This window comes from Manis pentadactyla, chromosome 4 (genome assembly GCF_030020395.1).
Source record: "Manis pentadactyla isolate mManPen7 chromosome 4, mManPen7.hap1, whole genome shotgun sequence".
NCBI lineage: Eukaryota > Metazoa > Chordata > Mammalia > Pholidota > Manidae > Manis > Manis pentadactyla.
Genome location: NC_080022.1, coordinates 79787302 through 79909197, shown reverse-complemented (window position 1 = coordinate 79909197; position 121896 = coordinate 79787302). Strand labels below are relative to the sequence as shown.

General features: G+C 36.3%; 1 protein-coding gene, 1 long non-coding RNA gene and 2 other non-coding genes across 6 annotated transcripts; 1 reads left to right on the top strand and 3 right to left on the bottom strand.

Moving 5' to 3' along the window:
• Positions 1-1137: 1137 nt before the first annotated feature.
• MTF2 (metal response element binding transcription factor 2) lies at positions 1138-92083 on the bottom strand. 3 transcript variants are annotated; one of them, XM_036906537.2, is made up of 15 exons: positions 91817-92083; positions 35110-35308; positions 34916-34997; positions 30787-30882; positions 30455-30555; positions 29928-30076; positions 26853-26948; positions 25910-25978; positions 24898-25021; positions 18792-18859; positions 17072-17242; positions 6810-6915; positions 6636-6688; positions 6428-6532; positions 1138-3984 (listed from the first exon to the last, which is right to left on the bottom strand). In XM_036906537.2, exons 1-15 carry the CDS (start codon positions 91819-91821, stop codon positions 3627-3629), a joined length of 1782 nt encoding a protein of 593 aa, XP_036762432.1. In that variant the 5' UTR covers positions 91822-92083; the 3' UTR covers positions 1138-3626. The 3 variants fall into 3 exon arrangements, with proteins under 3 accessions (XP_036762432.1, XP_057356415.1, XP_036762434.1); XM_057500432.1 differs by lacking the exons at positions 35110-35308; positions 91817-92083 and adding an exon at positions 34232-34273 and having other exon boundaries at positions 34912-34970; XM_036906539.2 differs by lacking the exons at positions 35110-35308; positions 91817-92083 and having other exon boundaries at positions 34912-34988.
• Positions 92084-92242: 159 nt separating this feature from the next.
• LOC118923073 (uncharacterized) lies at positions 92243-99480 on the top strand. The gene is made up of 3 exons (XR_005029044.2): positions 92243-92454; positions 96541-96589; positions 98497-99480. It is a non-coding gene; the product is annotated as an uncharacterized LOC118923073 (long non-coding RNA).
• Positions 99481-113191: 13711 nt separating this feature from the next.
• Positions 113192-113319, bottom strand: LOC118923122 (small nucleolar RNA SNORA25). Its single transcript, XR_005029066.1, has one exon. It is a non-coding gene; the product is annotated as a small nucleolar RNA SNORA25 (small nucleolar RNA).
• A 406-nt stretch (positions 113320-113725) lies between these two features.
• LOC118923123 (small nucleolar RNA SNORA32) lies at positions 113726-113849 on the bottom strand. Its single transcript, XR_005029067.2, has one exon. It is a non-coding gene; the product is annotated as a small nucleolar RNA SNORA32 (small nucleolar RNA).
• Positions 113850-121896: the final 8047 nt, after the last annotated feature.

The window sequence follows — 121896 nt, the reverse complement described above, 5'->3', positions numbered from 1 at the left end:
ATACCTTTTGGTAAATACAAGGAAGAGAAATTAGACTGATTTTGAACAGGATATATTTTTGTTTTATCCAACAAGTATATTTTACCATCTATGAAGGTTTTATTCATTTGTTTGTTTGTTAAATCCAATGGGAAATTTTTTTGAGTGATACATCAATTCCCTGAAGGTGTGGCAAAACAGAGGAGTTACTATACTAAGCATCCAGTTTCAACACTCGTCATCTCCCAACAAAGACAAAAGGCAAGGGGAGCAAGCAAAGAGGGAGTCTCTTGGGTACAAGTTAGGAGTAGGGAGAAAAAAGTGAACTGGTTAATTTATAGTCTTATTGAAATTTTAAATATAGAGACAGTGTAACAGTTTGACCTAGCATTTCTGTATTGCAACTTAAAAGTTACAAATATTGTACTTGTTCCCATCTACTTGCTATTCACAGAGTCAGTTTGCTTTCACAGCTTCCCCCATTTCCAAATTTGTATCAGTCAGTTATCTGGTTTCTTAACTGCTACTAATTTAAAAAGAATCATGATCAGATAAAATTCTCACTTAACATTTAACTGTCAGGTTTTTTATTCCTGATGAAAGAACATGTCAGATCAACTGCCACAGAACAAACGAAAGGAGGCTTACAGGAATATGTAGTCACAGAGGTACTCAAATATAACTAAAGGGTAAAACTTCCCCAGACAAGGGCATTTTTTACTATTTCCCAAAGTTGCACGGACATCTTCCTTTGCCATCACATTCTCATTGAACACCTCTAGAACCACATTATACAATAGTCTGCGATAACCATTCAAGTCAAATCATGTTCCAACCAAAACTCAACAGTACCTAGTAGAAACTCAATCAAGTAGCCCAAAGCACTGAGTTAGTTCTACCCCCAGCACTGATGATGGAAATCTTCAGAATATATATATATATATATATATATATATATATATATATATATATATATATATATATATATTCACTTCTGTTAAACATTTAGTAACAAAATATACCTAGCAAAGTCTGACTTAAAGAAAAACTCTAAAAGCTCATATTCTGATCTAGTTTGATTGCCGAAGGGCCTAAGAATCCATATTTATCATTTATTATCAGGTATTTATAAACATTTTTTTATTTTGAATAAAAATGGAATTAAAATGAGTAAGGTATATTATCTACACATCTTTCCTCTCTATAGCCTACAGTAAAGCTTTTCAGTGAAAAAAAAGATCATTTTATGTGAACCCTGACACCTTCTATATAGGTACGAAGAAGAGAAAACAGTTGAAAAGTCTGAATATTTTAGAAGTTTGGGGACAGGGTAAATAGAGATATACTATCTTTCAAGTATAAAGTGTACAAGCTAGCTAAACATAGTTTATTTTTTTTAAAGGATCATGTAAGAGGAACATGCAATAATTATATTTGGGAGACAAGAGAAAAATGAAAGCCAAGTTTTATAAAAATTCAAGTGAACATATTTACAATGGAATTGGAAAATCCTTAGCTCCCTGTCTAAATAAAAGCAGTCATCTACTGCACCAGTGTGTATTTTCAAGCAAATACAGAAGCAAAACCCATTAGCTCTTTAAAAAATACACACATTTAATGTTGGTCTGTTTTAATTCTAAGTAAAGCAATTCCAAAAATACAAACTGAACATCAGAGCCATGTGAACCACCATGATAAAATAAAACAGACATTCACAATAATTACGTCTAAAAGACACTTCAGCTTAATAAATCATCTTCCAAGTATACTAAAGAAAGAGATACTAAAAATACTGCTGGTGTTCAGTTAGAATTAAAGGACTTTGGGGAAAATGAAATAATATGATACAAGTGGAGTGAATAAGGTTACACGGGATTTACAATTTCCATTACCCCTAGACATAAACAAACATTCAAAATCAACACAAACTCTGTGTGTTATTCAAAATATTGCAGCTGCAGAAAAGGCAACTTTAAATTAATAGCTAGGGGAAAATCAAGTTTTGGTGGAGGTAAACAGAAGTGACAGTTTTTAATTTGCACTTTTGTAAAGCTCATTTATACCTGGCCAACCCAGGAACCAAACGCAGGACTACAAAGTTCTCTGCTTCTTTTGGCTATAATGTGACAAGAAAAGGTCATCTTTTGAAGATGTTTAAAGAAATAAAGCAACTTTCTTTATAAACAGTCAAATAATCAATCAATGGAATAAATAAGTACTAACCCACATTTTTACGGCTCTGCAATCACTACACTTTACATATTTTTCATTTTGGTGGCAAATTCCCCAATTTTTAGGCTAAAATCCACCAATCACTTTTAAGAGTTAAATGAACAGCCACCAAAATAAGAATATTCTTCTGTTTACTCTTTGGCTAAAAAAGAAAACAAACAAAACAAAACAAAAAGAAACAGAAGACAACTCTAATACTGGTGATAAAAGAAAGTCTTTTTTTTACATGTAAAATAAAGTTATCAATTTAAATCTTGGTACATTTTATAAAAACAAGAGGTAATGTTGTAATAAAACAGCAGTAGCCTTGGCAGGCAATATACTGTTTGTTAACCCTGTGCAATAAAATACTTTGTTCATACTACACTTATTCAACATGACTAACAGTTACTACAGACATTTCAGGAGTCTTCATTGGACTCCTACAGACTTACTGTTAAAATTAAGAGACATTTACAATCATAATGTGCCATGAAAACTTGAAAACGTTACTTCTAGTAGGAGATAATGTTTCTATTACTTGAATTTGTTTTAGGTACTGAACAGCTGAGTTACAAGGACTGAAAGTGAAAAGCATTCTAAAAGCCCATGAACACTGTTGTTCACACCCTTCTTCAGAACACGCTAAACTTGTTTGACACATTTCTCTTCATACATAGCAAGCAACAGCACCCAATAAAAGCCTGAGAAGAAATGCTGCTGTGTAAATACTGCAACTATTCCTGAAAAATAATTATGGGATATATACTCCAAAGCTGCCCATTCCCATAATCTGTATTGCATAGGTCACATAATCACACACATATATATACACTCATGTGTATATATATGTACATGCAAAGAATATATTAAGACGACAATGAAGTCTAGTCACAGAGCAATTTACAGGCTCAATATATTTTTTACACTTTGCTTGAAAGAAAATTTCAATATTTTACAGTCTTTTAGTAGGCATTATATACACTGCACTTTATGAAATCTGAAAGGTATTGAAATAAATTTTTCCAACATTTGGTAACAAAACAGACAGTGTTTTCCAAATACTTGTGCTATCTATCTACATAATTTGTTTGCTCTGATAACCACTAATCACAAAAACTGACTCAATCGAGTAATTAGAAAAAGTATCTAACACCATGCATGGGTTTGAATCATTTTTAATATCCTATCCTAGAAACATTCTACAAATCTTAAGATTTAAAAAATTAAGTCTCTGTTCTGATTTTTAAAAGATATCTTTTTATGACAATATCCATAACATTGACAGGTACATGTTAAGGCTAGAATCATCTCCTTTTGTGAATTTTTTTGACTTTTTTTTTTTAAGAAAGATAGTAAAAGCCAGACTCCTTTACATTTCTTTGAACTGTACCTACAGGAAATGAGTGCAGTGAACATAATGTTCAGTCCTACAGTCAGGATGCAGTTGCTCCTTCCCATTCCACAAGGTACTGCACCTTTCCATCAAGTGTCACCCGACGAGCCAAAACTCGGTATTTTTCACCACATGCTATTCTACCTGCAGCACCAAAATAACTGGTAATGGAGTTTTTTAGATGATTGAGTTGTAACTCCTGATCTGCTAAGTTATTCAAAATCTCTGTGTTGAGTTCATCAAACTGGTAATCTTCTTTGCCTTCATCATCTTTTACAATTTCTGAGTTCTGAGCCTGGAGTGCTCTTCTTGGAAGACGACCCCTTCTCCTCCGTAAATGTGGTATTGCAGCAGGCCAAGATCTTCCCGTACGAGTTCTTTTTCTGGAGTCAGATAATCTATGGAACAAAAAAGGCCACAATTGTCTCCTGAACTTATAAAAGCATCCTTCACTCTGCTCACATACTATGTTCTCGTATTTTTTCTGTCACTGTACTTTAAGTACATATACCCTTGCTGACATAAAAAAATCAGCCAAACCAAAATAATAAATGCTGTATAAAGAATTATCACTCATCTTTCTAGACTCCAACACCTTCTTGGGACTCACTTTTGAAGAGCTTTTCTTCCTTACTATGTACTATTAAACTTAAAAGAATCAGAGGAAAATTTTCAATTATAAGGTGACCAAGCAAATTCTTACCAAGAAGCCCTATTATAAGTCAGGTTTTGTCAATAGTCTTTTTATTTAAAAGACAGTTCAATCATTCACTCATTTAATGCAGCAAATATTTAATGAGTACCTACTACATATTAAGACCCTGTTCCATAAGCTTAAACAGATGGCAGTACTAGAATAAACTTTCTCTTAGTTTCTTTTATTACCAGTTCTAGGCCTACTGAAGTAATGCAATGAACTGGAATAAGCATAAACTAGAAGTCAGGGAGTCGTAAGTATAGCTATAAGTGATATTGGCCAAATTCAAATCTCTTATCCTCTGTGTTCTCTTAAATTAACAGATTAAGTCCATCTCAGCTTAGAAGTTCAATGATACTACAATCTTATAAGGGGAGAATACAGGTAACAGCTAAATTGAAAGACTTTATAATCATACTGCCCAAGTTAACATCACAGCTCTGTCATACTTGTAAAACATGCTATCTTGAGCTTGTTATTTAAAACAACCTAAGTTTCAGCTTCCTTATCTACAAAATGGGAATAAAAGGACCTACAACTCAAAAGTTGGTTTTAAGAAATAAATATGACAATGTATGTAAAAAGCTTAGCAAAATGCCTGGGAAAAGGCAAAAAAAAGTAGCTCACATTGTTACTATCCATTATTCATTAAAAAATTAATTACTAAAAATTAACTTTAGCCTTTAAACAGTTAAAATATTATGATTTACAAGAACAGTGTTTGAATTATGAAATCTAACAAAAGGAAGCATAAAACCTGTAAGCTCAAAGCTATGATCCCAAGTAAACTAAACTTTTTATACCTGAGATATCTTAGGAAAAGTCCTTCTGAAGAGTTAGATTAAACAAAATACTAGAAGGGAAGTATGCTATTGATAAATCCTGAGTTCAAGATCCTTTTAATAACAAAGGGAGATTAGTGCTTGATTTGGAATTTTAAAAAAGCAAACAAACAAAAAACCAAGTCTTCCTAAACCAAGGAACACTTTTATATTAGAAGCATGAAAAGATCTCTCAGAAAAAAGCATGGCCTATGAACACAAGTACCTCTTTTCAGTGCACATAGCAAATTTCCTAACAAATACGTTTTAATGTTTGTGCTCTGAAAAGCAAAAATATTCACATGAATTTGAATAATCTAAGGAATCTACATATGAGTTGCTTTTTAAAAGCTGAAAGACATTAGCTCAACCAGTGTGGAAAGCAATAGGAGGTTCCTCAAGAAACTAAAAATAGAAACACCATTTAACCCAGGAATTCCACTCCTAGGAATTTACCCAAAGAAAACAAGATCCCTGACTCAAAAAGACATATGCACCCCTATATATACTGTAGCACTATTTATAACAGCCAACATATGGAAGCAACCTAAGTGTCCATCAGCAGATGAATGGATAAACAAGAGGTGGTACATATACACAATGGAATATCATTCAGCCATAAGAAAAAAACAAATCCTACCATTTGCAACAACATGGATGAAGCTAGAGGGTATTATGCTCAGTGAAATAAGCCAGGCAGAAAAAACAAGTACCAAATTATTTCCCTCATTTGTGGAGTATAACAACAAAGTAAATCTGAAGGAACAAAACAGCAGCAGACTCACAGACTCCAAGAAGGGACTAGTGGTTACCAAAGGGAAGGGGTTGGGGAGGGTGGGTGAAGGGGATTAAGGGGCACTATAATTAGCAATCACAATAAAAGTAGGTCATGGGGAAGGCAGTACAGCACCCAGAGCACAAGTAAAAAAGACTCTATAGCACCTTACTTCGCTGATAGACAATGAGTGCCAACTGCGGGGAGGGTGGTGTGGACTTGATAATAAGGGTGAATGTTGAAACCACAAGGTTGATCATGTGAAACCTTCATAAGATTATTTATCAATGATTCCTTAATTTAAAAAGGGGATAGTAATTGCACTAGAGGGCGGTGACGATTTGATAATGTTGGTAACTGTTGAACCGCTGTGTTGTATATTTGAAACCAACATAAGATTGTGTATCAATGATACCTTAATATAAATAAATAAAGCTGAAAGACATACGTGTGCCACTTTCAGTTGTTAAAATTTATTTAATCATCACTTTACAAAGAAAAAGAATCTATAGCAAAATTAGTAAAGAATAAGAACATGAAATATCTACCCATAATGCCTGGGAATGGTAGACGAGGTAGTTTCTTTTGCACTGGAAGCACCCGTGAAATCCACATCTGAGGTATTAGATGAATGTGCAGTTCCCTCAGTTCTCCTGAGACAAAAGAATTTAAATGGTATAACGACTACATTACATAACAATAGAAATACTAATTTGCCCCCAAAAGAAAATTCCTAGGATAGGAGAAAACATTTACCCTATAGAACAAGGTAAATCCAAGGTAGTATTCTCTGAAATTGATTCTTTATCCTGGGGAAAGAAGAAAAAAACAAACTTACAGCATGGTTCTAAAGTAAGCTGAAAAGACAAAGTTTCTCAGTGATTTCAACCAACCTTCCTCCTGAAAACATATATCAACATATCCTCTTACCAAAGGTGGCTCAGCAGTTTTCTGAATCATTTTTCTTGTATATGGGCCTGGTGGACGACCTACAGATTTTTTTTTTCCTTTTTTTTCTATGCCATTGCTTACTTCCCTGAAACATAAAAACATTATGTATTTAACTTTAGTATAAAGAAAACAAAGAGACAATGTACAATATATACTGTCATAGCACTGCTTATGTAATAATTAGGTCATACTTATATGTTTTATTACTGGTAACATAAAAATGAATTTGAATATAAGTTAAATCTATAAGTTTAGTCAAGTGCATAATGATACATTTTAATTTAAATAACTATTTCTTGACTTAAGACATGTTTACATTAGAAATGTTTAAGAAAAAAAAGTTCTCTTACAATTTTGAAAAATATATATTACCTAAAAATTAAAACAAACAAATGCAGACCACTATACTGGATGGAAGATTTCAAACTCATAGAAGTTCTATTATTTAGTTTACATTGTTACTACATGGATACTTGAGATATAGCTCAAGAATTTACTACTTAAAGTTATTATGAATTTAGTTTATTTACCTCATGGAGCCAGGAAGTATCATTGTTAAAATACACTAGCTGCAGAGGTTGCTTTTTACACAAATACACACACACACACAATCTTGAATGATGCTAATCATAAAGAGAATGAAGTCCAGGGTGACAGAGCATAGAGAAGAAAGGAATCCTTCCTAGTGGGCAGTGAGTCACTCAAAGGGCAAAATTAGAAATCTAGAAAACCATTCAAAGACATAAAGGCAAATATTATGTAATAGGAAGGAAAAAAAAAACAATGGTCAAGGACATTTCTAATTAATACAGGGAAAGAAGAAAAGAAAAAATATCAATATGCAGAACATTTATTTCATTTACTCAACAAACATTACCATATAAAGGGCCTATTAGATAACAGGAATACAAAGATGTTCCCTGTGCTAAGGGTTTCACAAGATAGATAGAATATGACAAATGTGTACACAAGCAGGCTAATAAAATTAAGTGCTATAAGAAAGTCACCCTGGGAAATTCAATTTAAAAACAAGGAAAAGGAACTATACTCTGTAATAGGCTGAGAGTGAATGCAGACAACTAGGAAAGACTACCCCTCCAGACACAAAACTAAAGGATTGGGGAAAAAATGTAGAAGTACAAGGAAGGAGAAAGTTAGAGAGCTAGAGCTAGAGGAATAAAGCATAACTAGAACCAAAATCCAACATCTCAAGAATAAGACAGATGGACAGGGAATACTATTATTTTTTTTAAGATGATCAATGTAACATTTATAAAGGACTCCTGGACTACAGAAACTACTCTCAGATTAATAGGCTCAATTAATAAATAGGGCCCAAAAGGAACTGAGAATGGCTTTGCAGAGGTTGAACCATTACATAATGTCATCAAATGAAAACCTTGACAGCTACCACATATGGACTGTGCTATCAAAATCCTAATAGGAATAAGAAAGTTTGTGAAACTTTTTTTTTATAATTTGTAATATGGGCAATTGCTAACAAAGGATTATAGATAAATCTGAAAGTGATACAAATAAGTATTCTTGGATTAAAGATGGCAGCATAAAAGGTGTGACAAAGAACTCCTCCCAAAACCACATATAAAACAAAAATATAGTTAATACCACAAATCCTAAGAGAGCAATAGGAAAGAAGACTGTGCCAGACTGCATACACCTGAAGAACAGAGCAGACCTCACGAAACAGGATAACATGCCAAACAAAGCTTTGATTCGGTGGGACCCAAGCCCTTCCCCCACCCCAGCTCACAAGCAGGAGGAAGAGAAACAGAGCGCAGAGGGGGTAGAAGCCTAGGACTGCTGAACACCCAGTCCTGGAGAACTGCTTTGGGAGCACAAACCCATATCATATTGCATGGTGCTCTGGATATTAGTGGGGTCAAAAAGCTAAGACAGGTGAAGACTTGGACAGACTGAGATTCCAGCCATTTGTGGAGGACATGGATCCACATCCAGCTGCTCTGGGACAAAGGAAAGGTAGGAGGTCTGAGTGTCTTCGCAGCAGTGAGAGGGCTGCTGAAGGGGCAGGGATTGCACAGAATTTGATGCTCAGGAGAAGGAATAGGTGGACAAGGTTGTCTGGGCGAGCTCAGCCCAGCAGGTTGGGAACTTTCAGGAGCTTCAGGTACTCCATACACCTGGCTGGGTACTCAGCTTCAAGCGCCCCCACTGTGATACCCGGTCTGCTACGTCTTCCTACTGGCCTGCTGGCACCAGTTTGCAAACCAGCAGTACCTGCCCTGGCATCAGGATAGCCACAGGGAGACCTCGCCTAAGGTAGCTGCAAACACAAAGCACAGAGGCTTACAACTGTGTAATCGGCCACTGGTTCTGAGAGTGGAGAAAGGCACTGCAGCCAGCAAAAAGGCAACAGCTCCCTCCTCACCAGAGGAACTGGCGCCGCTCCCCTGCACCCCCAAAAACCAACCAGGGACTGAGCAGCTCCAAAGAATAGAGCTTCTGGGCACTAGAGGGCACCAAGTGCAACTGTGAAACATCAACTGAACCTGGTTCAAACCAAATCTCACAAATGGACCAAGTGAAACTGAACTCACCGACTTACCAAAAAGAGAGTTCAAATCAAAAATCATAAACATGCTCATGGAGGTACAAAAAAACTATTGAAGGACTCAGGGACAAATTTAGAATGGAGACTCAACCATTAAGACATTCTATATGTGAAATGAAACATACAATGGAGGAATTTAAAAGAAGATTAGACGTAGTAGAAGAGACAGTAAATGGAATAGAAATTAGAGAAGAGGAAGACAAAGAAGCTGAGGGACAGACAGAAAAAAGGATCTCAAGGAATGAAAGAATATTGAGAAAATGCTATGACCAATCAAAACGGAACAATATTTGCATTATAGGGGTACCAGAAGAAGAAGAGAGAGAAAAATGGATAGAAAGTGTCTTTGAAGAGGTAATTGCTGAGAACTTCCCTAATGTGGGGACGGAGATAGACTCTCAGGCCATCGAGGTGCACAGACCTCCCAACACAATGGACCAAAGGAAGACAATACCAAGACATATAATAATTAAAATAGCAAAGATCAAGGAAAAGGACAGTGTTTTAAAAGCAGTCAGAGAGAGAAAAAAGATCACATACAAAGAAAAGCCCATCAGGCTATCATCAGACTTCTCAGCAGAAACCTTACAGGCAAGAAGGAAGTGGCATGATATATTTAATACAATGAAGCAGAAAGGACTCGAACCAAGAATACCTTATCCAGCAAAATTGTCATCTAAATTTGAAGGAGGGATTAAACAATTTTCAGATGAACAAAACCTGAGAGAATTTACCTCCCACAAACCACCTCTACAGTGTATTTTAGAGGGACTGCTATGGATGGAAGTGTTCCTAAGGCTAAATAGCTGTCACTAGAGGAAATAAAACCACAGTAAACAAAGTAGAACAATTAATAACTAAGCAGATGCAAAATTAAATCAACTATCCCCAAAGTCAATCAAGGAACAGACAAAGAGAACAGAATGTGATACCTAATATGTAAAAAATAGAGGAGGAAGAAAACGGAGAAGAAAAAAAAGAACCTTTAGACTGTGTTTGCAATAGCATACAAAGTGAGTTAAGTCAGACTCTTAGATAGTAAGGAAGTTAACCTTGAACCTTTGGCAACCACAAATCTAAAGTCGAAAATGGCAATAAGTACATACCTATTGATAATCACCCTAAATGTAAATGGTCTCAATGCACCAATTAAAAGACACAGAGTTACTGAATGAATTAAAAAACAAGACCCATCTATATGCTGCCTATAAGAGACTCACTTCAAACCCAAAGACATACACAGACTAAAACTAAAGGGATAGAAAAAGATATTTCATGCAACTAATAAGGAGAAAAAAGCAAGAGTTGCAGTACTTGTTTCAGACAAAATAGACTTCAAAACAAAGAAAGTCACAAGAGACAAAGACATTCGATAATGATCAAGGGGTCTATCCAACAAGAAGACATAACCATTATAAATATCTATGCACTCAACACATGATCACTTACATATGTGAAACAAATATTAACAGAATTAAAAGGTGAAATACAATGCAATGCATTCATTGTAGGAGACATCAACACTCCACTCAATCCAAAGGACAGATCAACCAAATAAAAAATAGGTAAGGAGACAGACGCACTGAACAGCACATTAGAACAGATGGACTGAAGAGACATCTGAAGAACTCTACATCCAAAAGCAGCAGAATACACATTCTTCTCAAGTGCACATGGAACATATTCAAGAATAGATCATATACAAGGCCACAAAAAGAGCCTTGGTAAATTCAAAAAGACTGAAATTGTACCAACCAGTTTCTCAGACCACAAAGGTATGAAACTAGAAATAAATTACTCAAAGAAAATGAAAAAATGCCACAAACACATGGAGGCTTCACAACATGCTCCTAAATAACCAATGGATCAATGACCAAATAAAAACAGAGATCAAGCAATATATGGAGACAAATGACAACAATAATTCAACACCACAAAATCTGTGGGACGCAGCGAAGGCCGTGTTAAGATGGAAGTGTATTGCAATACAGGCATACCTTAGGAAAAAAGAACAATCCCAAATGAACAGTATAAACTCACAATTAATGAAACTAGAAAAAGAAGAAGAAATGAGGCCCAAAGTCAGTAGAAGGAGGGAAATAATAAAGATTAGAGCACAAATAAATAAAATCGAGAAGAATAAAACAATAGAAAGAATCAATGAAAGCAAGAGCTGGTTCTTTGAGAAAATAAACAAAATTATAGATAAACCTCTAGCAAGACATACGAAGAAAAAAAAGAGTCTACACAAATAAACAGAATCAGAAATAAGAAAGGAAAAATTACTATGGACACCAAGAAATACAAAGAATTATGAGAGAATACTATGAAAAATTATAGTTAACAAACTGGATAAGCTAGAAGAAATGGACAACTTTCTAGAAAAATAAAACCTTCCAAGGCTGTCCCAGAAAGAAACAGAAAATCTGAACAGAACAATTACCAGCAATGAAATTGAACTGATATCAAAAAACTACATAAGAACAAAACTCCTACACCAGATGGCTTCACTGCTGCATTTTATGAAACATTTAGTGAGGCCCTAATACCCATCCTCCTTAAAGTTTTCCTAAAAGTACAAGAAGAGGGAATGTTTCCAAACTCATCCGACGAGGCCAGCATCACTCTAATGCTAAAACCAGGCAAAGATGCTACAAAAAAAGAAAATTACAGACCAATACCCCTGATGAACATACGTTTGAAAATACACAAAAAAGTATTTGCAAACCAAATTCAAAAACACATCAAAAAGATCATCCATCATGATCAAGTCAGATTTATTCCAGGGATGCAAGGATGGTACATTTGAAAATCCATCAAAATCATCCTCATCAACAAAAAGAAGGACAAAAACCACATGATCATTTCGATATAGAAAAAGTATTTGACAAAATTCAGCATCTATTCATGATAAAAACTCTCAACAAAATGGGTATAGAGGGCAAGAACCACAACATAATAAAGGCCATATATGACAAACCCACAGCCAACATCATACTTAAAAGCGAGAAGCTGAAAGCTTTTCCTTTAAGATTGGGAACAAGACAAGGACATCCACTCTCCCCACTTTAATTCAACATACTACTGGAGGTCCTAGCCACAGCAATCAGACAACACAAAGAAATAAAAAGCATCCACATTGGCAAGGAAGAAGTTAAACTGTCCCTGTTTGCAGATGACATGATATTGTACATAAAAACCCAAAAGAATCCACTACAAAAATTACTAGATCTAATATCTGTATTCAGCAAAGTTGCAGCATATAAAATCAATACACAGAAATATGTTGCGTTCCTATACACTAACGATGAACTAGCAGAAAGAGGAATCAAAACAATTCCATTCACAGTTGCACCAAAAAGAATAAAATACCTAGGAATAAACCTAACCAAGGAAGTGAAAGACCTATACCCTGAAAACTACAAGACACTCATGAGAGAAATTAAAGAAGATACTAATAAATGGAAACATATTCCGTGCTCATGGATAGGAAGAATTAATATTGTCAAAATGGCCATCCTCCTTAAGAAATCTACAGATTCAATGCAACCCCTATCAAAATACCAACAGCATTCTTCAACAAACTAGAGCAAATAATTCTAAAATTCATATGGAACCACAAAAGATCCCGAATAGCCAAAGCAATCCTGAGAAGGAAGAATAATGCAGGGGGGATTACACTCTCTGACTTCAAGCTCTACTACAAAGCAACAGTAATCAAGACAATTTGGTACTGGCACAAGAACAGATCCACAGACCAATGGAACAGACCAGAGAGCCCAGATACAAACCCAACCATATATGGTCAATTAAGACACAATTAAGCCGCCATGGATATACAATAGGGAAATGACAGCCTCTTCCACAACTTGTGTTGGCAAAACTGGACAGTTACACACCAGAAAATGAAACTGGACTGTTTTCTAACCCCATACACAAAAGTAAACTCAAAATGGATCAAAGACCTGAATGTAAGTCATGAAACCATTAAACCCTTAGAAGAAAGCATAGGCAAAAATATCTTGAATATAAACATGAGCAACTTTTTCCTGAACACATCTCCTCTGGCAAGGAAAACAAAATAAAAAATGAACAGAAAATGGGACTACATCAAGCTAAAAAGCTTCTGTATGGCAAAAGGACACCATCAGCAGAACAGAAAAGGCATCCTACAGTATGGGAGAATATATTTGTAAATGGCATATCTGAAAAGGGGTTAACATCCAAAATATATAAAGAACTCACACTCCTCAAAAAGCAAATATCTGTATTAAAAAATGGGCGTATATGAACAGACACTTCTCCAAAGAAGTAATTCAGATGGCCAACAGACACATGAAAAGATGCTCCACATCGCTAATCGTTAGGGAATTGCAAATTAAAACCACAATGAGCTAGGTTCATAGGATAGCCAACATAAAAAGACTAGGAACAACAAATGCTGGTGAGGATGCAGAGAAAGAGGAAACCTCCTACACCACTGGTGGGAATGTAAGCTAGTTCAAGCATTGTGGGAAGCAATTTGGAGGTTCCTCAAAAAATGAAAAATCAAAATATCATTTGACCCAGTAATTCCACTCCTTGGAATGTATCCAAAGAAAACAACTTCTCAGATTCAAAAAGACATATGCACCCCTATGTTTATCGAGCAGTATTTACAATTGCCAAGATATGGAAGCAACTTAAGTGTCCATCAGGAGATGAATGGATAAAGATGTGGTGCATATACACAATGGAATACTATTCAGCCATAAGAAAGAAACAAACCCTTCCATTTGCAACAACATGGATGGAGCTAAGAGGGTATAATGCTCAGTGAAATAAGTCAGGCAGAGAAAGACAAATACCAAATGATTTCTCTCATTTGTGGAGTATAACAAGGAAGCAAAACAGAAGGAACAAAATGGCAGCAGACTCACAGATTCCAAGAAGAGTCCAGTGGTTACCAAAGGGGAGGGGTGTGGGAGGGCAGGTGGGGATGGAGGGAGAAGGGGATTGTGGGGTATCATGATTGGTGCACATGGTGTGTGTGGCGTCACGACGAGGACAGTGCAGCTCAGAGAAGACAAAGAGGGATTCTGTCGCATCTTACTACAGTGATGGTCAGTGACTGCAATGGGGTATGGGTGGGGACTTGATAATATGGTGAATGTTGTAATCACGACGTTGCTCATGTGAAACCTTCATAATGTATATCAATGATACATTAATTTAAAAAAAGAATAATTATTCTTCCCTTCAAGAAAAATAACCTTGAAGTTTTATCTGTTTTATTTACAAATACCAATGAGTATGATGAAGCACTGTCAATCCTTACATTTTCTTACTCTCCAGGATGACTATCGCACACCTTTCATTTGCTTAAATTTCCCTCTCTGCACTACCCTCTTCAGCTCTCTTCGAGTAATTTCACTGAGAAGCTACTAGGCAAAACTTTAGTCATTCTCCAAATACCAAATCTACAAGAGAACCAGAATCTGTATCCATCTTCTCCATTTTTACCCCATTTCAACAGAAGGATATAAGTCCTTCTATCAAAGGCTACTCCACATTTAGACTCTAAATTCCTTCCCTTTTCATGTTTCAAAGACTTTACACTATCTTCCATTACAAAGTCTTCCATTCCTAAAGACTTTACATTATCTTCATTTACAATTTCTTCTTCTTCACTGGATCAATCTTACCAGCACACAAAAACAGATTCCAATTACCTTCCATCATTTAAAAAAATCATCACTTGATTACTCCTTTCTTCTCTTCAGTTTCCATTTGTCTACTTCCCTTCACAGCAGAACTACTTTTAAGAGTTGATGACACACACCCGTTTCCATTTTCTTCCTTGTCATTCAGAATTCTTTAAAAAGAGTATTTCCTTTTTTTCCCCTTTTCATTTATGATTATCATCATTATTACTCTGAACCTGCCTATGTCCCTTATTTGCAGAAATAGCCGATTTTGACATGGAAATTGGACAGTGCTGGCTTCAATTACACTTTGACCCACTCCAATGTAACTTCTATTTTACCTCTCCAAAAAAGTGTTTTGGTCAAGGTCACTAGTAAAAGAATGTTACCTTATTAAAACACACACACAGACACACACACATTTTTCTCTTTTATCTAATCTCCTCTTAGCAGCATTACATACTGTCTAATACACCCATCCTTCTTGGAACTTTCCCCTTCTCTTGGTTTTCATGATGCCAAACTTTACTGGTTTCTTCCTATTTCACTTTACCATCCTTTTCTTAGTCTCCTTTATTTCACCTCTTCTAAGTCTCTACATGGTATCAGGGCATTATTCTAGGCCACATTCTCTTCTCTCACCACCACATGCCCCTTGTAGCTCCCTCAGATAATTTCATTCATTCTCATGGCTTTATAAATCAGCTTCCAATTTATATCATGTGTCCTGACGTCTCCTGAGCTCCTGACTTATAAACCCAATTGCCTGTATCTAACGTCCTCATCACTTAGAAATCCCTCATAAGAATCTCAAACTGAGTGAGTATGGAAAAGAATACTGCATTCACTTTGCCAAAATCTGATTTTCTAGGTAATAGATACCACCACCACCCATCAGGTACTCAAGCCAAAAATCTGAACACTGTTTAACTTCATTCTTCCCTTTCTTTCATAAATGTAATTCATTAGCCAAGCCAATAAGTTCTACTTCCAACAGAGATCTTGAATCTATTTTCTCTCCCTTTGGCTGCTACCACCTACACCTTCACAAGCAATCATCACCTCTCTCTCTCACATAGAGAACTGCAAGTCTTCATTTTCTCCTGCTTCTAATCTCACCTCTGTACCTATCAATTCTCCATAGAGCATCCAAAAATTATCTTTAAAGGATAATTCAGTCTCTTACACCTTTAAATAGTTCCCCATTACTCCCCAAACTCTTTATGAGAGCTACAAGACTCTAAATGATCAAGCCCCATCCAACCTTTCCAACACCTGATGCTAATCTGTAACCCTCATTCATACTTCACCAGCCTTCTATGAGTTCCTCAAACATGCCTCGCAGCCTTCATTCACAGTTGTTATTTCTGCTATCTGGAGTATTTACTTTTCCCTTTATTCTTCACACTGTTAGGTCATTCTCATCTTCAAGTCTCAGCTTAAATATCATCTTAAATAGGCCTTCCTTCAGCCTCTTTCTTAAAGTAGACCCCTTCATCTCTATCCATCCCAGTACAGTCTAAATCCATATGCTATTTCCTAAACACTACTAGCATGATCTATAATTATTTTACGTATTTATCACCTTTCTTCCAGACCAAAATGTAAAACCTGATCAGGGAAGAAAGTCTGTCTTGTCTGTTACTGTACTCCCAAGCACTTAAATAATAAGATACTTGACAAACACAATGAAGGAATGAATGAATGAGAAATGAACAGACAAATAAAAAGGCTAGCAATTAAGCTGTTTGCTAAAAAATTCAATTCGGCTTATTCCTGGAAAGCCTAAGATCCAAAAGAAATACATCTGGCATTAGCTCTGTGTATCAGATTTAAGCAAGAAATTATAAACAGGAAAACAAATCAGAATAACTGCCACTTGGTACTTTCAAATATACAACTAAAAAGCACACATTTTAGTCACAAATAAGCTAAAGAGAAAAACTAAGCCACAGATCAACTTTTACCTTGAATCAGATATAGGTTTGGATGCCTTTCTGCCTTTAATTTTAAATTCATGGGATGTTCCTTCCGGTTCTTTCTCTGCTTTGAAAGCCACATTTGGTGGCACAGGAGGAACACGAATTCGCAACCCAAACAAATGCTTCTTCTTCTTTATTTCTTTCCCAGACATAAACCTAAATTTTTAAAAAAATTGACTAAAATTTTAAAAACTGAACACATATGCATGGCAGACCCTAACTCATAACTTTTGGATATAAAGCCTTTATAACATGAAAGTCCACCCAATAACATAAAAATCAACTCTCTCTCCCCTTGCTTTCCTTGATTGTTATTTGCCCCAGAGCCAATCCATAATAAGATACGATAGGGGAACTGGGAGGGAAGGACAGAACCAGAAAGGAGAGAGCACACATCTACTTTTCTCCTTAAAATATGGCATCTAACTTTTTAAAAGAAGGAAGAAGACTATGGAGTGCATCTTTTTAGTCCCACTGTGTTTTCCATATTTTCGTGTCATCTGTTGAAAATATCTCAAACAAGATTTAGGAAAAGAATAATTCTATTTAAGCGTGGATCTGTTAGAAGAAAAACTCTGGTCTGACAGTATTAAGTGAGAGCATTGGAAAAGAAAGTAGGAGATCAATCTCAGAGGTTCAGAAAATAAAAGGAGTGTCTAGTGTATCAGATCTGGAATTGGAAATAACCCAGAACAAAGAAGTGTAATTTCAGCGGGATTGGATCTCTGAAAAATATATTCCTTATTCCTTTCCCCAAGTCCTTAGGGTCCTTATTCCAAAACATCCCCATCTATCTTTACTCTACTAGAGAGTGCCTAGCTAGCCTCAAGAATCACTACGAAATGCTTGGATTGTTATTTCACTTTAATGCAGGTTTGAGAAAGGGGACACCTCACTTCTACTATAACAGAAAAAGATGTATTTCTAAATACTCTAAGATGGATTACAGAATTGACTGTCCCATAAAGTACTTTGACAGCACAGTAACTGCTCAGATACTTTATGGCTTTTGAGCTGTCTTAAAGATCTGGCCATTAGGAATTTTAACATTTTAGTGAGGAAAAATGTCAAGTTCAATATAAAGTACTTGTTACTAACAGAAATTTTATAATATAATTCAATAGTTGGGTTAGAGACAGCATATGCTTTTAAAAATTATTTCTGTTGTACTTTTAAGAAATGAAGATAATCTCATTTTTAAAAAGGAGGGGAAAATGTATACAAGAATATATCAAATAGTATGACTTAATTACCAAAAACTTAGACCATTAATACTACTTTTCTGTAACTGATGGCAATAATTGATCTTAAAACCACAGAAGATCTCAATCATTTTAAAAGTCATATTCTCTATAACACATTCCTCTATCTCTTGCATATTCCCACCAGCTAATGAGATTTTACTTTCAGTAGATTTCATAATAAAAACAAGTCATTACTGAGTATGCTTTTTCAACTGAACAGGCCAAATTCCTCTGAGACACTGATATGCCTCCCATTCACCATTCCCAGAGGATTGCTCTTCCCTTCTCCAACCTGTGAGAACCACTGCTTTACTCTGACTGAAAGAGAATAGGACATTAAAAAGTTTAAAAAGGTATATACTAGTTCTAGACACCAAACTCACAATTTTTAAACAATGCCATTATTCCTTATACTTACTAAATGTCTCCCTCATAGGGATACATAAAATAAATCAACTTACATGGTCTTGTAATCATTTAATGCCTCCAGAACATGCTCATATCTTTCAGATTTTGGTGTGTCTGCCAGCTGTGAAGTATCAAGAAACAATTTAACGCACTATAACTTCATCAATTAGTAATATACAGGTGCTAGATAGAGGAAATGTGATCAGAAGAAAAGTGTATTAACTGGTAGTCGGAAGATCTAAGTTCTAATTCCCAGTCCTCAGTGACTAGTTTTATGATCTAAGGCCATTTAACCCTCAAGGCTTGTTTCCTCACCTATAAAAAAGGGAGTCTAAATCCTATACTAATTACACTACTAATAATTGTATGGACCAAATGGTGTGTCTAAAAGAACTATAAACTGTAAAACACTACAAAAATAGGGTTTTATTAGTTATCATTAAATTTATTTTGGTTCTATAACCTGGGGAAGTAATATATTAGAATTACTTTAATATCAACCATAAGAGCTTCTAATAGGTATTAATAGGGAAGAGTATAAAATTTAACGAAAAACATACAATTTTATTTCCCAATACTTCTTATATTAGCACAAACTAATTATAATTTTTTAAAATGCTGCAAACTTTGGGGATTTTATTTTCATAAATATAGACCTTAGCAAGCCTTAAAACCCAAAATGATACAGTAATTTTTTATCATCACCGACAATTTTAAAATCTAAATACTCAATTCTAGAAAATATTCCATTTTGTTCCAAAAGGGTTTCCTTTGTGACACTTCTGCCTCTTCAAAGTTTAAAGATTGGGGTTCAATAGCAAAATATTCTAAATTATACAAAGCCCATCCTTAATTAAAGCCACTGAAAAAAAAACCAATTCCAAAATATCACAACTGACTTTCAAAATTACCACAGGTATGTCCTTTAACAGTTCAAACCCCAAAACTTAAAATGGCTTGTAGTAAAAAAAAGCAAACAAATCTGCCAAATGAAGTAAGTTATCTACTCCAAACCCTCTTTATTTTATAGCCAAGTGCCAGTAATTCCACTCATTTAACATTCACTGAGAGCTTATTCTGTACCAATGTGTTGTGTTACTTAAAAAAAAAAAAAAAAGAAAAGAAAAATAAATAGGATAGTTTGGTGCTTATTTCCCTATACCATACCACCTCCTCCTATTGTAATTTCTGAAATATCCAGTGACAGAGCATTTCTATTAAAGGAAAAATAACAGAGTCAGACATTACAGTTTGAAATAGACCCTAGCTGTCCACCTAATTCAAGCTTCTGTCAATATTGCCATCTCTTTTACAATACTGTTAAGTCACTCAACTTTGGCTTAAACATTATCACTTATGAAAGCTGATGAGGTATCTCTTGAGGGAGCCCATCCCATAGGCAGAAAAAAACCTTTCTTCCTGGAACTCTTCTGTTCCTCTTTTATAAGACAGTTTTTCCAGTATTTGACAGTAGCTATCATGTCTAAGTATAAGATTAGGTTAAAGTTCTTAGCAGCCACATCACATGATTATTTCATATTAAGCTTTGGCTAACTAATTCCACCCTTTTCTTCTCCCTCCATTTCCCCACCCCAACTCTAAGATCCTGTCAGATGAATTCCTATCAAGTACCCCCTCTCTCATATGCTGCTGCTTCTGTACTGTTGTGTATTTAAGTCTAAAAGCAAAACTTTATGACTGTTTTTAATTTGATTTTGTTTTCAGCTCAGTGTTCATGATGGTCTTTCCCTAAATTCTGCTATCCCTTCTTGAATTGAAGGTAGAGACAAAGATAGAACCTGTGGCTCTCCATTAGAATCTCCTTCAAGAATATTTCCAATTCACTGACTGCTTTTGTCACTATTATTAAATTAATCACAAATCCATTTAATTTTAACTTAAACAGTTCATATTTTAATATCTTATCTGAAACTGAGTTATACTGTGTCTACATAATGCCCACAGCATTTGACATACTACTGTTGCAAACCATATCAAAAGAGAAACCAAGTTATTTAACATGATTTATTCTAATAAACTGTATTTTCTTATTGCTTTTTCTATCTTCACAAATCATGTATTTGAAAAATCTCTAAAATTTTTATGACAATCAACAAAACTGAGTTTTTAATTTCTCAAATCCACTCCTCTTATATTTTTTGAAAATCACAATGAACTGTCTTCTCTTGATACTTAACATCCATGGTTTCTCAGAAATTTTATCTGTAATTTCCTTCAGTACTCCAGAACTATTTTACATAAGACTGTATATTTCAAATCCCATAATGGGGTCAACAAATCCCTTTCTATATTTTGAAAACTGAGTGTGCAAATATAGGGTAAATCAAATAATCTGTATTAGAAGAGCACCATATGCTAGGTCTTCCATGTAGCCTTGAGTCTATAATATGTATCTTCAACAGAATAATTTTGGTCCTCCCTCTACAGACAATAATCTCACACTATGCTTTTACTTTAAGGGTTGTATTTTTCTGTACAGACATAAATGCTATTATGTATAGTTCTAACTCTGGCCTTCAATAAAATACACATTCAGCTCCAATACTGAATTCCATGCCACTTAGGCTTAGGTATGCCAGACAACTTAAGTTATTTGTTTGCCTACCTATACAATGTATGCTAACATATAATATTCAAAGCCCCCAGTACTGCTGTTAACCAGATTTCTTATAATTTTCACATAAAAAAGTATAATACCACTTTTTCCTCTAGCCAAAACATCATTTCTGTCATAGTATTTCATTTGAGTTTTATCTGTGCTTTTCTCCTCACATCCCTCAAAACCAAGGTAGCACTCAATACATTGTTCTGCAGTTTTTAAAATTTAAGACCACAGTTAACAGAAAAGTAGGCTATCCTTACAGAACTAAGATTTCAAATCACATTAGGGCATCAAAGACAAATGAAAATAGGCAGATTCCAGAAAGTATTAATACCTCATTTTAATTCCCCAAAACAATCTGGTACAACAGTGATACCTCATTTTAAATAAAAACCTTAAGCAATCTTTATTTGGGGTCTCAAATGTTATACACCTTTACTATCTAAAAGAAAATATTCCAAAACATAGTAGACTCTCAAATAGCTAAGTGCTTGGTCTATATATCATTAAGACACCAAGACTCAAAGATGTTTTAGAAAAATCACACAAGAAAACATGATGTAAGATTATCATTATGTTCTAGGATGTTATAAGTTTCAACTTCTCTTCACTGGAATCTATAAAATAACATTTGAAAAAAACCCTATGATACATAAATGTTAAATTTGCCTTTCAGTATGAAAGGATATACTCTCCACAAGAAATACAATATTTTTGAAATTTTTTTGTTATTAAAAGAGGTCACAGTATTTCCTTTATAAAAATTTTTTTAAAAAGCATAATAGACTAAACAGGTACCATTAAATAAGATTGCTTCAAGTTACTGGAAATCTAAGTAAGTATTTATTAGGCATGCAAAACAATATAAGATACCATTAAATTGTAGCCAGTGCCATCATATGTAAAATTAAGTTACAACTCTTCTCAGAAATGGTAAATATACATGCCTCCCTGTGACTAGGTATCCATGATATATTCCTAAACAAAATGCCATGAAAATCTTGACTTCTCAAATCACAAGATTTTTTTGACTTTACCTAGCTAGACAGGGTAAGAGAGGAAGATCTACCTTTAAGAGAGTATAATCACAACTATTTTTCTGTTTTGTTTCATTTTTGAGGATAAACTTCTAGAGCAAGTGTTCTGTGTCATACAATCAATCTATAATATGTACAGTAAGAATTAATGTTCAAAATGATTCAAGTACTCTGATACTCAATTAACCAATAATATACTTAGCATACAGTATTTTCCATGTTTTGTAAGTTATTAATACTGTTGTATAGATTTTTAAACGTGGATATAAAAAGAAATTTTTGTTAAACTAAATTTAGACTAGTGAAAAAATTCAATTTGCAATTCAACTTGTTAATCAAAAATTTACTATTTTAAAAATGTGGAATAATCCATTATTGTATTATCTTGGTTTCTATTTAAAGGTAAACTAAATGAAAATCACTAAATAAACATTACAGACTAGCATAAATTTTATGGTGTCTTTATTATTAATATCTCACTATAAAGGTCAATTATAATTACAGTATAAAGATGTAAAAGAGTAATACAGAGAATTAAAACCTGAACTTCCATCTGTAAATAAGTGGTTTGAGGATGGGATGACTAAGAAGTCTGAATATTTTTTTTTTTAGTGCAAAGATCAATAAAAAATGATTAGGAAGTCACTTGTTCTGACAAGAAATTTGGTGGTTCAAAATAATGAAAACACTTCAGAAAAGTAAAAGTTTTCTGTTGTAAAGTTTTATTAGATTGTAATTATGTTTTTCTTAATTTTTAAGTTATAGAGAGAAACATTTTTACATACTGGCAAAGAATAATAAATTGATATTTTTTATTTCTAAAACATTATTTCCTAAGCTAAGAAAATGAAAACATGTATCTATTACTGAAATAAATTTTTTCTGATACATATCAGAAGTTCAGCTGGAACTGAGATACCTAAAATTCATAAACTGAACTTAATTCTTTAAAAAGGATTGATTTTTCTTTTCTATTTCCAGCCTTTCAAATAAAATTTAAATAATACACTTTTTTACTAAAATATGATAGCATTTTAAATAAATACAACTTGAGTTTTTATACATATGCCCACTGTCTACATGAAGTAACTACTGCAGAATTTAATCATGTGAAACATAAAATGTATTAATAGGAATATAGATATCTGAATATGAACTGCTGAAACATGGTTACAAAGAAAACATTTTAAATGAATGTATTACAGCACTAAATATTAAGTTGACTATAACAAACACTATAGTTATTAGTGCTTTACACTTACTTCTTACTTTTATTACTAACCAGTTATTTAAAATTTATCAAATTCACAAGTTACTCATTTTCTCTCAAACTTCATCCATAAAAAGAGCATTTAACAAAGTGCCAGTGTTGTATTCCAATTTCTAACACTCAAAACATCTTAACTCATTTTAATAATATCCTTGATTCTAAAATCTAACTATTCTGAAAGTGTTTTTTTTTATTTTATACAACTGATCTACCTCGAGCTTTTATGTAAATGTGCATTATGCTCTCCTTGAGGCCCAATAAAACTCCAAAAAGTCCCTTGATATCCTATTTGATATGAACATTAAAAAATTGTGTGTCTAAAAGCTATGAATGCGGAAATTCTTCCTAAATTTCAAATCAGTTTAAACAATGTTTACCTCAAAAAGTAATATGGCTAAAACTCACACATCTAAATCCACATATTATAAAACAAAACATTTAGTTAACCAAAGAGTAGTTCATATCTATACTTTAATAATCCTAAATAAATGCTAAAAATAAGGTAACAAAGTTATTCTACTTACTTTCTTCTTTGTGCTATTCTATAATTTCAAATTTTTCTCAAGGAACATGCAGTAACTTTTACACTTTTTAAGACTCTTTGTATGCCAGCACAAATAGCTGGACTTTGCAAATGAAAAGCAAAATGAGATGTTAGAATGAGGGGGATAATTTCCACCCAGGTAGTTTCACTCATTAACTCAATATTCTAACACGATTACTGAGTCCCACTGTTCCTGGAAGTCAAAAACATGTAAAAGAATATACCAGTAAGAGAGGAGAGAAGAGTGTTTTTTGTTTACAGAAACACATTCTATGTTTACAGAAGAGTGTTCTATGTTTACAGAAACACATTCTATGTTTACAGAAAAGTTAGAAGAAAAGGAGGAAGAACCATAGTAAGATACCCAATAATGAGGATTTAAATAAGGATTTCTCCTTCCCTTCTATCTTTAACTATAATAATTCTCACTTCAGAAAACAGAAGAATCAAGTAGTTTACTTCTTCCTCCTACATTTTTATTGGAGTCAACAGGTCACAAACATGAGGATGAAGGCTGGTCTCAATATTCTTACCAAAGTTATTTTTCGCTAAACTAAAAATTAAATTCTACTTTAGATGTGTAGCTTATACATGTGTCTTAGTTGCTTTTTAACAACAACAACAATGAAAAAAAAAAAAAAGGACATCAAGTAGCCAATAAAATTAGACATCTTAGACCACTTACCTCTCCAGGATGCAATCTATCCCAGTTTTCATTAATGTATGTCATAAGTTCAAGTTCAGAATCAAAGTATTTCTTTTTGTGAATAACACTTAGGTTGTAAAGGCATAGGTGTGCTATATCTACCCTAGAATCCAAAAATAATCAAAATACACAAAAATAATGTTTTGAGTTATTGTTAGAAAAATCATGCAATTTTTTTTATAAAAGCAGAAATTAAAAAACTCAAAGCATTCAGGGGAACAGAAGGCCAATATTATAAGTCATATTTACAATACAATAAATCATTACATATGAAAATAACTGGAAAATATTTAAATATAAAAATAACTGGAAAACATTTAAATAAACATTTACTTATCCTGAATAGTAACTAAAAACTAAAGGATATTTGAGTAACTTAAAATAGATTCAAAGAGGATCTGACTTCAAGAAAAAATAACGTTTCACTTATATATAAGCCACAGAACAGATCATACTTCAACAGACTTCATCTGTTACAAGAGTTAATTCTTATCATTTCCTAAAATATGTAAAACACTTAACAAAAATTTCTAAGTACTTACTATAAGCATTGTATCAGTAAATCTCCAAAAATTCATCACATTTCCCATGCCCGAGAATTAATACACTGAAGCAAAAACTGGCATTTTGTTTTAAGACCTTTCTCTCTTCTACTGTCTGCTATTCTGACGGCTCAAAAGAATTAGAAACATGAATAAGAACCCAAAAGAATTAGAAACATGAATAAGAATTTTGAAGATCTAAAAGATATTTGAAAGCTGTATTTTATGCCATTAGAAAATGAATGGCCTTATTACTTTAGCAATAAAACTAGATAATATTTGGTGAAGATGACATCAGGTTTGAGGATAACGAAAGGAAAAAAAAAAAAAAAAGGCATAAAGAACAACAGATTTTTATTTAAGCCAAATAAATGTATATAGAAAGTTTCACCCTGTAGGTTTAAGACTATGACTCTTTTTTGTTCTTTAATAGAAATGTCCATACTTACCACTGTAATGGTAGACGTTTGAGGTATTCTGGTCCAGAACTGCAGACAGAGCAAATAAATGTATAAAACCTAAGGAAAAAGAGAAGTTGTATATTGAGTAATCAAGGATATACATAATCACTTAACAACTGAAGTTAATACCCAGCAAGTGCATATCCTATCATGGATGTAAGGACTGGTACACAAAGAAAAACATAATTTGAATAATGATATATGATAGTGATTTAAAGAATTTTTTTCTGGTAACAAATAATGAAGTAGTTCATACTGGGGAGAAAGGACATTTTTTTTTTAAACCATTAGAGACCTTCAGAGTTCATGCACAGATTCATATACAGGCATTGTTTACTAATGGCTTATGTGTACCAGGAACTGTGATGGCGGCCCCCTTACACATTGTTACATTTAATGCTCAGAACAATGGTAAAATAAGAGGATATAAGTTGACTCTTCTAAAGTCAGAAAGATAGTAATTTAAACCAGATGTTTTTATACCAAGTTTAGTGCTCTATCTTAATTTTCTTCCTAGAGTTCTCTTTGCTACTGTACATCCTCCTAGTCCAGAAAGCACATTAGATCCACTTTCAGAAATTCTTTAGATGTAAATTGGATATATCAAGGTTCTGTGGACTTTTCTGTCTTAGGAACTCTTTGGGTTTTTTAAAGGAAGGTACCAAAAAGAATTGTTTAGAGCACTGTGGGGGTACAGGAGCAAATATAATCACTGATCAAATACTTAACAGCTTTCTGGAATGATATCCAAATGCAGTTTTTCATTATTTTTAAGTTATGTATAATTTAAGTATATTATTTAATTTTTTCCCTCTAAGGTGATCCCTTTACAAATCACTATTAGAACTACTTTTAGAAACTGAAATTACAAACATAGCCACAATAAAAAAGCTAAAAAAACAAATCAGTGAAGTTCAAATGTTCTCCTCACCTGTCTCCAAATAGCATTGGCTTTTGAAGGCATTGCACACAAGCCTCATGAAACCACTGCTTACATTTGCAGCATTGTAGCATCTTTAAATACCAGCTATAAGAAAAAAGTTAATTTAAAATTATTACCTTTTGACAAGGTAAAAGTTTTTAAAAAGTGGCATTATGCAGAATACAGTTCTGATTACAGTATCACATCTCTGCTATACTCTTTAACATTTTCTCTTTCCAAAAAAGGTTATTAATATTGACCGTTTCATCCCTCCTCTGTTACTCATGAGAATTTATAAGCTGTTGAAAGATACACCTACTATTTTCTAGTCAGCAAGGACCTGGTCCCTACTTCCTACGCTAAGTTAAAAATCTCTGTCAAAGCACAAATAAGCCTGGGATTTTTTTTCAAATCAACTCTCTACATGCTAGAAGAGATCATTTTCAGAGGTCACTGATATATACAGTTGTTTGCCCCACCTGCCAAACAGCCATAGGCAGCTTGGTATCTTCATTGTGTTTGTTATTCTTGGCCATTATAGTTGAAAAGGAAAACAGTACAGCAATTTAGTAAATTTGGTTAACATAATTATAATCCAAGAATCTACCAGGTGTAATAACTTTGTGATAGGTCTTATTCAAATAGCTGAAGATGCTAAAACTGAATCTTCAACTAAGGATATCCTCTCTTTTCAGTTAGTACATGATTCTGATATATTGATATCCTTACTTGCTACCCAAACAATGTCTTGTCTTCTAATAAATCTTTTGCTCAACAAGTGAGCCCCACATTAATTTTAAGCTATATGGATAAAGGCAAGAAAACAGCTATTAAGTAAGCTCATTAATTCATCTAAAGACTATAATAAATACTAAATATGTTCCAGGTACTCTGCTAGGTGCTTTAGTTAGTGGGGGTTAGCAATATCAAACACAGTTCATGTAGTCATGGTATTTAGAGATAAGGAATGATCTACCTCATAAAATAATGTCTATAATCGTTTCTACCTATTTTGAATAATGCTTTAAACTAAATGCTACGTATAAGTGAGTAAGGGAGAAAGATCAATCTCTAGGCCTTTTCAAACCAAAATTTCGTATCTCTAAGCAATTTTGTATTTTTTAAGTAATTTTAAGAAACTAGACAGAATGCTTCTTAAATCTGCAGATGACCAAAAACTGGGAAATATTATCAAAATGCTAAATCACAAGAATTCCATAAAACTGGAAATGAGGTAGAACAAAGAACTCAAAGTTCCTCTATTTACATATATCCATTTATTCATCATTCAACACTTCACATGTCCCAGGATTCTCCTTGACAGCACCCTTATCTTAAAAGAAGCAGAGGAAGAAAGATACAAAGAACAAGTAATTATTTTAAATAGAGCTAAATGTAAAGCTACTTACTAATTTTTAAATGGAGTGCAAATACATGATGCACAACCTTGACTTAATATGTTTTATTAAAAAAAAGAACTACAGGTATTAGTTGACCACCTGCCAACCAAAACTGAGTCAAAAGATTATGATGGGACAACCAAAGAGAGGTAATACAATCTCTCTTTGCAACACCAGAAGCATCATGTCAAGAACTCTGACTAGTCCAATTATATTCTTTCAGACTATTACTGGAAACACTGCATTTTCTAATCATGACACCGGATTTCAAGAGTAACTTTCAAGAACTGGAGAACAACTGAGAGAGTTTGTAAATCATGTCATAAAGAATGTTTGACAGCAATGGAGATTTTAGCCTGGAAAAGAGAACACTATTAGAATGTGAGTCATGAGAGTGGGAAATGAAATATGATTGCTGGATTGAAATATTTTAAGAGTTACCTTCTACGCGAGGTAAGATGTATTTGTTTAGTTCTAAAGAGCAGAACTAAGACCAATGATCAGAAGGTAAAGGTAAATTTCTAAACATTCTTAGAATTCTGATTGATTCACTGAGAAACTATTTTTTTAAAGATTTTAAACAGCTCTATTGCATTATTATTTACATTATATTACAGTATTTCAAGTGTACAATATGATGTTTTAACATATGTATACATCTGTGAAACCATCACTGTAGTCAAAACAATGGACATACTCATCATCCCCAAAACTTTTCTCCTGCCCCTTGGTAATCCCTCTCTTAACTTCAGGCAGCCATTAATCTACTTTCTGTCACTATAGATAAGTTTACATTTTCTAGAATTTTGTATAAATGTTATCATAAACCATGTACCTTTTGTCTTAGATAGTTTCATCCAGCATAATTATTTTGATTTATCCATGTTGTTGTGTGTATTATTAGGAAAACATTTTTAATTACAGACATTCCAGGTAATTAGACTGCTGTTATTAACAAGCATGCTGAAATCTCAAGTCACTTGATGTGTCCTTTGTTTTAGGTCGTAACTGTCCAAGGTATGATAATCACATGAGAGCACTCAGTTTTGCAGATGTCATCTGACTCATCAGAAAAAATCTGCTTACAGGAAAATATCCTTATGACCATATCCATTTCTTTATTGAATCGCTTGACGGATTTCCTTTACTCTGATTCATACCAAAGCCATCCTTGTCAACCAAACCAAGAAAGGATCCTGCATGAGTCAACTCCAGAATGCCACTTTTGTATTGCCAGCAGGGAAGAAAACCTCATGAATATCAATCACAGAGACTCAGACAGCATCACTGGTGAGTCCAGTTTAATAAATATTGAAGTTTTATTGCCTGTTCAGTGAGGTCTGCTCTTTTCTCCAGGTGTATGCAGTCTGGCACAGCCTTCTTTCCTGTTGCTCTTTTACGATTAGTTGTATTAACTATATTTTCATATTATATGTGGTTTTGGGAAGAGGTCTCTGTCTCACCTCTCTCACTGCCATCTTTAATCCTCTTTGTCTTATTTAGCAAATATTTAATGGTAAAGATGAATACAACAATACTCTCTAATTTTCTCCCCTAATTTTCTTTGTTGACATTTTCATGCGTTGACAATTCACTATCACTACCATATCACAATCAATAACAAAAATGGACAATATAAACAAATAGAAATTACTTAAAGGGCATTAAATTACTATTTACGTACTCTCCAGGGCCTCCACAGTAGCAGTAACATTGCTGGACATTGGTTTTATGACCTGCATCCCATTCAAGGTCTGCGACGCTATAGGGTAACGTCTGCTTCATGACTTGCAATGCTTTGGCATTTGGTCCTTTCTTAAGCGCACCACCCCTCTATGTTAGAGAAAAAAAGTTATTTTAAACAAGTGAAGGACAGAATTTTAAATACAATTCTGCAACTTAAAAATGCTTCTGGAAGTTCTGAAGAAATTTCCACTTTAAATTTCTTACCATATCACAAACCATTTGACTAATAATAATCTTTATTTATTTTGTTGTCTTTTCTTTCCAACTATTGCCCCAATTCCAAGACCACTATCAGAAAATGAATGCAAGAATGGTTGTGCTTCACTTAAGCATCATGGCCAAGCTGCAAGCAGCACCTCACACCCAGCACTGACTGCTCATCTCTCCAATGAGCCTGGGAGCGTGGTCACCATGGCAACATGCCTCACCACCTCCACAGGGCTTCACCCTGATGCTGAAAGGTACCTTGGTTGTCGTTGCAAAAACACACTGCCGACAGAGCCATTTCTCGTCTGAGTCAATCACACTGGAATCAATATGAGGTGTGTGACACAACTGGTGATAACCTTAATATCAAAAAAAGCATAAAGCAAATTCTATTTTAGTAACAAATATTGCAAAACAATTTCAGGAAGACATTTTTAGTATTCTCTTTTCCTATGTTAATATATTTACAACTGATGAATAAATTTATGGCAACAGCTTCAAATTACCAATGTAAAGTATTTTTAATCATTAATCTTCAACAGGGAGATTAAATATGTAACAAAGCTTTTCCATAAGAAATCAGTGTTTACCTTGGCCACACTTATCACATATAACCATTTCATTGGGAGCTTCTGAATACTCTTCTTGACATATTGTACAGACCATTTCCCCACTTCCGGAGGCTCCTGAAATATTTAAAGTATACATCAAAATGACAATCATAATCAAGAAGTGTTTCATTTCATGTAACAAAACTACTTTTTTGACTCGGTGAGTAGCCCATATTGGCAGTTTGTTCACTAGATCATAGATTTCTTCAAGGCAAAGTACTATGCACAAATGCTAACTCTCTGCTTCGTTTCTATGTTCTTTCCACCTCTAACAAGACACCTGACTGCTTACATGCATAATTTAACTTGCTTTTTTGGCAGAAGGCATATTTAAACTGCTCTCAGACAGGATCTTTATCGTTCATTTCTCACAATCCCACTCTCCTGCAGGGGAAGGGGAAGAGATGTTTTGTGAACACTAGAACTACTCTTGGACACGTATCTACCCATGTACACGTATTTACACACCCTACACTGCCCAACACCATGAAACAAAAGAAAAACGGCAAGGAAGGTATGTCCATGACCCCTTCCCCTCTGTATTCAGAACAATTCTTTTTATTTACTAACTTATGAAAGAAGCTGTACACCAATTTCTAGCTTCTGAAATCTGGAAATACGGTGTCCAATAATGTGCCTTAACAAAACTATATTATGACATACTAACATAATAACAGAAGTTGGGAGTTCCACAGTTATTATATTTTTTACCTGAATAGGTCAATTATTTCTTCCTTAAAAATTTTTACTCTAAAAACAATTTTATTCTACAGAATTGAGAATACTATTTTATCACTCCAACACATTTCCAGTATTCTCAACTTCAAATGACATAGTTATGCCTATATACATAGTTCATTCACATACCAACAACAAAAATTTACAATTTTGTGCTGCAGGTCACACATTTAGGCTCTTTACACATATTATTTTGTTTATTTCTTAATAGAATTACAACTTATTAGATAAATATCTTATTTATAAAGAAGAATTAAGGCTCAAGAAAACATAACTAACCCAAGGACTCTCAAGCAGAAAGTATCAGGGCTAGGATTCAAACCTAAATAGGCCAATGTCCATATTCTCTCCACTATTAGACGCTTCCTTTTATCAATACTATGCAATATTTCCTCTATCAAAAGCATTTTTCACACTGCAGTTTTCAAAATTATAACTTCTAATAGCTAGATAATATTCCATCCAGTGGAAAGAACGAAATTTACTCTATTATACCTCTAATCTTAAACATAAAGGTAATCAATTTTTTGTTTGTTCCATGGATTTTTCCTTCTTTGTTTTGGTCTCTGGTTCTCTCTCCTCTCTTCTCAGGCTTTGTTATTTCCTTTAATACTTGGCTAGACATACGTCCCACAGTTTCTGCATTTATGGCTTCAGTTAGGATAGCAACCAAACTGAGCCTCGACCCCTCCAGTGCAAATTTTCAATTCCCTGGAAAAGGACAGACAGCCCCAGATTGGGGTAGGTATCTCATCGGACATCCACTATATATAATGAAGTAGGCAGTTCCTCAGAAAATGGAGTACTAACTCAACAATGTATGTTCACCTAAGGAAACAATCCTGAGAAAGCAGGGAACTGTCTTTGCTTATGAAAATCCAAGCACATCTTTTTTACCAACAAGTTTACAAGAACTTTCTGTGTAACTCAGTGACCTTCTATGGTCTCCTCTACTCTAAATCCAATTGACTGTATAAAGCTCTAACCATTTCATCTTAGATATACCAATTTTTTTGTTATTATTAAAATAAAGCTACAAGAAATATTTTTAATCTAGCTTTTTATTTTTGAATTCTTTTGAATAAATTGCTGGAAGTTTATTATACTTTATAAAGAGTACATAAAGCATTTTTATGCATTAATGCAACTGTTAGGGTAATATCCAAAATAGATTTATACTACTACAATGTACCATTTTCACAGAAACCATAATAGTATTAAATGTTAAAATTAGAAATTTTTAAAATGTATTTAATGGTTATTAACATGGTATCTGCCTGTTGTAATGCACGTTTCTTTGACTACTAACATATTTTCCTTACTTAAATAAACTTTTTAAAAGAAACTTACTAGACAGGTGAAATCCTTCTAATTTATTATGTTATTTTGCTACATATATTATTACTGGCAGGTTTCTTATGTGAAGAAAACAACTAAAGCTACTCTCCACACTAAAATCTGCTATAATGCGGTTTCCAGTTGTACTTGCTGGTTCTATGGCAACTCCAAGTTATTAAATTAATTTACTAATTAAATAAAATGCGCATTATTTTCTGGGTGTTACAAAGGATTAAATGGCCAAGGAGCAATCCTTTGTAATTCTAAGGATAGTAAAAGGAGCCAGTGAGGAAAGAACCACCACAGACCACTAAACTGGATAGTAGGGCTGCACAACCTTTTCCAGGGAATTCAAAATTTGCACCAGAGTGGTCAAGGCTCAGTTCGGTTGCTATCCTAACTGAAAGGCACATGACAGGACCCCTCACTTCCACAACTTTCTATCCCTCTGTACAACTGGTTTTCTTCTTCTCTTCTGGAAGGAAGAGAAGGAAGAGAGGGAAGGAAGGAAGGAGAGAAGAAGGAAGGAGAAAGAAAGAAACAGATCTATATTTAACCTGCATGAACTCTGAAAAGGTATAAGAGTTGGAAGTAACACATAGCTAATAGAAAGGGAAGAGCAGTACATGTTTCCATCCCACCATGGAGACCCACATTACAAACCAAGAAAGGATAATTCTTTATGTAGGATAATAAGATCTGTTCAATATCAACTGTTCAATTGTTGGAGATCTCTTAGCCCTTTTCTCCTTGACCCCCAAATGCAGATTCAAAACATAATTTTAGTCCTTTAAATTGATCAGCCCCAAGAATTGTAAAAAGATTCTCTACAAAAACATTTTTATATATTAACAGCTAATGAATTCTCCTCCTAAGCCCTGAATACCAACTAGACAGATGTTAGACCATACCAAATCTTTTACCAAAACTCTTTTGTTCTTTAACAAAAATTAAGAGTGAAATGAAGAAATAGAACACTGCAGTAACCTACCGTAAAGTTGCACTTGGGATTCAAAGCCAAATTCCAATCACTAAATATTTTAAAAAGGTATCCACTCTTTAGGGAAAGATAATTAACATCTCCTTTCTATAAAAGGAGATATGAAACATAGGTCTTAGTTCAGGCGTGTTAACCCCAGTACAAGGAAAACCAGAAGTGGGGTACTAATGTAAGCTAAAATACTCAGATTTTTAAATATTCATACTTTTTATAAATAAATCACTTCCCATGAAAGAGATACCTGGAAAAACCCCTTTATGTAGCAGATTCAAAGGGGATACAACAATTATGGCTTGTAAAAGTGGAAAGCACTACAAGAAATATACCTATAACCAAACCAAGGCATACCTGTATTCATTTTCACTTGTCCCCAAATATAGCCTCATTTTCCTATCTAAACATAAAAAACCATAATTAAACAGTAATTTCAAGCCATTTTTATTAATGAATATTTCTAGTACTCTAAACCTGTTTAATATGTCCTAATTCCCCAAAACATCCAGCAAACAATATGTTCTCAAAAAATATTAGCTCCCTATATTACTTGGTACCAATATAAGGAAGTAACAGTAAAGTTGAAGCCCAAAATTTTACTCATATTAGTGGCTAAAAATTTTTCCTCAACGTTCTTAGGAGGATCCTAACAATAGCTTACAGGTGTGCATGAGTGACACATCTGTCCTCTAGTCTACCTCTACCCTTATACGTCGCAATTCTTGTACTATGCTCTATAATACAGGTTATACTACTATTAACAATATACTGACTGTTTCTTTAGGTTTTCCTCGATAGTGATTCTGAGTCATCTTAATACACTGTATACTCTTGTATACTTGTATACTTGTACTATGCTCTATAATACAGGTTATACTACTATTAACAATATACTGACTGTTTCTTTAGGTTTTCCTCAATAGTGATTCTCAGTCATCTTAATACACTGTATACTCAACTGACAAAACTAGAAAATAATAACCTGAAGAAAATCAAATTTTAGTATAAATCATGTTCAAGAGAAATAGTAGCACCTGCCTGTTTGAATGTCCTTCCAGAGAACCCAGGATTTAGAACTGTCTTCAAATATGATGAAGCAGCTCTGTTTCAGTATGTTTATCTGAAATACAGAGGAATACTTGTGGTGATTCCTTTTTAAATTAAAAACATGAAGTTAAATTCAATTACAAGTTTACTGCTAAAACAGCAAAAGATAGATTAATGAGACTTGCCTTTTTGATAGTTCCAAGATAAAACAAGCCATCTGACCATCTAGCTAAGACATCCTGACCCTCTTCAAATTTACATGCTGGCTTTTTGACTTTATGTCCATCCTGTAAAGACAGTTTGGTCAAGGATGTTGGGGTCTTTTGGTTTCGACGTAAAGGAGACCGCTTGTGGACCAGTGAATTTCCTGCTCCTGTGGAGTCTCTGTTTAGGAAATAAAAGACCATCATAAGATAAACTTACTTGTAGAGCTTATTTTATACCCATGATGTATTTCATATATTAATCAAACATTCTGATTAAATATATTAAATTAAGGGAAAATTTACCAAGACCTCAAATCACAAATACTCTCCAGAAACACAGAAGTTTAAAACAAAATGATAGCAGTTCTCAATATTCATTCAGCGCCTACCCTAAGTAAGGCCAGGATTCAACAATCAATCTAAAATAACATATGCAAGGTGGCTATCATCCAAATAATGGTTCTAAGTTGAAGTGGGCAAGCCATGGTCATGAACAAAGGACGCTTTGAATCTCATGCCTGGGTTTAGACAAACTAAAAGAAGTTAGAATGGCACAATTTCATAAGCACTTGATGAAGAATAAAAATGGTTATGTCATGTGTAGTTAAAACATATTAACCAATGGCTTTGGGATAGTTGGGTCTATTCAACTCATTGGAAGGATAGTCATGACCCCCCTAGAGGGAATCACAACTGAATTAAGCCTTGCTTACTGATGGGAATGTGTAACAGTCCCTCAATTATTCAGACTGGAGTTAAAAAAAAATTGAGAACCAAATCATACTCAAATGATAAGTTATTATCTATAAGATTATTTACCTTATTTTAAGAAAAGATCCCAAAATTACATGCTCCAAAATTACCTAACTTATGTATCAGGTATTCCATAAACAGCATAACATACCACCATCATCTTTCTTAAAGGTACCAAAGCAGTATTTCATTTCACTTTGCATATCAATATAGGTATTTTTCACTAAACATACAATAATATGCAAAACTAGATAGACAATACAGATATACCTTGTTTTATTGTTCTTCACTTTTTATTGTACTTCATAGATGTTGTTTTTCACAAATTGAAGATTTGGTAACCCTGTACTGAGCAAGTCTATCAGCACCATTTTTCCAACAGCATTTGCTCACTCTGTGTCTCTCTGTCACATTTTGGTAATTCTCACAGTATTTCAAACCTTTTTGTTATTATTATATTTGTTATGGTGATCTGTGATCAGTGATCAGTGATGTTACTATTTTAATTGTGTGGGGCACCAACGACTGTGCCCAAATGAGACAGCAAAGTTAACTGATAAATGTGTGTGTTCTGATTGCTCCATTGCTCTGATTGCTGCTGTTTGCCCATCTCTCTCCCTCTCCTTGGGCCTCCCTATTCCAAGACATAACAATATTGAAATTAGGCCAATCAGTAACCCTACAATGACCTCTAAGAGTTCAAGTGAAAGGAGGGGTCGTACATCTCTCACTTTAAATAAAAAGCTAGGAATGATTAAGTTTAGTGAGAAAGGCATGTTGAAAAATGAGGTAGGCTCAAAGCTAGGCCTCTTGTGCCAAACAGTTAGCCAAGTTGTGAATGGAAAGGCAAAGTTCCTGAAGGAAATTAAAAGTGCCAGTCCAGTGAACACACGAATGATGAGAAGGTAAAACACACTTATTGCTGATATACAGAAAGGTTTAGTGGTCTGGATAGAAGATCAAACCAGCCACAACATTCCCTTAAGCCAAAGCCTAGTCCACAGCAAGGCCCTAACTCGATCTTCAAGTCTATAAAGGCTGAGAGAGGTGAGGAAGCTGCGAAAGAAAAGTTAGAAACTATCAGAGATTGGTTCATGAAGTCTAAGGAAAAAAGCCATCTCCATACAATAAATTGCAAGGTGAAGCAGCAAGTGCTGATATGGAAGCTGCAGCAAGTTATCCAGAAGATCTAGCTACAATCCTTAATGAAGATGACTATACTAAACAACAGAGTTTCAATGTAGACAAAACAGCCTTCTGTTGGAAGAAGATGCTATCTAGGACATTCATAGCTGGAGAGAAGTAAATTCTTGCCTTCAAAGCTTCAAAGGACAGTCTATCTTCTCAGAGGCTAATGCAAATGGTGCCTAAGTTGAAGCTAGGGCTCATTTACCATTCTGAATATCCTAGGGCCCTTAAGAATTATGCTAAATCTACTCTGCCTGTGCCCTGTAAATGGAACTTGACAAAGCCTGGATGACAGTTTATCTGTTTACAACATGATTTACTGAATATTTTAAGCTCACTGTGCAGACCTGCTCAGAAAATGATACCCTTCCAAATATTACAGCTCATTAACAATGCATGTGGCCACCCAAAGGCTCTGATGGAGATGTGCAGTGAGATTATAATGCTGTTTTCACACCTGCTAATACACCATTGCATTCTGCAGCCCATGGATCAAGGAGTAATTTAGACTTTCAAGTCTTACTGTATTTTGTACATATATAGATGCCATAGATAATGATCCCTCTAAAGGATCTGGGCAAAGCAAACTGAAAACCTTCTGGAAAGGACTCACCATTCTAGATGCCATTGAGAACACTCATGATTCATGGAAGAGGTCAAAATAGCAACATTAACCTAAATCCTTTCAAATAAGGAATTTGAAAGTTGATTCCAACTCTCATTATTGAGACTTCAATGGAGGGAGTAATTGCAGATGTGGTGGAAATAGCAAGAGAACTAAAATTACAAGTGGAGCCTGAAGATCTGACTGAATTACTGCAATATCATGATAAAGTCTGAATTGATAACGAGTTGTTTCTTACAGATGAGCAAATAACATTTCTTGTCATGAAATCTACTCCTGGTGAAGATCCTATGAAGATGCAAAAAGAACAACAAAGCATTTGGAATATTACATAAACTTAGATGATAAAGCAGCCAGCAGGGTTTGAGATTGACTCCAATTTTGAAAGAAGTTCTAATGTGGGGTAAAATGCTATCAAACAGCAAGGCATGCTACAAAGAAATTGTTCATGAAAGGAAGAGTCCATCAGTACAGCAAACTTCATTGCTGTCTTATTGTAAAAAATTGCTATAGCACCCCAACCTTCAGCAACCACCACCTTGATCTGTCAGCAGCCATCGACAATCAAGGCAAGACCTGCCACCAGCAAAAAGATTAAAAATTGCTGAAAGCTTAGATGATGGTTAGCACTCTTTAGCAACAAAATATTTTTTATTAAGCTATGTACATTATTTTCTAGACATAATGCTATTGCACACTTAATAGACAAAGTATAGTCTAAGCATAACTATTATATTCACTGGGAAAGCAAAAAATTCATTTGACTTATTTTATTGCAATATTTGCTTTATTCCAATAGTATGGAACCAAACCCACAATATCTCGAAGTATGCCTATAATTCAGAGATAGACAACATAAAGTTAAGTAAAAATAAAACAAATGGGGAAGAAAAAGAATGTTTCAATGCCCAGGAACTGGCAATACCTAATCTCAATAGCTTAAGAATACACAATTCTGGGAAGTTCTGTCATAAGCAACAATATGGATGAAATTTAAAGACACTATGCCAAGCAAATAAGCCAGAGAGAAAGGACAAATATTATGTAACTCCACTTTTATGTATATAACTATGGTAGTCAAATTCATAGGGACAGAGAGTAGAATGCTGGTTGCCAGGGGTTGGGAAGGAGGCATAGGGAGTAAATATTTAAAATGTATAGTTTCATCTTAAAAGATACACATTTTAAAAATATCCAAAGGTATAATGACTGATAGCTTCATGAAACTGCTGAAAAAACAATCTATGCATTCATGAAGCTGAACAAGTCAAAGCAATCTATGCATTCATGAAGCTGAACAAGTCAAAGAAGGACAAATACAGAGAAATGTACACCCAGATATACCAGAGTAAAAAAGCTAAAGTCAAAGAGAAAATCTTGAAAGCAGAGAGAAAAATAATTCATCATGTGCAAGGAAACCCCAGTTAAGATTAACTTCTTATCAGACACAATGAAGGTCAGAAGGCAGTGAGATGACATATTCAAGGTGCTGAAAGAAAACTGTAAACCAAGAATCTGATATTCAGCAAAAACCTGTCTTAAAAAATGAGGTGAAATAAACACTCTCTCAGACAAAGACTGAGAGACTTGTTGCTATCAGAGCCATTTCATAAGAAATACTAAAAGGAATTTATGGAAAAAGTAATAAAGTATAATGACAGTATAAATGCCTATTTCCTCTAAAGTAAATCTATGAAATGACAGAATTGTATTGTTTCATCTATGATATATGAGAATGTAATATATTTGACAATAATAGCACAAAGAAGGTGGAAGGAAAAGAACTGTATTAAAGTAAATAACACCAGATGGTAATTCCAATCAAAGGGAACAAATGAAGAAAAACAGAAGTGTTAAATAAGAGTAAATATAATAAGAGTAAATATAAGTAGAGTGAGTATATCACTTCAGGGAAGTATCTGCCATATACCCAAGTTAGTCATCATTTCAAGTAAAGATGATGTTCCATGAAAAAGCTGCTAGTTCAGCTGGCAATTCAATGGCATAAAAAATACCTCCTATTCCATTATACATGGTAATAAAATCCTAAACTCAAGGTTAAGATTTAGTGAAAATAATTTTTATTATTTCACCAAGAATGTTCATAAGTGAAATAGGTTTTCTGTGCATGTTTTGTTTCACTGTGAGTGCTCAACAATGAAGAATACTAGCACATTTTGATGCCACTGCCTTGCTTCATGCTAAGACACAGTTTGACCAGACATTGTTTTTACACCATCTGTACAAACGTCAACAAGTGTGAAAGGCAAATAACATCGTGGTATTATTGTGAAAAGAGTTTTGACCCTGCAGATGCTCTGAAAGGATCCAAGGATACACACTGAGAACCATGCTCCAAATAAAGAAATACATATTGCCATATATTATTGCAGTAGTTACCTGTGTGAAAAGGCACTTTAGAATGATAATTACAGGTCTTAAAAGGTTTAAAAGTCTGGCAAGATGAATGTTAGAGGGAAGTAAAAATTGAGGATCAATCACTGCAATGAACTTTCTGAGCAGGAAAGCCTAATGCCAGACTAAAAAACATCTTTCTCCAGACACTGAAACAATTTAATGCCTTCAAATCACAATATGAAAATAACTCTATCAAGTAAGCAACTTTATAAAAAGCTGTAAGTCCAGTGGTCACCAGGGCATTTTGTTTCCTTTAAAGAAACTACCTAAAGCCTGAGCAACTTAATTAATTATGGGTGACAAATAACCTCAACTGAATGCCAGGGTGACTACTAGGACTTCAAATCTTCTAATTCTGAAGTGACAGATGTACAAATAACAAAACTGCAAACATTCCCAGATATTTTCATATGTTCTGCTATTGCTTCAACAAACTCTCTCCCTTTTTCATGATTGGAAGGTACATCTTCATCTTACTCTCCTCTGTATTACTCTCCTAGCATGTCCTTAGATAATAAGATACAATATTTTTTAATTTTTCCATCTCCTAGTGTTTCTGCCAGCTTCTCCTAATACTGCTTGCATATTGTGTTTCAGTGATACCTAGTCAAGTAAGAGTAACCCTTGATTCTTTATGCCCCCTCCCACCACCAATTCCATATTTTTTTTCCTTGCATTTGAAACCAAATATCTGGGAAAAGTTACTGAGTTTTTGTGGGCTTGACCCTATATTGAGCATTCTGTGTACTTATTCATTCATGAATCATTTTTTGAGCTCCTATTATGAATCATTTACTGTACCAGGAGAACAAAGATAATTTAATAATCAGAACAAAGCTACAGGGACATTTTTACAGATGACAATTTCACAGATCTCTTTTTGCGTATGAAGAAACTACAACTATGAGAAGACAGATGAAATAACTTGACAAAGGTTACAGAATTGTACACCAGAGTCAGCTTTTAATAATTCTTTCTACTGGCACCTTTCAATCAGCATTTCACTTATACTTAAAAACTTGCATGGATCTTGGAGGGAAAAGAAGAGAAGTAAAATTCCCTTGATTCCTTGTACCCGCTTCCACCACTTCCCTCCTACTTCTTTCCTCCCACTCACAGCCAAACCTCTGAGGGAAAGTTACACACACCTAAGTGTTCCCATTACTAGTCTTCAGCCGAATGCAAAACAAACACACCATGACTCTACCACTCAAAGACACCACCAAAAAACGTGGAATGTCTGTCTTTCTTTTACTCACAGCTGTACCCACAATGCTATGCATAGGTCATGGCACATAAAAGGCAGAAAGGTTGTGTGCAATTCATAAAGTTAAATTCAACTTAAAAAATAAATCCGTATTTAAAAGTTAAATTTTTCTCAAAAAGATCATATAATAATAACATAAATACAATGTTTTGTTCTGAATAAACAAGAAACTCTAATTCACATTCTAAGGCAAACACACAATAATCTTACCCACATAATCATGAGGAACATAAACCATGTATTAATGAACAGATATTTGTAAAAAGTATTATATCCTCTTTTAAAATTTCTGCACCCAAAGAAATTTTACAAAAAAACAAAAAGAGAAAAAGGGTAAATGACCCAAAAAACCATGACTCAGACATAACTAAGATAAACATTATACATTTTCCCCCATTAATGTCACCAATTACTTCCCTCCTCTCTAGAATGTGACCTTTATTAGAAGCCAAATTTTTTTTATTTTAGAATTTCCTTTCAGATTACTATGGTAAACAAGAAGATGGTTAAAACAAATAATTTACGAATACACAGTTAAGATGGTAACAACTTACTCTGTTCATTATTCTGTAACATAACTGTCTAAACACTGTGTAGTACACCTGAAACCTCTAACATGTAATATATACATGTCTCATAAAAAGTGAAAGTCCCTCTACTACCTACTCCAACAAAAACTGTTAATCTACTGATTTTGCTTATGTATAAACTACAGATATAAATGTTTTGACAGAAGGCATATTATGTACTCTCTTCGACGACTTTTCTCACATAACAATGTATTCTGTTTAATGTACTATCCATCTGTAAGTATAAAACAGAAATATATAAGATAATATTTTTGTCAACAGCCAACCTAATTTCCAACTACTACTCAACTGAATAACACAGGATGTTTACAATGTTTTATCATAAGCAATAATATAAAATTCATCTACTTACATTCTTTTTTAAGTGTTAGTACTACAATGCATGGTAAACCATAAAGAAACATTACTGCATGGAAGAATGTATTTTTCCTTGGTATTGTAGAAAATCACAAACATAATCAAAGGTAAACAAAACAAATATAACATGTAATATGAAAATATAGCAAATATATCTAATCCTGAAAGAGCAACAGGAAAGAAGGTTGCACCAGACTCCATACACCTGGAGAAAAGAACAGACCTCACAGAACAGGATAACATACCAAAGCCATGATCCAGCAGGACCCGACCCTTCCCCCACCCCAACTCACTGGAGGAAGAGAAACGGAGCGGGGAGGGGGTGCAGGCCAAGGGCTGCTGAACACCCAGCCCTGGAGATCTGCTCTGGGAGCACAAACCTACATTGCATGGTGCTCTGGAGATTAGTGTGGTTGGAAATGAGATTGCAGCCACTTGTGGAAAACAGGGATCCACATCCAGCGGCTCTGGGAAAAAAGAAAGGTGGGCAGTCTGTCAGACTTCCTAACAGTGAGAGGGGCTAAAGGGGCAAAGATTGCACAGAGCTTACTGCGCAGGAGAAAGGACAGGTAGACAAAATTGTCCAGGTGCACTGTGCCCAGCAGGTTGAGAACTTCCACAATCTTCAGGCGCTCCAGTCCCCTGGCTGGCTACGCAGTTCCAAGGCCCCCCTCCATGATTCACAGCCTGCTGTGCCTTCCTCCCGGCCAGCCCACACCTGGCTTGCAAACCGGAAAACCCTACCCTGGCATTAGGCCACCCAGAGGGAAGCCCCGCCTACAGCAGCTACAAACGCAAAGCATACAGGCTTACACTTGTGTGCTCGGCCCACTGGTTCTGTCAGTGGAGACAGGCACAGCAGTTGGGAAGCAGGAAAGAGCTCTTTTTTCCCCCACAGGCACCAGCGCCACTTGCCTGGAACCTCAGCCATTGCTCCAGTGGCTGAGCAGCTACAGAGATTACAACTTCTGGGCACTAGAGGGCGCCACCCACAAATATGAAACATCAAAGGAACCTGGTTCAAATCAGTATCCCACAAACACCAGAAAGAGGGTCAAGTGAAACTGAACTCATCAATCTTCTTGAAAGAGATTTCAAAATAAAGATCATACACATGCTGACGGAGCTACAGGAAAACATTCAAAAACTCAGGGAGGAGTTGAAGAATGAGGTAAAAACGTTGAAGAATACAGTATCTGAAATGAAACATGTAATGGAAGGATTTAAAAGCAGGTTAGATGAAGTAGAGGAGACAGTAAATGAAACAGAAATTAAAGAACATGACTACAAAGAAGCTGAGGCAGAGAAAAAAGGATCTCTAGGAATGAACAACTATTGAGAGAACTGTGTGACCAATCCAAACTGAACAATATTTGCACTACACGGGTACCAGAAGAAGAAAAAGACAGAAAAAGGGTTAGAAAGTGTCTTTGAGGAGGTAACTGCTGAGAACTTCCTCAATCTGGGGAAGGAGATAGTCTCTCAGGCCATGAAGGTGCAGAGATCTCCCAACACAAGGGACCCAAGGAAGACAAGACCAAGACATATAATAATTAAAATGGCACAGATCAAGGATAGGGCCAGAGCATAAAAAGGAGCCAGGGAGAGAAAGAACATCACATACAAAGGAAAACCCACGAAGCAATACTTAGATATGATAATATCTGGAAAGATTATCTTTTAAATTTGAAGGAGGGATTAAACAATTTCCAGATAAAAGCTGAGAGAATTTACCTCCCACAAACCATCTCTACAGTGTATAGATGGAAGTGTTCCTAACGCTAAATAGCTGTCACAAGAGAAAATAAAATCACAGTTTAAAAAAGTAGAACAATTAATTACTAAGCAGATGCAAAATCAAATCAGCAACCCTGACGTCAGTCAAGAGATAGAGAGTACAGAATATGATAGATACCTAATATATAAGGAATGGAGGCAGACAGAGAAGAAGAAAAAAGAACCTTCAGCTTGTGTAGGTAATAACATACTAAGTGAGTTAAGTTACACTGTAAGATGGTAAGGAAGTTAACCTTGAACCTTTGGTAACCATGACTCTAAAGCCTGCAATGGCAATAAGTACATACCTATCAATAAGCACCCTAAATGTAAATGGTCAGAATGTACCTATCAAAAGACAGTTACTGATAGGAAAACAAAAATAAGACCCATGTAAATGCTGCCTACAAGAGACTCACTTCAACCCAAAGACATACACAGACTAAAAGTGAAGGGATGGAGGGATGGATTCAAGATGGCAGCATGAGAGATGAGACGTAGAATTCCTCCCAAAACCACAGATAGTATGAAAATATAGTAAATTGATACAACTAACCCTAAAACAACAAGAAAGAAGGCTGCATACAGACCTCATGAACAGAGCAGACTTCACAAAACAGGGTGATGTATGAAAGCCTTAATCCAGTGGGACCTAAGCCCTTCCCCCAACCAACCAGAAGAGAAGTAGAGCGGGGGAGGGGGTGGAAACCTAGAAGTGCTGAACACCCAGCCCTGGAGGTCTGTTTTGGGACTGTGTGGTGCTCTGGATACTGGGGAGCTCAGAAAGGCGGAGTGCTTGAGAGACAGATTCTAGCCATTTGTGGATGAGGGGATCCACACCCGGTGGCTCTGGAATAAGGGAAAGGCAGGCAGTCTGAGAGGCTTCCTAGCAGTGAGAGGGCTGCTGAAGGAGTGGGATTTGCACAGAGCTTGCTGCGCGGGGTAGGGAAGAGCTGGACAAGGTTGTCTGGGCGCACTCTGCCCAGCAGGTTGGGAACTTTGAGGAGCTTCAGGTGCCCCATCCAGCGGGCTGCCTACTCAGCTCCGAGGCCCCCCACTGTGACACACAGCCTGCTGCACCTTCCTCCTAGCCTGCCAACACCAGTTCAAAAACCTAAAGTCATAGTGCTGGCATCAGGCCAGCCAGAGGGAGGCCCCGCTACAACAGCTAGAGATGCAAAGCACAGAGGCTTACACCTGTGTGCTTCACCCACTGGCTCTGACACGGTAGACAAGCACCACAGACAGGAATCAGGAAATACATCTTTCCTCACCCCAGGCATCAGCTCCACTCCCCTATGACCCCCAACCTCACTCTAGGGGCTGAACAGCTCCAGAGACTGGAGCTTCTGGGCACTAGTGGGCACCACACAGAAATATGAAATGTCAAAAGAACATGGTTCAGACCAAAATCTCACAAACTCCAGAAAAAGGGTCAAATGAAACTGAACTCACCAATCTGCCTGAAAGAGAGTTCAAAATAAAAATCATAAACATGCTTATGGAGGTACAGAAAAATATTCAAGAATTCAGAAATGAATTTAACTCAGAGATCCAATCATTAAGAAGTTCCATATCTGAAATGAAACATACAATGGAGGGATTAAAAAGCATTTTAGATGTAGCAGAAGAGACGGTAAATGAAACAGAAATCAGAGAAGAGGAATACAAAGAAGCTGAGGCACAAAGAGAAAAAAAGAAACTCTAAGAATGAAAGAATATGGAGAGAACTGTGTGATGAATCCAAACGGAACAATACTCATATTATAGGGGTGCCAGAAGAAGAAGAGAGAGAAAAAGGGATAGAAAGTGTCATTGAGGAGGTAACTGCTGAAAACTTACACAATCTGGGGAAGGAGATAGTCTCTCAAGCCATGGAGGTGCACAGATCTCCCAACACAAGGGACCCAAGTAAGACAACATCGAGACACATAATAATTAAAATGGCAAAGATCAAGGATAAAATCAGACTTTTCAAAGCAGCAAGAAAGAGAAAAAAGATCACATACAAAGGAAAACCCATAAGGCTATCTATTATCAGACTTAATAGAAACCCTACAGACCAGAAGGGAGTGGCAAGATATATTTAATGCAATGAAGTAGAAGGGTCTTGAACCAAGAATACTACAACAGGTAAGGTTATCATTTAAATTTGAAGGGAGGATTAAACAATTTTCAAACAAGAAAAAGGTTAGAGAATTTAAATCCCACAAACCACCTTTACAGTGCATTCTGGAGGGACTCCTATAGATGGAAGTATTCCTAAGGCTAAATAGAGGTCACGCAAGAGATAGACAAAGTACAGAATATGATTCATACCATACAAAGAATGGACGAGGAAGCGAGGGAAAAAAAAGAGACCCCTTAGGCTGCGTTTGTAGTAGTACGTAAAGTGGGTTAAATTAGACTGTTAGATAGTAAGAGAATTATCCTTTAACCTTTAATAACTCCGAATCCAAAGCCTACAGTGGCAATAAGTACATACCTATCGATAATCACCCTAAATGTAAATTGTCTGAATGCACCAATCAAAAGACATACAGTCACTGAATCAATTAAAAAACAAGATCCTTCTATATGCTGCCTACAAGAGACTCACTTCAAACCCAAATACATACACAGACTGAAAGTAAAGGGATGGAAAAATAATATTTCATGCAACTAACGGAGAAAACGCAGGAGTTGCAGTAATTGGATCAGACAAAATAGACTTCAAAACAAAGAAAGTTACGAGACAAAGAAGGACATTATATAATGACAAAGGGGTCAGTCGAACAAGAGGATATAACTGTTATAAATATCTATGCACCCAACACAGGATCACCTACATAAGTGAAAAAACTACTAACAGAATTAAAGGTGGAAACAATGCAAAAGATTCATTTTAGGAGACTTCAACAAACCACTCAATGCCAAGGACAGATCAACCAGAGAGAAAATAAGAAAAACAGACAGAGGCACTGAACAGATGGACCTAACAGACATCTACAGAACACTTCATCCAAAAGCAACAGGATACACATTCTTCTCAAGTGCACATGGAACATTTTCAAAAATAGATCATATACTAGGCCACAAAAAGAACCTCAGTAAATTCAAAAAGACTGAAATTCTACCAACCACCTTCTCAGATCACAAAGGTATGAAACTAGAAATAAATAACACAAAGAAAATGAAAAAGCCCACAAACACATGGAGGCTTAATAACATGTTCCTAAAAAAACCAATGAATCAATGACCAAATAAAAACAGAGATCAAGCAATATATGGAGACAAATGACAACAATGATTCAACACCACAAAATCTGTGGGACGCAGTGAAAAACATGCTAAGAGGGGAAAATATTGCAATACAGGCCTACCTTAGAAAAGAAGAACAATCCCAAGTGAACAGTCTAAACTCACAATTAATGAAACCAGAAAAGGAAGAACAAATGAGGCCCAAAGTCAGAAGGAGGGACATAATAAAGATTAAAGCAGGAATGAATAAAATTGAGAATAAAACAATAGAAAGAATTAATGAAAGCAGGAGCTGGTTCTCTGAGAAAATAACAGAATAGATATAAAACCCTAGTGAAACTTATCAAGAAAAAAAGAAAAAAAAGAGAGTCTACATGCATCAACAGAATCAGAAATGACAAAGGAAAAAGCACTATGGACAACACAGAAATACAAAGAATTATGAGAGAATACTATGAAAAATTATATGGTAACAAACTGGATAACCAAGAAGAAATGGACAACTTTCTGGAAAAAAACAACCTGTGAAGACTGACCCAGAAAGAAACAGAAAATCTGAATTGACCAATTATCAACAAAGCAACTGAACTGGTAATCAAAAAACTACCTAAGAACAAAACTCCTGAAACAGATGGTTTCACTGCTGAATTTTACCAACATTTGGTGAAGACCTAATAACCATCCTCCTTAAAGTTTTCAAAAAAGTAGAAGAGGAGAGAATAGTCCCAAACTCATTCTACAAGGAAAACATCACTCTAATACCAAAACCAGGCAAGACACCACAAAAAAAGAAAATTATAGACCAATATCCCTGATGAACATAGATACAAAAATACTCAACAAAATATTAGCAAACCCAATTCAAAAATGCACCAAAAAGATCATCCATCATGTTGAAGTGGTTTCATCCGAGGGATGCAAGGATGGTACAACATTCAAAAATCCATCAGCATCATCCAGCACATCAACAAAAAGGACAAAAACCACATGATCATCTCCACAGATGCTGAAAAAGCACTCGACAAAATTCAACATCCATTCATGATAAAAACTCTCAACAAAATGGGCATAGAGGGCAAGTACCCCAACATAATAAAGGCAATATATGACAAACCCATAGTCAACATTATATTTAACAGCATGAAGCTGAAAGCTTTTACTTTAAAATTGGGAACAAGACAAGGATGCCCACTCTCCACACTTTTATTCAACATAGTTCTGGAGGTCCTAGCCATGGCAATCAGACAACACAAAGACATAAAGGCCACCCAGACTGGCAAGGAAGAAGTCAAACTGTCCATGTTTGCAGATGATATGTTATTGTACATAAAAAAAACCCTAAGGAATCCACACCAAAACTACTAGATCTAATATCTGAATTCAGCAAAGTTACGGGATACAAAATTAATACACAGAAATCTGTTGCATTGCTATACACTAACGATGAACTACCAGAAAGAGAAATCAGGAAAACAATTCCATTCACAATTGCATCAGTTAGGAATAAACCTACCCAAGGAAGTGAAAGACATTTACCCTGATAACTACGGGACTCTCCTAAGAGAAATTAAAGAGGTCACCAACAAGTAGAAATTCATCCCATGCTCTTAGCTAGGAAGAATTCATATTGTCAAAATGGCCATCCTGCCTAAAGCAATCTACAGATTCAATGCAATCCCTACCAAAATACCTATAGCATTCTTCAATGAACTAGAACAAATAGATCTAAAATTCAAATGGAACTACAAAAGTTGGAAGAATAAAGCAGGGGGAATTACGCTTCCTGACTTCAAGCTCTACTACAAAGCCACAGTAATCAAGACAATTTGGTACTGGCACAAGAACAGACCCGTACCCCAGTGGAACAGAATAGAGAGCCCAGATATAAACCCACGTATACACGGTCAATTACTATACGATAAAGGAGCCATGGATATATATAACGGGGAAATGACAGCCTCTTCAACAGCTGGTGTTAGCAAAACTGGACCGCTACATGTAAGAGAATGAAACTGGATTATTGTCTAACCCCATACAAAAAGGAAACTCAAAATGGATCAAAGACCTGAATGTACATCATGAAACCATAAAACTCTTAGAAAAAAAAATAGGCAAAAATCTACTGGATATACAGATCAGCAACTACTTCATAAACATGTCTCCCCGGGCAAGGGAAACAAAAGGAAAAATGAACAAGTGGGACTATATCAAATTAAAAAGTTTCTGTACAGCAAAGTATAACATGAGTAGAAAAAAAAGACACCCAACAGTATGGGAGAAGATACTCATAAATGACATATCTGATAAGGGGTTGACATCCAAATTATATAAAGAGTTCATGCACCTCAACAAACAAAAAGCAAATAATCCAGTCAAAAAATGGGCAGAGGAGATGAACAGATAGTTCTCCAAAGAAGAAATTCAGAGGGCCAACAGGCACATGAAACGATGCTCCACATCCCTAATCATCAGAGTAATGCAAATTAAAGCCACAATGAGATATCACCTCATACCATCCAAGAGACAAACAACAAACATTGGTGAGGATGTGGAGAAAGGGGAACCCTCCTACACTGCTGGTGGGAATATAAACTAGTTCAACCATTGTGGAAAACAGTATGGGGATCACAGGAATATGGCGGCTTGAGTAGTTCAGAGGAAATCTCCTCCCCAAAACATATATATTTATGAAAATACAATAAATACAACTATTCCTAAAAGAGACACCAGTGGATGCAGTACAACGGCCAGGATACATCCACATCTGTGAGAACACAACATCACACGAAGGGGTTAAGATACAAGCCGCAGCCAGATGGGACCCAAACGCTCTCCCACCCCAGAACCCGGCGGGAAGAAAGGAGTCAGAACGGGGAGGGAGTGAAAGCCCAGGACTGCTGAACAACCAGCTCTAGAAATCCGCACCCGGAGCGCAGACACAAGGTGCACGGGGTGCTGGATATTAGAGAAACGGAAAAGCAAAACCTGTGGGCAGGTCCCCGCAACCGGCACCCCTGAGACAAAATAAAAGCAAGTGCTTTCTGCAAGTTTTAAAGAGACAGGGACCCCATGGCTGGACAAAGTCATCCCAGCACACTTAGCCAACAGCTGGGAATCCCAGGGACCCTTAGGCACCCTAAACCCCAGGGAGGCTGTGCAGCTGTGAAGCCCCTGACGGCACTAAGCAGCCTGCCAGTCATTCCTCCAACTAGTGCGGAACCCGACACACCAGCCCAGTAGCGGGTGAGTGGCAGCGCGGGCCAGGGGCTGCGGCACCGGAAGGGACCGGGAGGAGATCGCGTGTGCCAACGGTGCCACAGGAGACCGGGACAGGCTTGTGTGAGCCCGCAGCGGCAGCAACCAAACAACCCGGGTGCGGCTCGCGCACACTGGCGGCAGTTGAGCCAGAGGAGCCCGGTAGAGGCCCGTATGGGAGAGCCCCGCACGCACCTGCAGCGGAGCCAGATGGAGCAGGCGCGCTCCCAGCAGCCAACCGGAATCCCAGCCCAACACACAGCCACCCACGGCAGACCCAAAGGCCGCTGATGGCACACAGCTGCTCAGTAGGGGCACCGCTATCAAGATGGAGTGCACCTAGCGTGCCTGCCAGTCCCCGCAGGGCTCTGCGCTGCTCTGACGGAGACCCCCCCGCCCACAGCAGCGTAGGGGACTAACCCAGTGGCTGCTCCAGGAGTGCAGGTAACCAACACAGGCAGCGGAGAAGGGCAAGTAATCCAGCAAGCAGGAAAGGACTTTCTTCTCCCAGCTGACACACCCGAACTTGCCTACAGCCACCGCTATCACCATAAACAGGCAAAAAAATTTAGTCCAGTCCAAGATAGTTCAGACAACACCTGTGAGACAGACCTAACCAGTCTCCCTGAAAAAGAGTTCAAACTAAAAATCATAAACATGCTGACAGAGTTGCAGAGAAATATGGAAAAGCTAAGGGATGAAGTCCGGAGGGACATTACAGACGTCCAGAGGGATATTACAGAAGTGAAACAAACTCTGGAAGGATTTATAAGCAGAATGGCTGAGATGCAAGAGACCATTGATGGAATAGAAACCGGAGAACAGGAACGCATAGAAGCTGACGCAAAGAGAGATAAAAGGATATTCAGGAATGAAACAACATTAAGAGAACTGTGTGACCAATACAAAAGGTACAATATCCGCATTATAGGGGTACCAGAAGAAGAAGAGAGAGAAAAAGGGATAGAAAGTGTCTTTGAAGAAATAATTGCTGAGAACTTCCCCAAACTGGGGGAGGAAATAGTTGCTCAGACTACGGATGCACACAGAAGTCCCAAGAGATGGGACCCAAAGATGACAACACCAAGACACATAATAATTAAAATGGCAAAGATCAAGGAAGAGGACAGAGTATTAAAGGCAGCCAGAGATAGAAAAAAGGTCACCTACAAAGGAAAACCCATCAGGCTATCATCAGACTTCTCAACAGAAACCTTACAGGCCAGAAGAGAATGGCATGATATATTTAATGCAATGAAACAGAAGGGTCTTGAACCAAGGATACTGTATCCAGCACGATTATCATTTAAATATGAAGGAGGGATTAAACAATTCCCAGACAAGCAAAAGTTGAGGGAATTTGCCTTCCACAAACCACCTCTACAGGGTATCTTAAGAGGGACTTAATCATCATAAGGGACTTAAAGAGGGACTTAAGAGAAATAATCATCAGACTGTGTTTATAATAGCTCAATAAGGGAGATAAGTTAGACAGTAAGGTAGTAAACAAGCTAACCTTGAACCTTTGGTAAACACGAATCTAAAGCCTGCAATGGCAATAAGTACATATCTTTCAATAATCACCCTAAATGTAAATGGACTGAATGCACCAATCAAAAGACACAGAGTAATAGAATAGATAAAAAAGCAAGACCTCTCTATATGTTCCTTACAAGAGACTCACCTCAAACCCAAAGACATGCACAGATTAAAAGTCAAGGGACGGAAAAAGATATTTCATGCAAACAACAGAGAGGAAAAAGCAGGTGTTGCAATAAATATTTAGTTATCAGACAAAACAGACTTCAAATAAAGAAAGTAACAAGAGATAAAGGACATTACATAATGATAAAGGGGTCAGTCCAACAAGAGGATATAACCATTATAAACATATATGCACCCAAAGAGGAGCACCAATATATGTGAAACAAATACTAACAGAATTAAAGGAGGAAACAGAATGCAGTGCATTCATTTTGGGAGATGCAAAAATACTCAACAAAATATTAGCAAACTGAATTCAAAAATACATCAAAAGGATCATACACCATGACCAAGTGGGATTCATCCCAGGGATAAAGGGATAGGACAATATTCGAAAATTCATCAACATCATCCACCACATCAACAAAAATAAGGACAAAAACCACATGATCATCTCCACAGATGCTAAAAAAGCATTCGACAAAATTCAACATCCATTCATGATAAAAACTCTCAACAAAATGGGCATAGAGGGCAAGTACCCCAACATAATAAAGGCCATATATGACAAACCCACAGCTAACATCCTACTGAACAGCGAGAGGCTGAAAGCTTTTCCTCTGAGATAGGAAACAAGACAGGGATGCCCACTCACCCCACTGTTATTCAACACAGTACTGGAGGTCATAGCCACGGCAATCAGACAAAACAAAGAAATACAAGGAATCCAGATTGGTAAAGAAGTCAAACTGTCACTATTTGCAGATGACATGATATTGTACATAAAAAACCCTAAAGACTCCACTGCAAAACTACTAGAACTAATATCAGAATTCAGCAAAGTTGTAGGATACAAAATTAACACACAGAAATCTGTAGCTTTCCTATACACCAACAACGAACTAATAGAAAGAGAAATCAGGAAAACAATTCCATTCACAATAGCATCAAAAAGAATAAAATACCTAGGAATAAACCTAACCAAGGAAGTGAATGACCTATATCCTGAAAACTATAAGACACTCTAAAGAGAAATTAAAAAGGTCACTAATAAATGGAAACTCATCCCACGCTCCTGGCTAGGAAGAATTAATATTGTCAAAATGGCCATCCTGCCGAAAGCAATATACAGATTTGATGCAATCCCTATCAAATTACCAACAGCATTCTTCAATGAACTGGAACAAATAGTTCAAAAATTCATATGGAACTGCCAAAGACCCCAAATAGCCAAAGCAATCCTGAGAAGAATAAAGTGGGGGGATCTCGCCCCCCAACTTCAAGCTCTACTACAAAGCCACAGTAATCAAGACAATTAGGTACTGGCACAAGAACAGAGCCACAGACCAGTGGAACAGAATAGAGACTCCAGACAATAACCTAACATATATGGCCAATTAATATATGATAAAGGAGCCATGGACATACAATGGGGAAATGACAGTCTCTTCAACAGATGCTACTGGCAAAACTGGACAGCTACCGGTAAGAGAATGAAACTGGATCACTGTCTAACCCCATACACAAAAGTAAATTCGAAATGGATCAAAGACCTGAATGTAAGTCATGAAACCATAAAACTCTTAGAAAAAAACATAGGCAAAAATCTCATGGACATAAACGTGAGTGACTTCTTCATGAACATATCTCCCCGGGCAAGGGAAACAAAGGCAAAAATGAACAAGTAGAACTATATCAAGCTAAAAAGCTTCTGTACAGCAAAGGACACCATCAATAGAACATAAAGATATCCTACAGTATGGGAGAATATATTCAGAAATGACAGATCCAATAAAGGATTGACATCCAAAATATATAAAGAGCTCACACACCTCAACAAACAAAAAGCAAATAATCCAATTAAAAAATGGGCAGAGGAGCTGAATAGACAGTTCTCTAAAGAAGAAATCCAGATGGCCAACAGGCACATGATCATCGCTAATCATCAGAGGAATGCAAATTAAAACCACAATGAGATATCACCTCACACCAGTAAGGATCGCCATCATCGAAAAGACAAACAACAACAAATGTTGGCGAGGCCGTGGAGAAAGGGGAACCCTCCTACAATGCTGGTGGGAATGTAAATAGTTCAACCATTGTGGAAAGCAGTATGGAGGTTCCTCAGAATGCTCAAAATAGAAATACCATTTGACCCAGGAATTCCACTTCTAGGAATTTACCTTAAGAATGCAGCACTTCAGTTTGAAAAAGACAGATGCACCCCTATGTTTATCGCTGCACTATTTACAATAGCCAAGATATGGAAGCAACCTGAGTTTCCATGAGTAGATGAATGGATAAAGAAGATGGGGTACATATACACAATGGAATATTACCCAGCCATAAAAAAAAAAAACAGATCCTACCATTCCCAACAACATGGATGGAGCTAGAGGGTATTATGCTCCGTGAAATAAGCCAGGCAGAAAAAGACAAGTATCAAATGATTTCACTCATATGTGGCGTATAAGAAAAAAGGAAAACTGAAGGAACAAAACAGCAGCAGTATCACAGAACCCATGAATGGACTAGCAGTTACCAAAGGGAAAAGGACTGGGGAGGATGGGTGGGAAGGGAGGGATATGGGCAGGGAAAAAGAAAGAGGGCATTACAATTAGCATGTATAGTGCGTGGGGGGCATGGGGAGGGCTGTGCAACACAGCCTTACTACGCAGATGGACAGTGACTGTGAAGGGGTTTGTGGGGGGGACTTGGTGAAGGAGGGAGCCTAGTAAACAAAATGTTCTTCATGTAATTGTAGATTAATGATACCAAAAGAAAAAAGAAGAAAAAAAGAAAACAGTATGGAGGTTCCTCACAAAACTAAAAATAGAAATACCATTTGACCCAGGAATTCCTCTTCTACGAATTTACCCTAAGAATGCAGCAGCCCAGTTTGAAAAAGACATATGCACCCGTATATTTATCGTAGCACTATTTACAATAGCCAAGAAATGGAAGCAACGTGAGTTTCCATGAGTAGATGAATGGACAAAGAAGATGGGGTACATATACACAATGGAATATTATTCAGCCATAAGAAGAAAATAAATCCTACCATTTGCAACAATATGGATGGAGCTAGAGGGTATTATGATCAGTGAAATAAGCCATGCAGAGGAAAACAGGTATCAAATAATTTCGCTTATCTGTGGATAATAACAACAAAGCAAAAAGTGCAAGAACAAAACAGTAGCAGACTCACAGAACCCAAGAATGGACTAACAGTTACCAAAGGGAAAGGGACTGGGGAGGGTGGGTTGGAGGGGATAGATAAGGGGGAAAATGGGGCATTACTATTAGCACACATAATGTAGGGGTGGGGGGGACAGGGGAAAGGCAGTATATACAGAGAAAACAAGTAGTGATTCTATTGCATCTTACTAGGCTGATGGACAGTGACTGTAATGGGATACGTGGGGGGGCACTTGATAATGGGGGAGTCTAGCAACCATAATGTTGTTCAAGTAATTGTACATTAATGATATCCAAATAAAAAAAATTTTTTTAAAGTAAAGCGATGGAAAAAGATATTTCATGCAAACAATAGGGAGAAAAAAGCTGGAGTTACAGTACTTGAGACAAAATAGACTTCAAAACAAAGAAAGTAAGAAGTGACAAAGAAGGACATTACATATTGATAAAGGGCTCAGTCCAACAAGAGGATATAACCATTATAAATAATCTATGAAAAAATGCCACCTCCATATGTGAAACAAATACTAGCAGAATTAAAGGAGGAAATAGAATACAATGCATTCATTTTAGGAGACTTCAACACACCACTCACTCCAAAGGACAGATTAGCCTGACAGAAAATAAGTAAGGAGACAGAAGCACTGAACAACACATTAGAACAGATGTACCTAACAGAGATCTACAGAACACTCCACCCAAAAGCAGCAGGATACACTTTCTTCTCAAGTGCACATGGAACATTTTCAAGAATAGATCATATACTAGGCCACAAAAAGAATCTCAGTAAACTCTAAAAGATTGAAATAGTACCAACCAGCTTCTCAGACCACAAAAGTATGAAAATAGAAAAAAATTACACAAAGAAAATGAAAAGGCCAAATTAATGAAGCTTAACACCATACTCCTAAATAATTAATGGATCAATGACCAGATAAAAACAGAGATCAAGCAATATATAGAAACAAATGAAGAAATAACTCAACACCATAAAATCTGTGGAAAGCAGCGAAGGCCGTGCTAAGAGGGAAGTATATTGCAATACAGCCTAACTCACGAAAGAACAATCCCATATGAACAGTATAAATTCACAATTAATGAAACTCAAAAAAAGAACAAATGAGGCCCAAAGTCAGTAGAAGTAGAGACATAGTAAAGATTAGAGTAGAAATAAATAAAATAAGGAAGAATAGAGTCAATAACAGCAAGAGCTGGTTCTGAGAAAATAAAATAGATAAATTCCTAGCGAGACTTATCAAGGAAAAAAGAGAGTCTACACACATAAAAAGAATCAGAAATGAGAAAGGAAAAATCATTATAAACACCACAGAAATACAAAGAATAGAGAATACTATGAAAATTATGTGCTAAAAAATTGGTTAATCTAGAATAAATGGATAACTTTCTAGAAAAATACAACCTCCCAAGACTGACCCTTCCTGTCACAGGGAAGAAACAGAAAATCTGAATAGACCAATTACCAGCAATGAAATTGAATTGATAGTCAAAATACTACCAACTATGAACAGAAACTCCAAATCAGATGGCTTAACCACTGAATTATATTAAACTTTTAAAGAAGAACTAATATCCATCCTCCTCAAAGTTTTCCAAAAGTAGAAGAGGAGGGAATACTTCCAAACTCATCCTATGAGGCCAGCATCACTCTGGTACCAAAATCAGGCAAAGACCCACAAAAAAAGTTACAGACCAATATCCCTGATGAACATACATGCAAAAATACTCAACAAAATATTAGCTATTTGATTCAAAAGTATATCAAAAGATCATCCATCATGATCAAGTGGGATTTATTCCAGGGATGCAAGGATGGTACAATATTCAAAAATCCATCAACATCATACACCACATCAATAGAAAGGACAAAATTAACAAGCTCTCAATGTTGGCTGAATGAAAAACTGAATGAATGTTTTACAAAGAAAAGATGTGAACCCAGTAAACTGTAATAATCAATGAACAATAAAAGAAAACCCCAGATTAAGACCATGAAGAAGCTGGAGTAGAAAAAAGCCCTAGACAGTAGGGTTTTATGGAACCTATTTTATAAACTTTTACATTTCTATATTAATTTTCTATATTAATAATCATAGCATTACTTTTAATGAATAATTTTTAATGGAATGGCTATGTATTCAGAACTAACTTGATACAGTATTAACACCAAAGGAGAAATTTAGAATAATTCCCAGGTTTTCAATTTGGGAAACTAGGAGGATGGTATGAGGAAAATTAGGAGGATAACAGTAGCAAGGTTACATTATCTATGCTTCACCCAAGAAAGGGCACCTGTTTCACAAAATATTTATAAGAACTGACTGTCTAATGATTACCATAAAGCAAGTTTCAAAAACTTTCAAGTTATAAAATCACAGCATCGGTTCCCTGAGTGCAATGGTTTTAAGTATATCAATTAATACAGAGATAATTTACAAATCTGAAATCAAGACACACATTTCTAAATAATCCAGGGTCAAAGAAGAAATCATAAAGGAAATTAGCAAGTATTCAGAATTGAAAGATAACTAAAATAACGCCAATTATAATATGTATGATGCAACTAAAGCATAGGTCTTAAAATATATGAGGAATGAAAAAAATTGTTAAAAAGTTGTTTTGTGGCCTAATGTATGGTCTGTCCTAGATAATGTTTCTATGTGCCTTTGAGAAGAATGTGAATTATATTGCTTTTGAGTGGGATGTTCTGTATATATCTCTTAAGTTAATCTGGTGTCATATATTCCTTAAAGTCAATTTTTCTTTACTGATTTTCTGTCTGGATAATCTACCCAGTAATTTAATTAGGGTATTAAAGACCCCTACCATTATTATAATTTTTGTCTGTTTCTCCCTTTAGGTCTTTTAGTATTTGCTTTATAAATCTGGGCACTTCTATTTGGAAACAAAAATATTTACAAATATTATATCTTCTTGTACTGATCCTTTTGTCATTATTTAATGCCTTTCTATGCCTCTTATTACAGTCTTTTCTAACCGTAAAGGAGACTATGTCAAATATGTGGAGATTAAACAACATGCTACTAGACAACCAATAAGTCAAGGAATAAATCAGAAGATATTCAAAAAATACCTCAGGACAACAAAAATGGAAGTACAACATAACGAAATTTATGGGTTACTGCAAAAGAAGTTCATCATGATAAATGCCTACATCAAAAAAATTTTTAATCTCATATAAAAAACCTACTATAAACCATAGGAAGTCAAAAAAGAACAGATGAAGCCTACAATTAATAAAAAGAAGGAGGCGGAGCCAACATGGCAGTGTGAGTAGGACAGTGGGAATCTCCTCCCAAAAACATATATATTTTTGAAAATACAACAAATACAACTATTCTAAAAGAGATACCAGAAGACACAGGACAACAGCCAGACCACAACTACACCAGCGAGAACCCAGCACCTGGTGAAAGAGGTAAGATACAAGCCCCGACCCAGTGGGACCCGAGCACACCTCCCCCCAGCTCCCAGCGGGAGAAGAATAGGCACAGCGGGAGGGAGACGGAGCCTAGGACTGCTGAACACCCAGCCCCAGCCATCCGGACCAGAGTGCAGACACAGTGCGTGCGTGGGGTCCTGGATACTAGGGAAATAGGGCAGCAAGACCTCTGAGCGGGTGCCAAAGTTGATGCCCCTGTGACAAAGAAAAGCGGGGACTTTTTGAAAGTCTTAAAGGGACAGGGATTTAACAGCTGGATGGAAACAGCTTAGGTCACAGCCCAGTGGCTGGAAATTACAGGGAAAACCGGCGCACTAACCCCCTGGGCGACAGCTCCGAGACCCCTCACGGAGGTAAACAGCCAAACAGTCCCCTCCGCACCCCCGTCCATTACCCCACCGGGCGCTGCCTAAGGCAAAACACACCCACAGAAAGGCAGAAAGGAAAATTCTTACACTTCGGCCGGGAAAGACGCAAAGACCCAGCCTACACGCAATTACACAACATAAGCCACTAGGGGTTGCGGTTGTCCCAGTAAAGAAAGGCCAGTAGCAAGTGAAAGGTTTGGCCCTCCCAGCTGACAGTCAATAGCACCTGTCAACATGAAAAGGCAAAAAAATAAGATCCAGACAAGACTAACCCAGACAGCTTCGGCATCTGCTACATCTTCCCGAGAAGGAACCTGGGGAGATAGATTTAGCCACTCTTCCTGAAAAAGAATTCAAAACAAAAGTCATAACCATGCTGATGGACTTGCAGAGAAATATGCAAGAACTAAGGAAGGAGAATACAGAAATAAAACAAGCTCTGGAAGGACTTCAAAACAGAATGGACGAGATGCAAGAGACCATTAATGGACTAGAAAACAGAACAGGAACGCAGAGAAGCTGATGCAGAGAGAGATTAAAGGATCTCCAGGAATGAAAGAATTATAAGAGAGCTGAGTGACCAATCAAAAAGGAATTAATACACGCATTATAGGGATTCCAGAAGAAGAGACAGAAAAAGGGATAGAAAGTGTCTTTGAAGAAATAACTGCAGGAAACTTCCCCAAACTAGGGGAAGAAATGGCCTCTCAGACCAGAGAGGTACACAGAACTCCCATGACAAGGGATCCAAGGAGGGCAACACCAAGACATATAATAATTAAAATGGCAAAGATCAAAGACAAGGACAAAGTATTAAAGGCAGCCAGAGAGAAAAAAAAGGTTACCTACAAAGGAAAACCCATCAGGCTATCATCAGACTTCTCAACAGAAACCCTACAGGCCAGAAGAGAATGGCATGATATACTTAATGCAATGAAACAGAAGGGCCTCGAACCAAGACTACTGTATCCACCACTAATATCATTTAAATATGAAGGAGGGATTAAACAATTCCCAGATAAGCAAAAGTTGAGGGAATTTGCCTCCCACAAACCACCTCTTCAGGGCATCCTACAGGGACTGCTCTAGATGGGAGCACTCCTAAAAAGGACACAGAACAAAACACCCAACATATGAAGAAGGGAGGAAGAGGAATAAGAAGGGAGAGAAATAAAGAATCATCAGACCACGTTTATAATAGCTCAACAAGCGAGTTAAGTTAGTAAGATAGTAAAGAAGCTAACCCTGAACCTCTGGTAACCACAAACTTAAAGCCTGCAATGGCAATAAATTCATACCTTTCAATAATCACCCTAAATATAAATGGACTGAATGCACCAATCAAAAGACACGGAGTAATAGAATGGATAAAAAAGCAAGATCCATCCATATGATGCTTACAAGAGACACACCTCAAACACAAAAACATGCACAGACTTAAAGTCAAGGGATGGAAAAAGATATTTCATGCAAACAACAAAGAGAAGAAAGCAGGTGTTGCAACTCTGGTATCAGACAAAACAGACTTCAAAGTAAAGAAAGTAACAAAAGACAAAGAAGTACATTACATAATGATAAAGGGCTCAGTCCATCAAGAGGATATAACCATTATAAATATATATGCACCCAATACAGGAGCACCAACATAACTGAAACAAATATTAACAGAACTAAAGGAGGAAACAGAATGCAATGCATTCATTCTAGGAGACTTCAACACACCACTCACTCCAAAGGACAGATCCACCAGACAGAAAATAAGTAAGGACACAGAGGCACTGAACAACACACTAGAACAGATGGACCTAATAGACATCTACAGAACTCTACATCCAGAAGCAACAGGATACACATTCTTCTCAAGTGCACATGAAACATTCTCCAGAACAGACCACATACTAGGCCACAAAAAGAGCCTCAGTAAATTCCAAAAGGTTGAAATCCTACGAACCAACTTTTCAGACCACAAGGGCATAAATCTAGAAATAAACTGTACAAAGAAAGCAAAAAGGCTCACAAACACATGGAGGCTTAACAACACACTCCTAAATAATCAATGGATCAATGACCAAATCAAAAAGGGAGATCCAGCAATATATAAAAACAAACGACAACAACAACACTAAGCCCAAACTTCTGTGGGACACAGCAAAAGCAGTCTTAAGAGGAAAGTATATAGCAATCCAAGCATATTTTAAAAAGGAAGAACAAGCCCAAATGAATGGTCTAATGTCACAATTATCGAAATTGGAAAAAGAAGAACAAATGAGGCCTAAGGTCAGCAGAAGGAGGGACATAATAAAGATCAGAGAAGAAATAAATAAAATTGAAAAGAATAAAACAATAGCAAAAATCAATGAAACCAAGAGCTGGTTCTTCGAGAAAATAAACAAAATAGATAAGCCTCTAGCCAGACTTATTAAGAGGAAAAGAGAGTCAACACAAATCAACAGTATCAGAAATGAGAAAGGAAAAATCACGACGGACCCCACGGAGATGCAAAGAATTATTGGAGAATACTATGAAAACCTATATGCTAACAAGCTGGGAAACCTAGGAGAAATGGACAACTTCCTAGAAAAATATAACCTTCCAAGATTGACCCAGGAAGAAACAGAAAATCTAAACAGACCAATTACCAGCAACGAAATTGAAGCGGTAATCAAAAAACTACCCAAGAACAAAACCCCCGGGCCAGATGGATTTACCTCGGAATTTTATCAGACATACAGGGAAGACATAATACCCATTCTCCTTAAAGTTTTCCAAAAAATAGAGGAGGAGGGGATACTCCCAAACTCATTCTATGAAGCTAACATCACCCTAATAACAAAACCAGGCAAAGAACCCACCAAAAAAGAAAACTACAGACCAATATCCCTGATGAACGTAGATGCAAAAATACTCAACAAAATATTAGCAAACCGAATTCAAAAATACATCAAAAGGATCATACACCATGACCAAGTGGGATTCATCCCAGGGATGCAAGGATGGTACAACATTCGAAAGTCCATCAACATCAGCCACCACATCAACAAAAAGAAAGACAAAAACCACATGATCATTTCCATAGATGCTGAAAAAGCATTTGACAAAGTTCAACATCCATTCATGATAAAAACTCTCAGCAAAATGGGAATAGAGGGCAAGTACCTCAACATAATAAAGGCCATCTATGAAAAACCCACAGCCAACATTATATTGAACAGTGAGAAGCTGAAAGCTTTTCCTCTGAGATCGGGAACTAGACAGGGATGCCCACTCTCCCCACTGTTATTTAACATAGTACTGGAGGTCCAAGCCATGGCAATCAGACAAAACAAAAAAATACAAGGAATCCAGATTGGTAAAGAAGAAGTTAAACTGTCACTATTTGCAGATGACATGATACTGTACATAAAAAACCCTAAAGACTCCACCCCAAAACTACTAGAACTGGTATCGGAATACAGCAAAGTTACAGGATACAAAATCAACACACAGAAATCTGTGGCTTTCCTATACACTAACAATGAACCAACAGAAAGAGAAATCAGGAAAACAACTCCATTCACAATTGCATCCAAAAAAATAAAATACCTAGGAATAAACCTAACCAAAGAAGTGAAAGACTTATACTCTGAAAACTACAAGTCACTCTTAAGAGAAATTAAAGGGGACACTAACAGATGGAAACTCATCCCATGCTCCTGGCTAGGAAGAATTAATATCGTCAAAATGGACATCCTGCCCAAAGCAATGTACAGATTTGATGCAATCCCTATGAAACTACCAGCAACATTCTTCAATGAACTGGAACAAATAATTTAAAAATTCATATGGAAACACCAAAGACCCTGAATAGCCAAAGCAATTCTGAGAAAGAAGAATAAAGTAGGGGGGATCTCACTCCCCAACTTCAAGCTCTATTATAAAGCAATAGTAATCAAGACAATTTGGTACTGGCACAAGAACAGAGCCACAGACCAATGGAACAGACTAGACAATCCAGACATTAACCCAGACATATATGGTCAATTAATATTTGACAAAGGAGCCATGGACATACAATGGCGAAATGACAGTCTCTGCAACAGATGGTGCTGGCAAAACTGGACAGCTACATGTAGGAGAATGAAACTGGACCATTGTCTAACCCCATATACAAAAGTAAACTCAAAATGGATCAAAGACCTGAATGTAAGTCACGAAACCATTAAACTCTTGGAAAAAAACATAGGCAAAAACCTCTTAAACATAAACATGAGTGACCTCTTCTTGAACATATCTCCCCGGGCAAGGAAAACAACAGCAAAAATGAACAAGTGGGACTATATTAAGCTGAAAAGCTTCTGTACAGCAAAAGACACCATCAGTAGAACAAAAAGGAACCCTACAGTATGGGAGAATATATTTGAAAATGACACATCCGATAAAGGCTTGATGTCCAGAATATATAAAGAGCTCACACGCCTCAACAAACAAAAAACAAATAACCCAATTAAAAAATGGGCAGAGGAACTGAACAGACAGTTCTCCAAAAAAGAAATACAGATGGCCAACAGACACATGAAAAGATGCTCCACATCGCTAATTATCAGAGAAATGCAAATTAAAACTACAATGAGGTATCACCTCACACCAGTAAGGATGGCTGCCATCCAAAAGACAAACAACAACAAATGTTGGCAAGGCTGTGGAGAAAGGGGAACCCTCCTACACTGCTGGTGGGAATGTAAATTAGTTCAACTACTGTGGAAAGCAGTATGGAGGTACATCAAAATGCTCAAAACAGACATACCATTTGACCCAGGAATTACACTCCTAGGAATTTACCCTAAGAATGCAGCAATCAAGTTTGAGAAACACCAATGCACCCCTATGTTTATCGCTGCACTATTTACAATAGCCAAGAATTGGAGGCAACCTAAATGTCCATCAATACATGAATGGATAAAGAAGATGTGGTACATATACACAATGGAATACTACTCAGCCATAAGAAAAGGGCAAATCCTACCATTTGCAGCAACATGGATGGAGCTGGAGGGTATTACGCTCAGTTAAACAAGCCAAGTGGAGAAAGAGAAATACCAAATGATCTCACTCATCTGTGGAGTATAAGAACAAAGGAAAAAACTGAAGGAACAAAACAGCAGCAGAATCACAGAACTCAAGAATGGACTAACAGGTACCAAAGGGAAAGGGACTGGGGAGGATAGGTGGGTAGGGAGGGATAAGGGTGGGGGAGAAAAAGGGGGGTATTAAGATTAGCATGCATAGGGGAATGGGAGAAAGGGGAGGGCTGTACAACACAGAGAAGACAAGTAGTGATTCTACAACATTTTGCCACGCTGATGGACAGTGACTGTAAAGAGGTATATAGGGGGGACCTGGTATAGGGGTGAGCCTAGTAAACAAAGTATTCCTCATATAAGTGTAGATTAATGATAAAAAAAAAAAAGCAGTTCCTGTGTGGTGACCTCCAATGAGTTCTACACAATGATATAAAGGGCATACAAAAGTGTAGGCAAAGGGTCTGTTTGTGTTTATACAGAGGATCAAAGCCTAATTGGGCTACCCCGAAAATGAACTAAGATACGATATGAAAAAGAACTTCCAACATCAGCACTCTCGGGAAGACTCATGCCAGAAGATGATCATCAAAAAACCCCAACAAAGATCCACGCACTGCTACAGCTGTAGATGCACTCATCCCACCAGTTCCTGGACTTGCCATGGGAATGAAGAAGGAGATATCTAAGCTGGCCTGTGCATACAGTAAAACAACAAATTTGACTGGATCTATACTGTTGGAACTCAACCAAGAATTAGGAGAAGTGCAAATTGTAGCGCTCCAAAATCTTACAACTACAGACTATTTACTGTTAAAAGAACATATGGGATGTGAACAGTCCCCAGGAATGGGTTGTTTTAATTTGTCTGATTTCTCTCAGACTGTTCAAGTTCAGTTGGACAATACCCACCCATAGATAAATTTTCCCAAATGCTTAAGGTGCCTAACTGGTTTTCTTGGCTTCACTGGAGATGGCTGGTAATTACAGGTATGCTTTGGTTACGTAACTGTACTCGTATTATGTTAATGTGTGTGCACAATTTAAGTAGTAGCTTAAAACCTATATATGCTGAAGTTACTCTACAAGAAGGTATGTCAAAGAAATAATCAATCTTCCCAGGTTTTCTTCCACCTGCTACTTCTATAGCTTTTCTTCTTCCTTCCTAATTACAACCCTTAAATAGAATTCGTGCCTCATATCAAATTTACCGAGTATCATAATTCTTCCAAGTGGTAAAGACACCTCAAGACAAATGCTGGGCATAGAAGCTACAGGGCATAAATATGCAAAGAAGTAAAAAGCTAACCTTTTCAACCAATAAGGCTTCTCTCTCACTTACCACCTTAACATTTCCCTGTATGGCCCCGGAAGATGACTGGTTAGCCAGAGACGGGTAAGATTCCTCAAGGGAGGAACAACCTAAGACAGGCACAGTCACAGCGGGGCCATCAGGTGAGAAATTGGGGATCAACAGAGGTGAGGCTTAGAACCTCACCCCCCCTGTTCTGAGAGAAATCTTCTGCATATGTGGATGTTTTATTGCCCGTGTCTAGCTTGGATTAACACATAGTCTACAGGCACACACCTGATCATCTACATTTGCTCTCTTACAACACTAAACTATGTTTTCTACCTTTATCCTGTATCTACCTACCACTTCAGCATTTTATTGAAAATAATAATAATAAGAGAAATGTTGTATCCACATATAAATCAAGTATAAAAATCAAATGAATATTCATATTTGAACTGACTGTTTATAGTTCATAATGCATGAGCAAAACCGAAAGCTTCTGTGATGACTGCCCTTGTTAGGTTCACCATGTAACTTATTCACTATGTAAGAATTTGTTCTCCATGTAAGAACTTGTTCTTTATGCTTCAGAAGATTGGAGACTGATGAAAATTAGGCTTGGGGTGGATTAATGATTGTGCATTGAGCATTGACTCCCCTATGCAGAATTTTATTGTTGTTAACAACCATTTGATCAATAAATATGAGACAGGCCCTCACAAAAAAAATATATATATATATATATATTGTAACAGCTTGGTAGGGTGATAGCTGGTACCTAGAATTATCATGTATATAAATGTTGAATCACTGTGTTGTACACCTGAAACTAATGTACTGTAATACTGTGTGTCAACTACCCTTCAATAAAAAATAATCATAAGAAAGAAAGAAAGAAAGAAAGAAAGAGAGAGAGAGAGAGAGAGAGAGAGAGAGAGAGAGAGAGAGAGAGAGAGAAAGAAAGAAAGAAAGAAAGAAAGAAAGAAAGAAAGAAAGAAAGAAAGAAAGAAAGAAAGAAAGAAAGAAAGAAAGAAAGAAGAAGGAAATAACAAGGATTAGAGTGGAAATAGATACTGAAAAGATCAATGAAACTACAAGCTGGTTCTTTGAAAAGATGAAAAAAAAATATCTTTAGCTAGAATGACCAAGAAAAAGAGAGTAAAATTAAATAAACAAAAACAGAAATGGAAGAAGACACATTATAACTGATATCACAAAAACATAAGCAATCATTAACGGACAAGGAAAAATTACCAACAAATTGGACAACCTAGAAAAAATGGATAAAATCTAGAAACATACAACTTACCAAGACTGAATCATGAAGAAACAGAAAATCTGAACAGACCTATTACCAGTAAGATTGAAGCAGTTATGAAAAACTCCCAAGAAACAAAAATTCCAGGACCAGACAGCTTTACTGGTGAATTCTACAAAACATTCAAAGAATTAATACCAGCCTTCCCAAACTCTTCCAAAAAACAGAAAAAGGGAGAACTCTTCCAAACTCATTTTACAAGTCCAACATGACCTTGAAACTAAACCAGACAAGGACACCAGAGGAAAAGAAAATTACAGAAGAAAAATTTGCCTCTAATTTTCACCAATATTCCTGATGAACACAGATGCAAACGTCCTCAACAAAGTATTAGCAAACTGAACTCAACAATGTATCAACAGAATCATATACCATGATTAAGTAGGATTTATTCCAGGGATGCAAGGATGGTTCAATATATACAAATCAGCCAAGATGATACACCATATTAATAAAAGTTTAAAAACCAGATATCTCAATATATGCAGAAAAAGTATTTAACAAAATTCAACACCAATTTATGATAAAAGCTCTCAACAAAGTGGGTATAAAAGGAACATATGTCAACAAGATATACGCCATATATAACAAGCCCACAGTGAACATCACATTCAACAGTAAAAGCTGAAAGCTTATTCTCTAAGACCAAAACAAGATAAGAATGCTCACTCTTACTACTTTTATTCAACATAGTATTGGAAGTATTCACGGCATCAGGTAAGAAAAATAAATAAATAAGACATGCAAATTGGAAAGGAAGAAGTAAACTGTCATTATTTGAAGATAACATTATATAGAAAACCCTAGTCTCCACAAAAAAATTGTTAGAATTAGTAGACAAATTCAGTAAAAATGCAGATATGAAATAAATACACAAAAATCTTTGGCATTTCTATACACTAATAACTATCAGAAATAGAAATTAAGAAAAGAATCCCATGTACAATTACATCAAAAAGAATGAAGTACCTAGAAATAAATTAAAGTAGATGAAAGACCTGTACTCTAAAAACTCTAAGACATCAATGATAAAAGCTGAAGAAACAAATATACAGAAAGATACTTCATGCTCATGGATTGAAAGAGTATTGTTAAAATGCCCATACTACCCAAAGCACTATACAGATTCAATGCAGTCTATCAAAATTCCAATGGCATTTTTCACAGAAATAGAACAATCCTAAAATTTGTAAGAAACCACAAAAGACCTAAAAAAAATCATAGCAATCTTGAGAAAGAATCAAAGCTGGAGGCATGAGACTTCCTGATTTCAAACTATATTACAGAGCTATAGTGATGAAAACAGTATTGCACAGGCATAAAAAAAACACACATAGATCAATGGAACAGCACAGAGCACCAAGAAATAATTCCAAATACATACAACCAATTAATTTATGACATAGTAACCAATAACATAATACTAAAGCAAAAAGACAGTCTCTTCCTGTTGAGAAGTAGGCTTCGGGTTGATTAATGACAGTGCATTGAGTCCCCTATACAGAATTTTATTGTTGTTAACAACCATTTGATCAAAAAATATGAGAGATGCCCTCTCAAAAGAAGAAGAAAAAAGACAGTCTCTTCAATAAATGGTTCAGGGAAAACTGAACAGCCACTTGGAAGAGAATAGAACTGGGCCACTATCTTATACCATATACAAAAATTAATTTAAAATGGATTATAGGCTTGAACATAAGACCTGAAACTATAAAATTCAGAGGAAAACATAGGCAGTAAACTCCTTGAAATCAGTCTTGGAGATGACTTTTTAGATTTAACACCAAAGCAAAGACAGCAAAAAGCAAAAATCAACAAGTGGGACTGTATCAAACTAAAAAGTTTCTGCACAGCAAAGGAAATCAACAAAATGAAAAGGCAACCTATTGGATGGAAGACTGTATTTGCATATTATATATCTAATAAGGGGTTAAAAGCCAAAATATATAAATAACTCATACAACTCAAGGGGAAAAAAGCAAACCAATTAAGGGGCACAGGATCTGAACAGATATTTTTCCAAACACAACCTAAAAATGGCCGAGACATGAAAAGATGCTTAACGTCACTAATCATCAGGACAATGCAAATCAAAACCACAATGAGCTTATCACCTCACACTAGTCAGAATGGCTAATATCAAAAAGACAAGAAATAACAAGTATTGCTGAGGATGTAGAGAAACAGGAATCCTTGTACACTGCTGATAGGATTGTAAATTCGTACAGCCACCACAGAAAGCAGTATGGAGGTTTCTCAAAAATCTAAAAATAGAAATATCATAAGATCCAGCAGTTCACTTCTGAGAACTTACCTGAAGAAAACAAAATCAGTAATTCAAAAAAATTATACGTACTCTTATTCTTATCATAGCATTACTAACAATAGCCAAAATACACCAACAACCTAAATGTCCACTGGTAGATGAACCGATAAAGGTATCGTACATATATATACAATGAAATGTTACTCAGCCATAAAATAGAATGAAATCTTGCCATCTGCAACATGGAAGGACTATTGGGTATTATGCTAAGTGAAATAAGTCAGATAGAGAAAGACAAATACCATTATGATTTCAACATAAATAGAATCTAAAAACAAAACAAACAAAACAGAAATAGGCTCATAGGCACAGAGAACAGACTGGTGGCTGCCATAGCAGAGGTGGGGAAGGTGAATGAAATAGGTGACAGGGAAAAAATTATTAAGAATTTTTGATATCTTGATCTGGGTGATGGTTACGTGAATATATACACATGTCAAAATTCATTGAGCTGTACACTAAAATGTGTGCATTTTATTGTATGTACCTCAATATAAAAAATAACAAATAAATACAAGAAAGAAAAAATAAATTAACAATCCATTTCATGTTGAAGGGGGGAAAAAAGGAAAATTAACCCATGGAAAGTAAAAGAAAAATCAAGGAAATTAATGAAGAAAAAAACATAAAATGGAGAGAACCAAAGGCGCCAAAATTTGTTCCTTTTAAAAAAACAAACTGGCAAACTTCTGAAGATTAATCAGAGAATCTAGGAAGCAGCTGGATAGAAAGATGCACACAGCTCAGAAAGAAAATCAGGTTTGGAAATATAGATCTGGAAGCCATGGTAATAATGACAGTATTTGGAGCCCTGGATAGAAATGAAAAGAGAAATGGGATGAGGAGGACTTTATTAAAGATAGCGGAGTAAAGATTTCTCGGCTCCTTCTCACCCTAAAACAAGGAGAAAAGAAAAAATTATAACTAACTCCAACTTCAATCACACCACAGTACATGTGAAACTCCAAACCACAATATACAGAAAATGGAAGACAGTTGAAAGAATAAACAACACTGGTAAAATGAGGAAGAACACTAAAAAAAAAAAATGAGAATCAAACCCATTTGTCCCACAGAACACCAAAAGACTGAAGAATTGGCGGCACCTGACTCAAAAGGTAGGGTCAGGTGGGACATAAAAAATTGAGCAATATGTAAAGTCTGTTTTAAAGGACAGATGGACTCCCAAGTCATGTCTCCTACCCTGTATATCCCAACAGAAAATGCAAAGTTTTGTTCTTTCAAGGAACTGAATCAAGGGAAACACAAAGCCAGAGAAGGGGAACAGATGAAGTACCTACTGAAAAGAGGGATGTTTTATTTATAAATATATTCAAGCCAACACCTGAAAAAATTAATTTTTTGAATCACTTTACAACACGTAATAAATAAATAGACCTACTAATTGGGCATCACTGGCTTCTAACAGCACACAGGAGGCAAGACATTGTTTGCTTCTTGATGGGAGAACATACCATACCTATAGAAATAGCACTATCCAAAAAAAAGAGCAAATCCAAATTTGATAAACCTCTAGATCTAGCCACTAATTTATAAAAAATGCAAATAAATAATGTTCAACCACAAATGGAAATGTAATTAGGAAAATCCAAGCTGGGAAATCTACCTGTCAAATAACCTGGTTTCTTTTACAAATAAACTGCACACACACACACAAAAGAGGCAAGATGCAAGCTGGAATATGTAAGTGAAGATTTAAAACATGTACTTAAAAATTGCCAGAATTAAATTATAATCTTTAGGTTGAACACTTGCATAGTAAGATTATAAGGGAAAAAAAGTAATCACCATAAAAGTCAGAATGGCAATTACTTTTGAGGGGAACAGGAGAATTGAAATTTGGGCTTCTGGGTTGGCTGGCAATGTTCTATTTCTTGATCCTCAGTTGTTTACAAAGTCTTTCATGTTACAATAATCTATTAACCTATAAATTTATTGTATGCACTTTACATATATGTTTTACCTTATCTTTTGAAAGTTTTTTTTAATCTATATATAATATTCTCAGAAGTCTGAGAAAATATTGTACCTATGAAGAGACTACATAAGAGAATAACAAACTCTAACAAATAAATTATAGCCAAAATAAAAAGTTCAATACAACCAAAAGCCAAAGACAGATAAATAGAAAATAGATAAGAAAACCAGAGAATCAATCTAAGAAACCTAATATGACATGTAAATATAAATGTACATTTGTAAAATGTACAAAATGTAAAAGTACAATACAGAGTAAACAGAAAAGAGGTCACGAGAAAATTATCAAAGAAAAAGCAGAAGAAAACATCCCAGAACTGAAGGACAGGAGTCACTGTCTGAAGGCCAAGTGTCCACAAAATTGAATGGAAAAGAACCCTGCCAAGAAAACCAAGGCTGAAGATAAGATAGCATGCTTAGAAAGAAAAAGGCAACTTAACAAAGGACTGAGGATAGTAATGACATTACTACAACAGCATTAGAAGCCAGAAGACAGCTGAACTATTCATTTAAAATTTTGAGTAAAAAATAGAGTGAAAATCAACTTTATAACCAGGTAAATGATCAACCAAGAGCAAAGGTAAGATAAGCACATTTTCAGACATATAGAATCTGTATTTACCACCCAAGCAAGCACACTTTCTTTGGGCCTGATGGAAGTTATCAAAATGAGGGAATTTAAGCCAAATAAAAGGCAGACAGGGGAAACAAGGAAGTCAATATAGAAGAGATGAAGGGAATTCCCAGGATGACTGTGAAGGCAGGGCCCCAAGACAACATCTGTGCAGTAAGTCTAGAGAGCAACAAATCCAGACTAGAGAAGAACTCTAGAAGAGCTAGGAGAATATCTCTAAGAAAAATAAGTGCAGCTGATACATTATATGACAGACTGACAGTGTGGAAAAACACAAAAATACACAAGACACTTAACAGAATGGTGTAAAGATGTGTGACAATTTCAATGTTCAAAGACAACTAAGCAAATTTTATTTTTTAATGAGGCCAATTTCTAAACCCAGTTGTATAAGAAAGAAATGCAATCCTAGAAATAACAGCTAAAATAGTTAACAAATAGTTGGCGCTCTTCTAAGTATTCTGCAGTAATCCTTTAACTCTCACCATTACTTTGCCATATCATATTCATATGTGTGTGGCTCATATGTAAACAATTTTTATGTAAACAATTTTATGTAATCATGCAAAGGAAAACAGGATTAAAATTTTTTTATATAAGCATACTGAAAGAATGGAAGAGGCTACGAGAATAATTCGTCATCCAACACTATAAGAAGATGATGTCCAAAATTGATGATCAAGACACAGCAATGTCTTATTTGGAAATATAAGGAAGAAACAACTAAGAATTAAAAGTAGTTGTCTCCAAGAAGGGTGGAGGGAACAGATGAGAATGAATTTTTTTTGGTTAAATGTTTAATTTTACAACTATGTGACGTTTTATTCTCAGAAAGTACTGTTTTGATAAATATTAAATATTAACTTTAGAAAGAGATAGAAAATTATAAAAGTGAAACCAAACATTGGTTACCTCAACACTCATAGCAATGTTTCCCAAAGGGATAACAGATATAACCCTCTGGAATAAGAGTTCTTCAGAATATTAATAGTTGCTATGTGAAAAAATGATTCCAATACCAAGTAAACTGGAAGGCTTTTTCACAGAAGGATTATCTTGGAGCCTTTAATATGTTAAGACACACTGAAGTTTTTCCCTAATATTAGATCACAAGAACTCCCCAGCTCAACAAACTACTGTTTTAAAGGCAGTAGTTCTCAAATGTAATTAAGCCTACATCCCAGTGCCAATTTACAGCACAGTCAGAAAAGGACAATGTATTGAGCTCTTGATTAAGTTAATATTAATCAACTTAACATATTCCATATTTTGAGAGCTTATCTTTCTTACATTTTTAAGAGTTAAAATATCTTTTCTTTTATGAAATGATAGTGATAAGTGGTAGTTTTTAAAAAGTCTTACTTTCCAAAATAAAAAGTTGGCAACCCTATGTCAGTACACCACCCTCATCCTGCCAAAAAAAGTTAATGATCTGTGAAAAGTCAAATCTGGGAATCTTTGGAAAACTCTTATTTGAATGATGGGCAAAAGAATACTATGAGGAAAGAAGACACCACAGAAATAGAAAAATAACCCATAGAGAAGAACAGCATTAAAACAAGAAACAAGAAGAATACTAAGAAAAAGAGATAGTAGTATATCAGCTATACCTAATAGGTTAGGTAAATGACTAGTAAAATGGTACTTAATTTAATCTCACTTGAGGATTGAAAGCAGAAGCAAATTTTTACCCCACCTCAGGTTTAGCCTGAGCCCTCTAGAATTAAAAACAGGTTGGACACTTAACAGGTCAGGCAAAGACAGAGATGTTTACAGTTTCGGTGAGTGTGGCTTTGGCACTCATCAAGAAATTACAGAAAATATGTTTTAAAATGTTAATATCCTTAAATACCCTTATGTTTCAGTTAAAATATCAGCTTTATAGAACATTTCTGTATGTTTCAGCTTTCACAACATACAGTATTTTGGGGATCACAAATATTTTTATATATTATAAAGAAAGAGCAAAACTTTTTTTTTATTGTAAATACACTGTTAATATAACTTATCAAGTATTTTCAGAATGGCAAAGAAATACCAAACATTTAGAGACTGTATGAGATTACAAGAATATATCAGGTTAAAAAGAATGGCAATTAGTTAAGCTTTTTCATCACAATGTCCACACTCACCTAAATTATTTGTGCAAATATAAAAGTGTCCCCACAAGGACATTTTAGTATTGGCTAATAGCAGTTTGCAGATCCCTGATGATGTATTAGTTGCGAGATGGTCATCTTGCACATGCAATAGCAGGTAACTACAGATTTAAAATACCAAAACCAACTATGCTAATAATATATATAAAAATTGTAGACATCTGCAAGTATATATATTCATGTTTAAGTCCAGAACTGGTAAGACTGATTATAATACATAAATGAAACTCCACTGAATGGCAAGTTTGAGAGTTTTCATTACAATCCTGTAGAATCTGGTCCTAAAACCAGGGAGGAAGAAATAAAAGAATTGAGGTATCTTTGCTTCAAGCCATTAACTCTGCCCTAGAGTTAAAAAGTTTCAATTTTTAAAAGAAAAGTATGAAGTGGATCTTGGGTAGTAGAGCAGATAGATTAAAAAGGCTTAAAAATAACTTCACCTTACTATGGTGTTTATCTTTCTCAATAGCATTCTTATCTTTCTCCAAATAACAGGCCATAAGATAAGAAGGGGAGACTGCTATTCCCTTTAACAAATAAGCAATCTGTAACTCAGAAGTAAAGTCACCTCCTTGAAGTTTTAAAGAAAGTCAGATAATGTGGGATTATTTCCCATAACTCTTGACTCTTGATATGGTAAACTCAAGAAGGTCACATTGTCTCTTAGACTCAGTCATTCCAGGTCTTTGTCATTTTGGATTCCAATTATGAACCAAAGTCACAAAATACAGTGGGAAGACCAAAAATATTTTCAGACTTCACATGTGGTGAAATCAGGTCATTCATTGCCGCTATCAAACCTCTTGCCCATAGTATCTTTAGCCAAAGGCTTTTACAGCCCTAATTTAAGTCTACCAGTGATGAAACACATTTCTAGAGCTGGTTCAACTTGGTTGTTAAGTTTCCTGGGATAGAAATAGCTGGCTATCCCTGATGTTGACACAATAAAAAACTCAAGGACAACAGTCCATAGTTAACTTTTTCAAAGCTCTGCATTTAAAAGTCTCATGCAGATAAATACAAAAAGACCTTATAAATAATTCAAACACCAAAAAAACTTAGACATGAGGCTGAAAATGCTATAAATTAAGGACCATATGTTAGTTTTCTCCTTCTACAGTATTACATCTTTGCACCTCATGATCTGACTGTACAGGTCTGCTTTCAATTCAAAAACCAAGATCTTTCCCACCCCAGACATTCACACATATTGTACCTACTACCAAAACTACCCTCCTCACTCCCACACTCTTTGCATGGCTGATTCTTCTAAGTAGTTGCACTCTACAATATTCTCTATCAAAGAACTCTTGTTCTTCAAAGCACTTATTATAACCTATAATTATAGTTTTCCCACTTCTTTATTTTGAAAAGTGCCAAATATAATCAAAAGAATATAATAATAATCAGTATACTCTTCATGCACATTCACTAATTAGTATTTCACATTTCTCTCTCCCTCTTCTGACACACACCCACATTTTTTGCTGATAGATCTGAAAGATACAGACATTACGACACTTCACCCTTAAATAGCAGCACGCACCCTGCCTTAAAACAATGAACTTTCTCCTATACAGCCACAAGACAATTATAATACTCAGCAGGTTTATTATAATTGCCTTATTAGACTGTACATTTTTATGTTAATATACAATCCAAATCCTCCCACTTGATACCAAAAAAAAAAAAAATGTTCTATACAGCTATTTTTAAAATCTAGTCCAGTTGGGGATCTATATAGGATTCAGTCAAGTTCACACACCACATTTATCACATCTTTCATCTCCTTTAAGCTCAAACATATCCTTGTTTTGTTATGTTTTGTTTTTTAACAATACTGAAGTCTGCTGTCTTGGTAGCATGCTGCACATTGTGGATCTGTCTTACTATTTCCTCATAATTAAAGTCAGCCTAAACAGTTTTAGCAAAAACACTACATACGTAGTCTGTGTGTGTTCACTTGTTTTGTGTGTGTGTCTTTCTCCCTCCTCCAAAATACTGCATACTCCATAAAGGTAGTTAAAATGCCTATTGTGTTCAACAGTGTATTTTTAGCATCTAAGACTATATCCCACATAGAAGGTCCCCAAAATTATTTGTTGAATAATAAAATGAATTCTCCATAGCATAATGTACCAAAGTACAGTACTTTCTCCAAGATGGGCAACCAACAGATATTTCTTGATGTTAACTCATGATTAAGAGATACTATCATTAGGATCCAAAACTATATTATAATGATAATGTTTTGAAATTTATTATAAATGTGTTTTTAATACTAGGTAAGTGCTCTTAAACAGAGTTGCATAAACTACTCTTATATCTATCTATTTAACGGAGAATTCATGAACCACTACCTTAAAGACCTCAGACTGTCAGAGGCATTCAAGTACCTATAAAGGAACCCTTAAACTAATGTCAAGGACAGGAGAAAATGATGCTCTCTCTTCTTAATAAAAATTGGTTTATTTTGCTTCTATATGTTTAAAGCACCTTAACATAAAACTAATTCTAAAAACAAAAAAACAAAAAAAAATTTTCCTAGAAAGAGTAAAGTAGCATATGTGCCAGGTACTCTTCAAAGAACTGAAAGTTTAGGATAATGAAAACCTAGTCTCCAGGCCTCAAGGAACTAGAAATCAGGAGAAAACTGATGATAACATATTTTTCAAAAAGCTTAGGTGGTACAACTAAACATATATGCAAATTAATTAATGCACAAGAGAATTTTTCAAAATAATACAATCATTTCTGCTGTATACATACCTTCATAAAGAGGCACTTGGTGGAAGGTCTGTAGGTGCACTCAACTCTTCCACTCACAAGGTAGGGTCATAGTTCAGAGAAAGCAGAAGCTACAAATATAAAATGCCTCAACTTTCTCCCTACTCCTTTCTCCCTAAACCTATCCACAAAAGCATGTACCTAATTCCCTTCTCTAAGGACATGCCTCTTCTCTCCAATATTAGAGAGATCTCACAACAAGCAAGAATCTCACTTTGACAATTGTCTCCTTTTCCTCGTTTTAACTCTCCAACTCTCCTTGGTGCAAATCTGCCATAACTGAAATCAAATAAAAAAAAAAAAAAAGAGTCCTTACAAATTATTTCTCCATTTTTCTCATTCTTTTCACCAATAAACTTTAAAAAGCACATTAATCCACTACAAACTGACCTGAATACTGTTAAAAATTGCATCAAAAACCTTTAAATGACCAGACCCAATGCTCTAATTTCCATTTCATTGTATCCAATCTTTATATAGTAATTGAGGATCATGACCTATTTCTTAAAATTCACTTTCTTTTGTTAATCTCTTCTTTTCAGACGCATCCTCACAGGCTTCGGACCTTTATTTCCAATTGCCAACTACACATCTCAACCATGTAGTCCCAGTACTTTTAACCTACTGAAACTGTCATTTTCTTCAAAGTACCCCCCTTTCTCCAGTTAATACCATTACTCAGTTCATGTCATTAGGATCTGACCATCTCTCGATGTAGAAATTTGTAATCCTTGATTCCTCCCTCTTCCTTAACCCTCCAAATATTCACCAAATCCTCTGATTCTTCCTTAAAACCTCTCAAATATCTCTACAACCACTGCCTTATTTCAGGTCATTATCAACTCTTGTCTGCACTATTATCAAAGACTCCTAACTGATCTTCCTGCCACCAACCCCATCACTTACTTTATGCACTTTAAATTTACAGCAAGGAAAACCTGTTTTAATCACTCACTCCTTTGCTGAAAGAGCTCCAATGGGTCTTAATGCCTAGAGAAGTCATTAGCTAAAAGACACAACACTTTCGTTTTACCTCTGTGATATGTATATTAAAACCAATATTATCTTACAATCACTATGTGGCCAGGCAGCAGTAACAAAGAACTTCCACTGCCAAAGCACAGGCACACACTAAGAGCACCAGCATCAAAACAGAGAGAATGGGAGAAAGTATGAAAGATACTTATCCCTCCAGAAAGTAAATGGTTGTGGGAGAAAGCAGGGAGGCAACGCAGTAAATCAAACACGTCCAGCCAGTTTCCCAAAGTGAAAATCTAGAGTAGATCTACTCAACTATAAATCTGCAACAGAGTCTAGTACCAATTTTTATGTAATTACTTTAATTCTTAGAGTAGCTCAAGAAATACTGTCACCAATACTAGTAATGGCACAAAAATTGATACCATGAGGAAAAACTGTAGAACTCAAAAAGTGATCCAGAATACATACACACACACACAAACTATCAGAACTAATAAACCAGCTCAGCAAAATTGCAGAAGAATTAAAAAAAAAGAAACCGCATTTCTAAACACAGTAAAATGATCAATCTGAAAGTGAAATTAAGAAAAAACTCCATTTGCAAAGAACAAAGTGCTTAGGAATACATTTAACAACAACAACAACAAAGTAAGGCTTGCACACTGAAAACTACATAACAGAGAAACTAAATAAGACCTATATGATTAGAAAAATATCCCATGACTCTGGATAGTAACACTATTAAGATGGCAATATTTCCCAAACTGATCTACAGATTCAATGCTTTCAAAATCCCAGCTGCCTATTTTTGCAGATATTGAAGCTGATTCTAAAGTTCATATGGAAAAGCAAGAACCCGGAATTTCCAAATGACCCTGAAAAACAACAAGAGAATTTACACTTCCTGATTTCAAAACTTAATACAAACAGGACATTATAGTAATCAGAATATTATGCAGGCATAAGGACACATACATCCATGGAATGAAACTGGGACTCTAGAAACAAATCCTTTATTTATGGTCAATTGATCTTTGAAAAGATTGTCAAAATAATTCAATAAGAAAGAAGATTCCCATTAACAAATGACTCTGGGGAACTGGTATTCACATGTAAAAGAATAAAAAACATGTTCCTTACACTATATTCAAAAATTAACTCAAAATGGATCACAGACTACATGTAAAAGCTAAAACTATATACTTCTTACAAATACAGGAGTAAATCTTTGTGATGAAAGGTATTATTTTCTTAGATATGACATCAAAAGCACAAGCAAAAAAAGAAAAAGCAATAAATTTGACATCATGAAAATTTAAAACTTTGTGCCTCAAAGGACACCATCAAGTGAAAAGACGGGCCACAGAATGGAAGAAAATAATTTTAAATGATACATCAGATAAGAAACGTATATCCAAATTACATAAAGAACACTTAAAGCTCAATAATAAAAAGGTAAATAATCCAATTTGTTATATGGGGAAAGGATCTGAATAGACAGTTCTCCAAAGAAGGTACACAAAAGGATAATAACTACATGGAAAAGATGCCAACATCATTAACAATCAGGGTAATGCAAATCAAAACCACAATGAGATACCACTGCATACCCACTAGGATGGTTATAACCAAAACAAGTATTGGCAAGGATGTGGAGAAAATGGAACCCTCACAGTTGCTGATGAGACTGTAATAGGGTGCAGCCTCTTTACAACAGTTTAGCAGATCCTCAAAGTGTTAAACACAGAGGCATCACATGATCCAGCAATGCCACTCCTAGACATATACCCAAGAGAAATGGAAACACAGATCCACACAAACCCTGTACATGAATGTTCACAGCAGCCTTATTTGCAATACCCAATTAGTGGAAACAATCCAGATGTCATTCATTTGATGTATGGATAAATAAAATGTAGTATATCCATACAATGAAATATATTTTGGCCATAAAAAGGAATTAAATACTGATACATGCTACAACATGGATATATCTTTGGAAACATCATGCTAACTGAAAGAAGCCAGATACAAAGGCCACAAACTGTATGATTCTGTTTTTATGAAATGTCCAGGTCAGGCAAAATATAAACACATAAAGCAGATTAGTGATTGTCAGGAGCTAAGGGGAAAAGAGGGAAAATGGGGAGTAAATGCTAATTGGTGTGGGATTTCTTTCTGAGTTAATAAAATGTCCTAAAATAAGAGTGATGATGACCACATGCTAAGAACCTCAGTAAATTCAAAAACATTGAAATTGTACCAAACAGCTTCTCAGATCACAAAGGTATGAAACCAGACATAAACTACACAAAGAAAAATAAAAAGCCCACTAACACATGGAGGCTTAATAACATGCTCCTAAATAACAAATGGTTCAATGACCAAATAAAAACAGAGATCAAGCAATACATGGAGACAAATGACAACAATAATTCAACACCTCAAAATCTGAGGGATGCAGCAAAGGCCGTGCTAAGAGGGAAATATACTGCAATGCAGGCCTACCTCAGAAAAGAAGAAAAATCATAAATGAACAGTCTAAACTCACAATTAATGAAACTAGAAAAGGAAGAAGAAATTACGCCAACGTCAGTAGAAGGAGGGACATTATAAAGATTAAAGAAGAAATAAATAAAATTGAGAAAAATAGAATAGAAAAAAGTGAATGAAAGCAGAAGCTGGTTCTTCAAGAAAAATAAAACAGACAAAAATCCCTAGCCAGACTTATCAAGAAAAAAACAGAGTCTACTCACATAAACAGAATCAGAAATGAGAAAGGAAAGATCACTATGGACAACACTGAAATACAAAGAATTATGAGAGAATACTATGAAAAATTACATGGTAACAAACTGGATAACCTAGAAGAAATGGACAACTTTCTAGAAAAATACAACCTTCTAAGGCTGACCCAGGAAGAAACAGAAAATATGAACAGACCAATTACAAGCTAAGAAATTGAATTTATAATAAAAAAAAATACCTAAGAACAAAACTCCTTGACCAGATGGTTTCACTGCTGAATTTTACCATTTAGTGAAGACCTAATACCCATCCTCGTTAAAGTTTTCCAAAAAGTAGAAGGAGAGAATACTCCCAAACTCATTCTACAAGGCCAACATCACTCTAATACCAAAACCAGGCAAAGACATCACAAAAAAAGAAAATTACAGGCCAATATCTCTGATAAACATAGGCGCAAAAATACTCAAAAAAATATTACCAAACCGAATTCAAAAATACATCAAAAAGATCATCCATCATGACCAAGTGGGATTCATCCCAGGGATGCAAGGATGGCACAATACTTGAAAATCCATCAACATCATCCACCACATCAACAAAAAGAAGGACAAAAACCACATGATCATCTCCATAGATGCTGAAAAAGCATTCGACAAAATTCAACATCCATTTATGATAAAAACTCTCAACAAAATGGGTATAGAGGGCAAGTACCTCAACAAAATAAAGCCCATATAAGACAAACCCACAGCCAACATTATACTTAACAGAGAGGGCTTAAAACTTTTCCTCTAAGATCGGGAACAAGACAAGGATGCCCACTCTCCCCACTTTTATTCAACATTGTTCTGGAGGTCCTAGCCACGAAAATCAGACAACACAAAGAAATAAAAGGCATCCAGGTTGGGAAGAAAGAAGTCAAACTCCCCTTGTCTGCAGATGACATAATATTGTACATAAAAAACCCTAAAGAACCCACACCAAAACTACTAGAACAAATATCTGAATTCAGCAAAGTTGTGGGATACAAAATTAATGCACAGAAATCTGTTGCACTCCTATACACTAACAATGAACTACCAGAAAGAGAAATCAGGAAAACAATTCCATTCACAATTGCATCAAAAAGAATAAAATACCTAGAATAAACCTAACGAAGGAAGTGAAAGACCTATACCCTGAAAACTACAAGACACTCTTAAGAGAAATTAAATAGGACACTAATAAATGGAAATTCATCCCATGCTCTTGGCTAGGAAGAATTAATACTGTCAAAATGGCTATCCTGCCTAAAACAATCTACAGATTCAATGCAATCCCTATCAAAATACCTACAGCATTCTTCAAGGAACTAGAGCAAATAGTTCTAAAATTCATATGGAATGAAAAAAGACCCTTAATAGCCAAAGCAATCCTGAGAAGGAAGAATAAAGCAGGAAGAATTATGCTCCCTGACTTCAAGCTGTATTACAAAGCCACAGTAATCAAGACAATTTGGTACTGGCACAAGAACAGACCCATAGACCAGTGAAACAGAATAGAGAGCCCAGATATAAACCCAAGCATATATGGTCAATTAATATACAATAAAGGCAATGGAGAAATGACAGCCTCTTCAACAGTTGGTGTTGGCAAAACTGTACAGCTACATGTAAGGGAATGAAACTGGATTATTGTCTAACTACATACACAAAAGTAAACTCAAAATGGATCAAAGTCCTGAATGTAAATCATGAAACCATAAAACTCTTAGAAGACAACATAGGCAAAAATCTCTTTGACATAAACATGAGCAACTTCTTCATGAACATATCTACCCGGGCAAGGGAAACAAAAGCAAAAATGAACAAGTGGGACTATATCAAACTAAAAAGTTTCTGTACAGCAAAGGACACCATCAGTAGAACAAAAAGACATCCTACAGTAGGGGAAAATATATTCATAAATGACGTAATCAATAAGTGGTTGACATCCAAATTACATAAAGAGCTCATGCACCTCAACAAATGAAAAGCAAGTAAGGCAATTAAAAAATGGGCAGAGGAGCTGAACTGACATTGCTGCAAAGAAGAAATTCAGATGGCCAACAGGCACATGAAAAGATGCTCCACGTACATACATGAAGTATGTTGCTAATGATCAGGGAAATGCAAATTAAAATCACTGTATTCAAGTTCATGAAGTTCATGTAGAAGTTGCTAATGATCAGGGAAATGCAAATTAAAATCACAATGAGATATCACCTCACACCAGTTACAATGTCCAACACCCAAAAACCAAACAACAAATGTTGGCGAGGATATGGAGAAAGGGGAACCGTCTTACACTGCTGGTGGGAATGTAAATTAGTTCAACCATTGTGGAAAGGAGTATGGAGGTTCCTTAAAAAACTAAAAATAGAAATACCATTTGACCAGGAATTCTGCTCCTGGGTATTTACCCTAAGAATGGAGGAGCCCAGTTTGAAAAAGACATATGCACCCCTATGTTTATCACAGCACTATTTACAATAGCCAAGAAATGGAAGCAACTAAGTGTCCATCAGATGGATGGATAAAGAAGATGTAGTACACATACACAATGGAGTATTATTTAGCCATAAGAAGAAAACAAATTCTACCATTTGCAACAACATGGATGGAGCTAGAGGGTATTATGCTCAGTGAAATAAGCCAGGTGGAGAAAGACAAGTATCAAATGATTTAACTCATCTGTGGAGTATAAGAACAAAGAAAAAACTGAAGGAACAAAACAGTAGCAGACTCACAGAACCAAGAGTGGACTAACAGTTACCAAAGGGAAAGGGACTGGGGATGATGGGTGGGAAAGGAGGGATGGGGGGGAAAAGGGGGCATTATGATTAGCGCACATAATGTAGGGGGGACATAGGGAAGGCAGTATAACACAGAGAAGACAAGTAGTGACTCTACAGCATCTTACTACGCTGATGGACAGTGACTGTAATGGGGTATGTGGTGGGGCTTGATAATGGAGGGAATCTAGTAACCACAACGCTGCTCATGTAATTGTGTATTAATGACACCAAAATAAACAAAAATTAAAGTGATACCTTCTCAAAACAGGACTTAGGAGACTGGAAGACTGTAGCTTTTCATTTTAAACCCTTTCCTCCTTCTGTTTGCTGATATTTTAGTTAAATACATGCATTATTTGTATTATTAAAGGAAATTTTAGCATTTAACAAGTGAAAAATACACTTAGAAATAAGACAACAGCATTTTTGGTAACTGTCCGATACAGATTACTTTTGTAAAAATTTTTAATATTCAAATTTTCTACAATAAGTGTATATATATGAAATTCTAAGTATTATTAATAAAACTTTGGGAGTGAAGAGCTTTCAACTGTTTTTTCAAGGAGCTTCATTACATAAGAAGAGAAGGCTACATACATCTATATGAGAATACAAAGTAAGATGAATTGGCTTTTTCTAGGTTTTTAAATATGAAAAGTTTTGACCATGTTTCTACGATGAATGGAAGGTGTCAAAGATAACTGAAAACAAATCAGAGAAACAGAATATTAAGTATAACGAAATGATTAGCTTTCAATCAAAGAAGGTACATTTCTTCTGATGTGAGGATGATTGTATTTATAGTTTAATTTGGTAGATATGAAGATAAGAAGTGGAAGCAGTTCATGTCTGAAAGCTCCTTCTATGAAGAGACAAAATATCTGCTTACAGAGAAACCAAGAATGTGGAACACTTTGTAATGCATCAAACAACCTTAACCCCTAAAGAAACAGGGGACTAGAGTAGCTGGTCTCAATGTATGGTCCCTGGGGATCTACAAGGTCTACAAGGTCGTAGCTAGTTTCAAAATAATAGTAAGATATTATTTGCCTTTTTCACTCTCATTTTCTCCAATTGTAGAGTGGGGGCTAAATAAATAACATGTGATGACTTTGCTCTTAAGGTACGTACACATACGCATTCTTTTTTTTATTTTCTCAGTTTAATTTCTAATACTGTAGTTACCCCCCCAGTATAGATACCCCAGCACTTAACCTTGCTGTAATTTAGTTCCTGCTTAAACTTAATTTATAGCCAAAACTAATCGAAGAGAGGAGAACAGGTGCTGTGTCTTGGAATCTGGAGCAAGTCATGAGCGATGTGACAAGGACTGCAAACAGTTCTCATGACCCTTTCTGAGGTAAACCAAGATAAGGAACACACCGGGAGACTCACGTGGCCGGATGACTTGACTAGACAGAAGAGAAACTTTAAGAGGTAATTAGCTTGCAACTGTTTAGACTCACGTGGCTGGATGACTTAACGAGACACAAGAGAAACTTTACGAGGTGATTAATTTGCAATTTTTTAGCTTGATAAAAACTCATCCTATATTATTAATCGATGCCTGTCTTTTTGCTTGCTGTAACTTAATAAAATCGCAGGGGAGCACTGACTTGGTGCTTAGTCTCCAGAGGAAGTCTAAGCCCTCTGCATTAAACGTCATTCGGACTTGGTTACTCATTTTCATGGTCCCCAACTGAAACATAACATAGTAAGTAATGATAGAGATAACCCACATAAAAGTTATTGGGGTCCTCAATAATTAAAAGCATAAGGGGTTCCTGAGAACAAACAAGTTTTGAGAATCACTGTACTAGGGAATACTGTAAAAATGTTCTAATTTTTTTTTCATCTTTGCAAGTAACTACTTTGTATAGCAGTAGTAAAACTCCTAAAATAGAAAATTGAGATCATGATATCATATTCTTTGGCATGTTTTTGAGAAAGAGAAATCTAAGAGATGGACTTAGACAACTGTCAAAAACAGAAAAGACTGTGAGACCTAAAAAAAAAAGGACACTCAGTAGAACCCTAACTTTGGAAAGGATTCCATCTACACTAACATTTCATCATTCACCTAAAGGAAAAATACTGCCCATTGTTTTATTATAATCTAGAATCTTACTTTAGTTTTAGAAAGTAACTGGAACATCCTTTACTTCCTAACTAATGAAAAAAACCCTCCTTATTATATCCCTAAATAAGATGATCATCTAGCTTTTGCTTAAACACTTCCCTGAAAGGAGAATTCTTTCACAACTAAATGCAATTTTATAAAACATTAACACAAGGTTTCCAGACTAGAAAGTTCCATTAACTACTTTATTAGTCACCAATTTAAAATATTTTAAATACGGGAGTGATGGAAACAGTACTAAAAAGTTTTTTTATTTCAAGTTCGAAAAACATGTCTATTATTAGTCTTTCCTTTGTACAACTCTTAGTGATGTTTCAATAAGAATTGCTAAGTGTCTAACCTTGACCCTAGAACAAACTCTAGTAATTCTTTACCCTGGCTGCAAAACAAAACCTAGAGGGAAAATTAAAAACATAAAAACACACAAGAAAGAGGCCACACCAAACCTAAGGTCTGGGATCTCTAGGGTATGAGTTCTAAGAAACTGGTCTTATTTGTTTTGGTTCTGGGTTTTGAGTTTTTAGTTCTATGGGTGATTCTGGTACTTACCTAATGTCAGAACTATTATTGGTCAGCAATTTATAAAACATCCCAAAAAACCAAGGAACAGTACTTTTCACAATTTAACTTAAACATGGTTTTTAACATTTAACATTTGGTTCAGTAACACTTCTAAATATAACTTGAACAATGCCAGGGTTAGGAAAACCAAACCCCCCACCCTTCAGCCTAAAATCCACATGTAACTTTTGACTCCCCAAAAACTTAACTACTAGTAACAGCCTACTGTTAATCAGAAGTCTTACCATTAACATAATCAGTGAATTAACACATATCTTGTATATGTATCACATACCGTGTTCTTACAATAAAGCTAGAGAAAACTGTCACAAATCTCCAAAAAATTTTCCAATGTATTTATTGAAATACATTTCCACCTGTATATATATAAAATATATCAACCTGTAAGTGAACCCACACAGTTCAACCCCGTGTTAAGGGTCAACTGAATTATACTCAACCAGATATATGGCAGTTAACACATTTGAAATCATAATTATGAATAGGGAAAAATAAATTATTCATTCAGTATTAGACATACTCATCATCTGGGGAAGAAGGCTGTACAGGATTTAGTGCATAGGCTTCATCATAGGTATCCATGACTCTCTTGTTCTATATAACAACTCATCTGGAAAAAGATTTTATAAATTAATACTATATAATTATATTGCACCTAGAGTTTGTATGTGTGCATGCATGTATGTGTGTATTCCTTCTTGGCCCACTCAGCAATCCTGCGAATAACACACGAAGGTAACACAAGGTAAAGAAACTGAAGCTGCTACAGAGCTAGATTGAACACAGACCCAAATCTTCTGAATATATAATCAGCACTTTCCACCCAGACAACTGTCTTCCCAGGCTACACCCAACCCCACCCCACCACAACCAAACAAGTTGTGGGGAGCTTTTTCTGCAATATTAACTTCACAAGCAAAGGTAGAGAAAAACAAAAAGTCAGCTTTAGTGTGTTTTTAGCACCTGGATGACTGAAGCAAATTTGACCTATTGTTCCCATAACTGCTTTAGTTGCCTAAATTCCCCTGATTTTTACTTTTTCATTGAACATTTTAGTTAGAAAATAATTATAGATTCACATACAGGTAAAAGAAATAATAGATTCCATGTAACTTTACCCAATTTCCCCAAATGATAGCATCTTTGAAAACTACAGAATATCACAACCAAAATATTAACATCAACAAAGTCAAGACACCAAAGTTTCCATCAACCACAAGGATCCCTCAGCTTGCCTTATTCCCCTAACTTTTAAATCTTGATCTTAGACAACATTTGGAAGAATAGTCATTAAGCCCTTCTTCAGTTTTTATTCATTCAAAATGTGAGAACTGACTTCACAAGCCATTAAAACAAAAAGCTTGATATTACACAAAGTATTGGACAGAACTGTCACAATACAATGCAGAATTCTTAAGTCACTACTATAATGTCCTTTGCAGTGAGATTTTCAAGTTAACACTGAAGTTGTAGCTTTATGAAAGAAATATTTTTTTATTTTAAATGATATGCATACTGCATGATTCCATTTAAATCAAGTCTTAGACAAAATTATTATGAAGTGAAAAAAATTTGAACAGTAGTTGGGGGGGGAATAACCAACGAGAGCTGTACATGAGCTTTCTGGGAAGACAAATATTCTATACCATGATAAGAATATGAGTTACACAACCATTTGTCAAAACCTACTGCTATTAGGAACTTTTTTTAGATATAACATCAAAAGCACAAGCAAAAAAAGAAAAAATACAAATTTGACATCATGAAAATTTAAAACTTTTGTGCTTCAAAGGACACCATCAAGTGAAAAGACGGGCCACAGAATGGAAGAAAATAATTTTAAATGATACATCAGATAAGAAACGTATATCCAAATTACATAAAGAACACTTAAAGCTCAATAATAAAAAGGTAAATAATCCAATTTGTTAAATGGGGAAAGGATCTGAATAGACAGTTCTCCAAAGAAGGTACACAAAAGGACAATAACTACAAGGAAAGATGCCAACATCATTAACAATCAGGGTAATGCAAATCAAAACCACAATGAGATACCACTGCATACCCACTAGGATGGTTATAATCAAAACAAGTATTGGCAAGGATGTGGAGAAAATGGAACCTTCACAGTTGCTGATGAGACTGTTATAGGGTGCAGCCTCTTTACAACAGTTTGGCAGATCCTCAAAGTGTTAAACACAGAGGCATCACATGATCCAGCAATTCCACTCCTAGGAATATACCCAAGAGAAATGGAAACAGATCCACACAAACCCTTCACATGAATGTTCACAGCAGCCTTATTTGCAATACCCAAAAAGTGGAAATAATCCAAATGTCATTCATTCTAAAATGTAGTATATCCATACACTGAAATATATTTTGGCCATAAAAAGGAATTAAATACTGATACATGTTACAACATGGATATACCTTGAAAACATCATTCTAAGTGAAAGATGTCAGACATGAAAGGCCACAAATTGTATGAAATGTCCAGGATAGGCAAAATATAAACACAGAAAATTTAACAGTGGTTCCCAGAGGGTAGGGTGAGGGAAGAATGGAGAGTGCTAATGGATATATATTTTCATTTTTAGGTAATGAAAATGTTCTGAAATTAGGTAATGGTGATGGTTGCACATACAAAAATCACTGAATTGTACCTTAAAACGGTCTGTAGTTTATATCTCAATAAAGCTATTTTAAAAGTGTACAGTTAAGATTGGTGTATTTCAACATATGTAAATTTTACTCAAAAAAAACTGAAAACCTTAAAAAAAAAAAAAAAAAAGCAATTGAGTGAGGTGCGGGAGTGGGTAGAAGTATAGATGAAGCAAGCATGGATACCAAGAAGTTCACTATACTCTTCTGTTCACTTTATGGTCCAAATTTTCCTTAACTTTTTTTAACTGACATGTGAAAATAACGAAGTAAAAAATTTTTTTAAGTATCAAAGCAAACTAACATCCCTTTTGTTGTTTTTTGACAAAGGAAACAGAATCTTACATTTTAAAAAGACCAGAGGAGTTGCAGCCTTCACCGTTTTTTGCAGAGATATGACAGAAGATATGGTGTGTGGTAAAAACGAAGTATACTTCATCTTAAAAATGTACAAAGAGAATTTCAGTCTCCTAAACTCTGAGACAACTCCTTACTCTTGGGTTTCTTTTCCAGTCAACAGACATGACAATTCTTATTCCTTTTAAATGGATGCAATAACCCAATACTGTACTGCTCAATATAGCAGCCACTAGCTACATATGGCCATTTAAATCTTAGTCTTAATGAATTAAATTGTAAATTCACTTCTCAGTCTCAGCAGTTACATTTCTAGTGTTCGACATCCTCGTGACTATTGGCTATCATACTGGACAGAGCAAATACGTATCACTGCCACGAGTGCAGAAAGTTCTATTAGGACAGCACTACTTCACTACATAAAAAACATCCACAAAGCAACTTCCTCATTCAAATTCAGAGATGTTATACTGTATTTTACTGCAATAAACAAATCCCGAAGAACAAGGGAAACAAAGAATAAAAATATTAACAAAGGAATATCATTCGTGGAAGTTTAAACTAACTAAAACAGCCGTTAAATTTAACTTTCAGAACCACAAAGCTACAGATGTTGGCACTGGCAACTCCTCAGAGGCAAATTTCCTCATTTGTTAAAATAGGAATCACTAAACCGCCAGTTTCCTAAAGTCAGATGTAAAGATTATGCTGAAATATGAATAAAGCAAATTATCCTTTCAGTCAAGGATCTAATGAATAGGTGTATTTATAATCCATAACATCAAAGAGTTTATGACCCACAACAAAACACACAGAATGAAATCCCTTCCCAAACTGAGCTCTGAGGCAACAGACATTATTAAGAAAGATTTTTAAATAGATTTTATTTCACCTAAAGAAAAGTTGTTACATCTAGAAAAAAGTCCTAAAATCGTGTGTGCATTTCATCCTTCTCAGGTATAGATTTCCGTTAATGCCCATTAACATGAATATGCTATCAGGAAACAGGTGCACTATCAATTCAAATACTTTAGAATATTTTTAGCACTTAAAAAAAAAACTGAAGGTGAGCAAATTTAAAGTGCTAATTCAAATACATTTTTATATTTAGGAAACAAAAAAATCTCACCTTGTATTCCCTTTCAAGCTATCACTACAAATGCTTGGTAGTGTGAGTAACATTCCAAATATCAAGAATAGAATGCTCTATGTTAAGAAATTTAAAATCAACTCCTTCCTTGCCATCACTTACTGGGCACCAAATGCTATTAGTTAAAAATGGTTTCACTTAAAGCATTTTCAAACCTTCGAAAAGGTCGCTTAAGAATCTAAGTATATTTTACTTTATACTCAATAAATACTTAATTTCACTCTCTTTGCAATTTGTTGCCCAAAAAAAAGGAACACTCAAGAAAGAATGAAAACAAGGAAACTGAAACCAGCCTCGAGGTAAGGCATACAGGAGGGTCACTATGAAATCTATCTGAAGAAGAAAGTTACTACTACCGGAGCATCTGTAGACAAATTAAATCAGGCACTATTTACATATTTCTAGTTCTGTACTGACCCCATATAGTGCCTTCTTATGTTATACAGTCCTATCTAAGTTTTCATATTGAATTAGCAAATGGGTTCTATGTTTCACCAAACTTAAACGTTTTAAACAACAAAATAACATTCCATAACCCTTTCCCATTGCTCACAAACCCTCACTGTTCATCAAATCAACCCGATAAATGCATCTGTTACCCCTTGTTGCTTCCAAAGAAAAATTTTAGCAACCAAGGACACCAGACTGTAAAACACACACCCAAGAGTGAAAGAGTTCTGGCACTACCGAAATACGTTAAGAAATATTGGCCAATAGTTAAAATCCCTTAAACCTTAATTACCTCAGTTGTAAAAATGCGTTAATACAAGTCTATATTCGAGCAGGGATATGAATTAAATAGAAGAATTGCTTCAGATTTTTGGTGCGCTCCAAATACAAGGTACCTCTTCTCCCATCTCACACCTTCCCTCCCACTACTCGTTAAGCTTTCAGGGTTTGCTCCCAGGCTCCACTTAGTGTTCCCCTTATCCTCGTACTCCATCCTGCCCTTCTACTCTACCCCCCGTAACTCCAATTCCATGCAATTCCACCACCCTCCGGTTCCAAGAGGCTACTTCTCTTTGCGCCCCCTAAGGTCCCAGGCAGCCCCTTCACTCTGCTGCCCACATCTCCCCCAGGCCCCCCGTCCTAACGCTCCTCCCCTCGATTCCCCACCCCCTCATCACCAGGTTTATCCTGCCCCTCCAACCGTCTCCCGCCCCCAGGTTCCTTCCTGCCCCTCCAAACATTGCTTCCCTGTCTCAACGTTTCATCTTGTTCCTCCAACCGACTTCCCCAACGCCCTGCTCGCTCCTAATTTAGTCCCCATTTCCTCCAACACCTACTGACTACTCCTTTCCATCCATTCTTCTCAACACATACATAGAAACGCATACTGTAACCCCCATCCCCACCTCCATCCTCCATCTTTCCCTTTTATACTTGCTTCCTTTCTTCCTCCTCCCCGACCCCCACCCGCAAAAAGCCTGGTTCCGAGCCCAAGGTCTCTCACCTCATTCGGTCACTTCAGTGGTGCCAGCCGCTTCATACAGGAAAAAACAACCAATCACGTCCCCGTGGGCGCTTCCCCTTCGAGGCCGAGCTCTTACTGGGCACCCGCCCCACCGGACACCCCGCACATACAAACGCACAGAGGTCGTGGGGATGAGGGTTGGGGGTAAAGTGAGCGTTCTTATACCGGCCTCAAACAGAGCCCACTTCACTACAGCCCTTCGCCATTTTGGTTTCCCGCGGACTGCCGGTGCATTCTGGGAGAGCGGGGCGACTCCGGTGCCGAATGGCAGCTCTCCAGAGCCGCGAGGGGGCGGGGACTGCGCGGAGAGCGCGGAAGAACACCGCGTCCTGCGTCTTCGGCCACCGCTGAACAAAGAAGGACTCTTTAATGTTCGTTAAGACTAAGTTCTTCCGCCGCCGGCGCTAACACAATAGTGAGAACTGCGTTCCCGGACCTGGGCTGTCTTGCTGCTGTTTCTATTATGAGGGAAATCGTGGTGTCAGGTCTTCACTGTGTCTATTTTTTTCCGGGGAAAGAACAGTGTTCTGCCGTGCCGATTTCCCCTCCTCATCTTAAAGAATGCACATTTCTTCTTTCTTCACCCTGAGGCCTGCTGTTGACATTTTCTTCGGCAGGTGAGGAGAACCTGAATTGTCAGAATTAAATTTTGTTCAGCGATTATTGTCCACCTCTAGGTTACTTATTAGGAGCTTCTTACGGAGATTTTCGAATTTTTTACCCTGACGATGAAAGGTTCTCCTATTTATCTGCTTTGCAGTCCTTACTAGTTGTGATGAAATCTGAGACTAATCCCGTGCAAAGTGGTTTATTTTAGGAATGCAGAACTTTAATACTAGGGCCAACCTCCTTAGCCTGCCAATATTCTGCTGCCGACAGGGGTCCCAAGCGTCAAACTGAGGCTGCATACACGGCTTTGACTTTTACTTAGATAGAGCCAGCTCCTCTTAGTAGCCGCGTGTAGTACCTTTGTTTATAACTTTATCAAAATATATAAAAAATAATTTTATGTTTGTCTCATATTACATCACAGGGATAATTAATGTCGTGTGTTTTCCTCTTGCTGAAAAAGTACCTCGTGTAGCCTGAACGCACTTTACTCATATTTCAAAAGGGACTCCCTCAGCCTATGATCTCAGGATTTGGCAAATAAACGTAATCATTTTTTCCACACCATTCACTGTTTTAAATATTTTTGTCCATACCCTTCCACTCCTTTGCTTCATCTGACTAATAATGCTACTCAAATTTTAAGTGTAATTTCTTACTACAGCCTTACTCCAACTGCCACCTTTCAAGTTTCACTTTCTCTGAATTTTACTGTAACATAGTTTGTCATAAATTAATCTTCAATACCTTTCATGCTTTAGGTTGAGGAGAGTTTTGACTTAAAGTGATGTAGTCCAAAAATGGATAAAGATATTACACAAACAGGTATATTTGCTGTGCAGCTAAGCATAATCAATTTGGAGAAAATTGGTCTAAGTTTTCAATGTTTCTCTAAAGGGTTCATCAAGCCTTAACTTCAACATCTTCAGTGATTCGATATGTCATAAGCAGTCATTTCAATTTCAGAAATGCTAATAATTAGAAAATTCTTCCTTATTCAGATGTATAATCTGCCTTTCTATAATTTCCATTTGCTAGTCTAACATTTGGCCTCTTTAGCCACATGGAAGTATTCTAATCTCAAGGTCACTGAGGGAGTCACAGTAAAATAAAAAGAATACTTGTAATTGTGGTCTTAGAAATTTCTGATAACTAAGCCACATACAATGAATTTGAATTTTTAAAAGAAACAAATGTCAAGCCCCTCAGAAGTACTCCAGTCAGAATAAACGATACCCTTTATTTTTTGTTATTATGCCCTTTATTTTTTATTATACCCTTTATTTATTATTATTATTATTTATTTCTGTGATAATCATTAAGGTTGTTCACAAAAATTCTGGTTGTCCTCTCTTCCAGACACATGGTAAAATTGCCCTCTCCTGCACCCTTGAAGTTAGGCATGACCATGTAACCTGCTTTTACCAATAAAATGGGAGGCAAAGAGATCACTTCCTAGGAAAATCTTTACAACGTAGAGAGGCACATTCTTCTCCCCTTGCTGTGGTGATTATGGAAGCATGTGTTCAGATAGAACATCTGTTACTCTGGGTCCCTAAATGACTACACTAAGCAGAGACTAGAATTGTGCAACCACAGCCAATTTTAGAACATCACTGCTACCCCAAAATTATTCATTACGTCCATTTGTAATCAATCCCTGTTCTCATTCCCAACCCCAGGCAATCTGTTACCTGTCTCTATCGATTTGCCTTTTCTGGTCATTTCATAATAAATGGATTTATGTGATACACAGTCTTTTGGTATGGCCTCTTTCGCTCAGCACAATGTTTCTGAGGTTCATCTGTGATGCACTATGTGTCAGAAGTTTTCTCCTTTATATTGCTGAACAATGCTCCATTGTAAGAATGTACCATATTTTATCTACTCATCAGTTGATGAACATTTGAATTATTTCTGATTTGGTGCTGTTATGAATGGTGTTATGAACATTTGTATACAACTCCTTATGTAAATACTTGTTTTTATTTTTCATGGATAGATTTCTGGAAGTAGAATTGCTGTATTGTATGGTAAGTTTATATTTAACTTCTTACAATACTGCTGAACTGTTATCCGAAGTGTGAGGATTCCTGTTTCTCCACCTCACCAATATTGGATAATGTGTATCTTTTTATTTTACTCATTACAGTGGGACTGCAGTGGTTTCTCATTATGGTTTCAATTTGTATTTCCCTAATGGCTGGTGATGTTGAGTGTCTTTTCATGTGCTTATTAGCCATTCTTATATCTTCTTTGATGAAGCCTGTATTCAAAACTTTTACCCATTTTTTAACTGGGCTTTTTGACTTCTTATTACCAGGTTAAGAGAGATCTTTTTTATATCCTGGCTATAGGTCCTTTATTTTTTCCTCCAGTCTATAGCTTGTCTTCTCATTTTCTTAATGGTGTCTTTTGAAGTACAAACTTTTTTTAATTTTGATGAAATCCAATTTATCTTTTTTTTTAATGCCATATGCTTTTGGTGTTACTCTAAGAACTTTTTGCCTGACCCAACATCACAAAGATTTCTCTGTTATATTTTCTTCATGAAGTTTTGTAGATTTAGCTCTTACATTTAAGTCTATGATACATTTTGGGTTACTATATTCATCTTTTGCATCTGGATATTCAGATGGAGAAATAAACTTCTGCTGTGTTAAGCCTCTGCAGTTTGGAGTTCTCTGCCATTAAGTATATTTTAGTCTACTCTGACTGATACAATCTAGACATGTTAATATATAACAGAACTCAATAATAATATTAAACTCTCTATCATAATTAGAACCAAAGATGAAAAGTATGAGAATTTGAGCAGAATATTCAAAACATCAGGTAATTCTTTTATCATTGAGAAGTCACAGGGAACATTATAAAATGCTATATTTATAAACCTAAAAACTCCCAATTATTAGCTATTACTTTCTTGTAGAAAAGGGCCTTGCTCAAAGACTTTTAACATTGTTAATTGTACACAGATCAAAATGCAAATCATCAGACAAGTCACAGACATCAAAGAAAGACATTCTATATCCTTATAGAGTTTTCTTTTATTGGTCTGAAAAGAGAAAGATCTGAAACATAAAAAGGAAAATGAATGTTTCTATAATAAGCAAATCAAAAGGATTTGTTAAATAGCCTTTCCTTGTTTTCCAAAGCTTAAACATCCCTATATAACATAAGCACTGATTTTAAACCCAGTTATTTGTTGTAAAAAGTATATATATCCAATTTAGATTCTTCATGTAATAAATTGTAAAATATAATGTGCCCATTATCAATTTATTGCCTATTATTTCCAAACTCACCCTTCATTATTTTTTCTGTGAAAATGGATATCGACCCTTTAAAAATTTTTCCTTCACCAGCTGGCAGAATGTTAAGCCTTATCAGAGAAGAATGCTGGAAGACCATGAATTGTAAAGTGGCTTTCCTTTCTGGTTCCAAATTGCACCACTGGCAGCTCCTGCAAGGTGCATAGCCTCCCCAGAGCTGGGATCTTTTAGCATTGACACCTTCCTCAGGGCTGTCCTATCGTCCTCCCCCCACCCCAGACCCACATGCTGCTGGTGGAATTTGTGCTATCTGAGCCATCAGAAATTTAAGGTGATTGAAAAGCGTGTGTGCAGTGACAACAAATTCCTCAATTAAGAGTCATAAGAGCTAGATTCCAATCTCCACATACCCTGCTTATAGCACAAGCTTTTGAAGATTAAGTCACCAAAATTTGGGGGAGGGAGATGGGAGAGAGAGTGAAAGAAAGAATTATCCAACAGTAGGAAAGATAAGCTTTCTTACCTGCTTCACACTGCTAATCTGTCTACTGGGTTTTCAAAGATGGGGACAAGATAAGAGAGACAGCATGAGGTGAGGGCAGAGTAAGAGAAGTAGGAACCCTGGAGACAGATGACCTCAGTTGCTGGCCAGCCTCTGTCACTTAATTAGCTAAGTGATCTTGGACAAGTTGCCTAAACTCTCATAGCCTGACCTTTCTGAGCTCAATGGGAAGGATGAGAATATCAACATTAAAGCTTTATCATATGGATCAAATGAAACAGTATGTGTGAAAATGCTTTATTTTTTTCCTCTTACAGCAAGTATTACATGCCTAATACCCCTGATTCAACTGCAAACTCCTTGAAGGTAGGAGGACATTACTCTTCCTTATATCCCTATTCCTGAAAACACATCTGAGCTACAGAGAAGCCATTATGTAAATAAATTTTAAAAGGGTATTTACTTACTTAGCAATGTTAAATATTTTCTTCTATATGTGAAGAATCGTGTTTTACTCTTCAGTACAGGATACAAGCATTAATAATACACATCCACAAAGTAGTCTGGAGAGCTTAAAGTCTAAAGACAGTGACATTAATAAGCAATTAATATACAATACAAATGTATAGAGGTGTGATGTTCCCTGGGAATGAGAACAAATTTAGTGGAACCTAGTGTGAAGGATAAAAACAAGAAAAGATGGCTGGGTCTTATTGTGAGAGATCTCATAAGACAAATGTTATTGGTCAAGACCCTTTTTAAGTGTAACTTTGTCATGATTGCAACTTTAGTAAGCCTTGGAGCAGCAGAACCCCTTGCCTTGGTGTTGTCTGGAAACAGAAACTGAAGCGGTATCAAGATCTTTCACCTCATTCTCACTCTCTCTCTTTCTCCCTCTCTCTCGTTTCTGCTTCTCTCTGAATGATGTTTCATTTTCTTGTTCTGCAGTTGGCCTTCCCTAATATATTTAGTGGGAAATATGGCTTTTCAGCAAGGTTACATTTTGATAGGGTAACCAGTTAAGAAAAGAAAAATTTTTAAGAAAAATTTCTCCCTCCACTGCACTCCCCAACCTTAGAGTTCTAGCAAAAAAGAAGAAATTCTGGGGAAGTATTCTGATAGGCTAGGCTAAAATCACATGCCCAACAATCAGATATTATATGCAAGAAGATAGAATATTATGTTCAACAAAAATTGGATCAATGCCCATCCCTGTAGTCAAAGAAGTGGAGTATTTTATTAAGTACAACCATAAGAAGCATATAATTGGAGAGAGAAAAAAGGTTTTTCCCTCAAAGAAGGGTTTGCTATTCTGGGATGCCAAAATCCTTAGAATCTAATAATATGTAATGAAGTTTTGACTTTCATTTTAATAATAATAGTAATAATAACACTTATTGAATGATGACCCTCTGCTAAAATGTGTGAAAAGTACTTTATATATGTTATTTAATTTAATCTTCCCAATGACCCTATGGAGAAGATATTATTAATTCCTGTTTTACAGATAAAGCAACTGATGGACAAAGAGGCTAAGCAAATAGTTCAAGGTCACACACTAGTAAGGGCAAATTTGAATCCAGTTTTGTTTGACTGACTCGGAAAACACTCTTTAATCACTATTAATATAGAAATAGGAGAACCATCCGAGACTTTAAAACAAATCCCTCCTTTAGAATATATCATGCAGTGCAGTGATATAGGTTTCTGTTATGTGACCCATGAGAAAATTTAGATGCTGTCAACTAGGGGTGTTTGAAAGCTCCCAGACTGTCAAAACATGGGCTTTGAGGAGGAGCTCTCCAGGGTACTGGACTGCCTCTCCTGAAATCCTGGTCCATGAACGAGATCCCTGTGTCTCTCCTCCTACATATTTGTCCTAGGTTTATCCTAAATACTGCGCTTTTGATCAGCTAGATGTCTCAGCTATGTCTTAATTGGAAACTTAGTTCTCTGGATGAATCCATACAGCCTGCTTTAACTGTTAATTTTATGCTGATGCTTTCAAAATCTATAGAGCCAGTAGTTTTCTTTCCACCCAAACTCATGTTACATTTCTATTACCATTAGCCTTCATTAATTTATTTAACAAGGCTTTTGAATGTAAACAGAAATAAAATGCAAAACTATAAAAATTCCAGAAGATAACAAAGAAGAAACTCTATGTGACTTGGGTTTGCAACTTGTTTTTAGAAGGAACACCAAAACCATGCTCAATGAATTTAAAAATTGATAAGTTGAACTTTATGAAAATTAATCTTGCTCTTCAACAGACACCATTAAAATAATAAAAAGGAAGCCAAGGATTGGGAGAAAATATTTGCAAAAACACATGTCTGGTAAAGGACTTATATCCAAAATGTACAAAGAACTCTTAAAGCTCAACAACAACAACAATATAAAAACAATTAAAAATGAGCAAAAGACCTGAACATACACCTCTCCAAAGAAGATATGCAGATGGCACATAAAGCATATGAAAAGATGCTCAAAATTATATGTCGTTAGGGAATTACAAATTGAAACAATGAGCTACTACTATATTCCTATAAAGAGTGGCTAAAACTCAAAATACAGACAACACCAAATACTGCTGAAAATGTAGGATAATGGTAAGTCTCATCATTGTAGAGAATTGTACAGATACTTTGTAAGACAGTTTGGCAGTTTCTTGACCCATCAAATCATATTCCTAGGTATTTACCTAAATATGTCCACACAAAAATTTGCATTCAAGTGTTTATATATATTTGTAGAAAACTAGAAGCAACAAACATGTGCTTCAACAGGTGAATAGATACATATGGTGCATCTATACAATGGAATATTATTAAATGATAAAAAAAAATGAGCTATGAAGCTATAAAAAGACCCAGAGGAAACTTAAATGCACTAAGTGAAAGAAGCCAGCCTGAAAAGGCCATATACTGTATGAGTTCACCAGAATGACATTCTGGAAAAGATAAAACTATAGAGGCAGTAAAATGATCATTAGTTGCCAGAGGTCAGGGTGGAGAGAGGGAGGAATGAGTAAGAGGAGCAAAGGGGATTTTTAGGGCAGTGAAACTATTCTGTATGATACTATAATAGTGGATCATGACATTATGCATTTGTCAAAACCCATAGAACTATACACACAAAGAACGAACCTTAATATAAACTATGGACTTCAGTTAATAACGTTTCAGTATTGGTTCATTAATTGTAACAAATGTACCACACTAAAGCAACATAATAGGAGAAGCTAAGGGGAGAGAAAGGGGAATTATATGGTAACTATACTATCTGCTCAATTTTTCTATAATCCTAAAATTGGTCTTCAAATGAAAATCCATTAATAAAAACATTATTGAGTGTCTATTTTATGTTAGCCATTGCACTAGAACTGGGATTACTGGTCCTCTTGGTGTTTAAATGTAAAGTGTAGGGGTGAAGGAGAGCCAGACATTAATGAAATAGTGACACACGTAAGCGCTTGATCTCACACTGCTGCGAATGAAAGTTCCATGGGGCTAGGAGAGCTTATACTTAGTCTGGAGGGTTAGGTAATACTTCCCTAAGGAAATAATATTAGAATGATGATCTCAAACATGACTAGGAGCTAACTATGTGTGTGGGGTTTTGTTCGGTTGATTGGTTTTGGTTTCTTGCTTGTTTTTTCTTAGTACAGGGCTTCACCCCTTCTATTTTTCACTAAAAACGCCTGCCAAGGAGGAGCCACAAGGCACAGCCGAGAGAAGGCCCCTGACCATCCCCTTGCCCCACACTGCTATGATGGCCACATTAAGGGTGCCAGGGCCCCACACCAGAAAGGACTCAGAAAGTGAACATCCCTCCCCGCTGCACGATATGGCTGATGAGATATGAGCACTCATCACAGCCACAAGCTCCACCAGCCAGACTCCTCTCCTCCCCCAGAGTAGAAGTTCTCAACAACAATGTTAAGGGTTACTTTCTTCCTCTTAAAGTAGCCAGGCCTATCATTGGAAACTGAAACCTAGGGAATCTCTACTTTTAATGGGATCACTGTGTACCCACGTAGGAGCACCAGGAGCCCTGAAGTCAAAAGGCCTGACTGCTCAGTCTCCACCTCTCAGGGCAGCAAAGCCAGGCTCTTGCCTCACTGTCCATTCAGCAATACCCCTTCCATTATGGGTTCCATTATGCCTTTTTAGAAAGCATCTGTATAGTGAGTGGACAGCACACAGGTATATCTAGTGACCTCGCTTAACCCTTCTGAACCATCAACCTGGAGCCTCTGCCGGCTACCAGCTATTCCCTACTCCTGCACTGGTCCCTCTGTTAGAAGTAGAGTTAGGGTCAGGATGGGGGGTGTTAAGAGAGCATGGCTGACAAAGGTTAAGTAAGTCCCTGTAGTGAGATGCAGTGTGTACACAACTGATGGAAGGCCTGTGTGGCTGGAGCACAGAAAGCAAAGAGGAGAATGCACAAGCTAAGCTAGAGAGGCTGGTAGGAGTGACACTGTAGGACCCTATGGGCCATAAAAAGAGGCTCACATTCTTAACCTCAAATCAGTAGGAAGATGTTGAAGGATTTTCAGCAGAGTGTTGACATGAATGCATTTGAAAAGATCTCTGGCTACTTAGTAAATAAATTATTATAGAGTTTCTTAGCTTGCACACTACTAACATTTTAGATGGATAATTCTTTGTTGTAGGGGGCTGTCCTGTCCGTTATAGGGTGTTTAGCAGCATCCCTGGGATTTTAACATTAGGTATATTACCCCCATCCTGAGTTGAGACAACCAGTCTCCAGAAATTGTCTAATGTCCAATTGCTGAATTAGAGGAAGAGCAAGAGGACATGATGGGGACCATTTGGTGGGTTTTACAGTGTTGGCCACATGTAGAGTAGCCCAGGTAGAGATTATGATAGTTTAGAGTTGAGGAGTTGGAAAAGGAAGGAATAGACTAATTAAGGTTAGGTTAGAAATTAACAAGATATTTAGGAAGTAAAGTCAACCATATACGTTGCTGGATTGAAATGGGAGGAGAAAGTAGAAGGAATTAGGAGAATGAGTGATTCTGGCCTGAGCATATGGAAGAGTGGTAATACTATGAGGTATTATATATTACCATGAGGTAATACCATCCTGGTCAATCCTAGATTTTGAGCCAATGTAAGAATGGAATAAGACTTTTAGAGGTGTTGGGATATATGTGTATAATTTTGCATGTAGGAGGCCAAAGGGCAGACTATGGTAGTCAGTCACATTGGTAGCTCACAATGTACCATGCCTTCTGGCATTCTTATTCTTATATAATCCCTCCATTTGAATTCTGGACTGGCTTATTATCTTTAACTAACAGAAGGTGGCAGAAGCAACATTTTGTGACTTCTGAGGCCTGGCATTCATAAATAAGCACTGACAGAGGAGTAAGGATGGACTTCACAAATTTAATGTTGAACCAACCACAGATGCAAAACAGCTTCAGCACAGAGAGGTACTTACTGTGATTCATGGAACTACCTGCTCCTGGGACCATCCCAGGAAGTTCCCATGTCCTTGCAGATTGTTGGGACATTGTTTCCCATTATCCAGGCACCAAGGGACATCCACTTGTCCTCCCAGATTGGTGTCATCCCAGATGTTTGGGCAAATTGACTGTATGAAGCTTACAATAGTAAATCTTATATTTAGATAAAGATCAAACATACATGATCAAACTTAATTTTCAAATTGAACGTGCTGTAACTGTGAAACACACACTGGATTTTGGAGATAAGAACAAAGGATATATATCTAACTAGATGGACTGTAATTCAGATGATAATATTGGATTTCTTGAGTTGAATAAATTGTTATAAAAATGCAAAAAAAAGAAAAAAGCCCTGGCAGCTCCCATATTTACGCTCTAGGGGAAGCCAGTGGCCATTTAAGAAATCTAAGTACCCCAAAACCACCATGATGTGAGAAACCCAACATTGCTATTTAGAGAGGCCATATGGAAGGTAAGTGAGGCCCTTTACCAACAGTCCCAACTCAACTTCAGTTGTGAGTGCCAGTTTGCCAACTGTGATAGTAAAGTCAATTCGGAAGTCAATCTCAGCCCCAGTCATGCCACCCTAGCTGATACCATGTGGAGCCTATCAGCTGTCCCTGTCAAGCCCTGACCAAATTGCTAAATTATGTGCACATAAGTTGTTATTTTAGGCCAGTAAGTTTTGAAATGTTTTGACAAATAGCAGTAGTTTACTGAAACAGCCAACCTCTCTAAGGTTTCATCAACCATAAATTAGAATTAATAATACTACTACCTCAGATTTGTTGTAAGTATAAGTTAAATAATATTTAGCACTAGAAGTAATCAAAAATTGTTGTTATTATTCTGATAGGTACCAAAGAGTGATGATCTTTTTTTTATTTTGTTATTTTGTTATCATTAATCTACAATTACATGAAGAACATTATGTTTACTAGGCTCTCCCCTACACCAAGTCCCCCCAACAAACCCCATTACAGTCACTGTCCATCAGCATAATAAGATGTTGTAGAATCACTACTTGTCTTCTCTGTGTTGCACAGCCCTCCCCTTTCCCCCACCACCCATATTATACATGCTAATCATAATACCCCTTTCTTCCCCGCCCTTATCCCTCCCAACCCTCTCATTCTCCCCAGTCTCTTTCCCTTTGGTAACTGTTAGTCCATTCTTGGGTTCTGTGATTCTGCTGCTGTTTTGTTCATTCAGTTTTTCCTTTGTTCTTATACTCCACAGATGAGTGAAATCATTTGGTATTTGTCTTTCTCCACTTGGCTTATTTCACTGAGCATAATACCCTCTAGCGCCATCCATGTTGTTGCAAATTGTAGAATTTGTTTTCTTCTTATGGCTGAATAATATTCAATTGTGTATATGTACCATATCTTCTTTATCCATTCATCTACTGATGGACTCTTAGGTTGCTTCCATTTCTTGGCTATTGTAAATAGTGCTGCGATAAACATAGAGGTCCATCTGTCTTTTTCAAACTGGAGTGCTGTATTCTTAGGGTAAATTCCTAGCAGTGGAATTCCTGGGTCAAATGGTAAGTCTATTTTGAGCACTTTGAGGAACCTCCATACTGCTTTCCACAATGGTTGAACTAATTTACGCAGCAGTGTAGGAGGGTTCCCCTTTCTCCACAACTTCTCCAGCATTTGTTGTTGTTTGTCTTTTGGGTGGTAGCCATTGATTGATCATTCTTATTGAATGCTATTAATACTATTAATATTAACAGAGCAATTGCCATCTGTATGACTACCTTATATTAAATAGACCCTCTCAGTCATTCTGCAACTTTTTTTATTTCATAGCACTTATCACTATTTGACAGTCTATTTTTAATTATCTGTCTTCCACAAAAAATATAAACTCCATGAGTCAAGACTCCTTTGTTCATTGTGATATCCCTAATGCCTAGAATAATGCCCTGTCATATAGATGATAAATAAATAATTGTTGGGTTAGTAAATGAATGGATGTTGTTGCTCATATATGTCCATTTTTCACTAAGGAAATAATGGAACATTTCCTATATTTTACCTAAGACTTAAATCTTTTCAGTTATCACTTCTCAGCATAGCATATTTGATTGGTTGATTGGACAGTAGAACTACTTTGCTCTCCTATAAGGAGATCTTAGGGCACAAACAATATGAAAGAAGGCAGAGGACAGTTGCAGAGAAACTTAAATTCAACCCATTTAAACTAATTAGACTCATTAAGTTTTATGAGTTAATTCTTTGGCTTTTATTCCCTTGGCTGTTTCACACTTTGGCTCAAATCTTTTAAGTTATTCAGTTGGCTTTAAACTTCACCCTTTATTTCAGTCTAAAGCTCTCTTAAGCACAACCACTCAACCAAGGAAACAGTAGTTTCTTCTGCTGAGGTTTATCCAGGGCACTTTATCAAGAACACTTCTTCCTGAGCACACATCAATTTAGCTTGTAAAATATTCTCTTCTACTTGCAAAACCTTCTGAAGATTATCTCTAGTAGATTTGATCAACATAACCTGAAATCTGATCTAATCTCTTAAAAAATCCCTCCATTTCTTTTCCCCTGAACTAATTTACATACCTAGAGCCCTAGGGATAGACTTGTTAGATATCTGCTGATACAAACATTGGGAAGTGGGCACACTCATCCCTTGAACTCAAAAGACCTGTCTTTGACCTAGGCAGGTGGTGTAGGTCCTCTTGTACTGGAGGATATTATGATTCATGTGGTACCATCACAGATCTCTGCAGACTGTATTCAAGATGCTGAATTCTAAGAGTAGCAGTGTTTGTGGGCTGGCTCTTCTTGCCAATACATACAGCCAGGAGTTCTGGTAGAAAACCATTCTCTTTAAAACTTTAGAGGATCTCACTGGATTGCTATGGGTTTTGGCCAAGTGTTATAGTGTATAGGTTATTGTTCATGTTGAATTGTTATTTGAACATTATATACAAAAAGTAGCTCAAAATTAATTGAAGACTTAAATGTAAGAGCTAAAGCTATAAAACTTAGAAGAAAACTACCTGTGATCTTGGATTAGTCAATGGTTTCTTAGAAACAACACTGACTTGCCTGAGGGTTTCAGCCCTGGACATCACTATGGATTTAGTGAGACTGAGAAATGTCAAGGGAAGTTCTTGGGGTAAAAGGGTTTATGCCCAGTGTCTTGACAATGGGTTTCAGTTCCAGACAAGTTCACTATGGATTCAATGAGACCAAAAAATATCAATGGAACATTCTTGGGGTGAAAGGGTTTATACCTAATTTTACTCCCATGGTGACAGGTCAATCACTGGAATCCCATCCACTCAGAGGAAGTCTGCATGCAGCAAGAAGGTCTCTGCCTCTGGGCCTCTCTGCCCCTGCTGCCATCTCAATCTCTGTCCTTGGTGCTGCTACCACCCCAGTCTCTGCTCTCCTGCAGTCATGCAGCAGCCCAGAGCACTGGGCAGAGCTCTTTATAGAGTTAATAACAATGTATTGCCCACACATGTGTAGTGAGCAAGCTGACCAAGGCTAGGTGAGAATCCTGGCCATAGGAACCTTCACTTTCTCCACACCCACTTTATTTTCCTGGCGGTAGGTTGAGCTCTAGAATCAGTCTGCATCCAGCAGTCTGCCGGTCCATAATCCATCTTCTTCTCTGCCTCTGCCCAGAGCACTGGGCAGAGCTCTTTATATGGTGACTCAGTCCGTAATAGCTCATTACCTGCCGATGTGGAAGCATTAGGGTAGCAGTAGGCCATTTACATCATCAAGTAGTTTAGGGTCAGGTGAGGATCCTGGCCATAGGAACTTCTGTTCTCCCCACACTGGCCATTTGCACATTTTCCTTGGAGAAATTTCTATTCAGACCATTTGTCCAGTTTTACTTGGGTTATTTGTTTTTTATAAGAGTTGTGTGAGTTCTTTATATATTTTGAATAAAAGCCCTTCTCAGACAAATAATTTGCAAACATTTTCTCCCATTCTATTGGTTGTCTTTCCACTTTCTTGACAGTGTCCTTCAAAGTACAATTTTTTTTTATTTTGATGTAGTCTGATTAATAATTTATATCTTTTCTTTATGCTTGTGCTATTGGCATCTGTGGGGAAAAGACATCTTTTTCAACAACTGGTGTTGGGAAAACTGTACAGCTGCATGTAAGAGAATGAACCTGGATTTTTGTCAAACTCCATACACAAAAGTAAACTTGAAATGGATCAAAGACCTGAATGTAAGTCATGAAACTATAAAACTCTTAGAAGAAAAATAGGGAGGAATCTTTTGAACATGAGCAGTTTTTTCCTGGACACATCTCCTTGAACAAGGGAAACAAAATAAAAAATGAACAAGTGGGACAACATGAAACTAAAAATCATCTTTATAGCAAAGGACACCATCAGCAGAACAAAAAGGCATCCTACAATATGGGAGAATATATTCATAAATAACTCATCTCATGAGGGGTTCACATCCAAGATATATAAAGAACTGATATGCCTCCACACCTAAAAGAAAAATAACCCAATTAAAAAATGGGTAGAGGACCTGAACAGACATTTCTCCAAAGAAGAAATACAAATGGCCAACAGACACATGAAAAGATGCTCCACATCTCTAATCATCAGGGAAATGCAAATTAAAACTACAATGAGCTATCACCTCACACCAGTTAGAATGGCCACTCCAAAAGACAGGAAATAAAAAGTGTTGGCAAGGGTGTAGAAAAGGGAACTCTCCTATGCTGTTCGAAATGTAAATTAGTGCAACTGCTGTGGAAAGCAGTATAGAGTTCCTCAGAAAAACTAAAGGTAGAAATACCATTTGATCCAGTAATTCCACTCCTAGGAATTTAACCTGAAGGAAACAAAATCCCTGATTCAAAAGGATATACACACACCTATGTTTATTGCTGCCACATTTACAATAGCCAAGATATGGAAGCAACCTAAATGTCCATCAATAGATGAAAGGATAAAGAAGAGGGGTGTATATGAACAATGGAATATTATTCAGCCATAAAAATAAAAGAAATCCTGCAATTTGCAACAACATGGATGGATCTAAAGGGTATTATGCTCAGTGAAATAAGCCAGGCAGAGAAAGACAAATACCATATGGTTTCACTTACTTGTGGAATATGAAAACAAAGCAAAACAGAAGGAACAAAACAGCAGTAGACACTGAGAAGGGACTAGTGGTTACCATGGGGGAGAGGTTGGGGCAGGTGGCAGGGGAAGGTGAAGAGGATAAAGGGGCTCAATAATTCGCAATCAGAATATAAGTTGATTATGGGGACATTAGTACAACATGGAGAATATAGTTAATGATTCTGTAAAGTCTATGTTGATAGACAGTAACCGCAGTAGAGGGGGTGAGGAAATAATATGGGTAACTGCTGAACCACAGAGTTGTACGTTTGAAACCAACATAAGGTTCTTTATCAAAGATAATTCAATTAAGAAAAAAAAAACAAGAGCTAGGGACACTGATAGGTTTCATCACTTTCATTTCTGTATGATTTTGAAGTTGACACAGGGACTTCCATCTAAGGATTCAACACAGATCACACATTTTTCCCAATAAAGCCCAGGTCAGCTAGAGTAAGAAAGGGGAGCAATAAAACTTTTATAACCAGCCTTCCCCTAAAGGAAGGGAGAATAATCTACAGTCAGTATTGGGGTAGGGTGAAGGTTGAGGAAAATAAAGGTAACAATAAGGAACTGCCTTTCCAAGCCCAAGGGAACAGGTAGAGCCTGGCACAGGTCTGTGTTTATATCCCGGGCTAGACTAAAATGGCAGGGGTATCTAGACAGGAGGTGTCTAAAAGATAACTTTGTCATCTTTGATTTCTAGCATCTGTACCTTGTCTAATGTTTGTTACATGAATGACTGGATAAGAAATGAGTGAGTATGCATGTTCGTCCTTCTTTCCATCATACTCTGGAGTTTAAACCAGCATTTCACAAAAAGTGATCTGAGGATGGAAGAGCTTATATTTTCAGCCTAAAGAATTTCAAGTGTTGCTTTCCCTTAAACAAGTCCGTGAATTTCATCTAGGTCTTCTTTGATTCCATTGTTTATTTCTAGAGATGAAGTAAGCAAAATAGGGCCAAATATTTTAGATATGAATATATTGTAGTTTGTTCAAGTGCTGGACAGTGTTTTCATTTAGTTTTCCATTTAATTTCTGGTGATGCAGTTTTTTATTGGTGAGTCGGCTGTACACTTTGAGGATTATTATCTTAAAGGACTAGTTAATAATGGCTTACATTATCCTCTAAATATATTTTAAATTAATGTCATTTTGCATTTCTTCATGTTGAAACTCATCTGACAAGTTTTTGCCCAGCTTCACTGTTTTTTTTTTATTAAAGTATCATTGATATACAATCTTATGTTGGTTTCAGTTATACAACACAGTGGTTCAACAGTTACCCATATTATTAAATCCTCACCCCTTATAGTGTGGTCACTATCTATCAGTGAAGTAAGATGTTACAAAGTCATTAACTGTATTCTCTATTCTGTGCTACGATCCCTGTGACCAATTTATATTGTGATTGTGAATTATTGTGCTCCTTTATCCCTTTCCCCTCCTCCTCCCACCCACCCCAGCCCCTCTGCCTTCCTAACCACTAGTCCCTTTTCCATGTCTATGAGTCTACAGCCTCACTGTCTTACAACAGGTTTCTCTGATTTAGCCTCATGAGTTTGGGTTTTCATCACAAAGAAAAGCTAAATGTCATCTACATGTCACTTTCCCCCTTTAAGTCTCATTTTCTTCATCTGTGAAGTAGGATATTAATATGTTACCCATAAGATTTTGGGAAACATTAAGAAACCCATTTAAATGCCTAGCATGTCTGATATAGAGCAGTACTCAAGGAATATAGATCCCTCTGCCCTCTCTCAGTGGGTTCCTGGACAACAGAACTTCCCACTGTTCCCTTTGCTGTCAGAACAGGTCAAAGCTCCTTGGTGAACTACAGACATATTCCAGGATTATTAGAGCCAGCCACCGGTGGTTCCCAATTACATCACAGAAATATTGACCTAAAAGTTTCAGATCACATATTAGGGTCAGGTCAGGATACATTACAACTAAAGGTAGGAATTAATACAGCAATTTATCAGGATAATTTATCTTTCAAATTTTAGACAGTTTTTGATTAAACTGCTTAACATAAAGCCTCAATTATGATATTTAGAAATACATAAAACTTATAAATAAATAACATCAATTATATCTGAAAATAACCCTCTTCTATAATCCATGTGCTTTCCCCTTGCTCTTTTTTTTTTCTTAAATTTGATGGAAAGTGTTATGATTATGGAGAAGCTGTTTATCAAACCTTTAAAAGTGAATTTTCAAACAACCTTTTGTAGCTGGAATTTGATCATTTGGTACCTATTTTGCCTTGGCTGCTATTAAAATTTCTAAAAAATTATAAAGATTTCCCATATCTTATGTTCATATTTTTAGATTGCAACTCTAATTCCAAGAAGTTTTGTTTTTAAGTTGTTTTAATTTGTTTAGTTTTGTTTTTGAATTTTCAGTCCTTGAAAAAATTTTAAACAAGTTACATGATAGCATGATTGAAAAGAAATAGTAGAATAGAGAGGGGAAGGGAGACCACAAATATCAGTCTACAGTCACAGTTGATAAATATTAGGAACTCTAGATCTATGTAACTTTCTTAAATTGAAGTCTGTAGCCTCAATTGATTTCATTGAGCACTTTTTGTCAAGTGAGTGATGTTAATTTCTACCTAGATCTCATTCTTACTTTCACAAGCTTTCACTATGACTATACAGTAAACTAAGTGTGGGTGATGAGTATATTAGACTTCATTTTTGTGTGAAAATTTTGGGGCTGAATTTTGTTTTAGAGCACCAATTGTTGTGGTATTTTCTTCTGTTTGAATCAACTATAGTGTAAAATGTCAGAACAATACACTGGAACCAATACTCCTTGAGTAAAAATTACCCATGTACAGATGGTGGCAAGAGTGATCAATTAAACTCTAGATGTATAAGTACCATAAGTACATATTCAGAGTTGTGAATGGAATAAGGATTCCCACAGTATTAATCTACCTTCAACAAGCCATGAAAATAAAGAAAGTGAAATACAATCTATTCTATACATTTTCCACAATCTCAATTGCTGTAACATGAGAAATGGTTTCTTAAAGGTAGAAGCCTCAACTGCTTTTAGACCACAAAGGTCCATCAGTTTACAGCTGGAGGCTTCTATTCATCCAGAATATTTTGTGCTCTCATGGACAATAGTCCTACTATTAAAAATAGATTTTGTATCCTTGAGGGTAATGTGCTTTTAAGTCATGGTATGATTTTGTTTTGCCTTAATTTCCCTTTTATTTCTAAGGATTTCTTTAAAAGAATTCCTTTTACATATAACATATATTCATTGTAACATAACATTGGAATTTTCCTCTGTATTTTCACTAAGGATTTTGTATAAACCAAAAGTTACCTCTAACACATTTTTTCCAATTACAAAGTATTGATGTTATTTCTAGAAACATATAGGAAACTATAAAACAAAATAAAATTACTTATAATCTACACAGAGATAAACACCATTAGCATTTTGGTGTCCAAGTTCCCATATAAAATACTTTTTTTAAAAGGAAGAAGAAATATGGCATCTATGGTGCATTTAAACTGTAACTAGAAATAATACTAGAAGTATGATTATATATATTTGTGAATATTTTCTTTTCTAAAAGCTATTATGGAGAATACTGACATATAGCTCCATGAAATAGAAGTTAAGACAGAGAGGGATAGATTTGTAATTCCCATTATCAAGAAAATTTCAAAAAAAATTAAATGTCATTAATTATGAAATATCACTATAAAGAAGAATAAGAATAAATAACAAGAACAATGAATAAACTCACTATCAAGACATATCTCTAAAGTGATGAAGACATCAAGTAGCACAATAAAAAACTCAGAATTGTACAACACAAAGAGGGAACCCTGTATAAACTCTGGACCTTAGTGAATAATAATGTATTAATATCGGTTCATCAGTTTTAACGTATGTACCACACCAAAGCAAAATGCCAATAATGGAAGAAACTGAGGGGTGGGGGAAGGGAATATAGTGAACTCTACTTTCTACTCAGTGTTTCTGGAAACCGAAAACTGCTCTAAACAATATATGTTATTTTTATTAAAAAAAGAAGTAAAATAAAACAACATGAATCTTAAAACCTCAATACTTCCCTGATGGAGTTTCTACCTGTGTGTTTGCTGATTCTTCTTCCTCTGCTAAGCCCTTAAATAGTGACCACGACACCCTTTTCTCTGTCCTTTTTCTTTTTATTCTCTGATCTACTCTTGCTGAACTAGTTCACCCACTTCCATGCCTTCAGCTGCTACTTATCACCTACCACTTATTTCCTCCCTTTCTTCCATTAAAATACCCACTCTTCCTGTGTTTCCCATCTTGGCTATTTGTCTACCATTCATTTTGCACCTCACTTATACTTTCCATTCCAGGCACATCAGGTGAGTATGCTGTGTTTTACTTACTGCTCTGCCTGAATACCCTTGCTTTCCATCTCATCTTTCCATATCTTATTTATTCTTTAAGCAAATGTCCTAGAGCAAATGTCACTACTTTTGTGAAGCCATTTCTTACTCAACCCTTGCATTAATTTAACATTTCCTTATATTCACAATTGGGGCTTTAAAAAGGAAAAAAACACCATACAGTTTGTTTTATATTGTCATTAGTTGTATATTTTGCTGATTTCCTTTACTAATCTCTGACTTCCTAGGAGGTAGTAAATATGTATTACTCAACTTTGCACTGCTGTTACCAAATATACTACTAGGAGTATAGAAGATAATAAACACTTCAATTCATGATAATCAGGTTTTGAGCAGAACTCGGACTTACTCTGCTTACACAAGATACCTGTTGAAATGAATGGAAACATTGATAGGCTTGGTTGTCAGCAAGAAACATTCCTGAAATATTAGAATTTACAATTTAATGTTAATAGACTTTTAGTGTTGAGAGTAATTTATTTCTTGCTAAGTTATCAAGAAACATCCTGTTTAAATATAATAAAAATCATTTATAAAATACAGAATTACACTTATAAAAGCCTGTTGAAATGAACCAAGTCTGGTAATACTATTTTTAAAATACCATCAAAAGAAATTGACTCTCAAATAATCCAGAAAAAGTAAATTTGGTGACTAAAATTCCCTGTATTTCTCTAGAATTTTTCAAGGGAATAGTATCTGGATAAGTCTAAATGATTATTTCACTTGGTATGAGAGCTACAGTCTTATGTGAAACATCAAATATTCATGAAGACCACGAAAGAGGAATACTGTATATAACCTGAGTATTTTTTTTTCCAAGAGTAGGACTTTCATTATACCCCAAGTTTCTGGTCACCAATATACACTGAATAAACCAAATAAAACTGAATATGCAGTACTGATAATCAGCCTATTATATTTATTAATTTGGACATAGTTAATTAACATATTTGGAGGTAGACATGAAGAATGTTACAGGATAGAGCACAAAATCAGTTGCTTAAAATGCAAATATGGGAGGGCTGAAGCAGAATTTCAAGATCAGCACCAGATACAGAGATACGAACATACAGTATATGATCAGGAGCAAAGACATAACCTCTCTCCCTTCCTTCTTCTTTCCCTTAATGAAGGCTAATTTAGTGCTTATTATGTGCCAAGCACTGTGCTAGAAGCTGGAGATACAGAAATAAAAAAACCTTTGTGAATTCTGCCCTCATAGTTAAGTGAAGGAAAAAGGAAATAAATTTTTATTGTGATACACATAAAATGCTATAATAGAAGCAGGAGCAAAATTCTGTGAGGAGGAAGAGCCTTTAAGATTGCACAGGAAGAGAGGAGGAAAGTGAAATTAGCGTATGAGGTGGCAAGATAAAAATGTGAGAGTAGCAGATGGCAACCCCGAGTACTCCACTCAAGGAATGTTGTGCAGTGAATAGTGAGGAGGCCTGTCTGACTGGAATACGGACTCTGTGTTGGGAGTAGGAGAATGTAAGTTTAGAAATATGACATCCATGGTTCATTTAAATTGTAAGTAGAATATACTAGAAGTGTGATTAGATATATTGGTGCTTTTTTTTTCTTCTAAAACCTACTTTGGAGAATACTGATAAGTAGCTCCATGAAACCAGAAGTTAAGACAGAAGAGAGAGGTAAAGAAGAGTGGTGTATCCATATGATGGAATTTTTTTTTTTAACTGTAAAGGGTTGTTTTTATTATGTAACATAGGCAATATAAGTCAATAAATTTTTTTAAAACTTAGTATGGTGTGGTTCCTTTGACTGCCAATTGCCTTTGCTTCTCCAAAGTGAGGCATGATCTTCAATAAAAATATTGGGTTAGACTTTACTACATTGCCAATTATGGATATGGATATGAGTGGCTAAATTCGTGTATCTTCTCAGGGAAACAGCACTTACATTAAGTGGCTATTACATCCTATGGAGAACTTCAATATTTTGTCACAGAATTAAGAGCTCCTGGTTTTGGTCCCACAAGCCCTCTGTGAAATGACCCAGTAATTATCTTTTCCTAGTGTGTACATACCTTTTAAAATCAACTTTTGTTCAATCCAGTTATTATTAGTCAGTCCTACATATAACAGGAACATAAAATTAAGGATTAAGTTTCCATTTAACTTCTGAAGCTAGCTTTGTTTGCTCATTAAAAGTTGCCTAGTTACTAGTAAACCCAGAAATCTTTCAACCAGGCAAAGAACAGCTGCAAGATCCTAGAGTTCGAGGCATGCCCTGTTCACTGTAACAGCCACTAGCCATGTATGGGTCAGTGACGATTTAAAATACGCCTGTTGTACGAACCTCAGTGATTACCAATGGCTATTACAAAGTCAAATATGGCTTGTTGTATTTACATTGGACAGCGCTTACCCAGATAATGGAAATAAATCACAGAAGGGTTAATAACATGTTCCCAATAGACTGAATGCTAACAAGGTAGCAGAAAAGAAAACCTAGTGGGAAATTTTTTTTAATGGTCACGTCCACAGCAAATGAGAAACTGCATTCTAAAAGCCTTGGTAATGACCACATATGATGGAATTTTATTTGGCCGTATAAAGCAATGAGGTACTGATATATGTTAACAATAGAAATGATCCTTGAAAGCAGTAAGCTAAGTCAAAGGAGCTAGCCACAAAAAGACCATATATTATATGATTCCATTCATATGAAATAACCAGAACAGCGGTATCTATAGAGATGTGAAATAGATTAATGGTTGCCTGGGGCTGAGTGTAGGAGGGACCTGCAGGGGTAAGGGGAGAGGCTATCTTTATGAAGTGATAAACATGTTCTAAAATTGATTGTAGTGATGGTTGCACCTATCTGTGATTATGTTAAATCCATTGAATTGTATGTTTTTAGTGGGTAAATTGTATGGTATGTGATCCATATTGTTATATTTTTTAAAGGTACTAAAATATAGCCTTTTCCTTTCTTCTGAGGTCTCTTTCTGGACTTGCAATCATATCACCTGATATTTAATATTCTAAATAAAGAAAAAGTATAATTTAAGATTATTACCATGACTTTTAATATTCATTATTGTATTGTGCAGTGTCAGTTTTAAATGCAAATACAAGAGAAAATAATCATGCAGAATTACCAGAATTACACAACTCATATATTGTATCTCATTCATGCACAAGTCTTTCATTCTTAACCAGAACAGTGGAAATGCTGCACAAAACTAACTCAACTGTTTTATATCACTTCTTGATACGCACATATTCTACGAGCATGATCTGCAGCTTATTGAGGAGTAAGGAAGAACCACTGAAAGGGAAAGAACTATGGTTGCTCTCTTTCCCTTTCCTTCTTTGTCATCATTTTTCCATGTAAGTGGTTGGCTAATAAGGGGAAGTAACATGAATAAGAAAATACATGATAGGGTTCCTTAGTCATTTGGGTTTTTTAGGATGCCACTGCTTGCTTTCTGCATTCAAGGCTATTTCTGGTTTGAATGGACAGCGTGGCCTCTCAGGGCTGTCAGAGCTGCACTTAGTTTTGCATGTAACATGCTTATCTGGTACTTGCTTTGAATTTTGAATTCTCAGGCATTGTACATATCCACTGCAATTCTGCGTTCTTGAGGCAAATCTAGAAAGTTATGTGCAAATTTGGCAAAAAAACTGGAGGGCACTCCTGTCTCCTCTGCTCATGCACAGGCCACATGGCTTGCGACTTCACTTACAAAATACAAGTTCAAAGATAAAATTATTAAGAATTTTAAGATGGAGATAGAACAGCATTAAAGCAAGTGTGGGGCACTTTTGACTGCACAGGTTTCATGCCCATGAAGACAGCTGATTGAAATACTGATTTCCAAAATATTTTAGATATATCTTTGGATAAGCAATGCATCTGGGGGCATAAAATTTCCTAACTTCTAATCTTTTGTCTGAGTGACTTTGAGCAAATGATGGTTTATTCTGTAGACTCTCAGAATTTAATTGGATGTTTTCTCCTCTCTTTACATTGTCCCGACTTAAAAAAGCCAGAAGACTGAATAATTGAGTAGTTTTTTCAAATCTTACAGATTCAGTTTAAAGAAAAGAGAAAATACATGTCATGATCACTTGCCTATCTAGGCATGAGTCTAAGTGGGGAACAGGTTGCCCTGCACAAAAGGTTTTAATCCCCAAGAGGGGCTGTGGTTTGACCGGGAAAACAAGAATGGGTTGAACAGTTGAATGTTGTGGGAAGCATGGCTGTGGTTCGTTGGGGCCCACATCATGATTCACTGGGGCATGCATCTGGTCTGGATGTGCATCAGATAAACCAGGTGGGGTCTGAGAAAAAGCTCATCAGTACCCCTCAACCCTTTCCAGGATAAATGAATGTAGAGATAGTTTGTAAAATTAAAATCACAGACGCTCACTGATCATTTTAAATAGCTTTTTATCTATAGCTAATTTAAAGGCCTTAATAAGTGGAGGCCATCTATACAGAATACCTAAGAGAAGTATTCTGATAGTAAGGCTTTTTTTTTTATAATACTCTTTAACCAGAAAATTGCTTTCATTAGGTCTCATGTAGCTAAAGCACAGAACACTTCTAAGATATTTTATAACTATTACAATAATAGGAGCTCAAAAATATTTACTGAGTGTAGAATTAGGTGAAATAATCCAGTTTTGAAGAAAAGTTAATAAGCTGGGGTGATAGGCCACTAAATACTATTGAAGACAATAAATTCTATTATTCATTATTCTGTTAGTAAGAAATGCATGTTAACTGACGACACTTCCATTTTTAACCCAGTACTATATAACGATTAAAGGGTTTCATACACAGTCTTGAGACTCAGGTAATAATTTAAAATGTTTTATAGTGAGATTACATTCAATTTTATTTTAATAACATCTTACTTCAATACTTTGAAGCTTTAATTCCCAGAACATCATATCTATAGTACATGTGGTGTTTGATTACCAATGTATCCTATTATCTGACCAAATATACTCTAAAAAATGATTTTATTAATTTCTAGATTAAGATTTCCAAACTTCTCTATATGTCATCAAAAACGTATTTCTGCTTTTCAATTTTTTTTCATTCTTGTCAAATAAATGTAATGAATTAATTTTTTCAGACCTGTGCCCTTTTGAGGTTATAAAATTCACTTTTGTTGCCTTCTTGTGTCACAAGCCCTGCTATCAAAACAATATACTCTTTTAAAAATTGCATGATGCAACTGTAAGTTTTATCCCTGTGCAGATGGTTAATACACTACGTTTTGGTAAAGGGAGGTGGAAGGATGGGAAATACAATCCCAAAACAATCTTCATGGCATTGTTCAAGCATAGAACAATCAAATAGCCCACCTAGATCTACGTTAAGGACACTTAAATGCATGAAAAATTGCACCAAGCTAAACCTTTAAAAATGATGGTGCATCTAGCTTTGTTACTCTTAAAGAAAACTATTTAACTATGCAACTAGTGCCAAAAAGAGATTTTTGAAGCTTCTGTCCTGATTAAACTTCCTGGGCATAAGGTTGTAGAAATTAAAATTTTTCCTACAACTCTCTCCATTCCCTTTATTTGACTTACATGAATTCCCATGGTACTGGACTCTGTATGCAGGGAACAGCCTTATCATGGATGACATTAACCAAGTTTTATTAAAAGGTGCTTTATCTAAAAGAAGTCTATGTTAGTAATCTAAGAACCAATAAATGATCATTGCCAGCACAGATCATCTGTGAACTGGAAAGCTGCATTGGAAACAGTGAAGTCAAAGAAAAACAATGCTGTGCTTTTTTATCAACCAGACTGATGGATTGAGGAAATACAGTTGTTGGAATGTTTCCTGAATAGAGCAGGGAAGCTGATAATAATTTTTCCCATTGTCTCCTTTAAGATTTTTAAAGTGTCGGCAGGATGATGACATTACACATGACTTTATAGTTGATAGGACATTGAACCCAAAGGGTATTCCCTAACAGTTTGGAGGGTATTCCCTAACAGTCTAGTAAAGTGTCCTCAGCAAGTTCTCGGACTTGCTCAATTCAAGATTTAGATCAGTGATTTAGATCATGGTTTTGAAGGTCGGTCTGTTTTAGCGTAACTTCATTCAAGTAAAATCTTCACAGAAGACATATATGGATAAAAATGGAATGGCTTTAATGAAGGTGGGAAATGAACAAAAACACTTCCACACATCTCTAGGTCTTCCAGGAGCTCAGTTAGAGCACTATTGACCCAGGTAAATAATGAAAGCACTCATGTTACAGATGTCACATTTTGGGGCAATGCAGGGAAGAGAAGAATAATAGAGATATTGGGCTCAGTCAAAGCAGCTCAAACCCCAAAACACAGCAGCCAGCCAAAGTACACTGTACTGATCTATATTTGCTTTCCCATCTCTTACTAGCTAACTTTTATTGAGACTCACTCTGGGTCCACTGTTGTGCTAAGAACCCTGTACTCTTATTATCTTATGTAATCCTAAAACACCTTTCTATAACAAAGAATCCCTAATTACCTCTAATATTCAGATAAAGAATCTAAAAGTCAGGACTGTTAAGTTAATTAATGCTCACACAGTGGTAAATAATGGAGCTGGCCCCTATACCAGGTTTCCTGACTCCAAAGCCCAAGTATTAGCTGTCCCAATATTTGGCCTTCTGTGAAAGCACTCATGTTACAGATGTCACATTTTGGGGCAATGCAGGGAAGAGAATAATAGAGGTATTGGGCTCAGTCAAAGCAGCCCAAACCCCAAAACACAGCAGCCAGCCAAAGTACACTGTATTGATCTATATCTACTTTCCCATCTCTTACCTCGTTTCTTTTCTCTGTCTGCCTCTCTACCTTTCCCACCTACTCGTCTGTGGCTTCCTTTAGTCTGCAGCATCCCTTAATCAAAATTAACACCTTGTGGTTAAACACAGCCTTCACCCTATGATGTTCCTGTTGCTTCTCTGATTGAATCTGACACTTCTGCTTTCTAGGAGCCCACACATCTGTTTTCCGTTTTGTGATGCCCCAGGTGTAGCCACCAGAACGCCAGATGTGGGCAACTGTTGGTACTCTGAAAATTAAGAGAGTAACATCAAAAGCAATCTGTTTCTTTTACTTAGAACAAAAGTGCAACACTCACTTTGAGGTGAAATCAAGTGCTCTAGTTCCCACACTTACATGTGAACTTCTACCTTCCTAATAATGCACTAACTTCAGCAAAGATATTTCAACATTGCTTTGAAAAGAAAAAGTTGTTTCTGCCATACCGGCATGTAGTCACTAAAGAAATACTTGTATAGTGACTCTATAGCATCTTACTATGCTGATGGACAGTGAACTGCAATGGGGTACTTGATTATATGAGTGAATGTTGTAAACACAATGTCGCTCGTGTGAAACCTTCATAAGATTGTATATCAGTGATACCTAAATTTTAAAAAGTGCTTGTAAGAAATGTGAAAAGCTGAACTGCTCATCCCCCTTGTCTTGCCAGTGGTTTCAGCCCCAGGCAAATTCACTATGGATTCAATGTGACCAAACAAATGACAGTAGAAGTTCTTGGGGTGAAAGGGTTATACCCAACTTTATTTCCACAGTGGTAGGTCAATCACTAAAATCCCATTCACTCAAAGTGAGTCTGCATGCAGCAAGACAGTCTCTGCCTCTGGGCCTCTCTGCCCACACAGTCGTTAGGGCCTCTGTCCTCGGTGCTGCCAGCACTCCAGTCTCTGTTCTGCTCTCCTGCAGCCTTGCAGCCATGCCACCGTGTCATGCAGAGCACTGGGCGGAGCTCTTCATATAGAGTTGATAGCAATGTATTGCCCACACATGTGTAGTGAGCTAGCCAACCAGGCCAAGGTGAGAATCCTGGCCACAGGAACTTTCATTTTATCCACACTCCACCCCTCCAGGATTCTCTCCTCTCAATCTAATGTGCCCTCAATCCTATGCAATGGTCCCTGTGTGAGAAAGTTGGAGCATTGTAACCAAATTCCATAATAACAACAGAGGCTACAACAATATACAAATAAGAAAAATTACAACAAATTATAATAACCCTCAATCCTGAGGAGATCCATTGCATCCTGGCTGTATTCAAACCCTCAAACAAATTATAATAACCCTCCATTGCCACCAAGTGGTCATCCTGGCTGTATTCAACCAGTTCTACTCAAAGGAGTTAACCAAAAGGACCGTGGCTGGATCTTACAATACCCACCTTCTCCAGCCTCTCCAGTAAGAAGTCTTGCAGTCACACAGGCCAATCTTGTTGCTTTATCTCTGCCTTCTGCTTCGTCCTCAGCAGCTGGAACCGCTGCTGCCAGAGCTGCTCTCAGTTGTTGCCAGAGCTCCAGTCCAATTTCTTTCCACCTGCTCCTACCTTTTCAGACTAACCCACATCTGGGTTCTTGTGACCTTCACGGAGCCCTTTAAATTCTTCCTTTGAGAAGCAGACCGTATTCCCTCTTGTGCTTGAGCCTGAGGACAGAAGCAGAGCATGGAGTGCTCCACTACCTGAGGAGGGGGCTGCACCTCTCCTGGAAGAACCCACGGTTGCCCAGCCCTTCTGGCTTTCCACCAACTTTCAACCAGGTGGGGTCTCAACCGAGGAGGGGCTGATGCCTCTGTCCCGGCAGCACCTCTACACCCACCTGTCTGTCAAACCTCTGCTCCTCCATTTCTGGGGCTGACGACTCCACTACATCCTTCACCTGTCCCGTGGCACCTGGCAGCCTGCAGTCCCACACTGCTTCTTCTTGTGAGGCTCCTTCTCGTGCCTCTGCTCCTTCTCATGCTGCTTCCTCTCAGGCCACAGCACTTCATAGTGAAGCCATTTCAGTCAGCTTTCTCTTATGGTAGACCCCAGTCCCCCACCCCTTCACAGTACCACATGTCCACAGGGGACACTCGAATGTCTCCCCGTCGATAGGTGCAGCCTGCTGAAATACTCCTTCCATGAGGGCAGCCTGTTCTTTTTCCGTGGTCACCAATGAACCCTGCCAACTGTCGCCAATTGTCTTGCCAATGGGTTTCAGCCCCAGGCAAGTTCACTATGGACTCGATGTGACCAAATAAATGACAGAAAGGGTTACACCCAACTTTATTTCCATGGTGGCAGGTCAATCACTAAAATCCCATTCACTCAAAGTGAGTCTGCATGCAGCAAGACGATCTCTGCCTCTGGGCCTCTCTGCCCACACAGCTGTCCCAGTCTCTGTCCTTGACGCTGCCAGCACTCCAGGCTCTGCTCTTCTGCAGCGTTGCAGCCGTGCCAACATGTTGCACAGAGCACTGGGCGGAGCTCTTTATATAGTGTCAATAGCAACGTATTGCCCACACATGTGTAGTGAGCTAGCCAACCAGGGCCAGGTAAGAATCCTGACCACAGGAACTTTCATTTTATCTACATCCCTCTTAAATATATACATATGTATAAATATGTATCCTAATAAACACTTCAAATTCAATAGGCAAGCAATATTTATATGGTTGAGTATATAAAAATAATCTATAACAATCAACAAAAATGCATATGAAGAAAAATATTTGGTCTTTCAAAGAGAATTAGAAAAAATATTTTCACTCTGATCCTTCCAAAGTTCTTCCCATGATATTATCCAAATAAACTATGAGCTCAAAGAATCTGGGTAGCTGCGGGAGCCTGGTCTTGGCTCTCATTACTGTGGCCTCCTAGACAGGGACCCTGCAGAAGGCCAAGAAGAGGAAGCAGTGAGAGTGCACCTACCTCTGTATCATACAGACCCCATGGGCACTCATAACTTTCTGTCAAGAGACAATGTTCTTTCAAGGTTTTTCAGCTCCTGTGTCCACCATGATATCACATATTCCTGTAATTCCCTAGGCCCAGAGAAATGCTGCCTCTCTGGAGAAGCTTTAGAGTAGGGAAGCACTGCCCATTTGCTAGCCAAAGCCCCAGCTTTGATATTTTCTGTTGGGGTTTCAGTTGCATAATCAGTAACATTTCCGGAGCTTGGAACTAAGAGAAAGATGCAAGAATCAGACAACTGGAGATCAAAATATCACCTTAATTACTGATAAAGGCTAGTTTGGATGATGTAGGTTAGCAGCAGAACTGGATAGGCTGAACTACCTACTCTAAGGCAGCACTGGGAAACCCTAAGCCTATCTCTCTGTAAAATCCACAGCATAGAGTGGCAGTCCAGAATGTGTTGAGGAGGACTTGATAATATGGGTGAACATAGTAACCACAATGTTGATAATGTGAAACTTTAAAAGAGATTATATCAATGATACCTTAATTATGAACAAAGAATATAGGGCCTTTAAATAGATAATTAAGATAAAGTGAGATTATTAGGGTAAGCCTAATCCAATGTGACTGGTATCCTAATAAAGAGATTATAACACAGACATGCACAGAGGAGAGACCACGTGAAGACACAAGGTGAAGACAGTCCTCTACAAGCCAGCGAGAGGAGCCCAGATTGAAGTCAACCCCACTGACTCCTTCATTGGGGACTTTCAGCCTTCAGAGCTGTGAGAAAATAAATTTGTTGGTTAAGTCATCTGTTCTGTGACATTGGCTACAGCAGCTCTAACAAACTAATACATATGCTAAGTTAATA

What these genes read in the sequence shown, in the direction of transcription:
- MTF2 (XM_036906537.2), bottom strand. An exon ending in TACTGTGGAGGCCCTGGAGA is followed by an intron (nt 26,949 to 29,927) that starts GTACGTAAATAG and finishes TTTTTCTTATAG; the next exon opens with CTGGTATTTAAAGATGCTAC. An exon ending in AAACGTCTACCATTACAGTG is followed by an intron (nt 25,022 to 25,909) that starts GTAAGTATGGAC and finishes TTTGGATTCTAG; the next exon opens with GGTAGATATAGCACACCTAT.